The sequence below is a fragment of the Trachypithecus francoisi genome, unplaced genomic scaffold, assembly GCF_009764315.1.
Source record: "Trachypithecus francoisi isolate TF-2019V2 unplaced genomic scaffold, Tfra_2.0 Lachesis_group10, whole genome shotgun sequence".
Lineage (NCBI taxonomy): Eukaryota > Metazoa > Chordata > Mammalia > Primates > Cercopithecidae > Trachypithecus > Trachypithecus francoisi.
In genome coordinates, this window is record NW_022681455.1 from 121,767,789 (window position 1) to 121,910,634 (window position 142,846).

The following is a 142,846-nucleotide window of genomic DNA, read 5'->3' on the forward strand; positions in this document are numbered from 1 at the left end:
CAGTAGCCATGAGTCAGCAAATAAATACTATTGTGAAAAACACCTTAAGCTCCACACACACCTTTAGTACTGTTACCAGAAAGGGCTCCCAACCCAGACCCCAAGAGAGGGCTCTTGGACCTCATGCGAGAAAGAATTTGGGGTGAGTCTATAAAGTGAAAGCACGTTTATTAGAGAAGTAAGGGAAAAAAAGAATGGCTTCTCCGTAGACAGAGCAGCAGTATGGCTGCTCAACTGAGTATACTTAATAGTTATTTCTTGATTTTATGCTAAACAAGGGGTGGATTATTCAAGAATTCTCCAGAAAAGGGGCAGGGATTTCCTAGAACTAAGGGTTCCTCCACTTTTTAGACTATAGGGTAACTTCTGGACGTTGTCATGGCGTTTGTAAACTGTCATGACACCGGTGGGAGTGTTGTTTTAACATGCTAATGTATTATAATTAGCGTATACTGAGCAGTGAGGCCTACCAGAGGTCGCCATCTTGGTTTTGGTGAGTTTTGGCCGACTTCTTTACCGCATCCTATTTTATCCACAGGGCCTTTATGACCTGTATCTTGTGCCAACCCTAGCTCATCCTGTGACTAAGCGAGGCAGGTGAATCACTTGAGATCAGGAGTTTGAGACCAACCTGGCCAACATGAAGAAACCCCGTCTCTACTACAAATCCAAAATTTAGCCAGGCGTGGTGGCAGGTGCCTGTAATCCCAGCTACTCAGGAGGCTGAGGCACGAGAATCACTTGAGCCTGGGAGGCAGAGGTTGCAGTGAGCCGAGATCACACCACTACACTCCAGCCTGGGTGACAGAGCGAGACTCTGCTTCAGAAAAAAAAGAAAAAGAAAAACAATGCCTAACCTCTTGGGAATGCAGCCCACCAGGTCTCAGCCTCATTTTGCCCAGCCCATATTCAATATGGAGTTGTTCTTGTTCAAACACCTCAAACAGGACCACAGGGTGCACACCGTGCAGTGTGTGTGTGTGTGTTTGGGGAGCCCATATGTTATTGCACTGAGCTTCTGCCCTGCTATGAACTTAGGGTTGCCACCACATCTGTGCAGTGGCTTGCAAGGGCCGTCATGCCCACTTTTCTCTGAGCAAATCATTCCCATCTATTGAGCCTTTGCTATGTGCTTGGCACTATGCAAACATCTTTTTAATCCTCTCCAAACCGCTTTCTGGCAGGTGTTACGCTTATTTCATAGATGAGACTCAGAGGTTAAGGCACTTCCCAGCAGTGGGATCAGGGAGGCGTTTCGTGGCTTAAGTAGCTCCTAGGTAGCAGTAGTAGACCTTGGCCTCTATGCTGATTAGAAAGCAATTGTTCTCTTTTTTGTTTTTTTGAGACAAAGTCTAGCTCCGTCGCCCAAGCTGGAAAGCAGTGGCGTGATCTTGGCTTACTGCAATCTCTGCCTCCCAGGTTCAAACGATTCTCCTGCCTCAGCCTCCTGAGTGGCTGGGAGTACAGGCACGCGCCACCATGCCCGGCTAATTTTTGTATTTTTAGTAGAGACAGGGTTTCACTATGTTGGCCTGGCTGTTCTCAAACTCCTGACCTCATGAACTGCCTGCATCAGCCTCCCAAAGTGCTGGGATTACAGGCATGACCCACTGCGCCTGGCCTTTTTTTTTTTTTTTTTGAGATGAGGTCTCATTCTGTTGCCCAGGTTGGAGGGCAGTGACACAATCACGGCTCACTGCAGCCTCTACATCTCAGGCTCAGATGATCCTCCCACATTAGCCTCCTGAGTAGCTGGGACTACAGGAGTGCAGCACCATGCTCAGCTAGTTTTTTTTTTTTAATTTGTAGAGACAGGGTCTTGCTATGTTGCCCAGTGTGGTCTTGAACTCCTGTATTCAAGCGATCTGCCCCCTTGGCCTCCCAAAGTGCGGGGATTACAGGCATGAGCCACTGTGCCCAGCCAGCAACTGCTCTTAAGCTCTGCTCCACTTGCCTTCATTGACTGGATCACACTGGTCTACGCTGCCCTACAGATCTTGGCTATCTTCTCTGATGTCAAGATTTTGTTTTCTATTGTTGTTTCATTACAAGCCAGTGCAGCATCAAGCCACTTACACCCTAACATATTTATTCTCAGCTCCACTAACTCACGATGGAAAGAAAAAGATCACACATCAGCATCAACATATGTGCTACAAACAGGCCCTTCCACCAAAAAATACAAGGTGTGCTTTTTTTGGGTAAAAAGCATTGAAGACAGTCAAAATTTTTTTTCTGTTTCAACCTAATAATCTTTGTAACCTCCTGGTTTGAGATTTTAAAGGTCATCTCATTGCCCATTTAGTATAAGCACCGGAAAATTGCAGGTGGTTTATTCTTCCAGGTGTTTTGAGACGGGCTCATTCATCTCTTTGAGCTGATAGACATCTTTTCCTCTTATAACAGTACAATAGACTGGGTGCAATTGCTCACGCCTGTAATCCCAGCACTGTGGGAGGCCTAGGTGGGCAGATCAGTTGAGGCCAGGAGTTCAAGACCAGCCTGGTTAACATGGTGAAACCCCATCTCTACAAAAAAACGCAAAAATTACTCAGCTATGGTTTTGTGTGCCTATAGTCCCAGATGCTGGGAAGGCTGAGGCACAAGAACCACTTGATCCCGGGAGGCAGAGGTTGCAGTGAGCTGAAATCATGCCACTGCATTTCAGCCTGGGCAACAGAGCAAGACCCTATCTTGAACAAACAAACAAAAACAGAAAACTTTTATAACCCAGTATTCCCCATATTTATTTGACCCAGAAATATTTTTGGAGGAATGACACCTGTTCTGGATTGAACTGTGGCTCCTAAAGAGATATGCCAAAGTCCTAAGTCCCAGTTCTTCAGATGTGACCATATTGGAGAACAGGATCCCTGCAGATGTATTATACTTAGTTCAGATGAGGTCACCCTTGACTAGGGTGGGCCCCTAATCCAATATGGCTGTTGTCCTGAGAAGAGGAGAAGGAACACAGGCTGTCAGCAAGCTTCTTCCCATCTGGGAGTGATGCATCTAGAAGCTGGGGGATACCAAGGCTTGCTGGCCAACACCAAAAGCTGGAAGAGGCAAGAAGGATTTTTCCCTACAGCCCTCAGAGGGAGCATGGCATTGCTAACATGTTTTTTCCTTCTTTTCTTTTCTTTTTTTTTTTTTTTTGTGAGACAGAGTCTTGCTCTGTCACCCAGGCTGGAGTACAGCGGTGCCACCTAGACTCACTGCCACCTCCGCCTCCCAGGTTCAAGCGATTCTCCTGCCTCAGCCTCCTGAGTAGCTGGGACTACAGGTGTCTACCATCACACCTGGCTAATTTTTGTATTTTTAGTAGAGACAGGATTTCACCATGTTGGCCAGGCTGCTCTCGAACTCTTGGCCTCAAGTGATCTGCACGCCTCAGCCTCCCAAAGTGCTGGGATTAAAGGCATGAGCCACCGTGCCCGGCCACTGCTAACATCTTGATTGCAGACTTCCAGGCTCCAGAGCCGGGACAGAATACATTTCTGTTGTTTTAAGCTACTCGGTTTGTGATACTTTGTTCTGGGAAACTAACACAGCATCCATTAGCATCTCTCAGACAGTTTGAGAAGCCCTGAACTAGAGTCATTCAAAAGCAATCCCCAATGGACCAAAAAGACGAAATAATTAGTCTGTGGAGGAAATTGTTTTTCCAAACTCCAGGTAATATTTGTTTTATTTCTAATAAGAGGAAATACATTTGAACAAAGAAGTTCTCATAGTATTGGCAATTTTATACATGTCTCTGTTATTCTAATTTTTTTTACTTGCTGGGCTTGGTAATTCTTCGATGGACACAAAAGCTATGACCTAGAGAGACTACAGAGTTGCTGGTAAGCGCAGGTCCGAGGCCCTGGGCGTCCCCACTCATAGATGGTGGCATGTAAACGAACACCTTAGACCTTGGGCAAAGCTTGTGCTGGTTGAGAGCGGCGAGTCTGGGACAGGGACCCAGGCTGCTCCCTGCTGCTTTCAGGCTCCTCTCTCTTACACTTAATGCCCAGGAAACTGAATATTTTCATCAGCAGCAAATCTACGATCTCCCCTTCCTCCGACAGCTGCAAGAGAGAAAGAACCAAGCAATGTACACAGAACCATCTTCTCTGGGGGTTTTTCTTTCTAAGGGGAAATCACAGTTTTTATTTATTTATTTATTTATTTGAGATGGAGTCTCGCTCTATCGTCCAGGCTGGAGTGCAGTAGCGCAATCTCGGCTCACTGCAACCTCTGTCTCCCGGATTCAAGCGATTCTCCTACTTCAGCCTCCTGAGTAGCTGGGAATACAGGCGCCTGCCACCAAGCCAGGCTAATTTTTGTATTTTTAGTAGAGAGAGAGTTTTACCATGTTGGCCAGGCAGGTCTCAAACTCCTGACCTCAAGTGATCCGCCTGCCTTGGCCTCCCAAAGTGCTGGGATGATGACAGGCTTGAGCCATGGCATCGTGCCCAGCCGAAATCAGTTTTCTTGTCCACTTTGGTCCCAACCTAGGTCCCTTCACTGTTCAGAGCTTTTTTAGGGTGGGAAGGCCTCCCTCTGGGAATCCCAAGGGTGTGTGCTCCATCCTTTATCCTCAGGAGGTCCCTCTCCTCTCTGTTGAGGATGACTGGGTTTTCACTGCAACATTTCAAATTCCCAAGCCAGCACAGAGTAAGCCTCGGCTGGGCAGGTGACCCTGAAGTTAAACAGCACGTGGGCCCCCTTCTGAGATGAGCGCCTCCCCTTTTCCTCTAGGTCAGAGTGTTGGTGGTGGCTCCTTTCGTTCTTTTTTTTTTTTTTTTTTTTTTGATACAGAGTCTGGCTCTGTCACCCAGGCTGGAGTGCAGTGGTTCAATCTCGGCTCACTGCAGCCTCTGCCTCCCGGATTCCAGCGATTCTCCTGCCTCAGCCTCCTGAGTAGCTGGGATTACAGGCACCCACCACCATGCCCAGCTAATTTTTGTATTTTTAGTAGAGACAGGGTTTCACCATGTTGATGGAGCTGGTCTTAAACTCCTGACCTCAGGTGATTCACCCACCTCGGCCTCCCAAAGTGCTAGGATTATAGGCGCGAGCCACCACGCCCGGCCCTTGAGTTCTTTATTATTATTCCTTCTGCTTGCTGTGTTTATCCTCTGGCCTGGCCTGGTATGGGAGGAAGTTCTGGGAATGAAAAACTCAATAGGTGTTTCTCTCCGGACACTTCTCAACCATAGATACATATTTAAGAGTGACTTAAAGCAAAGAAAGAACAACTTTTAGGAAACAGGAATGGCAGATGTCACATAAGGGATGTAGGTACCAAACAGGCATGTTCAGTAAACTGGTCAGAAAATGCCCTTTACCACGCCAACAGAGGCTGGGGTGGAATTTATGTACAGGCTGAGCACGGGGGCTTATGTCTGTAATCCCAGGATTTTGGGAGGCCAAGATGAGAAGATTACTTGATTCTAGGAATCTGAGGCCATCCTGGGCAATATAGGGAGACCCCACCTCTACAAATAATTTTTAAAATCACGGCCAGGCATGATGGCCCACACCTGTAATCCCAGCATTTTGGGAGGCTGAGGTGGGTGGATCACCTGAGGTCAGGAATTCAAGACCAACCTGACCAACATGGTGAAACACCGTCTCTACCAAAAATGCAAAATTAGCTGGGCGTGCTGGGCACATGCCTGTAATCCCAGCTACTTGGGAGGCTGAGGCAGAAGAATTGCTTGAATCTAGGAGGCAGATGTTGCAGTGAGCCGAGACTGTGCCACTGCACTCCAGGCTGGCAACAAGAGCAAAACTCCATCTCAAAAAAAAAAAAAAAAAAAAGTTTAAAAATCAGGCCAGTGTGATGATTCACACCTATAATTCCAGCACTGTGGGAGGCTGAGGCAGGTGGGTCGCTTGTGCCCAGGAATTTGAGACCAGGCCAGCCAACACGGGGAAACCCCATCTCTACCAAAAAAAAAAAAAAAAAAAAAAAACAGGCGTGGTGCAGTCCCAGCTACTGGGAAGGCTGAGGTGGGAGGATGACTTGAGCCCGAGCGGCCGACATTCCAGTGGGCCGAGATTGCACCACTGCACTCCAGCCTGGGTGACAGAGCAAGCCCCTTTCTCAAAAGCAAGCGAGCAAACAAACAGACAGAAGAATTTATGTACAAAGGTCCTGCGCATTGCTGCTGGGAATCTAACATGGTACAGCTGCTTCAGAAAACAGTGTGGCAGGTCTTCAAACAAAGAGTTCCTGTGTAACCCAAAAATTTCACTTCCAGGTATATGCCCAAGAGAAGTAGAAACATATGTCCATAGGAAATCCTGACCACAAATGTTCATAGCAGCATTGTTTATAAAAGCCAAAATACAGGAACAACCCAAATGCCCGTCAGCTGAGGAACGGATAAGCACATTGTTGTCACACCCACACAAAGGAATATGACTCAGCCGTAAAAAGGAATGACACGTGGATTCATGCTACGGCATGGATGAATCTTGAAAACATGATGCTAAATGAAATAAGCCAGACACAAAAGGCCACGTATTGTACGAGCCCATTTATATGAATATGAATTTCCAGAATAGGTAAATCCAAAGAAATAGAATGTAGATGAGTCGTTGCCAGGGGCTGGAGGCCTGGATATGGGAGGTGATTATTAATAGGTAGGGGGCTTCTTTGTGGTATTGAAAATGTTCTGGGCCCAGCTGCGGTGGCTCACACTTGTAATCCCAGCACTTTGGGAGGCCGAGGTTAGCCGATCGCCTGAGATGAGGAGTTCGAGACCACCTTGGCCAACATGGTAAGACCCGTCCCTACTAAAAATACAAAAAATTAGCTGGGTGTGGTGGTGGGCACCTATAATCCCAGCTACTCGGGAGGCTGAGGTAGAAGAAACACCTGAACTGGGGAGGCAGAGGTTGCAGTGAGCCAAGATCACACGACTGCACTCCAGCCTGGGCGACAGAGCAAGACTCTGTCTCAAAAAAAAAAAAAAGAAAGAAAGAAAATATTCTGGAATTAGTGATGATGTTTCCACAACTCTGTGAATATACTAAAAAACATTTAATTGTATGATTTAAAGTGGTTAATTTTATGGCATGTGAAATGTATCTTCATTGTTAAAAATATAATTTATTTACAATGGACAAGTTCAGTCTTCTGGTAGAAGGAACCCACTCTGATCAAGTAACTTTAATTAAAGGTGGCTACCTAATTGCATCTCCAAATTAAGGTACAGTTGGAGTACCTGGGCATCAGACCTAGCAATGCTCTCTGCTTCCTTGCTAAAATGAAAATATTTCCCCAACACCACAAAATTGTTTTTAATATATCAAACCTTTTTTTTTTTTTTTTTTGTTTTGAGACGGAGTCTCGCTCTACCGCCCAGGCTGGAGTGCAGTGGCCAGATCTCAGCTCACTGCAAGCTCCACCTCCAGGTTTACGCCATTCTCCTGCCTCAGCCTCCCAAGTAGCTGGGACTACAGGCGCCCGCCACCTCGCCCGGCTAGTTTTTTGTATTTTTTAGTAGAGACGGGGTTTCACGGTGTTAGCCAGGATGGTCTCGATCTCCTGACCTCGTGATCCGCCCGTCTCGGCCTCCCAAAGTGCTGGGATTACAGGCTTGAGCCACCGCACCCGGCCTATATCAAACCTTTTTGCAGGACAAAGGCATTGTGGTATAATATGAACCATATTTGGTCTTTGACCTTGGTTCCTGTCACAGAGCTCCTGAAATCCTTAGAATTTACTAACAGGAGTGTCTTCTGCTATTCATAATGAGCCCTCTTTTATGACACCTGAGTTTTTGCTAATGAGTGACTTAGGGCAGGCCCCTAGATAGCTTCAGGATGGGGCAGGTCACTAGAAAATTCTCAGATGGTCAAGTCTCTGATTTTAAAAAAAAGCCATAATATTTACATATAACCCACACACATTCTCTTGTATACTTTAAGTCATCATCTATAAGTACCATTAAGTACTTATAATACTTAACACAATGTAGGCCGGGCGCGGTGGCTCAAGCCTGTAATCCCAGCACTTTGGGAGGCCGAGACGGGCAGATCACAAGGTCAGGAGATCGAGACCATCCTGGCTAACACGGTGAAACCCCGTCTCTACCAAAAAGTACAAAAAACTAGCCGGGCGACGTGGCGGGCGCCTGTAGTCCCAGCTACTCGGGAGCCTGAGGCAGGAGAATGGTGTGAACCCGGGAGGCGGAGCTTGCAGTGAGCTGAGATCCGGCCACTGCACTCCAGCTTGGGCGACAGAGCGAGACTCCGTCTCAAAAAAAAAAAAAAAAAAAAAAAAAAATACTTAACACAATGTAAATGCTATGTAAATAGTTGTTATACAGGTTGAGTATCCCTCATCCGAAATGCTTGGGATGACAAGTGTTTTGTGTTCCAGACTTTTTTCAGATTTTGGAATTTACATAATGAGGTATCTTGGGAATGGGACCTAAGACTAAACAGGAAATGTATTTATGTTTATATACACCTTATACACATAGCCTGGAGGTCATTTTATACAACATGTATTTCTAATTTTTATTTATTTATTTTTTAGAGGTAGGGTCTTGCTCTGTCATACCCACTGGAGAGCAGTGGTGTGATCATGGCTTACTGCATCCTGGGCTCAAGCTGTCCTCCCCAGTAGCTAGAACAAGAGGCACATGCCACCAGGCCCAGCAAATTTTTGTATTTTTTGTACAGATAGGATCTTGCTATATTGCCCAGGCTGGTCTTGAACTCCTGGCCTCAAATGATTCTCCTGTCTCAGCTTCCCAAAGTGCTGGGATTGCAGGCATGAGCCACCGGGCCCAGCCCAGTATATACTTTTGTATTTTAAAATTTAAAATACGAAACACTTCATAAATTTGCATGACCTCCTTGCACAGGGGTCATGCTGATCTTCTCTGTAGCATTCTGATTTTAGCATATGTGCTGCTGAAGTGAACACTGGCTCAGTATTTTCAATAATTTTGTGCATGAAATAAAGTTTGTATTAAGTAGTTATGTGTGGAATTTTCCATGTGTCACCTCATGTGAGCATGCATACAATTTTGGATTTTGGAGCATTCTGGATTTCTGATTTTTGGATTAGGGATGCCCAGTCGGTATAAGATACCCAGTTGGTGTCTGCTGGAGAATTGCTTGGTGTGTGGGGAAAATCTCCACACATTTGGTCACAGAAGTGTTCTGTGTTTAGTGAGAGTTTAGTAGAAGTAAAAATTTGTGTTTCCTTTCCAAACACGGATCCGGGACACACGTTACAAGTGTACCAGAGACCATTTAGCAACAGAGGAGGGGCAGCATTCTTAGCATTCTTGAATCCTATGGGCAATAATTTCCTGGTTTCCAGGAAAAATAACTCTTTAAAATGATCCTTTAACATGATGGAGTATGTCACCTTTAAGAAATCTTTTGCGGTTTAGAAAAACAACAATACCAAATTGTTACTCTTGTATAGAAATGGAAAAATTCAAAGAAGAGTGTCTTAAGGGTTTCTTTGTTAGACATGCAGATTTTTCCTTTTTTTTCTTTTGAGACAGGATCTTGTTTTGTCACCCAGACTGGAGTGCAGTGGCATGATCACAGCTCACTGCAGCCTCCACCTCCTGGGCTCAAGTGATCCTCCCACCTCAGCCTCCTGTGTAGCTAGGACTGCAGGTGTGTGCCACCACATCTGGCTTAGGCATACAGATTGAAAGAACCTTTTAATTGGGATAGGAAGGGTGAGCTGCATAATATGTCACCCTTCACACAGCTATACCTCCAGAAGGTCAGGAAAAAAAACAAAACAAAACCATACATCCAAGTCAGACAGACCCAGGTTGAAATTCCACCTTTCCTGCTTTCTAGCTCTGTGGTTCTAGGTAAATGATTTCAACTCTGTGAGCCTTGGCTTCCTTCTCTGTAAGTTGTGAATAATTATACCTACTTCACCGAGCTGTTTTGAGGATTAAATAAAATGTACGAAGCCTTCAGCACAACTTCCATTGTGAAGAGAGTGCTCTGTGGGTGGTGCTGGTGGCTGTTATTAATCTGCAGTCTATGTGCTCATATCCCTCTTCCTGCAGGGAGTCCAGCAGGCCGACTGGAGAATTGCTTGGTGTGTGGAGAAAATCTCCACATATTTGGTCAGAAAGTGTTCTGTGTTAAGTGAGAGTTTAGTAGAAATAAAAATTTGTATTTTTTTTTTCTGTGAAAAAAAAAATGGGTGTGAGGTTGACTGTGAGTGCCCAGCTTGCTGCCCTCTGAGCCATGAAGACGTGGGTTGAGGTTTTGGAGCGTAGTATGCATTCTCGACCTTGACTGTTCATTAACATTAAAATTACCCAAAGAGAGGGCTGGGTGTGGTGGCTCACGCCTGTTATTCCAGCACTTAGGAAGCCGAGGTTGGTGGATCACCTGAGGTCAGGGGTTCAAGACCAGCCTGACCAACGTGGTAAAACCCTGTCTCTACTAAATACAAAAAAATTAGCTGAGTGTGGTGGCCGGTGCCTGTAATCCCAGCTACTTGGGAGGCTGAGGCAGGAGAATTGCTTGAACCCAGGAGGTGGAGGTTGCAGTGAGCCAAGATTGTGCCATTGCACTCCAGTCTGGGCAACAAGAGCAAAAACTCCACCTCAAAAAAAAAAAAAAAATTTCCCAAAGAGACTTTAAATATACCAAGGGCTGGCTCATTCCCCCAGAGATTCTGTTGGTATTGGTCTCTGTTGGTGTTGGTCTCTGTTGGTATTAGTCTTGGTTGGTATTGGTCTCCTCTGTTGGTGTTGGTCTCTGCTGGTGTTGGTCTCTGTTGGTATTAGTCTTGGTTGGTGTCGGTCTCTGTTGGTGTTGGTCTCGGTTGGTATTAGTCTTGGTTGGTGTCAGTCTCTGTTGGTGTTGGTCTCTGTTGGTGTTGGTCTCGGTCGGTATTAGTCTTGGTTGGTATTGGTCTCCTCTGTTGGTGTTGGTCTCTGCTGGTGTTGGTCTCTGTTGGTATTAGTCTTGGTTGGTGTCGGTCTCTGTTGGTGTTGGTCTCGGTTGGTATTAGTCTTGGTTGGTGTCGGTCTCCGTTGGTGTTGGTCTCTGTTGGTGTTGGTCTCAGTCGGTATTAGTCTTGGTTGGTATTGGTCTCCTCTGTTGGTGTTGGTCTCTGCTGGTGTTGGTCTCTGTTGGTATTAGTCTTGGTTGGTGTTGGTCTCTGTTAGTGTTGGTCTCTGTTGGTGTTGGTCTCTGGTGGGGCAGCTGTTGTTTCCAAAAGGCCCCAGGTGATTCTAAGGTGCACTCAGGGTGGAGGTCACTGGTGTCGTGAACAGAGTCCCAAACTGGGAATCAGGAGGCCTGGCTCTGACACCAGCCCCCGCCCTCACTTGCTTGTGATTTTGGGGAATTAATGTCCTCTGTGTATGCCTCAGCTTCCCCTCCTGTGAAATGAGGGCTCTGAGCTACAATGATCTCTCAAGTCCTCTAAAGTCTAACGCCGCTCCAGCCTCTTCATAGTTCAGCATCGATGACTGATCAGGAATAGGACAAAGCAACTCACCTGATAGTATTTTTGCTCCTCACCGAAGGCCACCAGGATGACAGAGACAAACAGGTTCAGCACCACAAATGTCATAAAAACGATGCAGGACCCAATGAGGAAGGAGCCAAGCACTGGGCTATAGTCCAGGACCTGTCAGAAAGAAAGCCAGGGTCATCGAATGTCCTGGGTCCCAGCAGCCACTTCCCCTACTGGAAAACCCTCAGAGGGAAAACGGTCCTCAGAGCTAGGCAGAGCCTGGAGCCAGGAAGGTCCCCTCTGCCTGGGGCTGAGAGAGCTGGGCCAGGAGGGAATGGGCAGCCCTTCACTTTCCACGGCTGCCACCTCCAAAGACGGCTGCCCTTTCTGCCCAGGGCAGGGGGTGTTTCCTTTGGGAGACCCCCGTACAGCCCTCCCCTGAGTAGCCAGTGTCCGATGTTCCTCTGTGAGCAGGGGTCCCAAGGCCAAGCTGAGGGCTCTGGCAGGGGAGTCCACCTAGGGGAGGGGGAATATTTCTATTTGTCCAAACTTGCCCAATGCTTGCCAGGTCATGGGCCCAAGGGATGGCATGGGGCGGGGCGGGCAGGCAGTGGTTTTTCTTATCTTCATAGAGGCTCAGTGTAGATAGCAGCACCTGTGCCCTCACTCCATTACCTCCTCGTAGTTGAAGACTCCCATCTGAAGGCTGATCATCGTCTCTGCCGCATCAAAGAGGGTTTTGTAGGAACGGAGTTTCCAACCAAATATTAAGTTCGACTGTCATGGAAAGAATTCTTATGAACAGAGAAGGAGGCTGCCAAGGAGCACAAAACCTGCTGTTTCACAGTGGGGTGGGTGGTCTGTGTCAGCCACTGCCCTGGCAGCGCTGGTCAAGCTACTGTACCTAAAGGGGTGTGCAAGTGGGTGTGCGTACACAACTGGTTTTTGTTTGTTTGTGAGACGGAGTCTCGCTCTGTCACCCAGGCTGGAGTAAAATGGTTTGATCTCAGCTCACTGCAGCCTCCGCCTCCTGGGTTCAAGCAATTCTCCTGCCTCAGCCTCACAAGTAGCTGGGACTACAGGCACGCACCACCACGTCTGGCTAAAATTTATATTTTTCATAGAGACAGGGTTTCTCCACGTTGGTCAGGCTGGCCTCGAACTCAGGACCTCAGGTGATCCACCCGCCTTGGCCTCCCAAAGTACTAGGATTATGGGCGTGAGCCACTGCACCTGGTCCACAACTGGTTCTATATGGCATGCATGTGTTTCTCTCTGTGGGTCTGTGCGTGCAAGGCCACACGCGTGTCTGAGAGTGTACATGCGTATGCCTGTGGCCATCAATATCTACACATATGCACTTGTGTGTATGTATGTGTATATATGTGCATGTATCTATGTGTATGTGTGTATCCATGTGTAGTGTTTATGTGTGTGCATATGTATGTGTGTATATTTGTATGTGTGTATGTGTATACTGTGCGTGTGTGCATGTGTGTATATATGTGCATGTCTGTGCACAGGCATGTGTATGTGTATACTGTGCGTGTGTGCATGTGTGTATATATGTGCATGTCTGTGCACATGCATGTGTATGTGTATACGTGTGCATGTGTGCATGTGTGTATATATGTGCATGTCTGTGCACATGCATGTGTATGTGTATACGTGTGCATGTGTGCATGCGTGTATATATGTGCATGTCTGTGCACATGCATGTGTATGTGTATACGTGTGCGTGTGTGCATGCGTGTATATATGTGCATGCCTGTGCACAGGCATGTGTATGTGTATACGTGTGCATGAGTGTATGTGTGTGCATGTGTGCATGTGTGTGCATCCATGTGCATGTGTGTGCATGTGTGTGTCATGTTTCTGGAAGTGCTGCCTGGATGACCTTGTCCAGGACCTTTGTTGTGCCCACAGCCTGTTGATGATGCCCATCTTTGTGTGCATCAGAATGAGGGAGTGCCCAGGGTGCCTCTGGGACTCACGCAGCCACCTGCTAAGCCGCCTGGCTGTGTTCCCCAGATGTGGCCCAAATACCTGGCAATGAAACTGGGCACTCTGCGGCTCCAAATTCTTCGCTCTGGGGAACTGGGTTGAACGGATGATAGGCTTCTGCCTAGGGGAGGCCCTCCCCTCACCGCATTTTCCCTCACCACAACTCCCCACTCCCAAGACTTTCCCAGGGCTGCAGTGTCAGAGGAAGGCCCAGCAGCCCTTAGCTCTGGCTCTGAGTTGGTGACTTTTGGTCCCATGGGACACTGCAATGTCCCTGCAGCCCAGACACTGCATGGAGGGCTAAAGAAATCCACATTAGGGTTTATACGGGAGCTTTCACCAAAACCACAGACTCCAGCTTTCCAGAACACACCCCCATCACTCCCTCAGTGCACCCCACCTGTTTCCGAGGGTGGGAGAGGAAGATGGGGTGGGGCCAGGGATGGAAGGCGGTCAGGGCTGAGGTGACAGAGAGGCAGAGGTGGGTGAGGGTTGGGGTGGAGTGGGGACTAGGATGTGATGGGCTGGTGGATGGGATGATTGGGAAGGAGTGGAAGGCAAGAGACGGGATGGAGCCAGGGTGAGAATGGGGAAGGTCCTGGAGTAGGGTGTGGGTCAGGATTGTGCTAAAGGCCAGAGATGAGGGGAAGGCCAGGGCTCGCATGGGAACACGGTGGGCAGTACGGGGCGTATTTAGAAAGACATCAGGATGTGGTGGAGGCCAGGATGTAAGAGGGTCTTTGTTTCTCACATTATCATAAAAAGGAATTGAAAATTTAATGTTTTTGGCTGGGCACGGTGGCTCATGCCTGTAATCCCAGCACTTTGGGGGGCTGAGGTGGGCAGATTACCTGAGGTCAGGAGTTTGAGACCAGCTTGGCCAACATGGTAAAACACTGTTTCTACCAAAAATACAAAAATTGGCCGGGTGTCGTGGCACATGCCTGTAGCCCCAGCTACTCGGGAGGCTGAAGCAGGAGAATCACTTGAACCTGGGAGGCAGAGGTTGCAGTGAGCCGAGATCATGACACTGTACTTCAGCCTGGGCAACAGAGTGAGACTTTGTCTCAAAAAAAAAAAAAAAATGCCAGGCACAGTCGCTCATGCCTGTAATCCCAGCACTTTGGGAGGCCAAGATGGGTGGATCACCTGAAGTCAAGAGTTCAAGACCAGCCTTACCAACTTGGTGAAACCCTGCCCCTACTAAAAATACAAAATTAGCCAGGCGTGGTGGTGCACACCTGTAATCCCAGCTACTCAGGAGGCTGAGGCAAGAGAATCGCTTGAACCTGGGAGGTGGAGGTTACAGTGAGCCTAGATCGTGCCACTGCACTCCAACCTGGGCAGCAGAACAAGACTCTGTCTCAAAAAAACAAAATGAAACAAAACAAAACAATTTAATGTTTTCATTTATGTTTTTCTAGTCACAAAGGGCCATGCTTGTCAATGTGCTCTCACTGTTAAAGTGCTAAGTGAAGTGGCATCTGCCCTCCCAAGTTCATGAGTCATGTCTTGGACAACAAGCACTGGCATGGCTTGTGGCTGTATCTACCTTCACGTCCCCAACTCAAGGACGTGGTGGTCCCATCCATCCCCCAGCATGGCAGCAGTGCTCTGTGTGTATCTAGGAGTTAGCCCTGTGCCTTCTGACTAGTTGGGAAGCCAGGAGAATTGGCATATCCAGGAGGGGTCTAGAGGTAGAAAGGAATTCTTCCTGAACCTGGACCATTTCAGCAGTAGAGCCTATGCCTCCTCACCCTACCCACCTGAGCTCTCCAGCCTTTGCTATTTGAGAAGACTGGTGCATGAGCTCACAGTCAAGAGACCCTGTACTCAGAAGAGCCACCACCTTCCTTGGGTTCCCAGGGTCTCCCTAACCCTAACTGTCCACTTCCCACCACCAATTAGCCTTGGCTTCTGCAGACACCAGCCCCAAGCTTGTCCCAAAGCAGATACTTACCGCGATGGAGTAAGCCAGGAGCATGGTAAGGATGACAATGATAAAGCCTGAAATGTCGCCCCAGGCACGGCGTAGGGCTGCCGTGATCATGTTCATTTTGGGATTCAACCTGAGCAGATGCCAAAGCTTCACTGTGGACAGGAGTACCAGGAAGGCGATGATGTAGCCAAGGGCGGCATCGGCTGCTGCTGTCTCACTGAAGCTGATGCCTCTGTGGGATCAAAAGGGGAAGGCTGGGTCTCAGAGACCTTGAGCAGTTCAGCCGGAACTCAGCTGGATGCAAGATTAGACTGATCGGCATTTCAGGATGTGGGATTAGTTTTATCATTATCTCATAGGCTATCAGGTCCAGAAACAGGTCTGGGAAAGAGAGGCGTCCCAGTTCCCCCAGGGGGGTGATGATGATGAGGAGGAGGAGGAGGAGGATGCTGGGAATTACGGTGTGAGAGTGATAATGACAATGACAGTGATGATGATGGTGATGATGGCGAAGATGATGGTGATGGTGACAAAGATGATAATGGTAGTTGGGGTTCATGGTGTGCACTGGTAATCCTAGCTACTCAAGAGGCTGAGGCAGGAGGATCACTTGCATTCAGGGGTTTGAAGCTGTAGGGAGCTATGATCATTATCAGTGAGATGGCAACAGACCAATCAACAAGTCATTTTCTCTAAGATGTTGGACTCAAGACATTTTTTTTTTTCTGATCTGTTTTTAAAAGTTTTATGGGCCAGGTATGGTGGCTCACACCTGTAATGCCAGCACTTTGGGAGGCTGAGGCGTGCAGATCACTTGAGGTCAGGAGTTCGGGACCAGCCCTGGCCAACATGGCGAAACCCTGTCTTTAGCAAAAATATAAACATTAGCCAGGTGTGGTGGCACATGCCTGTAATCCCAGCTACTTAGGAGGCTGACGCAAGAGAATCGCTTGAACCCAGGAGGCAGAGGTTGCAGTAAGGCGAGATCATGACACTGCACTCTAGCCTAGGTGACAAGAGCAAAACTCTGTCTGAAGAATAAAAAATAAATAAAAATAAATAAAAGTTTTATGAAGCCACAAGGTATTTCCTGTTAACTGAAAAACTTTGCAGCCACAAAAAAGAACAAAACCATGTCCTTTGCAGTTACATGGACGCAGCTGGAGGACATTATCTGAAACAAATTAACACAGGAACAGAAAACCAAATATTGCATGTTCTCACTCGTAAGTGGGAGCTAAACATTAGATCATGGACATAAAGATGGAAACAATACACACTGGGGACTGCAAGACTGGGAGGGAGGCAGGCAAGGGTTGCAAAACTGACTACTGGCTACTGTGCTCACTACTTGGGCATCGAGGTCATTCACACCCCAAACCTCAGCATCACACAATATACCCATGTAACAAATCTGCACATGTACCCCCTGAACCCAAATAAAATTTGAGGCCAGGCACGATGGCTCATGCCTACAATCTCAGCACATTGGGAGGCTGAGGCAGGAGGATCACTTGAGGCCAGGAGTTTGAGATCAGCCTGGGGAACAATGTGAGACTCCTGTCTCTATAAAAAAAAATAATAATAATAAAAATAGAAATTACTTAAAAGAGAAAAAAGAAAAACTTGTGAGGCCTGCCTTCTAGCCATTCTACAGAAGAAGGCTTTTCGAACAGGCTCAAGGTGACACTACCTTCCCGAAGCTCTGTGGTCTGGAGAGCTTTCCCCGTACTCTCCTCCAAGGTTGGACCCACTCAGGGCAGCTCTCTACAGGGCCACACAGAGGGATGCGAAGCACAGACTGGGTTTGCCACCTTGGGTACAGGCCAGGCTTCAGTGAGAACCATCCTTTTACCCAAATCTCCTGCCTTCCAGAATCTTCCTTCCCCGTGAGCAGACTGGAGTTTCTGGTGCAAACAGTTGCTTCTGCCTTTGACTCCAGCAGCTCCTTTCTCCTATCTCTCTTAAAAGACCTAACGCTGGCTGGGCACGGTGGCTCGCACCTGTAATCCCAGCACTTTCAGAGGCCGAGGCCAGTGGATCGCCTGAGTTCCGGAGTTCACAACCAGCCTGGTCAACATGGTGAAACCCCATCTCTACTAAAAATATGAAAATTGGCTGAACGTTGTGGCAGGCGCCTGTAGTCCCAGTTACTTGGGAGGCTGAGGCAGGAGAATGGTGTGAACCCAGGAGGCAGAGGTTGCAGTGAGCTAAGATCACGCCATTATACTACAGCCTGGGCAACAAGAGCAAAACTCTGTCTCAAAAAGAAAAAAAAAAGAAGACCTAATGCCGTCTAATGCCATTTAATTGCTTATCTAGGTGGAAACAGTAACAATGCATAAGCCCTCTTTTGTTTTTATTTTATTTCATTTTTGAGATGGAGTCTGGCTCTGTCGCCCAGGCTGGAATGCAGGGGCGCAATCTTGGCTCACTGCAACCTCCTCCTCCCAGGTGCAAGTGATTCTCCTGCCTCAGACTCCACAGTAGCTGGGACTATAGGCGCGCGTCACCATGCCCGGCTAATGTTTGTATTTTTAGCAGAGACGGGGTTTCATCGTGTTGGCCAGGCTGGTCTTGAACTCCTGACCTTGTGATCCGCCCACCTCAGCCTCCCAAAGTGCTGGGATTACAGGCATGAGCCACCGCACCCAGCCTGGCTTCAGTATTTTTAATGTCTCCTTGGGGTTATTCTCATATTCTCATATATAGCCAAGGTTGAGAACCATGCTTTAATATAACTAACTGCCTTCATAAAGGAGGACTGGCTGGGTATGGAGGCTCATGCCTATAATCTCAACACTTTGGGAAGCCAAGGCAGAAGGAACGCTTGAGCACAGGAGTTCAAGACCAGCTTGGGCTGTTAACAGAGCAAGACCTCATTTCTACAAACAATTTAAAAATTACCTGAGGCCGGGCGAGGTGGCTCAAGCCTGTAATCCCAGCACTTTGGGAGGCCAAGACGGGCGGATCACTAGGTCAGGAGATTGAAACCATCCTGGTTAACACGGTGAAACCTCGTCGCTACTAAAAAATACAAAAAACTAGCCGGGCGAGGTGGCGGGCGCTTGAAGTCCCAGCTACTCGGGAGGCTGAGGCAGGAGAATGACGTAAACCCGGGAGGCAGAGCTTGCAGTGAGCTGAGATCTGGCCACTGCACTCCAGCCTGGGCGACAGAGCCAGACTCCGTCTCAAAAAAAAAAAAAAAAATTACCTGAGCAGCTGAGCTATGATCACACCACTGCACTCCAGCCTGGGTGACAGAGCAAGACCCCGTCTCAAAACATAAATAATAAAAGAGGGCTTATGGCTTCTTTTATTAGGTGTGAGCCACTGTGCCCAGCCAGAAGCCTTCAATACTTAAAAGGGAAAAGCAGGGAAAAGCGGGCTGGAGAGGAGAGAGGGAGGGTCTGGTGACATTATTGAATCCACATGTTGCCAGAGGAAAGGAGCAGGTAGGGGAATGGTCAATGACGTATTTGTCTCATGCTCAGTAAGTGGGCACTTTACATAAGATAAGGTGAACACGGAGCTGCTGCCTGTGGAGATTAACCTTCTAGCTGTAGCTCTCTCTTTACGAACAAAATGAAAGACAGATTCTTGCATGACTCAACTTTCAGCCTAACTTTATTTTTTCTTTTCCTTTTGGCAGAGTGCATTGGGGCCCCAAGATTTTATTTTCCTTTCATGCAGCTTAACCTCTCCAAGACTCATTACATGTGATTTCCTCATTTGCAAAAAAAAAAAAAAAAAAGATGATGAGGCCGGGCGCGGTGGCTCACGCCTGTAATTCCAGCACTTTGGGAGGCCGAGGTGGGCGGATCACAAGGTCAGGAGTTCGAGACCAGCCTGGTCAACATAGTGAAACCCCGTCTCTACAAAAAATACAAAAATTAGCTGGGTGTGGTGGTGTGCACCTGTAATCCCAGCTACTGGGGAGGCTGAGGCAGAATGACTTGAACCAAGGAGGCAGAGGTTGCAGTGAGCTGAGATCATGCAAGAGTCTGTCTCAAAAAAAAAAAAAATAGGATGATGCTAATATCATCTCTTAGAAGTCTCAGGAAGATTCAAGTAGGTGAGATGAGATAGTGCTTGTAATGTGGTGTTTTTATGAAAGTGTATGATGTTTAGCAATAACTCAATACATGTTAGCTATATCTATAAAATGAATGAGTCAAGAAACCCAGTGATTCCAAGCAAGGGAGGGCAGCCTGGAGCCACGTAAGCTAGGCTTAAATTACTTCTCTGCCACATTTTAGCTGTGTGGCCTTGGGGAAGTCACATGACCTCTCTGAGCCTCAACGTCTTTGTCTTTTTATTTTGAGCCCCAGTCTCCCTCTGTCACCCAGGCTGGAGTGCAGTGGCGCAATCTCAGCTCACCGCAACTTCTGCTTAGCAGGTTCGGGCGATTCTCCTGTCTCCTGAGTAGCTGGGACTTTAGGCGCATGCCATCTCGCTCAGCTAATTTTTGTATTTTTAGTAGAGATGAGGCTTCACCATATTAGCCAGGCTGGTCTGAAACTCCTGACCTCAAATGATCCACCTGCCTTGGCCTCCCAAAGTGCTGGGATCACAGGCGTGAGCCACCATGCCCAGCAGTTTTCCACTTTTAGTAGAGTTGGGGTCTCACTGTGTTGGCCAGGCTGGTCTCAGTCTCCTAACCTCAAGTGATCTGCCCACCTCGGCCCCCCGAAGTTCTGGGAGTATAGGCATGAGCCACCACACCCTGCCCTCAATGTCTTTGTTAAATGAGGCAATGGTAACATCGACCTTCATCAATTCTGATGATGTTTCCCTACGTGCATACATCCTGCCTACCGCATAGTGGACACTTAGTGTACGGGAGCACAGGTGAGCTTACTGGGGCCCTAATACTTGCAAAGGGCCTCCCCCAAAGGCCAAGAGGAGCCTAAGCAGGATGCCACATGGCCCTATGTTTTGGGAAGATTTGCACAAGATGTTCTATTTTGTCTGAGTCATCTCCAATCGTACTCACTTGCAGCTGGCCTCCCACCTGAATCTAGGTGGCAGCTAGAGTTATGTCTGCTAGGAGTGCCCCTTTATCCCCTGAGCGTCCACAGCATCCCAAAACCACCTTCTGACTCCTGGGCCTCAAATGGAGCTGTAGGAAGAGGGGCCAGTATGGGGAGTTGGGTGGCTGAGGAGACAGCCACTTACTCTTCCCTGTGGTTCCGGTAGCGCTGGAGATCCCTTTCGGCCAGGACAGCCCTCTTCACAAACACCGCCAGGGCACTCCAGCTGGCCAGGATGATGGCCAGCTCTAGAAGGTTCCACTTGCTGCGGAAATAGCTCCATGTCTGCTTTCTCATGCGCTTGCCCTGGAAAAGGAGCGTGAGGTTGTGGCCGTGACTGCCCCCACCCCCAGGGCTGCTCCCTCCCCACCCCGCAGGGCCCTCTGGCAGGAGGCTCCCCCAGCTCTGGCCCCCATGCACATAGTGCCCAGGCCTCTCCCCAACCTTGTGCACAGACCCATTGAGGTGGGATAATAGGGCCTGGAGGCAGGGAACATAAGAACAAAATCAAATGGAAACACTTCAGCTGTGACAGGAAATATCCTCTTCATTTACATACGGTGTACCCTGAGTAAACGACTTTGTAACTTCACTTTAACCTCTTCGTTTACACAGGACACACACTGACTAACCAATGGAAATCTCTAGAAGGTATTTAAACCCCAGGAAATTCTTTTTTTTTGAGATAGTGTGTCACTCTGTTGCCCAGGCTGGAGTGCAGTGGGCCCCATCTCGGCTCAATGCAACCTCCACCTCCCGGGTTCAAGCGATTCTCCTGCTTTAGCCCCCTGCGTAGCTGGGATTACAGACGTATGCCACCACATCCAGTTAATTTTTGTATTTTCAGCAGAGATGGGGTTTCACTTTGTTGGCCACGCTGGTCTCGAACTCCTGACCTCAGGTGATCTGCCCGCCTCTGCTTCCCAAAGTGCTGGGATTACAAGAGTGAGCCACCGCACCGGGCTGGCTGCAGTTTTGCAACATGAAAAGAGTTCATCCTTCTGGAGATGGACGGTAGTGACAGTTGCACAATGATGTGAGTGGACCTAATGCCACTAAACACTTAACAGTGGTTAAAATGGTAAATTTTATGTTATGTATATTTCCCACAATTAAAAATAAATAATTTAGGCTGGGCACAGTGGCTCACGCCTGTAATCCCAGCAGTTGGGAGGCTGCGGCTGGAGGATCACAAAGTCAAGAGATCCAGACCATCCTGGCCAACATGGCGAAACCTCGTCTTTACTAAAAATATAAAAATTAGTGGTGACGGGTGCCTGTAGTCCCAGCTACTCAGGAGGCTGAGGCAGGAGAATGGCATGAACCCGGGAGGCGGAGGTTGCAGTGAGCCGAGATCGTACTACTGCACTCCAACCTGGTGACAGAGCAAGACTCTGTGTCAAAATTAATAATAATAATAATAATAATAAAATAAAAAATACATATAAATAATTTTAAAAATTGCTGAGCATGGTGGCTCACAACTCTACAACACTTCAGGAGGCTGAGGAGTGACAATCACTTGACCCCAGGAGTTTGAGAACAGCCTGGGCAAAATCACGAAAACAGGCCGGGCACAGTGGCTCACGCCTGTAATCTCAGTACTTTGGGAGACCAAGGCAGACAGATCACTTGAGGTCAGGAGTTCGAGACCAGCCTGGCCAACATGGTGAAACCCTGTCTCTACTACAAATACAAAAATTAGCCGGAAATCGCTTGAACCCAGGAGGCAGAGGTTGCAGTGAGCTGACAATGTGCCACTGCACTCTAGAACGGGCAACAGAGCAAGACTCTGCCAAAAAAAAAGACAAAGCCTCATCTCTACAAAAAGTACAAAAATTAGCCAGATGTGGTGGCACGTGCCTATAGTCTCAGCTACTCAAGAGGCTGAGATATGAGGATCACTTGACCCTGGGGAGGTCAAGGCTGCAGTAATCCAGGACTGTACTACTGCACTCTAGCCTGGGCAACAGAGCCAGACCCTCTCTCTAGATAGAGAGCTAGATACATAGATAGATAGCTAGTTTTCTTTCTTTTCCACCCTTATGGAGAGGTTTTCTGGATGGGCAATAGACTTAGTTTAAATTATACTTTAATTATACTTCCCCAACAGGTGTCACAAGTTCAAAAGAACGATCCAGCACGTGTTCTCCATCTTCCTCCCCATCTTTTCCCTTTCACTCAAGAGAATCTTCAATTTTTGTTCCAGTTCCCCCTCCTACCCATTCTTTTTTTTTTTTTTTCATGCGGGGGACAGAGTTTCGCTCTTGTTGCCTGGGCCTGGAGTGCAATGGTGCAATCTTGGCTCACTGCAACCTCTGCCTCCCCGGTTGAAGCAATTCTCCTGCCTCAGCCTCCCGAGTAGCTGGGATTACAGGCATGTGCCACCATGCCCGGCTAATTTTGTATTTTTAGTACAGACGGGGTTTCACCATGTTGGTCAGGCTGGTCTCGAATTCCTGATCTCATGATCTGCCTGCCTCAGCCTCCCAAAGTGCTGGGATTACAGGCGTAAGCCACCGCACCTGGCATTTTTTTTTTTGAGATGGAGTCTTGCTCTGTCACCCAGGCTGGAGTGCTGTGGCAGAATCTCAGCTCACTGCAACCTCCGCCTCCCAGGTTCAAGCAATTCTACTGCATCGGCCTCCTTAGTAGCTGGGACTATAGGCACCTGCCACCGTGCCCGGCTAATTTTTGTATTTTTAGTAGAGATGAGGTTTTACAATGTTGGCCAGGCTGGTCTCAAACTCCTGACCTGAAGTGATCTGCCCGCCTGGGCCTCCCAAAATGCTGGGATTACAGGCTTGCACCACTGTGCCCCTCCTACTCACTCTTAAGGAGGAAGGACTTCCATTTGGCTGGTGGCAGGCTAAGTTCACTTTTATAATAAAGGGATGAAAAGTGGGGAGATTTTTAAAACTGCCCAAGCAGCATTTTGAGAGAGATTTATAGGTTTTGGAGAGCAGCTTTCTGAAGCAGCTGCAGGCAGAGTGTGGAGGCGGTTGGAGGAGGGCAGCGAACCATGGAGGTGGGTGGTGAACAGATCTGCTCTGAGGTCTTGGATGGGTGAACAGACTGAAGTTACTGTCTGATGACTGTTGGCCATTGGTCTTGAACTGGTGATGCTCAAGACCAGGTGAGTGCACTGCTTTATAAGGCTGATGCTGTGGATAGGGGTTGAGTGTGATGTTCAGGGATCAGACTCCTTGTGTGTAAATTCTGACCTTGGCTAAATGACTTAAAGTCTCTGGACTTTCGTTGTCTACTCTAAATTGGAGCCCATAGGACCTTTCTCCTGTTGTTGAAGGAGAAAACACATACTTTCTTAGCACAATGCCTGCTATGCAGTAAGCACTCAAAAATATCATCCTTGCTTTAAAGAGGCTGTTGGAGAAGAGGATGAAGGGCCAAGATGCCCCCTTTTGGCAATCTGGTTCGCATTTTTGGCAGGAGGAGGGGTGCAGCTTCTAGTGAGTTCTCAGCATCATCCAGCTTTTAGCATCATCAACCTCCGCACTTTCGGATGCAACATGGTGATAAAGGTGGCAAAGGGGATGTTGTCTAACTCCCAGTGACTATGGGTGGGAACAAAAGATGCTAAGAAGCCCCACAATCTAAGTTCAGAGTACTTCCACACCCAGCGGTAGGGTCACTTCCTCATACCATCCCCCTGACCTGGCTCTTTGGAAGGTCTCAGTTCAGTAGAAACAGGACCCATGCTCCTCTCCCTTTCCCACCCACGAAGGACCCCTCTTTGAGTTCTCAATTCCTGAGGAGTACCATCCTTGGGTCCTTCCCATGCCCTGATCTAGCAGCCTAGATCAGCCCTAGGACCAATGGAAGGACCAAAGGTTGTTCCCAGCAAACACCTAAGGCAAAGCCCTTTCCCAGCCGGGCGTGGTGGTTCACACCTGTAATCCCAGCACTTTGCGAGGCGAGGCAGGTGGTTCACGAGGTTAGGAGTTCGAGACAATCCTGGCCAACATGATGAAACCCCATCTCTACTAAAAACACAAAAATTAGCAGGGCACAGTGGTGCATGCTTGTAGTCCCAGCTACTCAAGACGCTGAGGTAGGAGCATAATTTGAACCCAGGAGGTGGAGGCTGAAGTGAGCCAAGATTGCGCCATTGCATTCCAGCCTGGTGACAGAGTTAGACTCCGTCTCAAAAAAAAAAAAAAAAAAAGGGAAAAAAAAATCCCTTTCCCATCCCACCTGCAAGAAAGGGGAGAGGTGTTGATGAGGCACCAGGCATCCCTGCACCCCAAACCCTGCTCATGAGCTATGAGCATGCTCCTTACCTGCACCACCATGTAGTAGAGGAGGAAGAGGAAGTAGATGATCTCTGCCGCCACTACGAAGGGGTGCCAGCCATCGGTGAAGGGGTACAGGCGGAGGCTCTGCAGGGCCGCGTGCGTAAAGAAGGTGCCTGGGGAGCAAAGTGCGTTCTGCTCACTCAGGGCCACCTGCTCGCTCAGAGCCATGGCTTCTGACCAGGAGCCATCAGGTCAGATGACTCAAGCTCAACCCCTTGAGGGCTGGCTGGGGCCAAGGAAAAACCAAAGTTATTTCAGACCCAAAGGACTGAACATGGACACATGGTAGACACCGAAGACAGCGGATGCACCAGAAGGGGCGCAGGGGCTGCAGTGGAAGGTCCTCCCCTCCCCTCGGCATTTGGTGTTGGCCTTTGGGCACAGACACCTCCAGATAAAGCACATCCACCCATATAATGACAACTGACTCCCACTTGGCTCATTTAAAGCCATTTTGGGCCGGGCCCAGTGGCTCATGCCTGTAATCCCAGCACTTTGGGAGGCTGAGGTGGGCAGATCATGAGGTCCACAGACTGAGACCATCCTGGCTAATGTGGTGAAATCCCGTCTCTACTAAAAATACAAAAAATTAGCCGGGCGTGGTGGCAGGCACCTGTAGTCCCAGCTACTCGGGAGGCTGAGGCAGGAGAATCGTTTGAACCCAGGAGGCGGAGGTTGCAGTGAGCTGAGATTGTGCCACTGCACTCCAGCCTGGGTGACAGAACGAGACACCATATTAAAAAAAAAAAAAAAAAGCCAGGCATGGTGGCTCACGCCTGTAATGCCAGCACTTTGGGAGGCCAAAGCAGCCAGATAACCTGAGGTTAGCAGTTTGAGACCAGCCTGACCAACATGGAAAAACCCCGTCTCTACTAAAAATATAAAACTTAGCCGGGCGTGGTGGTGCATCCCTGTAATCCCAGCTACTCAGGAAGCTGAGGCAATAGAATCTCTTGAACCCAGGAGGTGGAGGCTGCAGTGAGTTGAGATCGTGCCATTGCACTCTAGCCTAGGTGACAGAGAAGGACTGCATCTCAAAAAATAAAAATAAAAATAAAAAATAACAATAATAATAATAAAATTGTTAAAAAGATACACAAACCCAAAAGGGATTTGGAAGAAACTATTAGCAATAGGGAATGACAACAGAAATTGAATGCCCTTCACTTTTCACAGTTCTGAATTAAAACACACACACACACACAACACACACACACACAAATATATATTCCTTTTTTTTTTTTTTTTTTTGAGATGGAGTCTTGCTCTTGTCACCCGGGCTGCAGTGCAATGGCATGATCTCGGCTCACTGCAACCTCCACCTCCTGGGTTCACATAATTCTCCTGCCTCAGCCTCCTGAGTAGCTGGGATTACGGGTACCCACCAGCACGCCCAGCTAATTTTTGTATTTTTAGTAGAGCCGGGGTTTCGCCTTGTTGGCCAGGCTGCTCTTGGACTCCTGACCTGGTGATCTGCCCCCTTCCCTCTACTGGCAATGGCCTCCCAAAGTGCTGGGATTACAGGCATGAGCCACCACTCCTGGCCTATATTACTTTTATAATTAAAAGTGTAATCCAATAGTTTCTTAAAGTTTGGTATTCAATGGAGAGGAGGTTGGCTGTTAGGTAAATTGACCATTAGCTGAACAGACTGTAAATTGGTTTTTAGTAGATTGTGATCAGCATTTTAAAGGGGGAAAGGAGGCATGAAGAAGAATGAATAGAATAGAACACAAAATTTGAGAGCCCATCACATGTAGTTTTTTGTTTTTTAAATTTTGTAGAGACCAGGTCTCACCATGTTGCCCAGGCTGGTTTTGGACTCCTGGGCTCAAGGAGTCCTCCCACTTTGACCTCCCAAAGTGCTGGGATCATGGGTGCGAGCCACCATGCCTGGCCTCATGGAGTTAAAGTACATGTTATTTGTGAACATTTCATCTTGGTTGCATGTGTGCTGGATTATGATGTAAAACGTACTTTGTGCTGTGCACTGATGTATGGTGAAATATTATATTAGTTGATATGATCTGTTACCAGGTCACATTCTCCCTCGCCTGTCGCTGCCAGCTCGCCACCGCCAACCCCAGCAGACTGGGAAGCCCGGGATTAGATAATGGATAAGCTGCCTTTGGACTCTCAATAAACTGTTTTAGGATAACTTGGGTGACAGGCCAGAAAGATGGGGAGAATTAGGGTGGAGGACCCTAATGCTTTGCCTTCGGGGACCCAGGGACTCATGGCTACAAGGATAACCAAGACCCACACCTAGATTCACTAAACAACTATTTGCGGCCGGGCGCGGTGGCTCAAGCCTGTAATCCCAGCACTTTGGGAGGCTGAGACGGGCGGATCACAAGGTCAGGAGATCGAGCCCATCCTGGCTAACACGGTGAAACCCCGTCTCTACTAAAAATACAAAAAACTAGCTGGGCGAGGTGGCGGGCGCCTGTAGTCCCAGCTGCTCGGGAGGCTGAGGCAGGAGAATGGCGTGAACCTGGGAGGTGGAGCTTGCAGTGAGCTGAGATCCGGCCACTGCACTCCAGTCCGGGCGACAGAGCGAGACACCGCCTCAAAAAAAAAAAAAAAAAAAAAAAAAAAAACAACTATTTGCTCTGGAGCTCTGGCCCTGGGGTGGCTGCACCCAGGTAGGTCAGGAACCCCAGCCCAGGGGAAGGAGTGTCTGTCTTCTGGAGCCCTGCAGAGGATTCCCAGGCGAGGCTGCCCACCCAGGGCGCTGGTCTCTAGCGTCAGTGTGACAATGCAGAACAGGTTGACGTTGGCGTTGTAGACAGTGAACTCCACAAACACAGCTCTGGTCAGGGCGTCCAGCCAGGTGTTGTCAAAGAGATATCGGAGAATTCTGCGGAAAAGAGTGGCATTGGGGCATTTCTACCCTGCAGGGGCTCCATGTTCCCGCAGCCCCTTGACCGAGGCCAGAGCTTCCTGTCTCAACTTCTCCCTCTGCTTCTGCTCTGCTCCCTGGGCCACCAGGCCACCAGGGCTGCTCCTGGGAGTGGTCGCATTTTGTAGCCCACGCTGTGATATGGTGGCACCCCTCATCTCCTGTCCATGAGAGCAGAGATTCTCAAAGTGTGGTCCCCACACCAACAGCATCAGCATCACTTGGGAACTTGCTGGAAATACAGATTCTCAGGCCCGCCCTAGACCTGCTGAGTCAGAAACTCTCAGGGGAGCCCAGAATGCGTGTTTTGATGAGCCCGCCAGGATTCGGATGCTTTTTATGGTTTGAGAGCCATGGTGTTAGAAGAATCATAGTTCGGGTGCAGTGGCTCATGTCTGTAATCCCAGCACTTTGGGAGGCCGAGGTGGGTGGATCCCCTGAGGTCAGGAGTTTGAAACCAGCCTGGCCAACATAGTGAAACCTCGTCTCCGCTAAAGACACAAAAATACAAAAATTAGCCAGGCGTGGCCGGGTGCGGTGGCTCACGCCTGTAATCTCAGCACTTTGGGAGGCCGAGGTGGGTGGATTATCTGAGGTCAGGAGTTCGAGACCAGCCTGACCAACATGGTGAAACCCCATCTCTACTAAAAATACAAAAATTCGCTGGGCATGGTGGCGTGTGCCTGTAATTCCAGCTTCTCAGGAGGCTGAGATGGGAATTGCTTGAATCAGGGAGGCAGAGGTTACAGTGAGCCGAGATTGCACCACTACACCTCAACCTGGGTGACAGAGCGAGGCTCCGTCTCAAAAAAAAAAGAAGAGAAAAAGAAAATATTCTCTGTAGTGGTGCATGCCTGTAATCCCAGCTACTTGGAAGGCTGAGGCATGAAAATTGCCTGAGGCTGAGACAGGAGAACCACTTGAACCCAGGAGGCAGAGGTTGCAGCGTGTCAAGATCATGCCACTGCACTCCAGCCTGGGTGACAGTGTGAGACTATCTCAAAAAAAGAAAAAAAGGGCCAGGCATGGTGGCTCATGCCTATAATCTCATCACTTTGGGAGGCCGAGGCAGGCAGATCACCTGAGGTCAGGAGTTTGAGACCAGCCTGGCCAACTTGGTAAAACCCTGTCTCTACTAAAAATACAAAAAATTTAGCCAGCCATGGTGGCACGTGCCTGTATTCTCAGTTACTCAGGAGGCTGGGGCAGGAGAATTGCTTGAACCTGAGAGGTGGGGGTTGCAATAAGCCGAGATCACGCCAATGCACTCAGCCTGGGCAACAGAGCAAAACTCTGTCTCCAAAAAAAAAAAACAAGAAAAAAAAAGAAGGCTGGGCACGATGGCTCACGCTTGTAATCCCAGCACTTTGGGAGGCTGAGGTGGACAGATCACCTAAGGTCGGGAGTTCAAGACCAGCCTGGCCAACATGGTGAAACTCCACCTCTACTAAAAATACAAAAATCAGCTGGGTGTGGTGGCATGTGCCTGTAATTCCAGCTACTCAGGAGGCTGAGGCAGGAGAATCACTTAAGCCCAAAAGTGGAGGTGGCAGTGAGCTGAGATCACGCCATTGCACTCCAGCCTGGGCAACAAGAGCAAGACTCTGTCTCAAAAAATCAATCAATCAATCAATCAATCAAAAAAGAATCATATAAAACATCAGGGGCTTAGGCAAGCAGCTCCCATGAGCTCCTGGAGATCTGTCAGCCTGATGTGTTGGAAAGACCACGTGGTAGAGGGACCTGGGTTCAAATCCTGGCTGCCTCCTGGACAAGCTAATAACTTCTTCAGGCCTCGGTTTCCTCATCTGCCATGGTGTGGTTTTTTTGTTGGTTTTTTGTGTTTATGAGACAGGGTATTGCTCTGTTGCCCAGAATGCAGTGCAATGGCAATTATCACTCACTGCAGCCTCCACCTCCTGGGCTCAAGTGATCCTCCCACCTCAGCCTCCCAAGTTGCTGGGACTACAGGTGTGTACCACCATGCCCAGATAATTTTTTATCTTTTTTAGAGGCAGAGTCTCAGTATGTTGTCCAGGCTGGTCTTGAATTCCTGGGCTCAAGCAATTCCCCTGTGTCAGCCTCCCAAAGTGCTGGAATTACAGATGTGAGCCACTGTGCCCCACCCTACAATGATGTTAATACCAGTGCCTTCAGATCATTTAGAGAACATGGAGGGATGTGTGTGTATGTGTGTGTGTGTTGTGTGTGTGTAGTAGTGATAGCTGTTATTACTTCCAATAATAATGATGGGCCTATAATATGCTGTGTCCCCAGTGGGTCTGCATCCTCCTTGGTACACAGCAGCAGACAGAGAGAGAATATCTTTTTTTTTTTTTTTGAGACAGAGTTTTGCTCTTGTTACCCAGGCTGGAGTGCAATGGCACAATCTCGGTTCACTGCAACCTCCGCCTCCCGTGTTCAAGCGTTTCTCCTGCCTCAGCCTCCTGAGTAGCTGAGATTACAGGCACCCGCCACTAATTTTTTATATTTTTAGTAGAGATGGGGTTTCGCTATGTTGGCCAGACTAGTCTCAAACTCCTGACCTCAGGTGATCCTTCCGCCTTGGCCTCTCAGAGTGCTGGGATTACAGGCGTGATCACCTCACCCAGCCACCAGAGAGAGAACATCTGCACTCATTTCAATTAGCAGGAAAAACGCCTCTTATTCTGAAAAAGACTATTCCTGCCCTTTCCTTAACCCCAGGAGATCCTGTCTGTAGATAGAGTGTAGGCTGCACCATCACAAACCATCTTGGTGCAATCATCATACAATGGAGGAAACTGAGGTTCACACGGGTCTGCTAATTTGCTTGGACTGCACAGCTAAAAGGAGCAGTGCCAGGGTTTCAAATCTAGGTCTCTTGTCTCAAGGGCATGTTGAGTCAGACTGCATGGACCCTGAGCATCCCTGCACATTCTTACTGGGTATTCTCAGAATGCAGGACCGTGCTTGTGCTTTAGCCAAGTCACTTCTTAGGGCCGTATTTGCAGTGTGCAACCTTGTGGGATGAGGTGATACCTTCCTTTGGACAAAGAGCAGCCTTCTTTCTGCTGCTATAAGAGCATCAAATGCCCCAGGCTCAGTATTGCAGGCACAAGCAGGCATCTTTCATGGCCCTTTGTTGCGAACTGACTCAAACCAATGTAATGTTCTGCTATGACTTTTGCTGTAACAAAATCCTTTGTCTCTGACCCAGGAATCTTGTGTCTTCTGCCAGCATCCATGAAACAGTTAACAGGTTAGCTTGTTGGCTTACAACTAGGGTAAAACCTCAGACTTTGCAGAATTCTTGACAGATCCTTAACTACTTCCCTCTTGCCTAAGGGTGGACTGCTTTGAGTGGTAGTGAGCTCCCCATCTCTGGACTGGCTCTAGCAGAGGCAACCAGGCTGTGAATGCTAGAGAGAGACTTTCCTTCCAATTCTGAGATGGCTCAGTTCCCAGGTACCTGAAAATACAACCTGCATGATTCTGAATCCTCCAGGCCCTCCCACAAGGACCTGAACGAACTTGGCTCAGCCCTGTTTTGAAGACTACATTCCCCAAGCAGATGTGGACTCTAGCAAAAGACTTTACTCAGCTACAAATGAATCAAGTCAACCTTACCTTGACGTGCTTTGGCGATCAGTCCCCAAGGGGACCACGTAGCCTCCTCCCCGGTACACAGTGAGTTTGCCCCAGATGGGATACCCTCGACGTTGGTCCTGGCTCTGGTACTGCCAAGCATAGGGAAAGCTACTGCCATTACTGAGGGCGGTGGCATTCCAGCCTTCCCCGTAATCTGCCAGGTCTTCAGCATCCAGGGAATATGGCGCACGGCATCCATTGAGAGATGCTTGCAGCTGCTGGGCAAGAGGGCAAGAGCTTTCCCGGACCCTCACTTGACGAATCTGGGCACTGCCAACCAACTTGGAGTTCCCATCAGTGACAAAGCCTAAAAAGAAACACCAGGTGGGTAAATCTAGCAGTCAAAATAATCTTAGCACGTTCCAAGCTTCCTGGCCTGTGGCTAATGTGAACTTCAGCATACCCATTGTAGAGACAGCTGAGAGAAGGTTATGGCCAACTGTAGGCTACATTTATCCAAATAACCTCACCATCTCTCCAACTGGAAACTACTGTGCGTCCTGCGCAACTTCTCTTAGGGAATGGAACCCCACCACCCCGTCATCAGTCTGGACATGCCTGTGCCCTTTCTCCTCAATCCTCTATCCCGTGGTTACTACATCCTATCCATCCTACTGTTTCCGTGTCTTATGTACCCATCCCTTTCTCTCCACCACCACTGTCCCTAGTCCCTGCACCAGCCCTCATACTGTGTTCTCAGCATCTTAACTTGCCCACCCCTCCCCCCACCTTTTTTTTTTTTGAGACAGAGTTTCGCTCTTGTTGCCCAGGCTAGAGTGCAATGGCGCGATCTTAGCTCACTGCAACCTTCGCCTTCTGGGTTCAAGCGACTCTCCTGCCTCCACCTTCCAAGTAGCTGGGATTACAGGCACATGCCACCACACCTGGCTAATTTTTTTTATTTTTAGTAGAGATGAGGTTTCTCCATGTTGACCAGGCTGGTCTCAAACTCCTGACCTCAGGTGATCCACCCACCTCGGCCTCCCAAAGTGCCGGGATTACAGGTGTGAGCCACTGTGCCCAGCCAACTTGCCCACCCTTTATTCCAACTTCCAGATGCTTCCAGAGTGATATACCTTCTATACCACAGATTTATGCCACAGCTTCATGTAGAAATTCAATGGCGCCTCATTTCCTCGAGGATGAGATACTCACTCCTGAGATCCTTCACGATGTGGTCTGTTCATCTCTCCTGGTTTGCTTCTTACTGATCCTTAACTCACACCCTACATGAGAGTCATACTCAACACGCTGCGGTTCCAAGTACATGTATCCCATGGCGTGAGAGGCTGGGCTTTTCTCATGTTGTTCATTCTGCCTGGCACACTGTTTTTGCCTAGCTGGTTCAAGCTCTGTCATTACTTACTTAGGAGGTTCTCCACTCTGCGTTGGAGGAAGAGAGGTGGAGAGTCCCTGCTTGTGTACACCCAGCCTTCTGAGAGTCTCTCCTTCATAGCATCTGATACTGTGGTTATGATTGGTTTCCTTCCTTCCTTCCTTCCTTCCTTCCTTCCTTCCTTCCTTCCCTCCTTCCTTCCTTCCCTCCTTCCTTCCGTCCTTTTCTTCTTCTTCTCCTCTTCCTCCTTCTTCTTCTCCTCCTCCTCCTCCTTCTGCTTTTCCTTCCTTCCTTTTCTTTTCTTCTTTCTTTCTTTCTTTTCTTTCTCTCTCTCTCTTTCTTTCTTTCTTTTTCTTTCTTCTTCCTTCCTTCCCTCCCTCCCTCCTCCCTTCCTTCCTTCCTGTTTCTCTCTCTCTCTCTCTCCTCTCTCTCTCCTCTCTCTCTTTCTTGACAGAGTTTCACTCTTGTCACCCAGGCTGGAATGCAAGGGCTCAATCTCAACTCACTACAATCTCTGCTTCCCAGGTTCAAGCGATTCTCCTGCCTCAGCCTCCTGAGTAGCTGGGAGTACAGGCATGCACAAACACACCCAGCTAATTTTGTATTTTTAGTCGAAATGGGGTTTCACCATGTTAGTCAGGCTGGTCTGAAACTCTTGACCTCAAATGATCCACCTGTCTCGGCTTCCCAAAGTGCTGGGATTACAGCTGTGAGCCACTCTGCCTGGGGTGTTTAGGTTTTCTTTTCTTTTCTCCTTCCTTCCTTCCTTTCTTTCTCTTTTTTGTTTTGTTTTGTTTTGTTTTTGTTTTTTTTGAGATGGAGTCTCACTTCTTCACCCAGGCTGGAGTGCAATATCATGATCTCAGCTCACTGCAACCTCTGCCTCCCAGGTTCAAGCAATTTTCCTGCCCCAGCCACTCAAGTAGCTGAGATTATAGACACGTGACAACACACCCAGCTAATTTTTGTATTTTTAGTAGAGACGGGGTTTCACCAGGTTGGCCAGGCCAGTCTCAAACCCCCAACCTCAAGTGATCTGCCCGCCTCGGCCTCCCAAATGCTGGGATTACAGACGTGAGCCACTGTGGCTGGCCTCTCTCTCTCTGTCTCTCTCTGTTTTTTTTTTTTTTAGACAGAGTCTTTTGGAGTGCAGTGGCACAATTTTGGCTCACTGCAGGCTCTACCTCCTGGACTTAAGCAATCCTTCCACTTCAACCTCCTGAGTTGCTGGGATTACAGGCATGAGGCACCACATGCGACTCATTTTTGTATTTTTCTTTTTTCTTTTGTTTTTTTGTTTTTTTTTTTGAGACGGAGTCTTGCTGTGCCACCCAGGCTGGAGTGCAGTGGCCGGATCTCAGCTCACTGCAAGCTCCGCCTCCCGGGTTTACGCCATTCTCCTGCCTCAGCCTCCCGAGTAGCTGGGACTACAGGCGCCCGCCTTGTCGCCCGGCTAGTTTTTTGTATTTTTAAGTAGAGACAGGGTTTCATCGTATTAGCCAGGATGGTCTCGATCTCCTGACCTCGTGATCCGCCCGTCTCAGCCTCCCAAAGTGCTGGGATTACAGGCTTGAGCCACTGCGCCTGGCCCATTTTTGTATTTTTCGTAGAGGCAGGGTCTCGCCATGTTGCCAGGCTGGTCTCGAATTCCTGGCCTCAAGCAATCCTCCCGCCTTAGCCTCCCAAAGGGCTGGGATTACAGGTGTGAGCCACCACACTCGGCCTGGTTTTCTTATGACGCTGACGCTGACAGTGCTCTATGTCTGTTCCTAGCCGGGAGAAGGCACAAGGAGGCTGACACAGCCCCAGGGCTGCAGGACTTACCTGGGGGGTGACCATAGAGGCTGCTCACGAGGGTGGTGTTGGCCCACTCGAAGAACTCTCGGAAGCCCAGCACACCTGAGAAGCCCCTGGTGAAGCTGTGCTCGAGGTGTCTGTTGAGGTGGTAGGCGCTGGGGTCCCTCTGCCCATAGGCCACGAGCAGTAGCATCCACAGGAAGCCCAGGTATGCTGGGGAGGGAGGCACAGCCCCTGGTCAGGCAGGATCCACGACTCCCACCCAGTCCAGGTCAGGAAATGGAAAGGCTTCCTAGACCAGCCCCTTTCCCCTGTGGTGACAAAGGAACCAATCTTTATAGAGGCAGCAGAGAGGAGTAAAGTCACAGACCGTGGGATCTCCTGCCTGGATCCAAATCCCAGCTCTGCCACATCTCATCCAGGCACCCTTCACAAGTGACTCTATCCCTCCATGCTTCGCTCTCCCCATCTATGAAATGGGAATAACAATTCTGTGATGAGGGGATCAGTTAATATTAGAAAGCACTGGCCGGTGTGGTCGCTTGTGCCTGTAATCCCAGCACTTTGGGAGGCCCAGGCGGGTGGATCACTTGAGGCCAGGAGTTCCAGACCAGCCTGGCCAACATGGTGAAACTCTGTTTCTACTAAAAATACAAAAATGAGCTGGGCATTGTGGCGCATGCCTGTAATGCCAGCTACTCAGGAGGCTGAGGCAGAAGAATCGCTTGAACCTGGGAGGCAGTTGTTGCAGTGAGCTGAGATCACGCCACGGCACTCCAGCCTAGGTGACAGAACAAGACTCCATCTCAAAAAAAAGAAAAAAAAGAATAGAAGACACATAAAGCTGTGTCTGCAGGCCGGGCACGGTAGCTCATGCCTGTAATCCCAGCACTTTGGGAGGCCAAGACCGGTAGATCACCTGAGGTCAGAAGTTCGTGACCAGCCTGGCCAACATGGTGAAACCCCCTCTCTACTAAAAATGCAAAAATTAGCCGGGTAGGGTGGCGCATGCCTGTAATCCCAGCTACCTGGGAGGCTGATTCAGGAGAATTGCTCGAACCCAGGAGGCAGAGGTTGCAGTGAGCTGAGATTGCGCCATTGCACTCCAGCCTGGGCGACAGAGCAAGACTCCGTCTCAAAAAAACCACAAAAAACAAAAACAAAAAAACAGTGTTTGCTACATTATTTCTTAAATAGCATTTTTTAAAATGGGGCACTTGCCACTTTGCATGGCTGAGGGTATGATGGTGAAGACAAACACGTTCCTGCCCCTCATGGTGCTTACCTGTCTTGTTGGAGACAGGTGAGTGTGACATAGAGGATCTTTTAGGTGTAAATATTTAGCGTGGGAGGCTGGACATCACAATCACATGAGGGATCAAGTTCCTAGTGAACCAGAACCTCTGGTTCCCAGGCCTGGGAATCTGCATCCAAGACCCTCCCCCTCTCCCCCAACTGTCTCAGAAGACTTGAATGGACACCAATGAGTAGGACACTGTGGGGGCATGCACTACATGCTCTCTCCAAGGTCCACAGTGGGACTGAATCCCAGCGGCCCACCTAAAACCAAACCCACCTGTCAGGCACCCTCTGTCGGCTTCCTTCCCTCTCCACTGCCCTCTCTCCTCCAACCAGTGCTTTCCAGGACCACCTCCCAAATCAGCTACTTGCACCCAAATCTGCTCTGGGAAATCCAGACTCAGAGGCTCCCTGAGGTGTGTAGGCTTTTGACCAGAGGGGCCGGGGAAGCCACGCTGCAGACACAGTGTTTAGGCTGAGATTTAAAGAATACGAGGAATTAGGCCAGGCGCGGTGGCTCACACATGTAATCCCAGCACTTTGGGAGGCCAAGGAGGGCAGATCACTTGAGGTCAGGAGTTCAAGATCAGCCTGACCATCACGGCAAAACCCCATCTCTACCAAAAAAACAAAAATTATCCGGGCATGGTGGTGTGCGTTTGTGGTCCCAGCTGCTCGGGAGGCTGAGGCAGGAGAATCGCTTGAACCTGGGAGGCGGAGGTTACAGTGAGCCAGGATTGTGCCACTGCACTCAAGTCTGAATGACAGAGTAAAACTGTATCTCAAAAAATAAAATTAAAAATTAAATAAAAAATTTAAAAATCTTAGGCTGGGTGCAGTGGCTCACGCCTGTAATTCCAACACTTTGGGAGGGCGAGGTGAGTGGATCACCTGAGATCGGGAGTTTGAAACTGGCCTGACCAACATGGAGAAACCCCGTCTCTACTAAAAAAAATACAGAATTAGCTGGGCATGGTGGCGCATGCCTGTACTCCCAGCTACTTGGGAGGCTGAGGCAGGAGAATTGCCTGAACCCAGGAGGTGGAGGTTGTGGTGAGCTGAGATCACGCCATTGCACTCCAGCCCAGGCAACAAGAGAGAAACTCCGTCTCAAAACAAAACAAAATTAAAAAATCTTTAAAAAGGCTGAGCATGGTGGCTCACGCCTGTAATCCCAGCATTTTGGGAGGTCAAGGCTGGCAGATCACCTGAGGTCAGGAGTTCGAGACTGGCCTGGCCAACATGGTAAAACCCTGTCTCCATTAAAAACACAAAATTTAGCTGGGTGTGGTGGCGCACACTTGCAATCCCAGCTGCTCAGGAGGCTGAAGTAAGAGAATGGCTTGAACCCCGGAGGCAGAGGTTGCAGTGAGCCGAGATTGTGCCACTGCCCTCCAGCCTAGGTGACAGAGTGAAACTGTGTCTCCAATACATAAATAAATAAGAAGAATAAAAGCCAGGAGAAAAGCTGGGGAGGAGGAGTGAGCAGACTCCACGCCGATGAGATGGAACTGCCTAGGCAGAAGCCTGGGGCGAGGACAGGGTGCAGGTCCCAGGTGCTATAGAAGCCAATGTGAGGACAACGTAGGGCGCTGGAGCCGGCAGCAGGCACTTGAAGCGGGTAGAGCCACAGGAGGGGGTTTGGGTTTTTTCTTAAGGGTCATGAGGGGCCACTGAAGGATTTTAAGAGTAGGGGAGAAGCTGGAGTGTGCTGATATCCAGGGAAACGGAGGCCCAAAAGACGAGTGGGACTTATTAAATAGCACCGTAAGCGTGTCTGTCTTTTTCCGGCTGTGCTGAGAACCAGCGAGTTGGAAGGTTGCCTACCCAGGATTTCTCTGATGAGGGCAAACGCTTTCTGTTCCTTGAGGTGTGTGGTTTTCATCTTTTCAATGGCAGCGGTGAGAGGTGGCTGGTAGACGTCCCTGCTGCTGTTTCTTCGTGCTCGGAACAAGGCACAGGGGTCTGTGGAGGGAAGAACACCAGGACGGCCCCCAGGTGGGCAGAGAACAGGCTCTGCGTTTGCAACCATAAGGCCTCTCTCTCACCCACTGCAATGGGCTCCACGTTCTTCTTCCTTGGGAGTCGTTTCCCCACCTGCCCTCCACACCTCCATCCATGCTTCCCCAGGGCCTGGAGTCCCACGCCTCCTCCATCTGGAGGATTCTCCACAGGGAGAGCACAGAGGCATCTTCCCCTCCCTGAAATCTTTCTGGCCCCTGCACTGCCTTCCGCGACACTCCAAAATTGATGGATTCGAGGATGACGGTGACAAATATCTCGAAGTCCTGTCATGTCTGTTACCTAGTATCTTCATTTTTTAAAATTTAATTTTAATTTTAATTTTTTTTTTTTTTTGAGACACGTTTTCACTCTGTTGCCCAGGCTGGAGTGCAGTGGCACGATCTCGGCTCACTGCAACTTCCACCTCCCAGGTTCAAACAATTCTCCTGCCCCAGCCTGCCAAGTAGCTGGGATTACAGGTACGTGCCATCATGCATGGCTAATTTTTGTATTTTTAGTAGAGATGGGGTTTCGGCATGTTTGCCAGTCTGGTCTCAAACTCCTGATCTCGAGTGATCTGCCTGCCTCAGCCTCCCAAAGTGCTGTGATTACAGGCATCAGCCACCGTGTCCAGCCTCATCAATTTAAATTAAATTTTTAAATTTTTATTTATTTTTCATTTTAAGGCCAGGCATGGCGATTCAAGCCTGTAATCCCAGCATTTTGGGAGGTTGAGGCAGGCGGATCACTTGAGGTCAGGAGTTTGAGACCAGCCTGACCAACATGGTGAAACCCCATCGCTCCTAAAAATACAAAAATTAGCCAGATGTGGTGGTTGCACAGCTGTAATCCCAGCTACCCAGGAGGCTGAGACAGAAGAATCACTTTAACCCAGGAGGTGGAGGTTGCAGGGAGCTGAGACCACACCACTGCACTCCAGCCTAGGTGACAGAGCAAGACTCTGTCTCAAAAAATAAAAAATAAAGTAAATTAAAAAAATAAAAATAAAATGTTTTTCATTTTACTTTTTTTGTAGAGACAGGGTCTTGCTGTTTTGCCCAGGCTGGAGTACAGTGGTGCAATCACAGCTCACTGCAGCCTTGACCTTCTCTGGCTCAGGCAATCCTCCCACATCAGCCTCTCAAGTAGCTGGGATTGCATGCATGCACCACCATGTCCGGCTATGTTTTTTTTTTTTTTTTTTTTTTTTGAGACGGAGTCTCGCTCTGTCGCCCAGGCTGGAGTGCAGTGGCCGGATCTCAGCTCACTGCAAGCTCCGCCTCCCGGGTTTACGCCATTCTCCTGCCTCAGCCTCCCGAGTAGCTGGGACTACAGGCACCTGCCACCACGCTCGGCTAGTTTTTTTTTGTATTTTTTTTAGTAGAGACGGGGTTTCACTGTGTTAGCCAGGATGGGCTCGATCTCCTGACCTCGTGATCCGCCCGTCTCAGCCTCCCAAAGTGCTGGGATTACAGGCTTGAGCCACCGCGCCCGGCCATTGTTTTTGTATTTTTTGTAGAGAAGGGGTTTCCTTATGTTGCCCAGGCTAGTCTCAAACTCCTGAATTCGAGTAATCTGCCCACGTCAGTCTCCCAAAGTGCTGGGATTACAGGCATGAGTCCCTGGGCCTTGCCCCCTGTTCTTTCGAAACAGGCTGGGCACAGTGGCTCATGCCTGTAATCTTAGCACTTTGGGAGGCCGAGGCAGGAGGATCACTTGAGGTCAGAAGTTTGAGACCAGCCTGGCCAACATGGCAAAACCCCGTCTTTACTAAAAATACAAAAAGTAGCCGGGCATGGTGGGGTGTGCCTGTAATCCCAGCTACTCGGGAGGCTGAGGCAGGAAAATCGCTTGAACCCGGGAAGTGGAGGTTGTAGTGAGCTGAGATCATGTCACTGCACTCCAGCCTGGGCAACAGAGTGAGACTCCATTACACACACACACACACACCACACACACACACACACACACCATAAAACAGATCATCATTCTCCTATGTAAAGCCCTCCCACATCCCAGCCTTGCCCCAGCTCCTATAAGGCCCTGTCAACCTGCTGCCAACCTCCTCTACCCTCATCTCTAACCATTCTCCCCCACCCCCAACTCAACATGCTCCAGACACACTGTCAATGGTTGTTATAAAATGATTGCAATAAAGTGACACTACTGTCCCACCTCAGGGCCTTCGCATGTGCTCAGTGTGCAGTCCTTCCCCTCCCCCATTCTCAGCAGAGAGGCTAAGCACCACTGCAGCAGAGAGGCCCGCCCTCTGTTGATCTTCCCCAGCCCTATGTCTCCCCATAATTCACACTTATATGTCTACTTGTGCATTTACTTGGTTGATGCCATCTCCCCAAATGGCCTGTTCATTCCAAAGGCAGCAACCTGTCCCCTGCAATCCGTGCTGTGTTGGCAGGGACTGGGGTTGGAAGTGGGGATTGACTTTAAATGGGCAAGAAAGAACCTTTTGGGGTGACAAAGCTGTTCTAAATGTGAATTGCAGTGATGGTTACATAACTCTATACATTTACTGAAATCAACAAATTGTGCACTTACAATGGGTGAATTTTATGTAAATTATATTTCCAAGCCATCACAAGGCCTGGCCAGCAGCCAGTGCTCCCTGAGGACTTGCCAAAGGGGTGACTGAATGAATATTTAATGGTCTGGAGCCTGGCATCTCTGTGGAGAATTGAGAAGATTTTAATGGACCTCTTGGACCTGCAAATCTAAAACGCTGTCCTAGAATGGAACAATATTGGCCCTGAAGAGGCAGCTGCGCTGTGCTGTGAGGCACCTGCATGGCATTTGGTTTGCGTGTTTCTATTTTATTCTCCCTGAAAGTCAAGACCACTGCTTCGATGATTCCACATTGATTCAGTTTTATTTGCATGTTTGTTTTGTAATTATTGTCACCACCCTTGGGAAATTTGGTTCAGAAGTGAGAAGTCAGGCTGGGAGGTTGGGGACTGGCCAGTGGCCTCCTAGAGCACGGGTCAGTGTGTCTGTATTCCAACAAACCTCTATTTACAAAAACAGGCAGCAGGCAAGATATGCCCCCCTGGCTGCAGTTTGCAGAGTTTCGTCCTAAAATTAATTTACGGCTACTTTTTGCAGCCCATCTGTAAACCGATTCTTGTTTTAGTTTTTGTTCTAAGGCCCAGGGCCCTGAGTCTCGGAGAAGAAAGCTGCTTGCTTGGAATTACACAGAGAAGGACCGCCCATGTGTCCAGCTTTGTCCCTGAGGCACGTCTTCTAGGTGGCAGGTCATACGTGGGTGTCAGGGAGAAATGCCAGGGAAGGAAGAAACAAAGATACTCAGGAGACAATGGAGTCCCTTTTTTCCTGGCTCTTTTGGGGATGACCCACCAACTGGGGGTGAAAGGCTGATGGGGAACAAAGGTCTGGCGAGCTCGCGGAAGGCCCAGGACCCCCGACAGGCTGCAATCTGCAGGACTCACTGAGCCTCATCAGGGCCACAGCTGGCCAGGCCCTGCCTCCAGCCACTGAGGCACATTACCTGGGCCCAACAGATGTCCTGGCAGCGGGGCCACAATATCCTCCTCGTCGTCCACTCTCTTCAAGACCAGTGCAAAGAAAGCAGCAAATCCCAGCACCTGAAAAATACCCAGGGAGATCCTCAAGCCCACACTGGTAACTCTCAACCCCTCATCTGCAAGGGCGCAGGGCTTGGGGCCATGTTTGTGTGTTGGGGAGGGCCCTGCACTTTGGGGGAATGCAGCTCCCTTCTGCAGAGAAGGGAGGTGATCATGAAGCTGGAGCGCAAGGCCTTGGCTCCCAGACCAGACAGGGGACTGGTCAGTCCTAGAACTCCCCTGAGCCTTCCCACCTGCTGCTGCTCACCTGCCCGAGGGGTCTCTGATCTCTCTGCAAGGAGAATTGCTGTCCCCCTGGGCTTCACCTGCTCCTTCCCTTTCCTCCAGTGTTAAGTAATGTGCTCAGGTGCATGGTCTCAGCTGCAAGGCCTCAGCCACGTGATTGCTGCATCTGCTCTGCACAAACACAGGAGGATCCTGTGGTTCGGTTGGGGAACAGAAAGCCTCAGGATGCACCCATGTTTTTAGCAGCCTGCGAACCTAGTGTTGAGGGTAGGTGTCGGACGTTTTTTGAGTCTTATGATAAAGGTTGTTCAGGGAAGAATGGGGGACCAGCGGGGATTTGGCAACGTCCCAAAGGGGTAAAGATTAACTTTGTTTTTTTTTTTTTTTTGAGATGGAGTGTCGCTCTGCTGCCCTGGCTGGAGTGCAATGGCACGATCTAGGCTCACTGCAACCTCCGCCTCCTGGGTTTAAGCGATTCTCCTGCCTCAGCCTCCCTAGTGGCTGGGATTACAGGCACCCACCACCATGCTTGACTAATTTTGTAATTTCTTTCTTTTTTTTTTTTTTTTTTGAGATAGAGTTTCGCTCTTGTTGCCCAGGCTGGAGTGCAATGGTGAGATCTCAGCTCACTGCAACCTCTGCCTCCCAGGTTCAAGTGATTCTCCTGCCTCAGCCTCCCGAGTAGCTGGGATTACAGGCATGCACCACCACACCTGGCTAACTTTGTATTTTTATACAGACAGGGTTTCTCCATGTTGGTCAGGTTGGTCTTGAACTCTTGACCTCGGGTGATCCACCCACCTCAGCCTCCCAAAGTGCTGGGATTACAGGCGTGAGCCACCGCGTCCGACCAAGATTCGTTTTAAGTATCTCCTCCTTTCTGTGGCCTCCCCTACACCCCAACCCAGTATCTTTTCCCCCTAGGGTTCCCCAGGGATTGCCCACTGCCCAACTGCTTCCAGGGGAAACCATGCCCCTGGCCTCCTCTGCTCCATGCCTGGATTTAGGATTTCTTTCTTTCTTTCTTTTTTCTTTCCACCATACCAGGCTAACAGAGCTGCAGGAGCTGGTCTCATGGGAGCTGCCTGACCAAGGATTTTTTTTTTCTTTTTTCTTTTTTTTTTTGAAACAGGATCTTGCTCTGTCGCCCAGGCTGGAGTTCAGTGGCGTAATCACAGCTCACTGCAGCCTGAAACTCCTGGTCTCAAGCGATCCTACCATCTCAGCCTCCCAAAGTACTAGGATTACAGGTGTTGAGCCACCATGCTGAGCCAGAATTTCTTCAACTCTAACATGTTCTTTTGTGTAATTTTACATCTCAGGAATAGGAGTGCAGCTTCTAACTGAGGCACATATATAATGACTTGGTGTTTTTTCCAAAGGGAAAGTTCCTTTAAATTGCTATCTTTTCCTTGCAAGCAGACTCAGAAAAAGAGAAAAAAATGAATAACTAACTACATAAATTGTTGTTGTCTTGTCTCAAGATCAAATGGATCTTAACACTGAGGAAATAGGGTCTTATTTATATGTATACATGTGGTCTAGGGCAATGGTAACCTAGGGTAATATGATAGGGTTATTTTTCCTGCCCTGGGCCTGCACAGAGGGGGTGCTCCAGGTTCATTTGTCGAATATATAAATACAGGAATGGAAGCCCAGGGACAAGACTGCTGGTGGGAGGGAAAGGATGGGTGAAGAGGAGGAGAGCAGGTGCCTGGGGCAGGGTCCTGACCTTCAGGGGCTGAGTGACGAACATGCTCTCCACGAAGGAGACGGCTATGGAGATGAGCCACCTGAGGGAGCTGGCCCTCCCGTAGTGCAGGCCGTACAGCATGGTGAAGAAGGCTGCCACGCCACTGGTGGCCGCCACCAGGAGCCAGCCCACCAGGATGCACCACCAGGGCAGGCCTTGAGGGGGTTTGCTAACCCGCAGAGCGCTGCAAAGGAGGTGGACGTACATAGTTAGGGTGGCCACACCCCCAGGCAAGGTCAAGGTCACACCCCACACCACCCCCATCAGCATGACCTTGGCCAAGTTCCTGGACCTCTCAGACCCTCTGTTTCCTTCTCTAATCTATACCTATCTCAAAGGGCTATGCCAGTCTATGGAGTAAAAGCAGTTACATTTATTCAGTGCTTAGTAGGGGCAAGTCCCCGCACTAGAGGCTGTACACAGATTTGCTCTGTTATTGCTCAGGGCAAGCTTAACCATATAATTTTGTTTTAGGTTTTTATTAAGAAAATTTCTCAGGCCGGGCACGGTGGCTCAAGCCTGTAATCCCAGCACTTTGGGAGGCCGAGACGGGCGGATCATGAGGTCAGGAGTTCGAGACCATCCTGACTAATGTGGTAAAACCCCGTCTCTACTAAAAAAACACAAAAAACTAGCCGGGCGAGGTGGCGGGCACCTGTAGTCCCAGCTACTCCGGAGGCTGAGGCAGGAGAATGGCATAAACCCAGGAGTCAGAGCTTGCAGTGAGCTGAGATCCGGCCACTGCACTCCAGCCTGGGCGACAAAGCGAGACAGTGGCTCATGTTTGTAATCCCAGCACTTTGGGAGGCCAAGTAGGGCAGATCACAAGGTCAGGAGTTCAAGACCAGCCTGGCCAACATGGCGAAACCCTGTCTCAACTAAAAATACAAAAATTAGCTGGGCGTGGTAGTGGGCACCTGCAATCCCAGCTACTTGGGAGGCTGAGGCAGGAGAATTGCTTGAACCTGGGAGGCAGAGGTTGCAGTGAGCTGAGATCGTGCCATTGCAATCCAGCCTGGGTGACAAGAACAAGACTCTGTCTCAAAAAAAAAAAAAGAAAAGAAAAAAAAATTTCTCATCATTCAAAAATTAGCACAGTGAACATCCAGGTGCTTACTAGCTGGCAACCACCATCACCCCTTGTCATACTTATTTCATCTGCCCCCCAGCCCTGTTTTGTTTTTGTTCTTGGCTGGAAAATTTCAACATCAATTCCAGACATAATACAAAATAATTCCTAATCACTTCAGAATGCATCTCAAAAGTGGCCATTTTTGCCAGGCGTGGTGGCTCACGCCTGTAATCCCAGCACTTTGGGAGGCTGAGGCAGGTGGATCACTTGAGGTCAGGTGTTCAAGACCAGCCTGGCCAACGTGGTGAAACCCCATCTCTACTAAAAGTACAAACTTTAGTTGGGCATGGTGGTGTGCGCCTGTAATCCCAGGTACTCAGGGAGGCTGAGGCAGGAGAATCGCTTGAAGCCGGGGGGCAGAGGTTACAGTGAGCCGAGATCACGCCATTGTATTCCAGCCTGGGTGACAGAGCAAGACTTTGTCTCCAAAAAAAAAAAAAAAAAAGCCATTTTCTTACTGAATTATGATGCTGTTTTCACACAACAAAATTAACAGTAATTTTTAAAAGTCATCTAGTAACCTGTCTGTATTCAAAGTTCACTGGTTATCTTAAAAAAATGCATTTTAAGTTTGAATCAAGAGATAGGCATTATCATTCCCATTTTACAGATGAGGAAACTAAGTCTGAGAAGTTGAGGAGCTGGTCCAAGAGTGAAGTGCACAGATAGTAAATAGCCCATATGAACACGGTTGTCACTGTAAAGTGTGGTACAAAGGGCCCTGAGTGCCTTCCAGCAAATAGCCCTGTTCAAACCCGGCCTCCCTGAATGTGTGCAGGAATCCTGCATTGTTTCTGCCTGGGGACGTCTGGCTGGACGTCCTACCAAGGTTGTTCCGAATGCCCTTTCCAGAGGGCCCCAGACTGAGGCAGGCAGGCACCCACTCAGCACCCAGGGAAGTGGATTACCTGGTATGTGCAGGGGCCCAGGTGCCCGGCTGTACCCCCAGGCAGCCCTTCAGGGTCTGCAGCTGCCTGAGGGCCCGGGCATGGCTGTGGTGCTGAGGGAAGCCTCGGGGCCCCACCAGCCGCAGCCCTTGTTCCACGTGTTCCAGCTGAAGGTACAGACACCGCCTGTAGGCGCTGTCCTTCCAGGGGCCACTCCATGCCACTTTGGGCTTGGGACACTGCGTTTTCTCTGGAGGACAAAGGAGAAAGCAATCAGCTCGTGCTGAGTCAAGAGCAAACCAGCTGCAGTACAAACAACAGCTAGGTGTGGCAGCATGTGCAGGTGGGCCCAGCTACTCAGGAGGCTGAGTCAGGAGGATCGCTGGAGCCCAGGAGGTCGAGGCTGTGTATTAAAAATGGTAGTATGGCCGGGCACGGTGGCTCAAGCCTGTAATCCCAGCACTTTGGGAGGCCGAGACGGGCGGATCACGAGGTCAGGAGATCGAGACCATCCTGGCTAACACGGTGAAACCCCGTCTCTACTAAAAAATACAAAAAACTAGCCGGGCGAGGTGGCGGCACCTGTAGTCCCAGCTACTCGGGAGGCTGAGGCAGGAGAATGGCGTGAACCCGGGAGGCGGAGCTTGCAGTGAGCTAAGATCCGGCCACTGCACTCCAGCCTGGGCGGCAGAGCCAGACGCCGTCTCAAAAAATAAATAAAAATAAAAATAAAAAAAATAAATAAAAATGGTAGTAAAAAAAAAAAGTGAGCTCTGATGGCACCACTTCACTCCAGCCTGTGCAACAAAGCCAGACCCTGTCTCTCAACAAAACAAAGAAACCTCCCGCCACAAAACACAACAGTACTAGTACCAGCTTCTGAGTATACAATACTTGCTATGTGCCAAGCCCTGAGAAGTCTGAGGTTCAAAGAGACAGTGTAAGGTTTTAGGGTCACACAGCCATTTAGGATATGATGTTTCTCTTTTAGATTTTTTATCAGAGACATTCTTAACATTTCCCTACACATCAAGAGAACAGAGGAGAATCCCATACTCATCACTCCAGCTACAATAATGACTAACATTTGGCCAATCTTGTTCATCTCTTTTCTTCCCTGGGGTTTTTTTTTTTTTTTTGCAATGAAGTCTCACTATGTCTCCCCAGCTGGAGTGCAGTAGTGTTATCTCAGCTCACTGCAACCTCCACTTCCTGGGTTCAAGAGGCACTTCTCTTGCCTCAGCCTCCTGAGTAGCTGGGACTACAGGCGCCCGCCACCACACCTTGCTAATTTTTGTATTTTTAGTAGAGATGGGGTTTCACCACATTTCCCAGGTTGGTTCTAAATTCCTGACCTCAGGTGATCCGCCCACCCCGGCCTCCCAAAGTGCTGGGATTACAGGCGTGATCCACAGTGCCCGCCCTCACCCCTCCACTCCCCCACCCCCCGGGCCCAGAGCATTTTAAAGCAAATACTTTAATATGGTAAGACTTGAATTTAAACCCTGTTTTGTCTAGTGCCGAATATAGTGTAATCCTGTCCTTTTGTTGTTGTTGCTGTTGTTGTTGTTGTTGAGATGGAGTTTTGCTCTTGTCGCCCAGGCTGGAGTGCAGTGGCACAATCTCAGCTCACTGCAACCTCCGCCTCCTAGGTTCCAGTGATTCTCCTGACTCGGCCTCTCGAATAACTGGGATTACAGGCACCCGCCACCATACCCAGCTAAAAAAGTCACTTTTTAAATACCAGATCTCACTCTGATTAACTGGACTCTGCAAGTGGCAAGCAGCTAAAACTGCATTTTGGTTACAGTCAGGTATATGCATCTCCAGCACTGACTCAGATCAGGTTGGGGTGTTGGGTAAATGGCTATGGTGAGGTCAACTCCTACCTTCCTCTGACTCACAGCCTCCTCCCTCACCCTTCTGACCTGGGGCTCCCTCACTGAAGACTCAGCTGAAGCTTCCGAGTCAACACTTTATTTTGCAAGGCTCCTGCTAATGTTTCTGAAAGACAACATCACTGCCAATCATAACACCACTTACTGAATACCTGCTTTGTGTCAGGCTGGGATCTAAACAGTTTACATGTCTTATGATCTTCCTCACCCCTCACAATAAGCCAATGAGCTAGGTGGATCAATATCCCTATTTTATTTTTTATTATTTTTTTTTACTTTGAGACACGGTCTCACTCTGTCCACCCAGGCTGGAATGCAGTGGTGCGACACTGGTGCCTCCCAGGCTCAGGTGATCCTCCCATCTCAGCCTCCCAAGTAGCTAGAATTACAGGCATGTGACACCACGCCCAGCTAATTTTTAACACTCCCCCCCACTTTTTTTTTTTTTGAGACGGAGTCTGGCTCTGTCGCCCAGGCTGGAGTGCAGTGGCCGGATCTTAGCTCACTACAAGCTCCGCCTCCCAGGTTCACGCCATTCTCCTGCCTCAGCCTCCCGAGTAGCTGGGACTACAGGCGCCCGCCACCTTGCCCAGCTAGTTTTTTGTATTTTTTAGTAGAGACGGGGTTTCACCGTGTTAGCCAGGATGGTCTCGATCTCCTGACCTCGTGATCCACCTGTCTCGGCCTCCCAAAGTGCTGGGATTACAGTCTTGAGCCACCGCGCCCGGCTGCACTCCCCACTTTTCTTTTTAATTTTTTTTTTTTTTGAGACAGGAGTCTTGCTCTGTCACCCAGGCTGGAGTGCAGTGGTGCAATCTCAGATCACTGTAACCTCCACCTCCCAGGTTCAAGCGATTCTCCTGCCTCAGCCTCCTGAGTAGTTGGGACTACCAGCATGTGCCACCACACCCAGCTAATTTTTGTATTTTTAGTAGAGATGGGGTTTTGTCATGTTGACCAGGCTGGTCTTGAACTCCTGACCCCAGGTGATCCGCTCACCTCCGCCTCCCAAAGTGCTGGGATTACAGTCATGAGCCACCGCACCCGGCCAACACTTCTATTTTCTAAGGGAAGAAATGAAGTCTCAGAGGAGTTGAGCAACTTATTTAAAGTTGCACCACTGCTACTGCAGCTGGGAGAGCCCAAGGTTCTGGCCGACTCCAAAGTTCACGTTCTTAAGGTCCAGTGTGTCCAGCTGTGAATGCCAAAACCCCCGAACTCAAGGTCAAGCATCTAGTGGAAGTAGAGTCCTGCAGAGATGACCTCCATAAGCAGCCCAAACCCAGCTCTCTGGGGCAAATTCTTTTTTTTTTTTTTTGAGATAGAGTCTTGCTCTGTCACCCAGGCTGGGGTGCAGTGATACGATCTCAGCTCGCTGTTGCCTACATCTCCCAGGTTCAAGCGATTCTCTGCCTCAGCCTCTCGAGCAGCTGGGACTACAGGTGCATGTCACTCTATCAGGGGTAGAGCCAAGAATTATGAATTCAAATTGCTTATTCTATAAGCCACACTGTTGTGTTCTAAACAAGGTTTAGATAGTGGCCACCCTTGTGTATTAAAAATGGTAGCATTCTAAACCCACACAACTATCCGCCATGTTCCAGAGAACATTTCCATCAGTGTAGACAGTTCTATTATATGGCACTGCTCTAAATGGGAGGATGGACAGGAAAGAGGCAGGAAGGGAACAAGGAGACTAGTTGAAACTGGAATAATATGCCATGCATACATTTGTTTAGTGAAAACCAAACAATGTTACTGGGTTGTAGCTGGATATTGTTGCCAAAAGCCCTGAATTTGAGATCTGTTATCTCTGCCAAACAGATGAAGGAGTGTTAGAGAGGCATTAAAGACACAGTCGCACCAAACAGACTTTCTCCCTTTTTTTTAGAGCTAGGGTCTTGCTCTGTCACCCAAGCTGGGGTGCAGTGACACTTGTAACCTCAAACCAGCTCGCTGTAACCTCCAACTCCTGGGATCAAGGGATCCTCCCACCTCAGCCTTCCAAATAGCTGGGACTACAGGTGCCCATTGAGATGGAGTCTTGCTCTGTTGCCCAGGCTGGAGTGCCATGCTGCAATCTTGGCTCACTGCAACCTCTACCTCCTGGGTTCAAGTGATTCTTCTGCCTCAACCTCCCAAGTAGCTGGGATTACAAACGTGCACCATCATGCCCAGCTAATTTTTGTATTTTTAGTAGAGATGAGGTTTCACCATGTTGGGCATTCTGGTCTCGAACTCCTGACCTCAAGTGATCTGCCCACCTTGGTCTCCCAAAGTGCTGGGAATACAGGCGTGAGCCACCGTGCTTGGCTAACACCTGGTTAATTTTTAAACTTTTTGTAGAGACACGTCTCCCTATGTTGCCAAGGCCGGTCTCAAATTCCTGGCCTCAAGCAATCCGCCCGCCTCAGCCTCCTACAGTGCTGGGATTAGAGGCATGAGCCAATGCTCCCAGCCCTTGACTTAATTAGGAGGATTGAAAACGAATAGAGAAAGAAATAACTTTTCCAGTCTGCAATTGCATGTTCTTTAATGGTTTTTGCTGCCCCGACCGTGGTCTTGTGTCCTGCCCCACACATTCAGGCACAGATCTACTTCAGCTTTGCACCCCAGCACTCTACAGAAGAAGGCACTGAGGCATTAAGAACAGAGGTCACCTGTCCATGGCCACACAACCGGCTAGTGGCCCCTTTGCTGTGTCTCTACCCAGCTCTAAAAAGCGGCTTCTCTTGGCACAGACATGTCCAGGGCTTACCTTTCATTTGTGATGACCCCAAAGTGAGTGTTACGGGGTCCTCTCTCATTTCAGCTTCCTCCCAGAACACCTGCCCTGATGTGTTCTGTGGACAAATGACATCTTCCACCAAGGCCAGGAGACTGTTGATGTCCATCAAGTTCACTGAGTCCCACCTCAAGGAGGGGGATGGCAGCTTGAGGGCTTTGAAGAGGGAGCTGACAATCCTTGACACATCCTGGTGGGGAAAGGGGCCACGAGCCAAGGTGAGGGGTGCAGCACAGGAGTCAAGAGCACACGCCCTGGGCCTGGCAACCTGTGTAGGGAGCCCTGCTCTGCCCACTGAGATGTGAGAGTGACCTCCCTGAGCTTCCATTTGTCAGCTCTTAAATCCCTCTTCTACGGTTTGAACTCATTCCAGGCTGTACTCCAAAGCGGGGCAGACAGTAGGTGCTCAGTGAAAGCTTACTGAATGCATGAATGCAGAGCAGGGAGTCTTGTCCATGGGCTTCCAGCCTGGGAGTCTACCATGAAGGCATAATTCTTTGCACATAGTAGATACTCAAAAAGTGTGCGTGTGTATGCATGTGTGCACATGTGTATGTACGTGTCTGTGTGTCTCTGTGTGTATGTGTGTGCATGTATGCATATGTGCACCTGTGTGTTTGTGTGTGCATGTGTGTACAGATGCATGGGTGCATGCATGTTGCATGTGTATGTGTGTTTTCAGTTGATGAATTTTGGCATCTCATGCTGCCAGGCAACACAGGGCTGCTGGGCCTCAAGCCCCAGGGCTCTCCCCGACTTCCGCTGAGGCTAGAGCACCCCCCACACTAGCTGAGGTTGAGGACCTGCCTTGGTCACTGCCTCAGGTGTCAGAAGGCCATCCTCCATGGGCTGTGGGGAGGGAGTCAGGTTAGGGGACCCCTGGTCCCGTTTCTCAGTGTTCTGTTCCTTAGCCACCCGGGGACGGGCGTTCCAAAAGATCTGAACAATCAGGAGGTTGATGGGGAACATGAGGATAGAGCTCTCCAGGCCAATCATCACCTCCTGCCAGGTGAATTCAATTTTACCTGGGGAAAGGGAAGGAAGAGGTAAAAGGGAGAGGCCACCGCCCAGAGCCCAGTCCCGTCTGCCCTTTGTGGAAGGTGGCTGTGCAGTGAAGGGTTAACCCTGCCCAACGCCAGGGAGGTCATCGCTCAGCCTTTGGAAGGTCCTGACTGCTAAGAATGTCTTTGCTTCCCTGGGGTCTTGGGCCACACCGGATGGTTTGTGCTAATGATGAGATTTATGGTGGGGGCCTAGACCATATGGTGTCAGCTTGACCTCTAGAGGGGCTGGAGGTGAAGGCCAGCCATGTGGGTGTCAGTCATGCCTATATGTTGGAGCCCCAGTAAAAGATCCGAATAGTGGCTGGGCATGGCGGCTCATGCCTGTAATCCCAGCACTTTGGGAGTCCAGGGTGGGTGGATTAACTGAGGGCAGGAGTTTGAGACCAGCCTGGCCAACATGGTGAAACCCCGTCTCTATTAAAAATACAAAAATTAGCTGGGCATGGTGGTGAGCTCCTGTCATCCCAGCTACTTGGGAGGCTGAGGCAGGAGAATTGCTTGAACTCGGGAGGCGGAGGTTGCAGTGAGCCGAGACTGTACCACTGCATTCCAGCTTGGATGACAAGAGCCAAACTCTGTCTCAAAAAAAAAAAATTCTGAATCGCAAGGCTGGAGTGAGTCCCCCTGGTTGGCAATACTCCATGTGCACTGTCACACATCGTCAGGAGAAGTCAGCACCATCCACAACTCCACTGGGAGAGGATGCTGGAAGCTCTGTGCCTGGTCTCTCCTGGCCCCTGCTCCATGTGTCTCTTTCCTTTGCTGGTTTTAATCTGTATCCTTTCTGTGGTTTTTTGTTTGTTTGTTTGTTTGTTTTGTTTTGTTTTTGAGATAGAGCTTTGCATTTTTTTGCCCAGGCTGGAGTGCAATGGCGAGATCTCAGCTCACTGCAATCTCTGCCTCCCAGGTTTAAGTGATTTTCCTGCCTCAGCCTCCTGAATAGCTGGAACCACAGGTGTGCGCCACCACACCTGGCTAATTTTGTATTTTTAGTGGAGACGGGGTTTCACCATGTTGGTCAGGCTGGTCTCAAACTCCTGACCTCAGCTGATTCACCTGCCTTGGCCTCCCAGAGTACTGGGATTATAGGTGAGAGCTACTGCACCCAGCTGTATTCTTTCGCTGCCTATCCAGTAAACCATAACTATAAGGACAATGGGTTCTGTAAGTCCTGCTAGTGGATCGCTGAACTGGAGGGTGGTCTTGGGGACTCTGGAATGGCAGTGGCATTGCTGGAGCAGTGAAGGCTCAGGTCCACCAGCCACTAGCCCTGACCTCCGTGACACTGGGAATTACCCAAGTCCATCTTTTGCTCAGCCGGGTCCTTGGGGACCCCCCAGAACATGATGCTGGTCAGCATGGTGCACAGCAGCAGGGAGAAGCAGCAGGACACCCTCTGGACGCGGGTGAAGCTGCTGCGAGCACAGCGGCTGAAGATGGAATACCAGATGTGTCCATCCTGGAAGCCCGTGGAAGTCTTCATGAAAAACAGGTGGCTGCAGGCAGGCAGGTAGGGAGAGAGGGACAGGCATTTAGGGAGACAGGAATGGGGGAAACTGGTCTCTGTGGATCATTCTTGGGATGAGAAGGAGGAAGACAGGCAGAGATTTGTTTCTAAGATTATTCACACTTTTTTTTTTTTTTTTGAGATGATATCTTGCTCTGTCACCCAGGCTGGAGTGCAATGGCACGGTCTCGGCTCACTGCAACCTCTGCCTCCCAGATTAAAGCGATTCTCCTGCCTCAGCCTCCCAGGTAGCTGGGATTACAGGTGCCCACCACCACGCCTGGCTAATTTTTTTTATTTTTAGTAGAGACGGGATTTCTCCATATTGGTCAGACTGGTCTCACACTCCTGACCTCAAGTGATCTGCCTGCCGTGGCCTCCCAAAGTGCTGGGATTACAGATGTGAGCCACCACGCCTGACCACATTTTTTTTAGATGGAGTCTTGCTCTGTCACCAGGCAGGAGCGCAGTGGCATGGTCTTGGCTCACTGCAACCTCTGCCTCCGGGGTTCAAGCGATTCTCCTGCCTCATCCTCCCGAGTATCTGGGACTACAGGCGTGTGCCACCATACCCAGCTAATTTATTATTATTATTATTATTATTATTATTATTTGTATTTTTAGTAGAGACAGGGTATCTACTACTATGTTGGCCAGGATGGTCTTGATCTCTTGACCTCATGATCCGCCTGCCTCGGCCTCCCAAAGTCCTGGTATTACAGGCATGTGCCACTGAGCCTGGCCCCCTTGTTTTTTTTTAATAGAAGAAACACAGCATCATAGCATCACTTAGAGTTAACAAGGAAGGCTCTGGAAGCTAGATTAGAATCCCAGACAGCCCTCTTCCCAGCTGTGTGACCTCGGGCAAGTTACTTTGTTCTTTCTACCTTAGATGACTTGTCTATAAATTAGGGCAAGTAATAACAGAAGCTACCTCACTGGATTGTTGAAAGGATTAAAAGTGATAATTTTGTAAAGCATTCAATCAGTGTTAGCATTGTTATTTTTGCTATAATGTTAATATAATAATATAGCTAAAATACTATTAGTTTTGTTACAGTTAGATCATTGGGAGTACAGTGATTAAAAATCCGAGGCATGACGGAGTGCAGTGGCTTATGTCTGTAATCCCAGGACTTTAGCAGGGCAAGGAGAGAGGGTTGTTTGTGGTCAGGAGTTTGAGAATAGCCTGGCCAATGTGGTGAAATCATATCTAATAAAAGTACAAAAATTAGCCAGGCGTGGTGGCATGTGCCTGTAATCTCAGCTACTTGAGTGGCCGAAGCAGGAGAATTGCTTGAACTCAGGAGGCAGAGGTCACAGTGAGCCAATATTGTGCCACTGTACTCCAGCCTGGGTGACAGAGTTAAGACTCTGTTAAAAAAAAAAAAAAAAAAAAAATCGCAGGCACAGCCAAGCACAGTGGCTCACGACTGTAACCCCAAAACTTTGGGAGGCTGATACAGGAGGATCCCTTGAGCCCAGGAGTTTGAGACCAGTCTGGGCAATATGGTGAAACCCCATCTCTACAAAAACAGTTAGGCACGGTGGTGTGTTTCTATAGTTCCAGCTACTCAGGAGGCTGAGGTGGGGGGATCTCTTGAGCCCAGAAGGCCGAGACCAGCGTAGGCAACATAGCAAGGACTCGTCTCTACTTAAAAAAAAAAAAAAAAAGCGAGGCACCGTGGTGCATGCCTGTAGTCCCAGCTGCTCGAGAAGCTGAGGTGAGAGGATCGCTTGATCCAGTGGGGTTGATGTTGCAGTGAGCTGTGATCGTGTCACTGCACTCCAGCCTGGGTGGTGGAACGAGACCTTATCTTAAAAATAAAGAAAGTAAAAATAAATTTAAAAAAGTACCTGAATTGTTTTCTGTCCTGCTCTGTGGCCACAGGAAACACCTTGTCGAGGACACAATCTCCAACATTGATGGACAGCCAGGAGTTGCAGAGGAAATACCACTTCCGGTCCATCGCCAGGTCATAGACCAGCACCTGGCTCACATACCTGGATAAGGGACCCATGGTTTTTAGGATAAAGTGGAGCAGGGGAGGAGGCTTCCTTGGACATCACCAAGGTAACAGCTTTGCAAACATGAACCCAAAGAACAAGAGCTCCTCAAAAAAAGAAGCCATATTTTTCTTTGTTCTTGGTGCCTTAATCAAAATTGGCCTCGCATGAGGAGTTGAGCTACTGTAGAGAGCCAACTCTGGGAAGCTGCCATGTTTCCACAAAGATGCTGCAAAAGGGTGCATTTGGAGACCATTAACCTGTACACAGGGCACCAAGCTCAGGGCCAGTATCCAGGCATGAGCAAGTAAAGCCAAATTGTCTAAAGTGTATGTATGTGTTCAGGCAGGTGCAGGCTGGAGTGCGCAGAACACGGTCCTCTCTGGCATTTCTTTCTTTCTTTTTTTAAATTTTAGACAGAATCTGACTCTGTCACCCAGGCTGGAGTACAATGCAGTGATCTCGGCTCACCATAACTTCCACCTCCCACGTTCAAGTGATTCTCCTGCCTCAGCCTCCCGGATAGCTGGGATTACAGTTATACACCACCACACCCAGCTAATTTTGTATTTTTAGTAGAGATGGGGTTTCTCCATGTTGGTCATGCTGGTGTCAAACTCCTGACCTCAGGTGATCCACTCACCTCAGCCTCCCAAAGTGCTGGGATTACAGGCGTGAGCCACCGTGCCCAGCCTCCTCTCTTGCGTTTCTAACCAAAGAACCACCATCTATCTTGGGCTGAGGACTTTGTGGGTATCATCTAACCTGATTTAGGTCTTTGAGGTATGGGGAAGAATTGAAATTATCTTGCCTATCCTGTGATGTCAGATCCAGCAGCAGTTTTCCCTGTTGCTATATAGCCAACAAGAACAGCAACGATGGCTGGGGGTAGTGACTCATGTCTGTAATCCCAGCACTCTGGGAGGCCAAGGCGGGCGGATCACTTGAGGTCATGAGTTCGAAACCAGCCTGGCCAACATGGGGGAAACCTTGTCTCTACTAAAAATACAAAAAATAAAAAATAAAAATTAGCTGGGCATGGTGGTGCATGCCTGTAATCCCAGCTACTTGGGAGGCAGAGGCAGGAGAATCACTTGAACCCAGGAAGCAGAGGCTGTGGTGAGTGGAGATTGTGCCACTGTACTACCAGCCTGGGTGACAGAATGAGACTCTGACTCAAAGCAAAACAAAACAAAAAAACCGTAATGGTAGCAACAGCCACTCTTCACTGACCATTTACTATATAGTGGGGGTTATGCTAAGATGCCCTTGACATGCATTTTCTCATTTCAGGAAGGGCAGCCCTGTAAGAATGCAAAAGCCACCACTGTCAAGGTCACAGGCTCTTCTGGGGCAGCTGGCATCCAGTGATGCAGTGCCTACAGAGATGAAGACCTGGGTGTTTCAACCCAACATGGGACAGCTCCAGAGCTGCCCAGTGGCTGACCGCACTGTTGTTGGGCTGCATCACAGCTCGACTTTTCTGCCATTCTGCCTCCTTCCCTCCTTTCCCAGGTGCTGGTCCCAGGGCCCTGTAATAAATACCCTGCGTATGCAACTGCATCTCAGAGCCTGCTTCCCGGGAGCAACCTACAGCGGCTGCACTTAAGATATTAATGCTTAGTCCCGTAGGTGAATTCAAGTGCTATTGTTTTTCTAAAGCCGCCAGCTACCGACGGGTGGTCAGACTGGACACCACTCATCTGGGTCTCTCATTTTGGCCTCAGAATGGGGAGAACCTTGCTCCAAACTTGCCAGCTGTGTGACCCTGGGCAAGTCACAGGTTGATGCTGCAAAAGGGACAAGGGTGGGGTTAGCACTGAAGGTGGGGCTAGCTGTAGCTTCCAGTCCCTCTCCTAGCTACTGATCCAGTTGTGTGGACCATGAACCAGTGGGCTTTTCTGACCCTGGGTTTCCTCGTCTGTGAAACAGAGATCATTCTATGTGTCTTGCAGGGGCTTGTGAAGATCAGGAAGGAGGCAAATGTCCAGTGCCCAGCCCTGGGCCTGGCACTTCATAGGTTCTCATGGTTTGTCTGCCCCCCACTCACCAGGATGGCCGGTCCCCTGAGTTGTCATGCCACAGCCGGAGGCTCCGCAGTTCCCCCAGGGGGAACAGGGTGGAGAGAAGGAAGGCATCCACTGCTCCTCGCTCAAAAACTGGAGTGTCGGGATCAGACAGGTGGTGGGGTTCACTCTCTCCATCCAGGCCATACAGGGTGACAGTCACCTGAAATCCAGAGACCAGGAGTGGGCAACTCCACAGTGGCATAGCAGGGCTGGGTGGGACGTGCTGATCAATCAGTGGATCTTGCATGGGCAGGTACCTTTGAGGACGTGGCTGCCCCTCGTCGGTGTCCTGTGTAGACTGTCACCAGGTAGTGGTACTGAGCAAAGGGATCATTGTCTTCCAGCACTGTGACCTTCACCTGAAGAGAAGGGCAGCATTAGGAAGGCCTTGCTCAGTGGGTTCCTGCATCACCCACCAGCCAAGAAGGAGCTGACGATTCGTGACAGTCATGAGTTGGGCAAAGCAAAATTACATGTGCCATTTATTCATCCCCTTGGGTGAGAACTGTTCTTCATAAAAGCAGGGTTTCAAGTGCAAAACACTGCGAAAATAAAAATGTGAAGTACATTCTTTTCTTCCTCCTGTTTTGTTTTGAGACAGGATCTCGCTCTGTTGCCCAGGCTGGAGTACAGTGGCGTGCTCTTAGTCTCTGCAACCTCTGGCTCCCAGGTTCAACTGATTCTCCTGCCTCAGCCTCCAGAGTAGCTGGGACTACAGGCGTGCGCCACCATGCCTGGCTAATTTTTGTATTGTTAGTTAGAGACGGGTTTCACCATGCTGGCCAGGCTGGTCTGAAACTTCTGACCTCAAGTGATCCGCCTGCCTAAGCCTCCCAAAGTGCTGGGATTACAGGCATGAGCCACCACGTCTGGCCCCAAAGTACATTCTTTATGAGATATGACCTCCATGTAGTTAAATTGGAAATGAACTTGATAAGCTGAGAACATTGAATGTTTGAGCTGGTGAACCGTACAAACTCTGTACATGTATGATTTCTCATAACATTTGTAACCAGGTAGTGTTTCTGAGGGAATTTTAAAGAAATGAAACGTTAAGATAGTTTAGCAACAAATGAACTCATGGAGATAGAGAGTAGAATGATGGTCACCCGCGGCTGGGAAAGGTAGCGGGGGCTGGAATCAGGGGGAAGACGAGGTGGTTCATGGGTACAAAAATTAGAAAGAATGATAAGATGCAGGCCAGGTGCGGTGGCTTATGCTTGTAATCCCAGCACTTTGGGAGGCCGAGGCAGGTGGATCACTTGAGGTTAGGAGTTAGAGACCAGCCTGACCAATGTGGTAAAACCCTGTCTCTACTAAAATCACAAAAATTAGCTGGACATGGTGGCTGGTGCCTGTAGTCCCAGCTACTCGGGAGGCTGAGGCAGGAAATTGCTTGAATCCAGGAGGCAGAAGTTGCAGTGAGCAGAGATCACACCACTGCACTCTAGCCTGGGTGACAGAGCAAGACTCCCTCTCAGAAAAAAAAAAAAAGGATGAATAAGATGAATAAGATCTAGTATTTGATAGCACAATAGGGTGACTGCAGTCAATAATAATTGTACATTTAAAAATAACTAAAAGAGTATAATTGGGTTGTTTGTAACACAAAGGATAAATGCTCAAGGACATGGATACCCCAGTTACCCCAATGTGATTATGACACACTGCATACCTGTATTAAAATGTCCCATACACCTCATACATATATATATGCCTACCATGTACCCATAAGAATTAAAAAATTTTTTTTAAGAATTTGGCAGGCCGGGCGCGGTGGCTCAAGCCTGTAATCCCAGCACTTTGGGAGGGCGAGGCGGGAGGATCACGAGGTCAGGAGATCGAGACCATTCTGGCTAACACGGTGAAACCCTGTCTCTACTAAAAATACAAGAAAATTAACTGGGCGTGGTGGCGGGCGCCTGTAGTCTCAGCTACTCCGGAGGCTGAGGCAGGAGAATGGTGTGAACCCGGGAGGCGGAGCTTACAGTGAGCCGAGATCGTGCCACTGCACTCCAGCCCGGGGCACAGAGCAAGACTCCGTCTCAAAAACAAAAAAAAAGAATTTGGCAAAAAGAAAATAAAAAGAAATTAGCCAGAGTTGGCCAGAGGCTATAGTCAACTCCAAGATTCGCTGTCCAGATCCCCCTCCCACGGAGGGCTCATTGCCTCAGTTGATGGGGTCAAAAATGCAACAGCTACCTCTGTTGAGATTGTGCCCCCTTGGGGCAGCCAGCACCCAATGACCAATTGGCAGAGTGTCTGGGTGTGGTCAAGACCTGGGCATCTCAACTCGACTTGGGACAGCTCCGGTGCTCCCCAGGAGCTGGGCCACGCTGTCACTGGGCTGATCACAGCTCAGCTTCTTTCTCTGCCCATGCTGCCTCCTTCCCTCCTTTCCCAGGTGCAAGTCCCAGGCCCCCTTAATACACACCCTGCACACTCTGCATGCTCAACTTTGCCTCGGAGTCTGCTTCCCGGGAACCAACCTACAGCAGAGGCTCTTCAAGTATTAATGCTTAATCCCTTGGGTGAATCAAAGACAGCAGTATCAATGCTGAAACTATTATCTTATTAAATTTAACCCACATGAAATTCTGAGTGATGTTGCTTCGCGGGAAGGGGTAGGAACGGAGAGACTTTCAGAGCTCGGTGACAATGCAACCTTGCGTTCATTCATTACCTCTTCTTCAGATAGCCATAAATATTGGCTGAAGTCCTACTATGTATGTGTCAGGCATACTGAATATATTGGAAAAAAAATTTTTTTTTTTGAGACGAAGTCTTGTTCTGTTGTCCAGACTGGAGTGCAGTAGCATAATCTCGGCTCACTGCAACCTCCACCTCCTGGTTTCAAGTCATTCTCCTGCCTCAGCCTCCTGAGTAGCTGGGACTACAGGTGCCCACTACCACACCTGACTAATTTTTGTATTTTTAGTAGAGATGGGGTTTCGCCATGTTGGTCAGGCTGGTCTTGAACTCCTGACCGCAGGTGATCCGCCTGCCTTGGCCTCCCAAAGTGCTGGGATTACAGGTGTAAGCCACCACGCCTGACTGGAAAAAATCTTAAGTAGACAAATACCCTCTTCCCGTGACGCCTAATATTACTTGAAAACAATAGAGTTTTCCCCAGGATGGTGTACACGGCACCAGTGGTTCTCAGCCTCACCTTGGCCTGATCCTGAGCGTCCTTCCTCCTCGCCCACATCACCACCAGCACGTAGAGCACGCACAGGCAGCCCACAGTGGTCACGACCACAGGGTTGTCCTCGAAGGTGGCAAAGAGCTCAGCAGTCTGGTGGATGTCGATGGCATTGGGCATCACCAGGAACGTGCTTCCGAAGAAGGTGAGGTGGTTGCAGAGGCAGTGTGTCTGGTAGGAGCTGGTCCGAGGCCCCACCTGCAACGCATAAAGGGGCCATCAGTGGAGACACCCGGGAAGCTCAACCCCGGCTCGCTCGAGCTCAAGGGAGAACGGTATTCCCTTTAAAGGGTGCATGGGGTGGGAAGACCGCTGAGAGACCAGCTTCAAAAGCCCCTTTTGATCTTTTTTTTTTTTTTTTGAGACAGAGTCTCGCTCTGTCAGCAGGCTGGAGTATAGTGGAGAGATCTTGGCTCACTGCAATTTCTGCCTCCCTGGGTTCAAGCAATTCTCCTGCCTCAGCCTCCCAAGTAGCTGGGATTACAGGCACGCACCACCACACCCAGCTAATTTTTTTTGTATTTTTAGTAGAGATGGGGTTTCACCACGTTAGCCAGGATGGTCTCAATCTCCTGATCTCGTGATCTGCCCACCTCAGCCTCCTAAAGTGCTGGGATTACAGGAGTGAGCCACTGTGCCTGGCCAATCTTTTTTGTTTAATTAAAATATGCAAATAATATTATTTATAATATTTTTATATCCATCATTCTCAGTGGACAACTGTGTATATGCTGCCAGTCTGCTTCGTCTTTTTTTTTTTCTTCTTCTTCTTCTGAGACAGTATCTCACTCTGTCGCCCAGACTGGAGTGTAGTGACAGAATCTCGGCTCACTGCTGCAACCTCTGCCTCCTGGCTTCAAGCAATTCTCATGCCTCAGCCTCCCAAAAAGCTGAGATTGCAGGCATGCACCACCACACCTGGTTAATTTTGGTATTTTTAGTAGAGATGGGGTTTCGCCATGTTGGTCAGGATGGTCTCAATCTCCTGATCTCAAGTGATCTTCCTGCCTCCGCCTCCCAAAGTGCTGGGATTCCGGGCATGCACCACAGTGTGGTTCACATCTGCAATACAAGCTTCTTGGGAGGCTAAAGCACAAGAATTGCTTGAACCCCAGAGGCAAAGGTTGCAATGAGCTGAGATCACACCACTGCACTCCAGCCTGGGTGACAGAGTGAGACCCTGTCTCAAAAAAATACATACATATTGCAAGTAAATGTGAGATCCCCTTTTTCCCTCATCCCCTATAGGCAACCATGTTCACAAATTTGGCATTCAGCCCTGTGGTCTACCTGATGCTCATTCACAGGACAGATACTTGTGGGGTGCTAATTCTACGTCCAGCAACAGGCTAGGTGCCGAGAGGACACTGGTGTGACTAACTCATCCAGTTTGCCAGGGCCTTTCCTGTTTTTCAAACGGAAAGTCCTGAGTCCCAGGAGCTCCTTCAGTCCTGGGCAAGCTGGGACAGTTGGTCAGCTTATGCCGAAAAGCAAAATAACCTGCGGGAACCACAGGAAGAAAAAGAGAAGGACACAGGTTTGCGTCCTAAGCTGGCATCTTGGCACCAGGAAGGTGTGATGACACTTGGGCAGGTGGTGCCAGACAACATGGCCAGGCAGGAAGAGGCCCGGAGTGAACCAGGGCAGGGGCTGCCATCTGTGCCCGTGCTTCACACCCACATGGCCACCCCCAATCCCCCGGGAGCTCGCAATCACCCCCTAGGGGCATCTGGTGGGTAAAGAAGATGTTTTGTTTGTTTGTTTGTGACAGAGTCTTGCTCTGTCGCCCAGGCTGGAGTGCAGTGGCATTATCTAGGCTCACTGCAACCTCTGCCTCCTGGGTTCAAGCGATTCTCCTGCCTCAGCCTCCTGAGTAGCTGGGACTACAGGTGCCCACCACCACACCCGGCTAACTTCTGTATCTTTAGTAGAAATGGGGTTTCACCATGTTGGCCAGGCTGCTCTTAAACTCCTGACCTCAGGTGATCTGCCTGCCTCAGCCCCCCAAAGTACTGGGATTACAGGCTTGAGCCACTGCACCTGGCCCTAGATGTAAGATTTGGGACTAGTCAATTGAGTTTCCCGAGCCTTTGTTTTGACCCCTGTAAAATGAGAGTCACAACTATCTTGCAGATGATTGTGCAGATTTGATGAGCCGATGCAAGCAAAGCATGGAGCCCTGCACCTGGCACAGAACTGAGGGCTGAGCTATGAGTTCATTCCCTCGGAAATGACACCCTGGCCTCCCTTAACAACCTAGAGGCAGCAGGGATTCCTGAGTCATGTACCGCCTGGGTCAATGACCATTTGTTCTCAGTGGTGAACAAAGCACATTGTTTCTGTCGCATTGGGAGCTCCCAGTGGACGGAGGGAGACAGACGTCATTTAAATGATCTCATGCGTAGAGGTGAAATGACCTCTCTGTTAAGTGCTATGGATGAGGAGCACTGGGGTTAGATGCTATGGATGTGTGTGCTCTGGGGTTCACAATAGGAAATCAGACTTAGGGAGTTAAGAACAGTTTTCTCCAGGAAGCAATGCTTAGGCTGAAGCAGGGATGAGGCAGGTATCCCAGGCACCAGGAACAGCAAAGGCCCCATGGAGAGGCACAAGATGCTGTGCCAGAGGCAGCAAAAGAGGACCCTACATGAGCTGGGCACAGCCCACCAAGCTGCCTCACTTCCTTCACTTCTCTCTCCTTACCTGGCACCCTGAGTCATCCCAAGTCTCCTGGACCTCATCCCAGAACACACAGTGAGACAGGAAGGTGGTGATGCCAACTGTGAGATCCCTGCCGGGGACTGGCTGCAGGTCAGACTCAGGGACCACAGTCAAATAGTAGACCCCTTCTCCAAAACGCAGGTCCTGTGGGCTCAGGATCCACGTGGGCAGCTCATCTGTAGGAAAGGGGGTTCCAGGTCAGCCTGAAGCCTCCTTGAGATGGGTGTTAAGATCATGGGAGAGGGTGACTGAGGCCACTTGGCAGGAAAGCAGACCCTGCTGGTTTTCCCCCACCCCTGATGTCCTAGGAGCACTCTCTCCTCCTGAGACCAGGAGCATAGAAGAAGGGGCACTCCCCAGTCAGGGTGCGTGGTTGAGTCAGACAGACAAGGGCTCAAACACAGATTCTGCTCCTTATTGGCTGTATGATCTCAGACCAGCTCCTTTTCCTTAACCTCTTTGTTTTTATCTGGAAGTAGAGGTTTTTGTTTTGTTTTGTTTTGTTTTGTTTTCAGACAGAGTCTTGCTTTGTCATCCAGGCTGGAGTGCAGTGGTGCGATCTCAGCTCACTGTAAACTTTGCCTCCTAGGTTCAAGCTATTCTTGTGCCTCAGCCTCCCAAGTACCTGGGATTACAGGTGTACACCACCTCACCCAGCTACTTTTTGTATTTGCAGTAGATACGGGGTTTCGCCATGTTGGCCAGGCTGGTCCTGAACTCCTGACCGCAAGTGATCTGTCCGGCTCAGCCTCCCAAAGTGCTAGGATTATAGGCGTGAGCCACCACACCTTGCTGAAAAGTGGAAATTTCGATAGTTCCCCCTCCCAAGGGTTGTCATGAGGATTGCAATGAGGTCAGTTCCATATGAGCTTGTAAACTTCCTCGGGGCATATAGTAAGTGCTCACCTAATGTTGGCAAATAGTAACACCAACAAAAAATAAGCCACTGAATGTGTGGGGTGGTTTTTTTTCTTTGCTTTTCTTCCTATGGCTTCTGATTCCCAAGTGAAGCTGATCATACCCCAGGTAGCAGCTCAGGAAATGGTCGCAGGCCTACCTGAAGCCGCCGTTGGTACAAGGTAAGTTTGGGCATCGTAGCTGCTCTTGTTGGGATGGTAGCCGTAGCCTAGGCTGAGCGTGAGCGCAATGTCCGGTCTCCAGTGCAGCTGGATCCCCAAGGTTGCCTCCCCTGGAGTCACGTTCACCCACAAAGCTTCAGGACTGGTCAGGTTCAACACGGTCGGCTGACTGTGTCCTTGTGAATGCCGGGGCAGCAGGATCTGTGCTCAGAAACAATCCCATTGAAGGGATGCCAGGAAGGCAATGCCAGCCCATGGGCATCAGGGCTGCTGTGCAGAGCTGTGTGGCCTGAGCACCCGGGAACCAAAATCCAGGCCGGGCTTTGCTCATTGTATTAGTTTCCTATGGCTGCTATCACAAATGACCACCGTGGGAAGCTTAAGACAATACACAGTTGTTATCTTAGAGTTCTAAAGGCTGGAGTGCAAAATCAGTTTCCCAGGGCTAGAGGAGAACCTGCTTCCCTGCCTTTTACGGCTTCTGGTGGCTGCCTGCATTCCTTAGCTCATAGCCCCTTCCTCGCATCACTCCAGCCTCTTGCTTCTGTCATCAAGTCACTTTTTTGTCTTCTGGAGACACCTCCCTTTCTGCCTTCCTTTTGTAAGGACCCTTGGGATGACACAGAACCCACCGGATAACCCAGGATAGTCTCCCCATCTGAGGATGGGCAAGACTCAAGCACATCTGCAAAATCCCTTTTGCAGTTTTGTTTTGTTTTTGTTTTTAGACAGGGCCTGGCTCTGTTGCCCAGGCTGGAGGGCAATGGCATGACCACAGCTCACTATAACCTTGAACTCCTGGGCTCAAGTGATCCTCCCACTTCAGCCTCCCAAAGCCCTGGGATTACAGGTATGAGCTACCACACCTGACCTTCCTTTTGCCTTTAAGATGACATATCCACAGATTCCAGGGATGATAACACAGACATCATTAAAAATTGTTATTGAATTAGGCATTGATGAGAAAATTGTAGAAGACTAGAATAAAATCATTAAAATTTTGAAAAACACGAACTTATATTGCACCATGGCATGTTTATGTTTTTGTTTAACTGTAAAGAAAATCTAACTGGACATTTTATTTTATTTTATTATTTTATTTTTTTGAGATGGGAGTCTTGCTCTGTTGCCCAGGCTGGAGTGCAGTGGTGCAATCTCGGCTCACTGCAACCTCTGCCTCCCAAGTTCAAGCGATTCTCCAGCCTCAGCCTCCTGAGTAGCTGGGACTACAGGCACCTGCCAGCACACCCAGCTTTTTGTATTTTTAGTAGAGACGGAGTTTTACTAAACAGAAATGAGCTAATGCATGTGAAAGTGCTCTGCAAACTGTTTTACTATTGGCCAGGCTGGTCTCAAACTCCTGATCTCAGGTGATCCACTCGCGTTGGCTTCCCAAAGTGTTGGCATTGCAGGTGTGAGCCCTCGTACCCAGCCTAACTAGACATTTTAGAGGCTATGTAATGGGAGTGGTTTCTGGAATGAAGATAACCAAAATTCCAAACAACAGGTATATATAACCAGGAAAACTCTGGTTATCCAAGGATTGGTGAATGAACATACATTTATAGTTTTAAGTTAAGTACAATGATTAAGCTAGGGTAAGGACCTTTATTTGTTTGCTGTTTTTTTTTATTTTGTTTTGTTTTGTTTGTTGTTTTGTTTTGTTTGTTTTGTTTTGTTTTTGAGATGGTGTCTTGTTCTGTCGCCAGGCTGGCAGACTGGAGTGCAGTGGCATGATCTTGGCTCACTGCAATCTCTGCCTCCCGGGTTCAAGCTATTCTCCTGCCTCAGCCTCCCGAGTAGCTGGGATTACAGGCACGTGCCACCACACTCAGCTAATTTTTGTATTTTTTTTTAGTAGAGACGGCATTTCACCACATTGGTCAGGACGGTCTTGCTCTCCTGACCTCGTGATCCACCCACCTCAGCCTCCCAAAGTGCTGGGATTACAGGCGTGACCCACCGCACCCGGCCTGTTGCTGTTATTTTTTAAACCAATCTTGGTTCACTGCAGCCTCAACCTCCTGGGCATAAGCAATCCTTCTGCCTCATCCTCCTGAGTAGCTGGGACCACAGGTGCATGCCACCACACCTGACTAATTTTTGTATTTTTTGTACAGATGGTATCTCACATTGTTGCTGAGGCTGGTCTTGAACTCCTGGACTCTCGTGATTCTCCCACCTTGACCTCTCAAAGTGCTGGGATTACAGGTGTGAACTACCATGACTAGCTGGTAAGGATCATTTTGAATGATTCTCTTCTTTAACCATTTTTAAAAAAAATAATTGGCCAACTTTCAATTTCAACCAAGTTGAAAAAGAAGACAGAGGCCAGGCATGGTGGCTCACGCCTGTAATTCCAGCACTCTGGGAGGCCGAGACAGGTGGATCACCTGAGGTCAGGAGTTCAAGACCAGCCTGACCAACATGGTGAAGCCCCGTCCTACTAAAAATACAAAAAATTAGCCTGGCGTCGTGGCAGGTACCTGTAATCCAGCTACTCAGAAGGCTGAGGCAGGAGAATCACTTGAACCCAGGAGGCGGAGGTTGCAGTGAGCTGAGATCTCGCCATTGTACTCTAATCTGGGCAATGAGAGCAAAACTCCGTCTCAAAAAAAAAAAAAAAAAAGGAAGAAGACGACAGAAATGTGGCCAGGCGCAGTGGCTCACGCCTGTAATCCTGGCACTTTGGGAAGCCAAGGAGGGAGGATTGCTTGAGCCCAAAAGTTGAAGACCAGCCTGGGCAATATAGTGAGAACTTGTCGCTACCAAAACTTTAAAAAAAAAATCAGCTGGGTGTGGTGGCTTGCACCTGTTGTCCCAGCTACTTGGGAAGCTAAGATGGGAGGATCATTTATGCCCTGGAGGCAGAGGTTGCGGTGAGCTGAGATCATGCCACTGAACTCCAGCCTGGGCCCACCTGACTTCTGACGACATCCCAAATTTCTACCTCAATATTCTCCGACAGATTCTTCATAGGTATGAGCTGACCACTAGGGCTGGTCACACGGAGGCCACCGACAGTCCCGCTGACATCGAAGTGGCTTCGAGCTGGAAAGGGGCTCTTTGGGAAACTCATCATCTGAAACCGAGAGCAAGGAGTGTTGGACAAGGCCCCTGAGAAGCTGGAGGGTGAAAGGCAAGGTCCTCGGACTCAAGGAGCAGTAGCCCTGGTCTGTGGGGCAGGTGGGGCCCACCTTCCGCTGCCGCTGCTTCCCCTGGCATGTTTCCAGCATCAGGGCTGAGGCCGCAGAGAGCCTGCCCTAGAGGACCCAGATCAGACTTGCTTTGGCTGAGCGATGACTGGACTGTAAAACCATCCAAGCCTTTTTTTTTTTTTTTTTTTTTTTACACAGAGTCTCGCTCTGTCACCCCGGCTGGAGTGTAATGGCACAATCTCTGCTCACTGCAACCTCCGCCTTCCGGGTTCAAGCAATTCCCCTGCCTCAGCCTCCTGACTAGCTGGGATTACAGGTGAGAACCACCACACCCGGCTAATTTTGTATTTTTAGTAGAGATGGGATTTCATCATGTTGACCAGGCTGGTCTCAAACTCCTGACCTCAGGTGATCCACCCTCCTCAGTCTCCCCTTCCCAGTCTTTCTTCCGCAAAAGCCAGTAAGTCTTTAAGAGAAAGACATTTGCTTTCATTAGGGCTCAGGGAGTACACAGTCAGATATACTTTAATTTGAGGATGGAAAAGAGCCTGGGTTGGCCATTTCCAAGTTATGGCACTAAGCTGGAAGAGCTTTATTTCCAGTGACGACCTGAATCAAGGCTGTTGGAGAAATTTTGCAGCACAATGGAAAGAGGGTGAATCTGGGAGCCCAGAGGTCTGGGTCTGAAGCCCGGCAGAGCCACTTGTGGTTTTGCGAAAATGACTGAAGCTCACCAGCGCAGCGGGCACCATCATACTCAACACAAATGAGCAAATGCCCGTGAAAGTGCTCTGCAGACTGGAAAGGCTGTCCCCAAGGACGCTACTACTATCGTTACCTTTATATCCACAGGCTCCTGGCCATCCTCCAGGGAGCCGAGTGAGGAGGCAGTGGGCAGCATGAAGGTTGCAGAGTCTGCAGCATCCGTGCGCAGGGAGGACCCTTGCCAACTCCAGGGTTGTATTCTGGCCACAAGGTGAGAACAGAGGTGGCAGGGGAGGGAGGAGAAAGTCAGTGTCGAGGAAGACCCCACACCTCCTGCACTACTGGGAGCCCAGCTTCACCATCAGAGTGGGGGTGTGTTTTGATCCCTATAGCTGGTTCACCATGTTTGTTTCAGCAGAAGCAGCACAAAAGGCAGCTAGACTGGAGGTTCCATGAGGGTGGGGCTTTGCCAGCCTTGTTTACTGCTATACCTCCGATGTCTACAGCAGCGCCTTGCATATAACAGGTAGTCCATCAATATTTTCATTGAATGAATAAATGAGCTTGGACGCAGATTTTTCTGCAGGGTTATCTTCCCTTCCTACCTTGACCTCTGATGCCATGTCTTGACCCAGCCCCATCTTTTCTGGTCTTTGACTTTGCCCCTTTCTGATCATGTTGGGGACCCCATTTCAGATCGTTCCTCTAATCAGGATACTGCTTTGGGAAACTGTCTCTGAGATCTAAGAGGGAAACCCTGGCAGGAAGAACCAAGGCTTGGGGCACGGGGTCCCAGTGTTGCCAGCAGCATTGTCCAGCTCCTGCTTGTCAGGTGGAGGAATGGATGGTGTGGAGCATCCCAGGTATGGCGTCAGTGCTCGATGAGCCCTGTGTGTGTGTGTGTGTGTGTGTGTGTTGTGTGTGTGTGTGTACGAGCCCAAGGTAAGTGGATCTTGAATTCCTACAGGCCCAAGGAGCAGCGGCTGGCCAGACACAGGCAGGGCATGGTTAACAGAAGGCTGGTCCTATTCCTTCAGTCCCCTTGCCTGCACAGCTGCCATGTGAGCATCTCTCAGGACTCCTTCAGGTGGATCTAACACTGGGCTTGGCCCCAGGCATGGAGGCAACTCCATGCCTCCCTTCCTGTGCTGTGCAAACACTCAACATGGTGACAAGGGGACCTTCTCTTGGTGGAAAGCCCTTCCCAGCTCTAGGTCCCATCACTTCTCCAGCTCCAAGTCTGGTCTCCTGAGCTCTGCCTAGCACAAGGTTTTGGAGTGTGGGTGTGGAATGAGCCAGGTTAGGGGATGAGCTTTCTTGGCGACCCATGGTGTAGCTGGTTTGTACCTGTTTGTGTACACAGAGATGGAGGGGGTGGCCAGCACGGCTGGAAGGCCCCCCGGCAGTTTTCCCAGCAGAAGGACGGTCTGCACATGCTCCACGACTCCAAGCAGCCGCAGCACTATGGCACTCTGGAAAAGAAGGCAGGAGGATATTGCTATGGACTATGGTTATGGATATTGCTATGCTATGAGATGGCTATGCTATATCGCCATCTTTGGTTACTGTCACCAGGCCAATGTGGGACCTTCAGGAGGGATTGGGAGAGGACAGAGAAGAGGGAGAAAGACTGCCTCAGAGGTGGCCCAAAAGCAGCACTCATAAAGTTTCTAGACGGGCTTCTGTGAGCCCATTCCATCCTCACAGTAACTTGGTGTGGTGGGGGCTTCACTAGCTCCATTGGACAGAAGGAGGACGGAGGCACAGAGAGGACAGGAGACTGTGGGAGGTCACACACTGATAAGGGGAAGAGCCGGGACTCACGGCAAAGCATATGGCTACAGGGCCTGTGTGCTGAGCCATCAGGCAATGTGGCTGTCTGGGCTGCTGACATCTGCCAGCACCCTATGGCTTGTTCCAGGGGAAATGGACAGCTGAGAGCAAGGCCATTTCACCAGGTCTCCTGGGCTTCAGATCTGCTCCCCATCCATCCCAACTCCCAAATGAGATGCATCCTGACACCACGGCTGGTGCGGGGACACAGGAAGGGCTGGATGTTTGCACAGAATTCCTATTGGGGCACAAATCATGTGTGTGTGTGCGTGCATGTGTGCACGCATGTGAACACACAAGTGTGAAGGTGATGTCACTGCATGTGAATGGCAGTGTTTGAGCATGTGTATGTGTGCATGAATGTGAGCGTGGTCCTGAGCGTGTATGTGCGTACAGTGTTTGAGTGTGCATAGGTGATTGCATGATTATGGAGTGTGCAACCATATGTGACAGTCTGTGAGTATGTGAGTGCATGTGACTGCATGGCCCGTGTGAAGATGTGTGTGTGTAAATGTGCACCTGTGTGCAAAAGTGCGTGCTTGAGGCCGTGTGAGAGTGTGAGGCCTCTCAGTGTGTGTGTGAGCTTGCACGTGAGTGTGAGCGTGCCCTGTGTTTTTGTGTGTGAGTGTGTTTGTGGAGATTGAGTGTGTCTGAGTATGTGTGTGTGTGCATCCAAGCATCTTTGTGTATTGTGTGTCTTTCACTTCTTCCTGAATAGAGGTGATGGCCCCATGTGACAAAGAACTGTGCAACAGCAAGAAATGGGTTTTGTGGCTCTGTCATTATGCGATCTAGGAGGCTACGTCCCCACCAGGATGCTGGGGCCACGTGAGACAGTGCTACAACCTATTCTTACTCTGGGCAGCTGCCTCTCTTCTGTGTTCTTGGTAAAATGAGCCAGGGGTTTACCTAGACCTGCTAGGGGGTCCATATGATCTCTCCATTTGGCAGCTTATTTGGGATGAGGCAGAGTGCCTTGCTTTACACATGAGGAAAAGAGGCTTAAGTAAACTCTGTATCTTGCTCAGGTCACGAGCCTCCTAAGTGACAGAGGCAGGACTCAAACTCAGGCTGTCTCATTCCAGAGCCTGTGATTTGCCCACCACTCCACACTGCCTCCCAGAAGCCCTGCTCTCTGGAAATTTTCTTACAGCTCTCAGGGCAACACCTTAACCTCTGTGCCTCAGTTTCCTCATCTGCCAGATGGCGGGAAAAGCTCCACCTAGAAAAGCTGATGTGAGCTAAGCATTCAGTGTGTGTGAGGTCTGCATCTGGCCTGGACACCCACCTGGCTGCCGCTGGCCTCCGCAAGTTCTTCTGGTCTGTTGCTCCGGGAAGCTTCCAGCACACTGCCCACAGCCTGAAACAGGTCCCTGGTGGCTGCCTGGCGCCTCTGGTCCTCGGGGTGGGCCTTAGCACTCACTGTCAACAGGGCCTCACTGGCATGCTGTAGAGCCCAGCTGGCCTCCCACTGGGTTCACCCAAATAAGGAAAAGCAGTATGAGCCCCTGCTTAAGATAGACCATTCCTGTGTCATTCAAGGGACAAGGGAAGCAAGGAGGGGAACAAGCCAGGAAAGAGCTGGGCTAGACCTGGCACACAAGCTCCCTGTATCTCTGGTTTGAGACCAGGTCCTCCCACCTTACCGTCCTCTAAGATCCTTCAAGAGAGTAGCCTGGTCTGCCTCTGAATCCTTCCCAGAGTGCCCTGCACAGTGCCCAGCACATAGTAGGTCTTCAGGAACATTCCATGACTAGGGGATGGATGGATGGATAAATGAAGGATGGATAGGCAGTTGGATAAATGGATGTATGGATGATAGGTGGATGGGTGGAAAATGGATGGATGGAGGATGAATGAATGGGTGGATAGAGGGTGAATGGGTGATGAATGGACGGATGGATGGGTGGGTGGATGGATGGTAGATGGATGGATGGATGGGTGGATGGATGAATGGTGGGTGGATGGATGGATGGAGAATGGAGGATGGATAAGTGGGTGGGTGGATAGATGGATGGATGATAGGTGGATGGATGAATGGGTGGAAGATAAATGGATGGAGGATGGATGAATGATGGATGAATAGATGGGTGGATGGCAGATGAATGAATAGGTGGATGGTTGTGTGGGTGGGTGGGTGGATGGATGCAGTACATATTCAAATTTTGTAGTTTTATATGTATTTGTGAAATTATTTGTCTAATGTCCGGCTGTCTCAGTAGTCTGAAAGGACCATAATGGCAGATGCCATGTCTACATGATTTGCTGCTGAATTCTCAATGAGTTGCACACTACCTGGCACATACTTGACATTCAGGAAGCATGTGTTAAATGAATGATGAAATTATTGCATGCATGAATGGATAGAAGGAAAGAGTGGAGGACGTGTACAAGTACATGTGTATACAGTGTATATGCATGTAAATAGATGGATTAGCAAATGGATGTGTAAATGGAAAGTGTCATATCATGAATAAGCCCCAGAATCAAGACCAGCCTTGTTAGCTTCAGGCTGGAAGATTTTAGGGGCACAACCTCCCACCAGAGTGGGTGGGTCAAAGCCAGGACAGTTCTCTCCTCTTCTGTTTTTTGTTTGTTTGTTTGTTTTTGAGACAGAATCTTACTCTGTTGCCCAGGCTGGAGTGCAGTAGCACAAGCATGGCTCACTGTAACCTCGAACTCCTGGGCTCAAGTGATCCTTATGCCTCAGCCTCCTGAGTAGCTGGGACTACAGGTATATGCCAGTATTTAGGGGTTTTGTTTGTATGTTTGTTTGTTTGTTTGTTTGGTAGAGATGTAGTTTCCCTATGTTGCACAGACTGGGCTTGAACTCTAGGGATCAAGTGATCCTACTGCCTCAGGCTCCCAAAGTGCTGGGATTACAGGCATGAGCCACTGTGCTGGCCCACTTTCCCTGTTTTTAGGGTTTCTTTTTATTGTTATTTTTTTCATAGAGTTTTGCTTTGTCACCCATGCCGGAGTGCAGTGGCACAATCACGGCTCACTGCAGCCTTGACCTTCTGGGCTCAATTGATCCTCCCACCTCAACCTCCTGAGTAGCTAGGAATACACGTGTGCACCATGATGTCCAACCAATTTTGTTTTGCTTTGTTTTTGTTTGTTGGTTTGCTTTTTGAGACTGAGTCTCTCTCTATCACCCAGGCTGGAGTGCAGTGGCACGATCTCAGCTCACTGCAACCTCCACCTCCCAGGTTGAAGCGATTCTCCTGCCTCAGCCTCCCGAGTAGCTGGGACTATAGGTGCACACCACCACGCCCAGCTAATTTTTGTATTTTTAATAGAAATGGGGTTTCACCATGTTGGCCAGGCTGGTCTCAAACTCCTGACCTCAGGCAATCCACCTGCCTCAGCCTCCCAAAGTGCTGGGATTACAGGCATGAGCCACCGTGCCTGGCCTTTGTTTTGTTTTTGAAGGGATGAGGTCTCACTATGTTGCCCAGGCTGGTCTCAAACTCCTGGCCTCAAGCGATCCTCCTGCCTCTGCCTCCCAAAACGCTGGGATTACAGGCATCAGCCACCACACCTGGCCTATGGCTTCCTTTTTAACCCTTGGCTGTCAGAACCCTGGGAACATGGTGTTTTAATTTGAGTTCTCCAAGAAGCAGATCCGGGAGCAAGGATTTGAGAGCAAGTCATTTATTTGGAGATAATCCCAAGAAACACTTGTGGGGAGTAGGGGGTGTGAGACAGGGAAGGGTGGAAGCCAGTACAGGAGTGTGATCAAGCCCATTACCTGGGATTCGCTCCTGCTTGGGATTATCCATCAAGAGGGGTGAGGGAGGTGGGGTATTTATACACCAGCTCCATTAGTCGCTGAACACTGCATGAATTTGCAGCCATATGGGCAGGTAGACTAGGCTCTGAGGGTCAGAGAAGACCCCCAGAAGGGTAAGGAAGGCCAGGAGCTGGCAGCCAGATGTCAGGCTGGCATGCACTGAAGTTGAGAACGTGAGCAGTCAGTAGCAGTGTCTGGACTCACACTTGGCCACCCAAATATTAATGAGATTCAGTTACTCCCTCAAGTTGCTCACCATCAGATGGGGGAGTGAGAGTCTGGGCAAACAGGCCCTCTCACCCAGCGTGAGATACATGGGCTGCAGGAGGGGCACCTTCCCATGAATCAACCATGCAGGACCCCTGGAAAGAAGATGGCAGAGGTCTTGGCAGCCCCAGGAGAGCCCTGTGACCAAGGGACCCCTTCAACCTATGCTGATCACCCACCTGCCATGCAGGAGCGTGTCCCACGGTAGCCTCGGTAGATGGAAGCTACTCACCTGGGCCGAGGGTGTGAGTTCCCTACTCCGGCAGGTCACCTCTCTCAGCACCTCGGCCAGCTCCTGCACCCTCTGTATGTCCTCCAAGCTGGCGGTGACTGCAGACAGCGACCCCAGCACATGCTCCCTGACCTTGGCATGGGGGAGAAAGGCAGGGAGAGGAAATGTAATTCCATGGCTCCATGAAGTAGTGTCAGGAAGATGCAGGGTCAGGAGTGACCAGGCTTATTAGGGGGTTCTTTTTCTTTTCTTTTCTTTTCTTCTTTTTTTTTTTTTTTTTTTTTTTTTGAGTCAGAGTCTCGCTCTGTCACCAGGCTGGAGTACAGTGGCATGATCTTGACTCACTGCAACCTCCGCCTCCTGGGTTCAAGTGATTCTCGGACCTCAGCCTCCTAAGTAGTTGAGATTACAGGTGCACACCACCACGTCCAGCTAATTTTTTGTGTTTTTAGTAGAGACAGGATTTTGCCATGTTGGCCAGGCTGGTCTTGAACTTCTGACCTCAAGTGATCCGCCTGCCTCAGCCTCCCAAAGGGCAGGGATTACAGGCATAAATCACCACACCTGGCCTCACTGGGGGGTTCTAAAGCTCTGCAGACCTCTGTCTGCCTTGTATGATGTATGATTAGGCAGATAACAGCCCCCTCAAGATGTCCACATTCACATCCCTGAAACCTGTGAATATGTTACTGCATGTGGCAAACGGCACTTTGGCTAGGTCATTTTGGAGATGCAATTAAGTTAAGGATTCTGAGGTGGAGAGATTATCCCAGATAAACAGGTGGGACCAACGTCATCACACGATCCTTCTAAGAGGGAGGTAGGAGTGTTAAACAGAAAAGGAGATGGGTGATGGAGGTAGGGGTTGCTGGAAGAGAAAGAGAGGGAAAGAGGATGAGGGAAAGGTGGGGAGAGAGAGAAGGAAAGGAGAGGGCTTTGGAGATGCTGCGTGGCTGGCTTTGAAGGTAGGAGTCAAGGAGTGCAGGTGGCCTCTAGAATCCGGAAAAGGCAAGGAATGCCTTCTGCCCTGGAGCCTCCAGGTTTGTAGCTCTGCCGACGCCTTAATTTTGGCCCAGGGGATCCTGCTCATGGCAGGCCGGGCCCCTGGGGTCCTCCATGCTGTCTAGTTTGTTCCCTAAGCCCTGCGCACACCTCTCTCAACAGAGCCCTTGTTAACATCTTCTCAGCTGCCCAGTGAGAGTTTGACATCTGTCTTGTGCCAGGCCCCGGGCATTGCATGGAGAGACCGTGGGTTAGGCTGTGTGGTCTGTGTGCTTGGGGACCACAGGATGTCCAGGGGAAGTTTGCCATTGGTACTTCTCAGAGTGAATGCGACCAGGAATGAGAGCTGTGCGTGTGTGAAAGTGTGTGAGTGTGCGTGTATGTGTGTGTGAGAGCATAAATGTGTGTAGGTGTAAGTATGTGTGTGTATGAACGTGAGAGTGTGTCAGTGTATGTGTGTGAGCATGGGTGTGAGTTTGTATGTGCATGTGTGTGTGTGTGTATGTGAGTGTGACCATGTGTGAGCCCCTGTCAGTGTGTGTATGAGTTTGTGAGTGTGAGCCTGTGTCAATATGAGTGAGTGCATGGATGTGTGTATGAGTGTGTGAGCATGTGTGTGGGTGTGTGTGAGTGGGAGTGTGTGAATGTGTGTGTGAGTGTGTGCGAGCATATGTGAGTGCATATATGTGTGTGTGTGTAAAAGTGTGTGTGAAAGTGTATGTATGTGAGTATGTGTGAGAGTTAACGTGTATGTATGTGGCAGAGGGGATGGGGTAGGGAATGTGGAACAAAGGTCTGGGGTAAGAGGGCTGGAGGTGGAGGGGGATCCTCTAACCTGGGTTTGAACCCTGGCTTCACCACTTACCAGACATAGGGACCCAGGGAGGCACCTCTGATTCTCCTACCCTCTGTTTCCTCAGCTGTAACATAGATGGAGGCCTCACCATTTACCGCCCAAGGTTGTGGTAGGGATTACAGATCCATGAAGCCCTCATTCAAGGCCTGGCAGCTCATAGCAGGTGCTTGATACATGTTAGTTTCTCTGTGTAAGTGATCACAATGACAATCCTGCTTCCTGTATTAAGTACCTACTGGGCCTCCAGCACCACACTCAGTACTTTCCTGTAAACATTTCAGGGGGCCAAAAGAAGTCTTTCTTCTCTTCTCCGTGCCCACAGGGGTGTGTGTGTGTGTGTGTGTTTGCATGCACACACACATGCAAACTCATGTGGCACACGCTGGGAGTGGACACAATCGTATGTTCTGCAATAGTGTATCATACTAGGTTGTAACATGGACCAGTCGTTTTTGTGGATTAAAACTGGTTGAACGTTGGCGATCTTATCTAGTTTTTTAGTTGCAGTGATTGTAATTCTTATTTAACTCTTACCACAATTGTATGAGGAGACTAGTATTCTTATTCCTCTTTTCCATATGGGGAAACAGGCTTATAAACTGAAACTGTCCCTGGCCTATGACAATACAAATGGTAAGTGACAAAGCTGGGACACCATCTGAGGTCCAACCTCAGACCACTATCCATGGGACTGAGGGCAGTCCCCTTTCTCCTCTGGGGCTCTGCCTTGTCATCTGAAACATGAAGGGGAGAGGATGATGGGTTCTAAACTCCCCCCATCCCAGAGGCCTGTGCCTCCACGAGGGCCAGCCGAGAAAGCAGGTTACCAAGGAAGAAGGCATTTTCTTCGCTTTATGTCACTCACCCAAAAGACCAGAGAGGCAAGTGGTGTCAGCCGCTTGGGAGACACCACAGGCTTCTCCCCGATCCATGAACCTTGATGCACAGCCCAAATGGCCACACGCAGACCCTGGGGCCCCAGAGGAAGGGAATGAAAGGAGCACCCCCTCTTCCCACGGGCACCTTCTGTCTGACGTCCATGCTCAGTGGCTGTCCTGAGCCCTGGCTTTTGTGCTCTTGGTTCAGCACGGAGGACACGGCCTTGGCCAGCTGGAGGAGCTGCTTGGGGCCACCCTCGCCTTGCAGAGATGTGGAGATTTTCTCTGACACTGCAGCCTGGAATGCTACATCCTCAACCCATGTGTCTCCGAGTGCCACCTGTTGGGAAACCAGAACTGTGCTCAGAACCTGCTAGGAAGAACCTGGCCTCTGAAGTCACATGGGGCCAGAGCAGGCTTGGACGCCTTTGGCCTCACCTGGGAGTTCTTGGGCACTTCCTGAGGCTAGAGGGCACCCAGACCTGCTCGCACCAGGCAGCTGACAGCCACCCAAACCAAGCCTTGGTCAGCTCCAGGCTGGCGCAAGTCATTGCTCTACCACTGGCTACCCTCCTCCTCTTGGTCTCAACCTCTTCCACCTCCACCCGGCCTCTGATGCTTGAAATCTTGGGATCTTATCTAGGCTCTTCCTTGAGTCCTTGTTGGCTAATTTTGGTCCTACTTCCTCTGAGCCCTTTGAAGGTGCTAGCCTAACTCATGCCAGAGTCATTCTCCAACCCCCCTCACCCACCAGCTCCCAGGACCCTCCCCCAATTCTGGCCACTAAATCATAGGATCTACAAACGTAGAGACCATGTCTGTTGTGTCCCTGGCTATACCCCCAGGACATGGCCCACGGTAGATGCTCTGTAAATATTTGTGGAAGGAATGGATGAATCAGTGACTCATCTGGCTATGCCCCTGGCTATCTTCCATCCAGCCATCCTTTTGGTGAGGTTCATAAGGGTGGAGAATTTTTCTCAGTAAAGAAACAGTGGCCACTGCTACCACCCACCTTAGCCACAGCCTGGGTCTGCTGTGTGTCCCCTGCACGATTGGTGGCCGAAATAACTACTGTCAGCACAAAGTCATTGTTCTCCTTTCCAAGTGGCAGATACACCGATGGGAGGACAGGTTCAGGGCCACAGTGTAGGCAGGAACCTGGCAAGACCAGAAATTGACCAATGAGGGGGCATCTCTAAGCCCCAGGTAGACTGCAACCCACTCAGGGAGAGCCTGATCACAGGGACACAAAAGTCACAGCTCTTGAAGGCATAGTAGGCTCTTGGGATTCCACACTTTCTTTTTTTTTTTTTTTTTTTTTGAGACGGAGTCTCGCTCTGTCGCCCAGGCTGGAGTGCAGTGGCCAGATCTCAGCTCACTGCAAGCTCCGCCTCCCGGATTCCTGCCATTCTCCTGCCTCAGCCTCCCGAGTAGCTGGGACTACAGGTGCCTGCCACCTCGCCCGGCTAGATTTTTGTATTTTTTAGTAGAGACGGGGTTTCACAGTGTTAGCCAGGATGGTCTCGATCTCCTGACCTCGTGATCCGCCCGTCTCGGCCTCCCAAAGTGCTGGGATTACAGGCTTGAGCCACCGCGCCCGGCCAGGATTCCACACTTTCATGTAAGAGACAGTCACATATGCTGATTTACTGTCTTCTCTAAGCAACTGCAGGTTGCTGTGACTTTGGAATAATTTTACTAAAATCCATAAAAAATTGCAGGAAAAATATCCCATTTACAGTTTTTTTGTTGTTGTTGTTGTTGTCGTCATTGTTGTTGTTTTAAGTCAAGGTGGTAAACCAAATTATAAGAGGAAGAAAAAGAAGGAGGAGGGGGAGGAGGAGCAACAATGACAACGTAAAAATTAGCTCGGGGCGAGGAGTTCAAGACCAGCCTGGGCAACTTAAGAAGACCATGTTTCTACAAAAAAAATGTAAAAATTAGGTCTCGAACTCCTGACCTCAGGTGATCCAGCCACCTCGGCCTCCCGAAGCGCTGGGATTATGGGCATGAGCCACGACGCCTGGCCTGGGACTCGCTTTTCTGTAGCCACACTTTCCTGCCTCCGTGCTCACTTGGATGAGGCGGGAGAGGTACTAAAGCAGAATAGCCTATTGGAATTAGAGCAGCTGTCCTGGCCTTTCCCTCTGGCGGGAGGCAGGTTTGAAATAAAATCCACTTACCTTGCTTGGACTTTTTCCTTTCAGACTCGGCCCCATTCACAGCCCTCTTAACAGCGGTGAGTTTCCACATCTGTTAGACAGAGCACTGTGAAAACTGCACTCCCTTGGGTGTTACAGTAGCTGATGTGCACTTTCCCTAATCAGGTGCAATGTTCACGCCATTGTGATGTTTGATGCTGGGTTTGGGGGAGCATCCTGGCAACACTCCTGGTACCTGACTTTGGAGGAAAATTACAAGCTGACTAGAGCATTTTCAGAGCACAAAATGCCAAAGCCCTCCTGGGCACGTGGCTTACATCTGTAATCCCAGCACTTTGGGAGGCTGAGGTGGGTGGATCACCTGAGGTCAGGAGTTTGAGACTAGCCTGGCCAACATAGTGAAACCCCATCTCTACCAAAAATACAAAAATTAGCTGGGTGTGGTGGCAGGCGCCTGTAATCTCAGCTGCTCGGGAGGATGAGGCAATTGAATCCCTTGAACCCGGGAGGCAGAGATTGCAGTGAGCCAAGATTGTGCCACTGCACTCCAGCCTGGGCAACAAGAGCAAAACTCTGTCTCCAAAAAAAAAAGACAAACAAGTAAAAGAAGCCAAAGCCTACCAGGTGGAGATAAGGGCTCAGATGAACCCTCCAAGGACCAATCACTCCCCAAATGGAAGAATAAATGCAATGCGAGTGGCTCCCCCATCTCTCCTGCTAATGCCCTGGTGCTGTCCCTGGATGTGGGTGGTTAGGGTGACAGCAGGGAGACTGTGCAGGGTTTTATGCCTTCTGGATGGGGTCTTCCATGTTTGTCACCTGCATACCTTTGCAAAAATGTTCTTTCAGCTCAGCTCGTCCTGCAGTATCACCCACTCCCTGGGGCTGCCTGCAAAGCAGCGTCAATGGAATTGTTGAAGATTCTGTTAACCAGACCCATCTCTGTCTTCTTGAATAGCTCCAGGCTTCTTGGAGTCTCAGCTACTCCGAGTGTGTGTATGCATGTGTGTGTGTGTGTGTGCGTGTGTGTGTGTGTGTGTCTGTGTGTGGTGAGCGGGAGTTCGGGGATGGTGTCTTGGTGGCCGCCCTACATGGTCATAGTTTTGGGTATCCCAGTTCATTTCACTCCATCAATGTCCCCCATGTGAGGACAACGGATTTTGGCTTCTAGTTGTGGAGGAGACCTTCTTCTCATGTCTCTGTGGAATGATGGCTGGGTCAGTGTTTTGGGGCTAGGGGTTAAGCTTTAGGGAAGCCCTCATCCTGGCAACCTCTTTCACACACAGAACACATTCTTTGCAGCTCCCATAGAGAACAGGCCCCCAATCTGCAAGAAGATGAACTCAGGAGCTAAAGGAAGAGCAGAGTCCTCAGCTGGTACCTGATTCCAGACAGAAGCAGAACTCCAAGGGTCCCAGGGCTGTGGAGGCGTTGCAGAAGATGGCGAAGCTCGTCAGGACAGTACCCTCCTCCGGGGCAACAGTGCAGGCAGGCACCTCGGCGGGAGGCAGAGTGCTGATCACGTAAGTGTCCTCCCCGTAGGCCTGCCTGGTCAGTGCTGAGAGTGAAGGCACATCATGCTCAGGCGGCCATATGGGGCCCACAAACTCCATCCTGCCGTTAGATCGCCCTGTGAGCTCGTTAACACAAAGATTCCCGGGCCCTACTTCAAACCCAGAACCTCAGATGCCTCGGGAGATTCTAGGGATAGCCCAGAAACGTACATATCTAACAACTCAATTAAACCCCCAAACAACCCTCCCTGATGCAAGAGATCCCAGAGCCTCACTTTGAGAAACTGAGCAGAGATAGGGGAAGATAATCAGACAGACCCGAGCTTGAATTTTAGTTCTGCCATTTGCTAACCAAGTGATCTTGGACTTGACCTTTTCTTTTCCAATTTTGTTTTCCTAATTTTTTTTCTTTTTAGCGAGAGGGTCTGGCTCTGTCACCTAGGCTAGAGTCCAGTGGTGCAATCATAGCTTACTGTAGCCTTGAACTCCTAGGCTTAAGTGATTCTACTGCCTTAGCCTCTTGAGTCAGCTAGAGCCACAAGAGTGCACCATCATGGCTGACTAATTTTCTAATTTTTGTAGAGACAGGGTCTCGCTCTGTTGCCAGGGCTGGTCTTGAACTCCTGGCCTCAAGGGATCCTCCCGCCTCAGCCTCCCAAAGTGCTGGGATTACAGGCATAAGCCACCAGACCCGGGCGGAGAACCTGACCTTTTCGAGAGTCAGTTCCTCATCTGTACAGTGGGGCTGATGATGACGGCTTCCCCACAGAGACCTCATGAGGTGGGAATATGCTGGGAAAATGCTCAAGATCACGGAGCCAGGAAAAACCAGAACCAGGATCCGGAAACAGGCTGAGCCCACCCCAAAGCTCACACTCTTCCCAGGCCCCCAGATCACTGTAAAGAGCCACGAGTGGACCTGCAGTCACATCCCACATCACCTGGAGTAGCCACCTAGGTTTTCAGAGAGTGCATGCCTGGAAGAGCTAGGCGTAAAGAGAATTTTAACCCATAAAAACTCATTCTTTGGCCTAGACCCAATTCAGAAAGTTTGGGGTGGACCCAAAAGCATGCATTTTTAACTAATACTCTAGTTTCTCCTGATATGCACTGTCTGTGGACACTTCGGGAAATATGGAAGCAAAGCGATCCTAGAAAGAATCATCACCTCCATTGTTTGTGTGTTTGAGAATCTGTTTCCCACACTGGGCTTGTTTTAAACAAAAAGCCCTGAACAATCCCGGCAGGGCATGCAGGCTGCATGACTCCAGAATAACCTGCTTGTAACACTGGGGTTATCTCATTCATCCTGCAAAATAACCATTCTGAGGCAGGCATTTCGATTATCCCAGTTTACATGTGAGGAAACTGAGGCACAGAGAGGTGAAATCCTCTGCCTAGAGTTTCCCACGTAGAAAGTGGCAGTGGTGCGATTCACACCAGAGCCTGTGCTGTGGCCTCTGCACTAAGCTGATGCCCTGGCTGGGTATGGTGATTCACACCTGCCATCCCAGCACTTTAGGAGGCTGAGGCAGGAGGATCATTTGACTCCAGGAGCTCAAGACCAGCCTGGGCAAGATAGTGAGATCCCATCTCTCTATTTCCATGTTTAAAAGAGAAAAGAAAAATAAACTCATGCCCAATATCTGAGTGTTTCTGGGTTTATCTGGGTTCCCTGAGATGAGATAAAAGGGAGGCTTCACACCTGTGACTCTGATTCGGATGACCTCGCCCCAGGACTGCAGAAAGGAGCTGTTCAGCAACAACGTGGAGGTGTTGCTTTGGAGGAGGGTTAAGGAACTTGGCCAAAATCCTCTGAGTCCGCAGGCATCCAGGAGGGGCTCGGCCTGAAAGAGAGGACCATCCAGGGCTCCTGACGCTATAGCCAGGCCACTGGACTACAGCAGGACAGTGGCTTTTGGGTGCTTTCAGATTTATTACTGATGAATGGAGAACAGGCAGCCCTAGCTCCCCAAGAAGTCACCTGGAATATCCACTTTGCAGCCTCATTGGGATGTTTGTCTTAGGTTGGGCTCCCCAGAAGCAGAGCCTCAGATGGGGATTTGTGTGCAGGTTATTATTTATTATTTATTTATTTAATTTTGAGCCAGGCACATTGGCTCACACCTGTAATCCCAGCACTTTGCGAGGCCGAAGTGGGAGGATTACCTGAGCTCAGGGGTTCGAGACCAGCCTGGCCAAACTCTGTCTCTACTAAACTCTGTAGTTTAATGAAACTGTGTGTCTACTAAAAATACAAAAATTAGCTGGGCATGGTGGTATGCGCCTGTAATCCCAGCGACTTGTGAGGGTGAGGCAGGAGAATCGCTTATACCCAGGAGGCAGAGGTTGCAATGAGCCGAGATCGTGCCACTGTACTCCAGCCTGGGTGACAGAGTGAGACTATCTAAAAAAAAAAAAAAAAAAAAAAAAAAAGATAAAGAAAAAGAAAATAATTTTGAGATGGAGTCTCACTCTGCTGCCCAGGCTAGAGTAGAGTGAATGATCTCAGCTCACTGCAACCTCTGCCTCCAAGGTTCAAGTGATTCTCCTGCCTCAGTCTCCCGAGTAGGTAGAATTACAGGCACGCATCACCATACTCCGCTAATGTTTTTGTATTTTTAGTAGAGACAGAGTTTCACCATGTTGGCCAGGCTGGTCTCAAACTGTTGACCTCAGGTGATCTGCCTGGCTCGGCCTCCCAAAGTGCTGGGATTACAGGCATGAGCCACCATACCCAGCCTTGTGTGCAGGTTATTTATTGAAGGAGCATTCCCAGGGAAAAGCAGTGGAGAGAGAGAAACAGCAGAGAACAAAATAAGGCAAAAAACAGTTACTGGAGGGATCCAGCCTCAGCCTGGTCTCACGGAGAGCCCTGAAGTGTAAGTTGCACCACTGAAATCACCCTACCTGGGGACAGACAGGCTGGTCTATTACACTCTCCATCCATCAATTGTTGGCCAATGGCCAGTCCACGAAAGCTGGAGTTAGGATTGTCCGTCTGGGAAACGGGACTTTGCTGAGATGCCAAGAGCACTGCTGCAAAGTTTCTCCAGAGCTTTTGCTCCCTTCTGCCCATTTGCTCTGCTGTCAGTTCCCTGATTTTCTCCCCAGCCCAATACCCTGAGTGCCACACTACAGGCTCTGAATGGACTTGACCCAACCGTGGCCCCGCACTGGCCATGCGACACTGGCCACGCGACACGGGTGTGCTGAAAGCACAAGGGAGATTTCCATTCTTGAGTGATTGTCACTGTGCTCACCTGCTCTGCTGGGGTGTTGTCCAAATACCAGCTGAACACAGCCACTGGGGAGTCCTCCCCCATGGTGACCCTGAGCAGAATGTCTTCAGTGGCATTAACTGGCCTGCAGTTCCTCTCACAGCTGAAAGGCAGACAGAGGACAGAGTGACGAAGCTCCCCCCAGGCACTGCTATCATCTGGATGTTTGTCCCCCGAAACCTCCTGTTGAAATGTGATCCCCAATGTTGGAGGTGGGGCTTAATGGGAGGTGTTTGGGTCATGGGGGCAGATTCCTCATGAATGGATGAATGCCCTCCCTCGGGAGTGAGTTCTCGCTCTATTAGTCACCCCCAGATCTGGTTGTTAAAAAGACGGCCAGGCGTGGTGGCTCACACCTGTAATCCCAGCACTTTGAGAGGCCAAGGTGGGCGGATCATCTGAGGTCAGGAGTTTGAGACCAGCCTGGCCAACATGGTGAAACCCCATCTCTACTAAAAATACAAAAATTAGCCGGGCATGGTGGTGGGCACCTGTAGTCCCAGCTACTCGGGAGTCTGAGGCAGGAGAATCACTTGAACCAGGGAGGTGGAGGTTGCAGTGAGCCAAGATCACACCACTGCACTCCAACCTGGGTGACAGAGTGACACTCCATCTCCAAAAAAAAAAAAAAAGAGCCTGGCACTTCCCTCCCTTCTCTGCACACACCAGGTCCCCTTCATCTTCCACAGCAAGTGGAAGTAGCCTGAGGCCCTCATCAGATACAGATGTCCAGTCTTGGATTTTCCAACCGTAAGAATCATGAGCCAAATGAACCTTTTTTCTTCTTTCTTTTCTTTTTCCTTTCTTTCTTTTTCTTTTTTTGAGACAGAGTCTGGCTCTGTCACCCAGGCTGGAGTGCAGTGGCATGATCTTGGCTCACTGCAACCTCTGCCTCCCAGATTCAAGCCATTCTCCTGTCTCAGCCTCCCCAGTAGCTGGGATCACAGGCGTGCCCCACCACACCCAGCTCATTTGCATTTTCACTAGAGACAGCATTTCGCTATGTTGGCCTGGCTGGTCTCAGACTCTTGGCCTCAAGTGATCCACCCGCCTCAGCCTCCCAAAGTGCTGGGATTACAGGCATGAGCCACTGTGCCCGGCCAACCTTTTTTCTTTATAAATTACCTAGCCTCAGATATTCCTTTATAACAGTGCAAAATGGACTCAGACAGGCATTGTGACCACTGGCCTGGTTTTTTGTCCAGTTCTTCTCAAGTCCTTTGAGAGGGTAGGAAATGACCCTTTTTCAAATTAAAGACAGAATAAAAGCCGCCTCTGCCCCAACCAACGCCAGGACATAGCCTTGGTTGTGAAGATGGACTAAGTCATGGTCTGACTGAATTCCCATTTCATTCACTGCATGGCGTAATGATATGGAAGGTGAATGAGGCTGAGACAGGACCTGGGTTCTAATCCCGTCCTTGTCGCTTATGAATGGTCACCTTGTGTGCATCACTTAAACTCTTTTTCATTTTTGAGACCGGAGACTGAGACTCTGTAGCCCAGGCTGGAGTGCGGTGGCGCAATCTCGGCTCACTGCAACCTCTGCCTCCCTGTTCGAGTAATTCTTCTGCCTCAGACTCCCAAGTAGCTGGGATTACAGGCGCTCACCAACACACCCAGCTAATGTTTGTATTTTTTTAGTAGAGATGGGGTTTCACCACGTTGGCCAGGCTGGTCTCAAACTCCTGACCTCAGGTGATCCACCCTCCTCGGCCTCCCAAAGTGCCGGGATTACAGGTATGAGCCACCATGCCTGGCCAAATCACTTAAACTCTCTAAGCCTTAGTTTCCTCACCTGAAAAATGAGGGAATAGCCTAGATAATTTCTGTGATTCTTTTTAGTTCTGATAATGGTAAACTAATGCTGTGGTTTGACAGCGTGCCTGCCATGCACACATTACTTCCATTGTCTCTAGCTCGTCCAATGCTCACAATAGCCCTATGAGTGACATATTAGCATCCCCACATCACAGATGAGCAAACCAGGCCCCGAAAACTTATGTGATGTAACTTCGAAGTGGGCAGATAGAATCTGAACCATTGTGTCTGGATCCAAACTCTTGGCCTTCTCTATAAAGTCTCTATGAAGGCCAAAGCAACTCCATCTTGGATGCTAATCTGCCATGTTGACTACTGATTAATTCCAATTCCAGGAATCCCTCTAAGATTTTTATTCTCTCTACAGTTCTTTGTGTAACAGCATGTACTTACTGTGAGTACTGCCCTTAAAGAGATTCACATAGTATTCTTGCCTTTCCCTACAACTGTCCTACACATTCCTTCCCTGTGGTATATAAGCCCTGGTTCTGGGGGGTAATGGTGCCAGTATTCACCATCTTGTCTTGCAGCCGCCCTGGACATCATGGTTTCTGTTCACAAGTCTCAATTAAATGTTCCTTTCTGAGAAACTAAACATGTCAGCTTCTTTCTTCGGCCTCTCTGCTTCCTCAGACTTTGGGGGAAGGTTTGCATAGACCTGCCCTCCACAGGACGGTCCCCCAGTTTCCCCTTTGGTCTGAACTTGACGATAGCTCTTGAATCTTCCTGCTTCTTTCCTCATGTCTGTCCTAGTCCAAGTGTGCGGGACATTCTCTATCTGCCTCTCTGTTCCAGTCTCCTCCCACTTGCGGCTCTGACCTGGGAGACTGAGCTTTCTAGGCTTGGGTGACTGCATCACCCAAGCTGCCACATCCTCCAGCTTCTGACTGGGTCCAGCCAATGAGAAGCATTGACAGAGGACTGGAGGGTAAGAGGAGAGAGTTTGGGGAATTTATTCATGGCTTTCCCTGCTCTTTTCCCCGATGGGCTGCAGGTGGGAGAGGCTGTGCGTCTCCAACCAAGGCCACAGCTCCCATTGGAAGGTCCCTCTCCCGGAGCAACAGCTCCCAGGACTTCTAGTAATGCCATCCTGTTATTTTACCTCTGCATTCCTGGGGGTGATAATGGCTTCCCTTGGTTGTATTCTTGCCTTGTTGCCCCTAGTTCATTCCCTTATCCCTGCCCTCATCTGCAAACGGTCCCTTCATCCAGCTCTCTTCCATTTATTCCTGGTTTGGCTGAGCCATCTGCTTCCTGCAGGGACTGGCTGATAGGCCAAGTAACCTTCACCTCCTACTTTGACTCCTGCAAGAGCCTGGGCAATCTCCCTGAGTCTTCCCTTGCTCTCTTCCAAGTCATTCTCCACCGAGCCACCAGAGCATATTGAAGTAACATGCTTAGAACTCTTGGAAGCTTGGCTGGGCACAGTGGCTCATTTCCTGTAATCCCAGCAATTTGGGAGGCCGAGGCAGGTGGATCACCTAAGGTCAGGAGTTCAAGACCAGCCTATCCAACATGGTGAAACCCCGCCTCTACAAAAAACATAAAAATTAGCTGGGCACGGTAGCGCGCGTGCCTGTAATCCCAGCTACTCGGGAGTCTGAGGCAGGAGAAACGCTTGACCCCAGGAGGCGGAGGCTGCAGTGAGCTGCAGTGGCGCCACTGCACTCCAGCCTGGGTGACAGAGCGAGACTCCACTTCAAAAAAATAAAAACACAAATAAAAATAGAAATAAAGAACTCTCGGGTGGCTTCTCTGTATCATTCTTAGGAAAAAGGGTAAAATCTTTGGATATGACCAGCAAGGCCCCACTTGAGCCAGGCCCTGCCTACACTACCAGCTCCTTCCCACCCTTCTCTTCTCCATCCTCAGAACACCGGCCTCTTTCACTCCCTGAAGATTCTCTGCTCCCCCCGTTTGCCCGCTCTGTTCCTGCTCCAGCTGCCCCTTCCCTGCCCTGTGAATTTCTCCTGAACATCTCTGCCGAGCTTCAGTTCCTGAGGGGAGCCTCTCGCCTCTCTGATCCCCAGTCAGGGCAGTTTTCATAGAAGTGCGCTCTCTCCCTTCTTCATTCATGCCCAGCAGTGCTGATCACCAGGTGGTAGATAACCCCTACAAGAACAGAGACCACCACAGCCAGCCCTGCCCCAGGGCAGCCCCAGCCTTAGCGGGTCCTCAGTAAGTGTTGGCTGAACGAATGAATCAGGACCCTGGAGGAACTGCCCACGTGCCCCACCTGACTCGAGGCCTGAGTTCCCAGGGCGCAGACACGTAGAGGCACCGCTCTGCCCTATTCTCCAGCTCCTGACCTCTCAGAACAGCCAGGCGCAGGGTGACAGCAGAGTCAGGCGGCGGCAGGCAGGATGCTGGAACCACCAGCTCCCTCTGGTCTGTGTGCAGCAGCTGCCTCTCAACACAGCCGCTCCACTGAGCCCAGCAACGCCCTGAGAGAAATGGACAGACACTGTTATCCATCAGGAGCCCTGAACGTGGCACAGACTGCTACCTTCTGGTTTTGAAAGGGGTCATGAATAATAACATCAGCTCTAAATAAACATTTTAATTTTTTTAACATCACTTTTATTATTTATTTATTTATTTGAGATGGAGTTTCACCCTTGTTGCCGAGACTGGAGTGCAATGGCACGATCTTGGCTCACTGCAACCTCTGCCTCCTGGGTTCAAATGATTCTCCTGCCTCAGCCTCCAGAGTAGCTAGGATTACAGGCATGCAACACCACACCTGGCTAATTTTTCTATTTTTAGTAGAGACGGGGTTTCACCAAGTTGACTAGGCTGGTCTTGAACTCCTGACCTCCAGTGATCCACCTGCCTTGGCCTCCCAAAGTGCTGGGATTACAGGCACGAGCCACCAGGCTCGGCCCCACCTGCTATTTCCATGGAATTTGCAAGGTCTGGCATGTACAAGTTACACAAAATGTCGGCCATAGGAAAAGCTGGTGTGAAGACTAAGAAAAAGAACAGCAAAGTCTGACCGCTGCTCATCACTTCTTAACGAAACAGGACAATTCAAGAACTCTATCGTCGGCAGTGCGCGGTGGCTTACGTCTGTAATCCCAGCACTTTGGGAGGCCAAGGCAGGTGGATCGCCTGAGGTCAGGAGTTCGAGACCAGCCTGGCCAACATAGTGAAACCCCATCTCTACTAAAAATACAAAAATTAGCTGGGTGTGGTGGTGGGCACCTATAATCCCAGTTACTCAGGAGGCTGAGGCAAGAGAATGGCTTGAACCCAGGAGGCGGAGGTTGCAGTGAGCCGAGATCACGCCATTGCACTCCAGGCTGGGCAGCGAAACTCTGCCTCAAAAAAAAAAACAGAACTCTATCGTCACCTACCACATGACCATTGGAAGCGTAATTCCTTGTCATTGTCCGGCCAGTCCAGGGTCACTGTCGTGAAAGGATCCACGTATGGACCAGGTTGGATATACACCTCCATATCGCCTTTATCTTTCTGCAAAAAAAGCAGCCAGCTGGTGAGACTCCCACTACAGTTAGCTCAGGCTCACTGTGGGGTGCTGTTGGCATCCCCCTTTCACCCCAGAGCAGTCTGCACCAAGAGCAGCCTCAGTGTAAGGCGTGGAGTGGAGACAGACCCTGGCCAATCCCCTTGGCTTCCTTCCCCTCATGGGGCATGGAATCGGTTGCTCAGGATCCCTGGGTAAGTAACGTGATTCTGAGTGTGGGCTCAGGGCACACGGGGTGTTCCTGGAGTAAGTTCTGGTGGGACTTGTTAAACAGCTCAGGCTGTAGAGCTTCTTGCTCAAGCCCCGAAGTCCTGACCTGAAATAACACGGGGCTACAGTGGAACTCAACCCCGAGTGGCCTCCCATGGCCTGAGAATAAAATCCAAACTTCTTGCCTTGGCACCTAAGGCTCCGCGTGATCTGGCCTCTGTGTCCATAATCTCCTACATCCCTCTCCTCCACCAGGCTCCAGCCATGCTGGCTTCAGGCCATTGCCTGCCTCTGAGATCTGCCCACTCAGAAAGCTCTTGTTCTGCTTTCCAGCATGGCTGGCTGGCTTATCTTCATGTGTCCACTTACACGTCACCTCTGGAGAGGCCGTGTCTGACCACATCAGCCAGACCACACTGTACATTGCTATCACTGCACCCTATTGGTTCTTATTAGATACTTATCACAATCCTAATTCTATGATAATTTGTTTGTTGGAGTTTTTTTTTTTTTTTTTGAGACAAGGTCTTACTCTGTTACCCAGGCAGTGGCACAGCCATGACTCACTGCAGCCTCAACCTCTCAGGCCCAAACCATCCTCCCACCTCAGCCTCCCAAGTAGCTAGGACCACAGGCATGCACCTTAATGACTGGTTAATTTTTAATTTTTTTTTTTTTTTTTTTTTTGAGAGATGAGGGTCTCACTTTGTTGCTCGAACTCCTGGGCTCAAGTGCTCCTCCCACCTGGGCCTCCCAAAGTGCTGGGATTACAGGCATGAGCCACCGTACCTGGCCAATATGTTCATTAGTATTACTCAGTAAGCTTCATGAAGGCGGGGGCTACATGTGCTTATTCACTATTGCATTTCCAGCCCCTAATACCTAGCCTTGAACGCTGTAGATGCACAATAAATCTTCATTATAGAATAAATGCATGCCTGAACAATGTCAATAGCAAGGAGTTGAACTCAGTCTTTATTATAAAAACTAAAGAGCTTGGGCCAGTTTTCTTTTTTGTCCTGCTTTCTAATATAAGCATTAAAAGTGATAAATTTCCCTCTGAGCACTGCTTTAGCTGCATTCCACAAATTTGTATAGGTTGTGCTGTCATTATCATGTAGTTAGATACACATTCTAATTTCCCTTGTGATTTCTTCTTGAGCTATTGATTTTTTTACAAGTGTGCTGTTTAATTGCCAAGATATCGAACAGATATCTACATATCCTAGATAGCTTATTATCGATTTACAACATAACTCTGTTGTGATTAGACAACTTGCTTTGTTTGAATTCAGTCATTTTAGGCCTCTTTTCAAATGGAAGAAGCCTCAGGGACTGCTAGTGCTCTGGCTATTGGTACCAACAAACCAAAACTCAAAACTAAAACAGAGTGCTTGGACATCTTTTCCTTGTGAGGTTAAACTTTTTTTTTCCTTTTTTTCTTTTTTTTTTTTTTGAGACCGAGTCTCGCTGTGTCGCCCAGGCTGGAGTGCAGTGGTACGATCTCAGGTCACTGCAAGCTCCTCCTCCCGGATTCATGCCATTCTCCTGCCTCAGCTTCCTGACTAGCTGGGACTACAGGCTCCCACCACAACGCCCGGCTAATTTTTTGTATTTTTAGTAGAGACGGGGTTTCACTGTGTGAGCCAGGATGGTCTCGATCTCCTGACCTCCTGATCTGCCCGCCTAGGCCTCCCAAAGTGCTGGGATTATAGGCGTGAGCCACCGCGCCCGGCCAGGTTAAATGTTTTTTGAAGACAATACTCACATTCTTTCCTTCAGCATTCATCCCAGATGGTTCTTGGAGACTGGAAGGGGCTGTGAACACAGTGGGAAGGGGTATCAAGCTTTGGTTGGAAACCTTACAAAAGGTTGCCAAAAGATAGAGTCAGAGAGTCATGTGGAAAATGCCACCAGGAGCATCAGCCTGTCTTTGAAAATGGTTTAAGGGAACATAGCAAATGTTCAGGTCATAGGGAAATGGATTAAAAGTGAGCCATCATGTCCACCGCTGGACCAAAGACACTTCTTTGGTAGTTGAGAAAGAGGCAGCTGCCAGGGCAGATAAAACACAAGATTTAGAGTCAGACAGATGCAGTTATGCACTGCTAATGTGTTGTTGTTGTTGTTGTGTTGTTGTTGTTGTTGTTGTTGCTGTTTTCAAGACACAGTCTCGCTCTCTCTCTCAGGCTGGAGTACAGTGGCATGATCTTGGCTCACTGCAACCTCTATCTCCCGGGTTCAAGCGATTCTCCTGCCTCAGCCTCCCGAGTAGCTGGGATTACAGGTGCCCACCACCACACCCAGCTAATTTTTTGTATTTTTAGTAAAGACAGCATTTCACCTCGTTGGCCAGGCTGGGCTTAAACTCCTGACCTCAGGTGATCCGCTCATCTCGACCTCCCAAAGTGCTGGGATTAGAGGCATGAGCCACTGCGCCCAGCCTGCACTGCTCGTGTTTAACTACCAGTAAAGGAGGTGGGAGTGAGGAGCCCTGGTTTGTAGCGTTTGTCAATTTCCACAGTATAAATATTCCCATCAAGCTATAAACCTGATGCTACTGAATATGGAATGAGGAGAGATGGGCACGCTCACCTCTGGCAAGTGGGTGGAGTCGGCACCACACACTTTGCTGCTGTCAGATTCTCTTACTGGCCTTCTATTGGCTATGTGAACTGGGCAGGTGAGTCATCCTCTCTGAGTCTTGGTTTCCTCATTTGTAAAAATGCCTGGAGGCCATCCCTTTTTCTCAGGGCTCCAGGAAGACTGAATGTGGTGCTGTTTATAGAATTACTTTGTAAACTATACATCTAGAAAGAATGCTAGTGTGTCAAGTTTAAACAATAGGAAAAGGTACAATCAATTGATATCTCTGAAAAAATATCTATTTTTGAGATGGAGTCTAGCTCTGTTGCCCAGGCTGTAGTACAGTGGCATGATGTTGGTTCACTGCAACCTGCACCCCCCGGGTTCAAGCGATTCTCCTGCCTCAGCCTGCTGAGTGGCTGGGATTATAGGTGTGCACCACTACACCCAGCTAATTTTTGTATTTTTAGTAGAGACAGGGTTTCACCATGTTGGCCAGGTTGATCTTGAACCTCTGACCTCCAGTGATCCACCCGCTTCGACCTCCCAAAGTGTTGGGATTACAAGCGTGAGCCACTGTGCCCGGCCTACTGAAAATATTGAAATATTAATGATTAATGTCTAATTAAAGTGTAGTGGTTAAGATAGGAACTTACAGTTATTTCGTGTGATTCACTAAGGCCCTGGATATATTAAGGTCCTAGTAGCACTGATCTTTAAAAAACTCTCTCCCAGTGAATTCTCATTCACACAACTATAATTCCACAGGTATGTAAAACTATACAAATCACGGCTAAGATGCCAGACAAGGGGACTTTCTTTTTTTTTTTTTTTTTTTTTTTTGAGGCGGAGTCTCGCTCTGTTGCCCAGACTGGAGTGCAGTGGCCAGATCTCAGCTCACTGCAAGCTCCGCCTCCCGGGTTTACGCCATTCTCCTGCCTCAGCCTCCCGAGTAGCTGGGACTACAGGCACCCGCCACCTTGCCCGGCTAGTTTTTGTATTTTTTAGTAGAGACGGGGTTTCACCGTGTTAGCCAGGATGGTCTCGATCTCCTGACCTCGTGATCCGCCCGTCTCGGCCTCCCAAAGTGCTGGGATTACAGGCTTGAGCCACCGCGCCCGGTCGGGGACTTTCTTAACCTTAAGAAGGAAGGCAGTCCAATCACCCCGAATGAAAAAATTAGGAGACATATTTGCTGCCTTTGATCCTGCCATGAATCAGCCATGTGACTTCTGCAAAGTCAATTAAACTTTCTGGGCCTCAAATCCCATATCTGGCTGTCGAATTTCCAGGCATCTATGCCCCCCTTCCTTGGTAGCAGCATCTTGGGCGATATTTTCCCTAAGAACCATCCCTCCCTAACTCTCAGGCCTTGGTTTGGGTGAAGCTGACCCTACATTGTACTCCAGTGTGGGCATGAGACCGTGACCGCCAAACTGACTGCCACTTCCCCTGGTCTCAGCAGCTGGTCCAGGAGAAGCCACGTACTGAGCTTCAGCCAGCAAGAGGCAGCCTCAGGACTTCTACTAGAAATATCCATCAAGAGGTGCTCTTTCTCCTCTGGGGTTAAGGATCAAAGCCTGGGGCCATCTTACTACTGCCAGAAAGAGCAGTAGTAAGAAGCCAAGGCAGAACCAGAGGGGGAGAGAGGCAGGTTTCTGAAGACATTGTCTGAGCAACGCATCCAGCTGTGTTTAAGAACAGGTCCACTCCCTGGGCTTTTCATTTTCATTTTCTTTTTCCTTTTCGGGGGGACACCGTCTCACTTTGTCACCCAGGCTAGAGTGCAGTGGCATGATCTTGGCTCACTGCAACCTCTGCCTCCTAGGCTCAAACGATTCTCCTTGCCTCAGCCTCCCCAGTAGCTGGGACTACAGGTGTGTGCCACCACGCCCAGCTAATTTTCGTATTTTTAGTAGAGACAGGTTTTCGTCATGTTGGCCAGGCTGGTCTCGAACTTCTGACCTCAAGTGATCCACCACCTCGGCCTCCCAAAGTGCTGGGATTGTAGGCATGAGCCACGGTGCCCAGCCAGCTTTTCATTTTCTGAGCTGATAAAATTTCCTTTTGACTCAAGCCAGTTTGAGCTTCTTTTCTGTCCCTTGCTACTTGAATTGTCCTAGCAAACACATTCAAGTGATCTCTACCTCTGTGATGGCTACTGTCAGCTAGTTCCTCAACAGCCATTACCCCAGCCTTCCTCCTGGCAGCCAGAATCCACCTTCTCCCACAGAACCTGAAAATGCTGGGTATCTGCTTTTCCAGTGCACTTTATAGCTGCAGACATGACCCTATCCTGGAAGTGCTTACCTCCTAACTTCTTATGTAAGACAAGAAAGCCCTGAATCTGAAGCTACTTAGTTTGGACTTTCTGTTACTTGCAGCTTAAAGCATGATAATGAATGCAAACTCTTGTTTTAGAATTCTGTATCAGTGGTTAAATGTTTTACTGTAAACATCACTGCCTCCTTAGAATAACTGGAGGATTCTAACCATCTGTAGAACAAGATACATATTCGGAGCCGTGTTTGGAAAGGCCCCTCGCTGGAGCCTAAGCAGGTGCAATGCCCTGGACTCCTGGTAAAAGGTTTCATGCCCCCTTGCAGAAACACCTTGCCTGTGATAGTGATGTTCCCGATTTCCAAACTCAGGTTGGAGAAGGCATTCTTCACCAGCATGGTGACCAGAAAGGTACCTGCAATACAAAGAACCCAGAGTCACAGCCGTTGTCATGAATTTGACCAAGAAAACTCTCCCAGCTTGCTTCTCTAGTCCACTGATGCCTCTAACGAAATATTTCACCTCTGAGCATTTAATGAATCCCTGCTGTATGTAAGGCACGGTGCAAGCCTCTGGGGACACAGAGATGAAGGAGTTTGGTTCTTGTCCTCAAGGGCCTTATGATGTAGTAGACACATAGGACAGTGAACGCCAAACCATGGGAGGAATCTCCGTGGGGCACTGTGGACATTGGGGGGGCCGCTTCAACCTCAGGAGAGAAAGAAATGGTTCACAGGATGGAGCCAGGGCTGGAGCTAAATTCCAAAGGAGAAGTAGGTTTTCAATAGATAAGACTGGGGATTCCCAAGAGGGAGAGATATAGCAGTACTGTGAGAAGGGTGGAGAGAGTGGAGAAGGAATTTTATTTTATTTTATTTTATTTTACTTATTTTATTTTATTTTATTTTATTGAGACAGGATCTTACTCTGTCATCCAGACTAGAGTGCAGCGGCACGATCTCAGCTCACCACAACCTCCACCTCCCAGGCTCAAGCAATTCTCCCGCCTCAGCCTCCCGAGTAGCTGGGATTACGGGCTCATGCCAGCACGCATGGGGTGGAAGGGGTCAGGAGGAAGGAGCCGCATCTCTGCATCTGGGAAATAACTGCATCTGGCTGGGAGTCAGCCAAGAAATGGGTCAGAATGTTCTGTGGACCAGATGTGTGCCTTGGGGAGAGCGGTGCTGATGAGGGCAGGGAGAATGAGGAGAGTCCAGCAGAGAGGGGAGGTGGCCAGGGAGAAGCAGCCAGGGCATGTGGCTAGCTAACGGGGAGGCATCCCCCTACCCGAGGAGCAAAGGCCTATAAGGCCCAGCTGGGGTCCCCAAGAACCCAGAGAAGCTCCTACAAGAAAAAGGCGGCTTCCAACATTTGCTAGACCTCAAGAACCAGGCAGGCATCACCAAGTGCAAATGTCCCTGCCCTGTCCTGTTCCCCCTCCATCCTTCCACCCCCCGCCACCCCTGGAGTCGTCCAAATCTGTTGGCCTTAGGGGCAGGAGAAGTCTGTTCATCATCTAACAGAGAGCAAAAGTCATAAGGCATGCGGAGATTTTATCAGACAGAGATCAACTTCCCCTGCCAAGCGACCTTTACGGCAGTGACTTTCAGGAGAGGAGTAATTTTTATAGGTGACAAAGCAAAATCTGCATCTGGCTTATAACCCATGCATGGTGTGATTTTCCAGCTGCAGCAGCCTCCAGATTTTCCCTCATCCAAGCTGGACCCTTGGTATCTGGCAAAGCCCTGGTGGTTTTCTTCTCAAACCTATCGTCCCTTCTGCTATCTGGTTTGTGAAGTTGCTTGCGGAGGGCGTTGTAACCCCACACCTGCACAGTATCACCTGTTTTCTAGCACACCTCTGAGATCCAGGGGGAGCTGTGGGCAGGTCCTGGATGGGCTGGACACTGCCATTCTCATCACATTTCTGCCTGCTGATCCCCTCAGGGCCCTCAAGGACTCTCTGTTCCTTACAGATTAAATGCAAATGGGTGCTGTGGCCACCTCCCCTGGCTGGTGCCAGCCAGTCCGTCCTCCCATCAGCATCATTGCAAGTACTTCTGAGATAGACCAGAGATGGGACTTGGACCCCTGCCCTGCCTCATCGAGGACTCTACTTCAAGCTGGTTGGGGAGAGTGGCCCACGGCAGGCACAGACCCCAGTCAGATCATCCAGACGTTGCACCATAAATCTTGCTCAAGGTACTTTGCCCACTGATTGCAGACCTTGAGGAAACGAAAATAAACAGCTCCCACCTTAAATCTTACTCAAGGGAGTTAACCTATAGCGTGCATGCACAGAAGACTAGAAAAATGACCAATCTTTACCCTTTGCCTCCTTGTAATACTAAAAATCATGCCCGGGGCGGGGCTTTAACATGCTAATGAGATATACCACACATCAAGAAGCATGTGACCAGACTGCACAGGCGCTGAACATTCCCCACCTCCACATGCTTAAATGTCACCCTTTTCCCACCCCACCTCCTTTAAGAATGCCAGGCGCGGTTGCTCACGCTTGTAATCCCAGCACTTTGGGAGGTTGAGGCAGGCAGATCATGTGAGGTCAGGAGTTCAAGACCAGCCTGGCCAACTTGGTTAAACCCCATATCCACTAAAAATAAAATAATTAGTCAGGCATGGTGGTACATGCCTGTAGTCTCAGCTCCTGGGGAGGCTGAGGCAGGAGAATCTCTTGAACCTGGGAGGTGAAGGTTGCAGTGAGCTGAGATCATGCCACTGCACTCCCGCCTAGGTGAGAGAGAGAGACTCCATTTCAAAAAAAAAAAAAAGACAGACTGGGCACAAGGGCTCACACCTGTAATCCCAGCACTTTGGGAGGCCAAGGTGGGTGGATCACCTGAGGTTGGGAGTTCGAGACCAGCCTGGCCATGGTGAAACCCCTCTCTACTAAAAATACAAAAAAAATTATCTGGGCATGGTGGTACATGTCTGTAATCCCAGTTGCTTGGGAGGCTGAGGCACGAGAATTGCTTGAACCCAGGAGGCGGAGGTTGCAGCGAGTCAAGATTGCGCCACTGACTACTCTCCAGCTCGGGAGACAGAGCAAGACTCTGTCTAATAAAAAATAAAAAAAAAAAAAAAAATAAAAAATAAAAAAAAAAGAACACCTTCCCGACTCTCTGCGAAGTCAGCCCCTGAACCTCCACTCCAGTGCTGCCTCCTTTGTGTTTGAACATAGCCTCGTCCGTAAGAGTTTCAGTACATCAGAGCCTAAGACCCTGTGGTTGGCAACAGTTCCTCTCTCCATCTCCGTCTCTGCCATTCTTGGTTTTTACCTCTTTACCCCTAGGGTATCACCTGCAGTTCCCCAAACCACACTCTTCTCTAGAGATGTTTAAGGAAATCTGAATATGCCTGGTCTCTTACAGGGGCCCTAAATGGGGGTGATTTTGCCCCCCAGGGGACATTTGGCAATGTCTGACATTTTTATCATCATGACTTGGGGTGCTGGTGCTACTAGCATCTAGTGAACAAAAGCCAGGGATGCTGCTAAAACTCCTTCAGTACCAGCCCCCAACTGTAACAAGCAATGATCCAGCCCAAAATGTCAGAAGTGCCAAAGTTGAGAAGCAATAACTCAATGATGGCAGATTACATCTGGCTGTTCCTTATCTTGTGACCCAGGCAGGGTGCTGTGAACCACATCTATGTCCAGGACACACTGGAAAACTGGCTGGCAGGACCCTGGACACCAAGTCAGAAAGGGAAGAGGAGGGGCATCAGAAGGGGAGCCACTAACCCTATGTACCTTCAACTGGAACAGCCAAGCGGTGAATCCCAAATGGCTCTCCAAAGCTCACTTGCTCGTGGAAGAAGGTTGCATTGAGTCCTGCCACCTCAAAGGTCAGCTCCTCTGGGGTGCCCTGAGCCACTGAGATGTTGATCAATAGGTCCTGTCCAAGTTCCAAATGGTCAGAAGCCCAGGAGGCCTGCAGCCCTGACAGCAGCTCCACCAAGTGGACTGTGACGTTCCTGGAGAGTGCGGAGGTGGTGGTGTTGCTGGTGGCTTGGATCTCCAGGCGGTGCCTCCCAGGGCCCATCAGTTTCTGGGTTTCTGTGTCCAGGGTCAGATTGTATGGTAGCGAGCCCCTTTGGGTGGTGGACTTGGCCAGGGTTATGTCACCCAAAAGCACAGTGTAAGTCACTCCTGTTCCTAGGTGGGGTAAGAAAAATTTAAGAACGTTGGTAACAACCATGCGGTTGATAATACTATGGCAGCTCAGACTCAGTCTCTGAAGCCTGATTCTGGATATAGACATGGATACAGATACAGATACAAAGTAATATGTAAGGATGTGCCCCTTTCTTCAAATATTAATGGTGATTATCCCTAAGTATTAGGTTAATAACTGATTTTGTCTTTTTTTTTTTTTTTTTTTGAGACAGAGTCTGGCACCATTGCCTGGGCTGAAGTGCAGTGGCGCGATCTTGGCTCACTGCAACCTCTGCCTCCTGGGTTCAAGCAATTCTCCTGCCTCAGCTTCTCGATTAGCTAGGATTACAGGTACCTGCCACCACATCCAGCTAATTTTTTGCATATTTAGTAGAGATGGGATTTCACCATGTTGCCAGGATGGTCTCAAACTCCTGACCTCGTGATTTGCCCACCTCAGCCTCCCAAAGTACCAGGATTACAGGCGTGAGCCACCGCGCCCGGCCATGATTTTGTCATTTGGGGGTCCTCTCTGTTCATGTGCATATTCTAACTTATTTATACTACGCATGTCTTACCTGAGAACCTAAATATTTGTAATTAAAAAATTACCACATTTAGTTGCCAGAGATGTCCTGGTCGGGGGAGGAGGAGGACTAAAAGGGAGCATCTCTTAAGGGTGGGGGCTAATTTTTATGCATAAGAATTAGCTTTGGGTCTTGTTTTAAGCAGGAGCAAGTGAAGCCATTCCTTCAGCCTACACTGGTGACTGCCCAGAACCCTGCACACCAACATGAGAACTCAGCCCATTCACGGCAAGATGGGGGCTCCCTTGCAGTTTGCAGATGGTTGTTCTTACTGGATGCTAAATATTGTGGTTGACTCTTAAAACCTGACTTAAATCAACAAATGAGGATTCTTTCCAGTAAAAACCAAGCTAGCATAGTTCTTGTCTGGATGATGATGATGATGACGACTACAACGTAAGCCCTATGAGAATGGGAACCCTGACTTTCATATTTACTGCTGCCTCCCCCACACCCGGCAGAGTAGGCACTCAATTATATTAGTAGGATGAGTAAATAAATGGAAGACTATTTTGTTTCCTCAGGTGCACATATGAGCCCTCTTCATCCAACAAGCACACAAGAACTGAAGGGGTTTGCTGAGTGCTGTGTTAAAGCCCCATTTGGCTTCCATAGCTATTGCTATGAGAGGGCTCCAGGTGGGATGTGAGGTCAAACCGAGCCACGTGCTCACTGCACTAGCTCTGTGCTGCCCTGTTTACATCAACAGGCCTCTATTCTGATCTCAAATTGGGCCCGGGCTTCAGGAAAAATGCTGCCATGGGTGAGGATGAGTCTTAGCCAAGAGGGTCTCTATTGAGAGAAGGGGTGATAATTTAAAATATTTAACAACCAACACTGCATGGGCGCCAACCAATTAGAATGGATGCTGTGATAAATCAGAATAGACACTGCAACCAACAAACAGATGCCATGACCAATCAGAATAGACACTGTGACCAATCAGAATGGACACCCTGACCAATCAAAATAGACATGACAACCAATCAGAGCAGTCCCTGTAACCAATCAGAAAACACAGGCCGGGCACCGTGGCTCATGCCTGTAATCCCAGCACTTTGGGAGTTCAAGGCAGGTGGATCATGAGGTCAGGAGTTCCAGACCAGTCTGGCCAATATGGTGAAACCCTGTCTCTACTAAAAATACAAAAATTAACTGGGTGTGGTGGTGGGCGCCTGTAATCCCAGCTACTAGGGAGACTGAGGCAGGAGAATTGCTTGAATCCGGGAGGCAGAGGTTGCATTGAGCTAAGATCATGCCACTGCACTCCAGCCTGGGACACAGCGAGACTCCATCTCAAAACAAAAAACAAACAAAACAAAACAAAAACCAAACAACAACAACAACAACCACCACCACTGTGGCCAGGCGCAGTGGCTCACGCCTGCAATCCCAACATTTTGGGAGGCAGATGTGGGCAACTTAACTGAGGTCAGGAGTTCAAGACCAGCCTGGCCAATATGGCGAAATCCCATCTCTACTAAAATACAAAAAAATACAAAAAAAAAAAAAAAAATACAGGCATGGTGGCACACACCTATAGTCCCAGCTACCCAGGTGGCTGAGTCACTTGAACCTGGGTGGTGGAATTTGCAGTGAGCCGAGATCCCACCACTGCACTCCAGCCTGGATGACAGAGCAAGACTCCATCTCAAAAACAAAAAAAAGAATAGACACTGTGACCAATCAGAATGGACATGACAATCAATGAGAGCAGTCTCTGTGACCAATCAAAAAACACACTGTGACCAGTCAGAATGGACCCCAGCCATAACAGCTGGCATGGCTATACCAGCGGGTGCAGCTGAATACTGGCATTGGCCAGGGGCAACTTGATTGTGTGCCAAGCTAGTCGATGCTGGCTGCACTGAGACGGGCTCAGGCCCATTTGGTAGCAGTCCCAGTGCCACCTCATCCTAATCAAATTCCCAACAGAAAGTGACTTGGAAGTTCAGTTCTACAGGGATGCAAAGAAGGAGAAGGGCCTTTGGAAGGCTGGGAGCGCTCACTAGCTTACTAGCCTTCTGACTCTGGGCAAATGTTTTAACCTTTCTGTGTCTTCATTTCTTCATCTGTAAAATGAAGATAATACTAGTATGTGATGAGTATGCAAGTGTATGCAAAGCACTTAGAACAGTGCCTGGCACACACTAGGTGCTAAATAAATGAATAAATGATAGTTTAAAAATGAACTCGGCCAGGCATAGTGGTTCACGCCTATAATCCCAGCACCTTGGGAGGCCAAGGCAGGTGGATCATCTGAGGTCAGGAGTTTGAGATCAGCCTAGCCAACATGGTGAAACCCCGTCTCTAGTAAATACAAAAAATGAGCCAGGTGTGGTGGCGCATGCTTGTAATCCCAGCTACTTGGGAGGCTGAGGCAGAGGAATCACTTGAACCCAGGAGGTGGAGGTTGCAGTGAGCTGAGATTGCGCCATTGCTCTCCACTGGGGCAACAAGAGCAAAACTCCTCAAAAAAAAAGAACTCAGTAGGTGATCCTTGTTACTCTTTATTTAATTTTTTTTAAACAGGGTCTCACTCTGATGTCCTGGCTGGCATGCAGTGGCATGATCTCAGCTCACTGCAGCCTCAACCTCCCAGATTCAAGCCATCCACCCACTTCAGCCACCCAAGTAGCTGGGACTACAGTCGTGTGCGACCAAACCTGACTAATTTTTGTACTTTTTATAGAAATGGGATCTCACCCTGTTGCCCAGGCTGGTTCTGAACTTCTGGGCTCAAGCAATTCGCCCGCCTCAGCCTCCCAAAGTGTTGAAATTACAGGCTTGAGCCACTGAACCTGGCCTACTACTTATTAAGGCCTGGGAGTTGGACAGATTTGGAGGAAATCAGTGATTTTATAATTTGCCTTGATGTGCCCAGTTCTGCAGACTCACCTCCATCAATCTCCACCTGAATCCACAGAGGATCCCCAAAGACAGCCTGGCAGAGGGGGCCGGCTCCGGACTGGGACAGGCCGGAGCATGCAGTCACACTGAGCCTCTCCATCTTGTCTCGCACGGTCACTTGCCTCTGGGCTGTCACATGCCACTCACTGGTTGTGCATTCAGCAAACACGGTGAATTCCCCAGGAGATGTGAACTGGTGGGTCACATTGCTGGACACACTGCCGGCCACAGTCAGGGACATGACCAGCGTCGGGGAAACACAAAGACACGCATTTACACATGCACTGACAGGGTTTAGATCTGTGCTCCTGCCCAAATCTCATGTTGAATTGTAATTCCCCGTGTTGGAGGTGGGGCCTGGTGGAAGGTGATTGGCTCATAGGGGCGTTTTCTCATGAATGGCTTGGCACCATCCCCCTGGTGCTGCTCTCTTGGTAGTGAGTGGGTTCTCACAAGATCTGGTTGTTTAAAAGTGCATGGCTGGCCGGGCGTGGTGGCTCACGCCTGTAATCCCAGCACTTCAGGAGGCTGAGGAGGGTAGATCACTTGAGGTCAGCAGCTTCAGACCAGCCTGGCCAACATGGCGAAACCCCATCTCTACTAAAAACACAAGGCGTGGTGGTGCACACCTGTAATCCCAAGTACTAGGGAGGCTGAGGCAGGAGGATCGCTTGAACCCAGAAGGTAGAGGTCGCAGTGAGCTGAGATCACACCACTGCATTCCAGCCTGGGCAACAGAGTAAGATCCTGTCTCAAAAAAAAAAAAAAAAATCCAGTGAATACTAGCAGTAATGGTAACAACTTAGACCACGTAGTTCCTGACCTGAAAACCCTATTATCCTCTGTAGTGGGTGCTGTAGGGAATCCTCCAGATTCCACCCTTCAAGCCTGAGGCATGCATCCCCCAGTACACCTGTGAGCTGTGGCTGAGGGCTCACAGCTGAATCCATGTACAGGAGTCCCTTTTAGCCAAAGGGAGCTGCCTCACTCAAGCCTACCTCCCATCCCACGGACATCCCACACCCAACGAGTACTCAATGCCGGATTATAACGGTCTGGCTCTCTGGCCTCAATTGGAAACAACTTTGAGGGCCATGCCAGCTCAGAGGTTTCCGGAGGATCGGCAAGGCCTCTGTGGCCCCTGCATCCCAGTTCAACTCTCCTCTTGCCCATCTTACTACTCCCTTCCTGTGCTCCACATCAGAGTCTATTCCCTGGTTCCTGTGAGACAAAGTAGCAAACTCAAGGAGACACCTGTGCTCATTTCTGTTTGCCAGCATCATCACAGGAAGCTCCTGACTTTGCAGCGACAGGCAGCCCTCCAGAACACTTTGAGGACAAAACAGAACAGAGTGCTCTGCTTCCATGTCTCTAGCCTGAGTCACTATATCCCTAAAAAGATAAATGACTGGTCCTTTTCTTACATATAAGATATTGTCTGGCCGGGCGGAGTGGCTCACGCCTGTAATCCCAGCACTTTGGGAGGCTGAGGCGGGAGGATCACGAGGTCAGGAGATCGAGACCATCCCGGCTAACACGGTGAAACCCCATTTCTACTAAAAATCCAAAATAAAATAAAGTAAAAATTAGCTGAGCATGGTGGCAGGTACCTGTAGTTCCAGCTACTCGGGAGGCTGTGGCAGGAGAATGGCATGAACCTGGGAGGCGGAGCTTGCAGTGAGCCAAGATCGTGCCACTGCACTCCAGCCTGGGTGACAGAGTGAAACTCCGTCTCAAAACAAAAACAAAATTAAAAAAAAGGTAATGTCTGAGATAGCTAGTGATTATGCTTCTGCAATCTACGACAAGTTTGTTTTTCTTTCTTTCTTTCTTTCTTTTTTTTTTTTGACAGAGTCTTTCTCTGTTGCCTAGGCTGGAGAACAGTGGCACGATCTCGGCTCACTGCCACCGCCGCCTCCCAGGTTCAAGTGATTCTCCTCCATCACCCTCCTGCGTAGCTGGGAATACAGGCATGCACCACCACGTCCAGCTAATTTTTTTTTTTTTTTTTTTTTTTTTTTTTTTTTTAGTAGAAATGGGGTCTCACCATGTTGACCCGGCTGGTCTTGAACTCCTGACCCCAAGTGATCCACTCACCTTGGCCTCCCAAAGTGCTGGGATGAGCACTGAGCCACTGAAGCCGGCCAACAAGATACACTTTAGTCATCTAGAGGCAGATGTACTCTTGCACCCAAACTTTTATGTGATTTTATGTGGACTGAACCTCCACAACCCATATAGAAGTCGTGAACTGAAACACTGTTTTGGAGCAGTCTGGCAGAACCTCTTTGAAAGACTCCTCCTGAGCTGTCGTCCTCAGTCTATGATCCTCAGTGAGACTTCTGAATAAAACTAACTTTATTTAAAAAGCTTGATTTTTCTTTAGTTTTCTTTAGTTGACAGACCTCACCTACGTTAGACTGTCTAGCATCAACACCTCTTCAGGACCAGGCTCCTGCTAAGTTTTTCAGCATCTTTCATTTTTCCACAGAGCCCTGAACTCCAGGCACGGCGATTTCAATTATTTGCAGTTATTTGAATACGCCACACGCTTTCGGGTCCGGGCTACTCTCTCTTCTGTAGATCCATTGCTCCTGCCTTATCATTCTGGTTCCCCCAGAGAGAACTTTAGCTCTAGGTCACTCTAAGGCTTGTGTTGTTTTGTAGATTATTAGTTTCCGACAAATCTCTGCACTCCCAACATCAGCTGTGTGCAGAAGCAGCTGATTAATAACGGAAGAACAATGTCAATCCCTAGATTTGCCAGTAGGTGGCGCTTAGCTAACCAACGCTGGATTCGCATATATTTCACCACATGCAAATTGTTCTGTAAGGCCTATAATACAGTTTCAGAAATATGGAAAATTTTCCATGAAAAACAGAGAAACAAAAAAGCCCTCCATGCAAACGAATATAAGGCAAGGTGAAAAAGAGCTTCTAACAGAGAAGTCTTCTGACTTCTATAAAATGCAATTCTTCCCAGAAACTCTTAATATTTATCTACAACGGATACGAACGGTTTGATTTTAAAATCTCACCTCTTAGACTACTGAGGAGTTAAGAAAAAGTAGGAGGCTGTACTAACACATAAGAGAAAAGCACAGTGATATTTACACAAAAAAATGAGGCTTCTGTATATTCAAAAATCAAAATGCATGCTATTTTCCATATCATAAACTGAGTTCTGTGGCTGCTAGTATTGATAAGAAGGCGTCAGACAGGCCTTTCCCAGTGTTTATAAAAATGATTTTTAAAAGGTGGGTGATGACCAGGCGCAGTGGGTCATGCCTGTAATCCCAGCACTTTGAAAAGCCAAGATGGGCAGATCACCTGAGGTCAGGAGTTCAAGATCAGCCTGGACAACATGGCAAAATCCCGTCTCTACTAAAAACACAAAAATTAGCTGGGCGTGGTGGTATGCGCCTGTTGTCCCAGCTACTTGGGAGGCTGAGGCAGGAGAATCGCTTGAACCTGGGAGGCAGAGGTTGCAGTGAGCTGAGATCATGCCACTGCACTCCAGCCTGGGTGACAGAGCAAGACTCTGCCCACCTCCCCCCCTAAAAAAGTGGGTGGGTAGTTTCAAGGTCCAATTAATCTTTAATGTAAAGGAAAATGGACTATTTTGGTGGGGCAATGGTGGAGGGGGTGCCACCATCTATTTCCTTTGAAAGAGAAAAAAAATGCCAGTGATTCTTGCTTAGAGTTAATGCCCAGAGAGATTGCAAATGTAAAACAGTGCTCATTGTGTCTTAGATTTTAATCCCACAAAAACTTCCAGAGAGTAATACAACACCATCCATGGATTCTCCATCCAGACTTAACGAACTTTAACATTTGGTCCCATTTGCTTCTATTCTAAGCCACTATTTATCACTGAAGAGTCCTACGTAGCTGTGGGTCATAGTGGGGCTACATGTAGGCAATTTTGACTTATGCCAAATTTAAATTGTACAAGATTTAGGGACTGAAAGAATGTGTAACTTACAATCTGTTGTTTTCTTTATAAACTCATAGCAATCAGGAAGAAACCCACAGAACAATAGCATAGGGATTTGTATCACCCAGACATTTGCCCCCAAAGCGTCACTGCATATGGTTTCTCATTTGACACTATGAAACATTCAAGGCAGCCACGAACATAAATGTGACAGGGGGCTGGGTGCGGTGGCTCACACCTGTACTACCAGCACTTTGGGAGGCCAAGGCAGGTAGATCACCTGTGGTTAGAGGTTCGAGACCAACCTAGACAACATGGTGAAAACCCTGTCCCTACTAAAAATACAAATATTAGCCAGGCATGGTGGCACATGCTTGTAGTTCTAGCTTCTTGGGAGGCTGAGGCAGGAGAATCGCTTGAACCCGGGAGGTGGAGGTTGCAGTGAGCCGATATTGAGCCACTGCACTCCAGCCTGGGTAATGGAGCAAGACCCTGTCTCAAAAAAAAAAAAAAAAAAAAGAAAGAAAACCTGTGAGGTAGAGTGTTTGCAAAAGGAGCAGCAACAATTCCTCCCATCCCTGTATGGCAGTGCCTTGCAGTGTGGCTCCACGTTCCTTCTATCAGGTGGGGTCTACTCCTCCACCTCTTGAATCTGGTCTTGGCCATGGAACTTGCTTTGGCCAACGGTATCTTAGAAAATGTAACACAAGCAGAGATTTGAAAAAATGTTTGCGCATCAGGCTCTGCTGCTAGGAACGCTTTGCCACCGTGTGAATGAGCCCAGGCTAACCTGTTGGGTGACGAACAGCACATGCTTCTGGCTGACATCCAGCTGACCACTAGGCGTGTGAGTGAGTGAGGTCTTCGTAGACAGCCCACCCCAGCCAACTCCACTCAGACAAGAAAAGCCACCCAGCTTTCCAAAGAACCATAAGAAATGGTAACTATTGTTTTAAGCCACCAAGTTTTGGGGTGGTTTGTTATGAGACAAAAAAATGATGATACATACAACCTGGCTCAAGGCTCAGAGATTTCTCTTACCTTGGTGGGTTGTAGGGATCAAAAATGTGGCCATCTCCTGTACTAATTATACAGGACAGGTTTCCTATGTAGGGTGAGAGGAGCCACGTCAGGGAGATGGTGACATTGTCAAAGACGAAACTCTCACTGGACACCATCAGCTGCAGGGCTGTGGATTAAAAGACAAAATGCTGCATGCCCTTGTGGAGCACAATTGCACATTTCTGTTTATAACTGACTCTCTTCTGGCTACCTGTCCAGTATTTTTATGTGGGTCTTTTTTTCTTCCCCCCCCTCACAGGGTCTTGCTCTTTCACCCAGGCTGGAGGGCAGTGGTGCAGTCATGGCTCACTGCAGCCTCGATCTCCCCAGGCTCAGGTGATCCTCCCACCTCAGTAGAGACTGAGTAGCTGGGACTACAGGCGTGTACTACTACACCTGCTAATTTTTATTTTTATTTTTTGAGACAGGGTTTCACTCTGTCACCCAGGCTGCAGGGCAGTAGCGTGATCTCCGCTCACTGCAACCTCTGCCTCGTAGGTTCAAGCATTTCTCCCACCTTAGCCTCCCAAGTAGCTGGGACTACAGGTGCATGCCACTATGGCTGGCTAGTTTTTGTATTTTTTTTGGTAGAGACAGGGTTTCACCATGTTGGCCACTGGTCTCGAATTGCTGACTTCAAGGGATCCACCCCCCTCAGCCTCCCAAAGTGCTGGGATTACAGGCGTGGGCCACCACACCCAGCCTAATTTTTATAATTTTTGTGGAGACGGGGTTTCTCCATGTTGCCCAGGTTAGTCTCCAACTCCTGGGCTCAGACTATCCTCCTGCCTCCCAAAGTGCTGGGATTACAGGTGTAAGCCACTGCACCAAGCCAAGGGGAGCAATTTTGAATGAGGGAGTCTCTTAGAACACAGAGATGAGCCCATGTGGGTGGCTGCTATCTGTTTTCAGGGGAAGCTGGACATGCCGTGAAATAGAGGGAAATTTCTACGCTCAAGCAAGCTGGGGACTCACCTTCCCGGCACTGGTACTGCACCCACAGGTAGCTGCCCTGAGTCGGACACAGGTTTCCAAAGTAGGTCTCATCTGCTGCCACCTGGCAAGCCTGTAGCCCCTGGCACTGGCCTGGGAAGCACCCACATCCCAGCGGAAGCAGGAATGGAGTGCAAGACAAAAGAGGACACACTCAACAGAGCTGCACAGAGATGCATGGCCTCTCATCCACTCATCCGTTTACCCACCATCCGCCCAACAAATAGCTTTTGATATCTCCTGAAGACCAGGCACTGGGCTAGGTACTCAGGGGACAGAGAAGTAGGATTTCTGTCCTCAAGTTGTTCAGGGTCTAGCATCCTGGTCTCAAACTTCAGCTTGTGCCAGATCCCTGTGGGTCCTGTGAAGACACCTCATTCCAGACCTCACCCTCAGTGATTCTGATTCGGTTGGTACGGAGTATAGCTGGAGAATATGCATTTCTAACCAGCTCCTATGGGATGCTGATCCTGACACTGCCAGCCCAGGGACCCCATGTGGAGAACCACTGGTCCAGTAGCATCTAGTCAGATGGCCCTAAATAGAAATCTACACCCAGAGAACCAGCAGAGGGGGTGAGATTAGGAAACCTGTGCCCATCAGGGTGCCACGTGCCCAAAGAAGGAGGAGCAGGGACAGCCCATTCCAGAAACTTCAGGGTCGTCCAGCACCTCTCCCTCCTGCCTAGTGAGATGTGTCAGATGCCCGCAGGGAAGCCTGGGAGAAAGAAACAGGTCCAGAACACCCACCTGTGCATTTCCCAGTTACCTGCTAGGTCCCACTTCTTCCGGGCAGTTGGCCCTGGGCCCACAGAGCCACCCTCTCACCCTGCCCTGCTTGTGTCACAGGGACCTACACTTTCCAAACTCCCTTGGCCACTGGCTCCCAGGGAAGCTTGGCCGATGGCCGGTACTAGTGAAAGATTGGAGGGTGGTGTAACAACTTACCACTGACTTAACGACTTAAAACAACATAGATTTGGCTGGGAGTGGTGGCTCACACCTATAATCCTAGCACTTTGGGAGGCCAAGGTGGGTGGATTACCTGAGGTCAGGAGTTTGAGACCAGCCTGGCCAACATGGCAAAACCCCATCTCTACTAAAAATATAAAAATCAGGTGGGCGTGGTGGCACATGCCTGTAATCCCAGCTACTCAGGAGGCTGAGGCAGGAGAATAGCCTGAGCCTGGGAGGTGAAGGTTGCAGTGAGCAGAGATCACGCCATCGCACCGCATCCTGGGCTACAGAACGAGACTCTGTCTCAAAACAAAATAAAACAAAAAACAAAGATTTTTGGCCAGGTGTGGTGGCTCATGCCTGTAATCCCAGAACTTTGGGAGGTTGAGTCAGGTGGATCACTTGAGGTCGGAAGTTCGAGGCCAGCCTGACCAAAATGAGGAAACTCCATCTCTACCAAAAATAACAAAAATTAGCCGGGTGTGGTGGTGGGCGCCTGTAGTCCCAGCTACTTAGGAGGCTGAGGCAGGAGAATCACTTGAACTAGGGAGGTGGAGGTTGCAGTAAGCTGAGATTGCACCACTGCACTACAGCCTGGGCACCAGAGTGAGACTTTGTCTCAAAAATAAAATAAATAAAACAGCACAGATTTTTTACATCTCACAATTCTGTGTGGAGGTCAGAAGTCTGGGTGGGCTCAGCTGGTCTCTGCTCATATCACAGGGCTGACACCAAGGTGCCAGGGCTGTGTTTCTCTCTCTTTCTTCTCTTCTCTTCTCTTTTCTTCTCTTCTCTTTTCTTTCTCTCTCTCTTTCTTTCTTTCTCTCTCTCTCTTCCTTTCTTTCTTTCTTTCTTTCTCTTTCCTTCCTTCCTTCCTTTTTTTTTTTTTTTTGATGGAGTTTCACTCTTGTTTCCCAGGCTGGAGTGTAGTGGTGCGATTTCGGCTCACTGCAATCTCTGCCTGCCGGGTTCAAGTAATTCTTCTGCCTCAGCCTACTGAGTAGCTGGGATTAAACGCATATGCCACCACATCTGGCTAATTTTGTATTTTTAGTGGAGATGGGGTTTCTGTGTGTTGGTCAGCCTGGTCTTGAACTCCCGACCTCAGGTGATCCACCTGTCTCAGCCTCCCAAAGTGCTGAGATTACAGGTGTGAGCCACTGCTCCTGGCCTTTTTTTTTTTTTTTTTTTTTTGAGACAGAGTCTCACCATGTCACCCAGGCTGGAGTACGGTCGTGACATCTTGGCTCACTGCAACCTCTCCCTCTTGGATTCAAGTGATTCTCCTGCCTCAGCCTCCCAAGTAGCTGGGACTACAGGTGCACACCACCACACTCAGCTAATTTTTGTATTTTTAGTAGAGATGGAGTTTCGCCATGTTGGCCAGGCTGGTTTGGAACTTCTGACCTCAGGTGATCCACCCACCTCGGTCTCCGAAAGTGCTGGGATTATAGGCGTGAGCCACCACGCCCGGCTGTGTTTCTTTCTGGAGACTCTAGGGAAGGATCTGCTGCCAATCTCATTCTTGTTGGCAGAAATTCAGCCCTTAATTCCTAGAGGGCTCTCTTCTGTCCTTCCATGCGACCACTGCATCTCAGAGCCAGCAACAGGGCATCAAACCTGTCAAACACTTGGAATCTCTCTGACTTCTCCTTTTCCCATATCTATCTTCTGCTTCTAGCCAGAGAAAGTTCTCTGCTTTTAAGGGCTCATGTGTTTAGACTGCACAATTGCATATTCTAGCATACTCTTTCTACCCTAAAACCAACTGATTAGCAACCATAATTATATCTGCAAAGTATCTTTTGTCACAGACGTTAACATAGCCGCAGGCATGGTGTCTCATCATACCCACAGCTCCATGGATTAGGATGAGAAATCATGAGGGCCATAATTTTGCCTATGCCAGACAGAAAGAGATTGGAAGCCAGGGTACTTCTCATCCTGCCTCTCACAGCAGCTCCCCTGTAGCTCCAGCTCCCTTTGGACGGGCCCTCTGCACATGGTCCTATCTCCTACCGGCAAGCTCTGCCATGGCTCTAGTATCTACTGGATGATCCTGACTTCTGATTTTGGTAAAAACATCCCTTCCAGTTATCGTGCCAGCCTTTAGGGGTGGCAGCAGCTTTCCATGGCTGCCAATCTCAGGTCTGCAGCAGCATCCTTTGTTTGGCTCCTCAGCACGTTCATGACTTGGGAAACCAATTCCCTGCATTAAATTCCTTCTATTGAAAGACCTAGTTGGATGCTCCCCTCAATTTGAGTTACTCCCATTATGTGCATCCACAGCACTAAACTATAATCTCCAAAAGAATGTGAGGGTTTATTTTCTTCTTGTTTTAATTGTTTGTTTTTTGTTTTTTGAGACAGAGTCTAGCTGTGTTGCCCAGGCTGGAGTGCAGTGACATGATCTTGGCTCACTGCAACCTCTGCCTCTGGGTTCAAGCGATTATCCTGCCTCAGCCTCCCAAGTAGCAGGGACTACAGGCCCATGCCACCACACCTGGCTAATTTTTGTATTTTTGGTAGAGACAGAGTTTCACCATGTTGGCCAGGCTGGTCTCAAATACCTGACCTCACGTGATCCACCCACCTTGGCCTCCCAAAACGCCGGGATCACAGGCGTGAGCCACCGTGCCCAGCCTCTTTGTTTTTTTTAAGCATCTCCTCTCCCCTGCCCCAGCAGTTCCCCCAATGGACGCTCCAATTAACAGGCAGCTGTCAGCATTTAACTAGATTCAGACCCCACCCCCCAGGATTCTGATTCAGTAGGTATGGGGTGCAGCTGGACAGTGTGCATGTCTAACAAGCTCCCAGGGGATGCTGATGCCCTATTGCTGGCCCAGAGCCAGCTGGAACAGAGCATACAGGAATGTCCACTCCACTTGCAGAGTGCGTACAAGGTGCTACACTCTTCCCCCAGGTTCTCGTGACCCTCACAGGAGTCCCATGAAACTTAGATTCTGCAACTTGCCTGGATCACCCAGGCAGCAGGGGCTGAGCTGGGATTTGAACCCCAACTTGCCACCCTCTTGCCATGTACCCTGCTGCCCACATCCCAGGGGGTTCTGCCCCATCCTTGGGCTTGGTCTAAGCAGTCTGCAGCAGGGCTCACCTTCCAGCTCACAAAATATTCAATATCCCCTTGGAATGGGTAAACTGCCTTAAGACACAGAGGCCACGTCCCTGCTGAGGTTTTTTTCTAACAGTGTTGTTATCCAGAGAGACCATCCTGGGCTCTCTCCCCACCATCATCGTTCATACTGCAGTCCACACCTGAGCCTGCCACCTCGTGTCCTCACCACCTTGTCCCCCAGCCTTTCTCCTGGCTGGATTCTGCACTTCCTTCACAGCCAGGCTCCTGACACTGCCCCCGTAAAGCTTTCCTGAGCCCCACCTCCACCCCGTGATCCAGGGAACCCCTGTGATCAAACGGGAACACAAGCCACCACCACATCTCTGTTCTCAGATTAAATAGACTCAAAGAGACGTCTAATTCCAGAACCTGAGGACAGAGTTTTTTCTGACTCTTCGTAGCCACATACAATTCACTTAAAAAAAAAAAAAAAAGTCAACTAAATCTGATCTAATTCCAGGATTTAACATGCCTTGCAGACAAACTTTAAAACCCTTTCAGGTCCCCAGATGCCTTGCGGCTCAGAATGCGGCCCAAAGTCACTTGGGATCCTAAGTAGCAGCACTTGGGAGCGAGTTTGAAATTAAGTGGGAGGTTTTTAAAAATTTTTGGCTCACTGTTACATCTCCAGCGCACATAGAACAGTACCTGGCACATAGTAGGTACAAAATAAGTTTTGCATGACTAGATAGTGTTTGCTCTTCTGGGTTGCAGCATTTACCACAGCATTAGTTACTTGCCTGTGTATTACTGTCTCCCTACTGCGCTGCGAGCTCTTTGAAAAACAGAGTTTGGGCCAGGCACAGTGGCTCACGCCTGTATTCCCAACACTTTGGGGAGGCCAAGGTGGGTGGATCACTGGAGGCCAGGAGTTAGAAACAAGCCTGGGCAACATGGTGAAACCCTGTCTCTACAAAAAATACAAAAATTAGCTGGGTGTGGTGGTGCTCACCTATAATTCCAGCTACTCGGGAGGCTGAGGCAGGAGAATCGCTTGAACCCAGGAGGGGGAGGTTGCAGTGAGCCAAGATTGTGCCACTGCCCTCCAGCCTGGACAACAGAGCAAGACTCTGTCTCAAAAAGGAAAAAACAAGTGTTTATTGGTTAACTGAATGAATGAGGGACCAGGGTGCTTAGATACAGACCCTATGGGATCCTCCCTGCGCTCCTCTTCCGACTCCCGCAACAGGGTGCAGGGCTCCCCTCTAACGTGCTCTCTGAGCTGTGGGTGCCACATTTCAGGAACCTACAGCTGAGCCTTTGAGGAAACAGCCCACCAAGCCCCAGCAGTGCCTTGGTGAGGGAGGTACATCCATCCTCCTGTCCAGGGCCCTTTCTCCTTGCAGGGGCCACAGCCTCAGGAACGCTGGAGTAAGAAGAGTCAGTGAAAACCAGCCAGCCGATTTTTAGCATTTCATTTCCCCACGCCTGCTGCAAAAGGCATGAGGACAGAGGAGCCATTCTCATTTCCCCCAGGCAGGAGGAAGTTCTGGGAGTACGGACTTCCCTCCCTGAATCTTCAAGGGTCTTTGGGCAGAAGCAGAGGTTCAGAGGAGAGTGCCAAGAGGCACAACTGGGAAAGCTGACTCCCAGGACCCAGGGCTCACAGCCTGGCCACAGGGGGCTGTGTCCTCACTTAGCCAAGAAGCAGCAGACCACCTGCCTTCCTGGACCCTCCAGCGGGGAGAATGGTGACTGCAGCAGAAAGAAGAGGGTTCCCAGATATCCTGGACCAGGAAGCTCTCTGAGGAGTTTTCACCTCCCAGCAGGGTGCAAGAAACCCCCATAATCCTGGAAATTGAATCCTGGTCACTGGGTGAGTGCAGCTCAGAAGGAGATTTAATCCGATTTAGAAAAACAAAGCCCGAGAGTAACTCTCCCATATGAACGAGAGATACCATCCATCAGGAGCTCGGCTTCAGCGTCATTCACAGTCACAAAGATTAAGAACCAACCTTTCTCAACAGGAGAAGAGACAAATGACAGCACAGTTACACAACCGATGAAACAAATAAAGCAGCACGACATGTATCAAGATGGATAATACATCTCAAAAACATGATGTTGAGCAAAACACAAGAACCAAAACGAAAGAAAAATGCATTCTGTAGAATGACACACAATATGATATCATTTACATAAACATTAAGACCCTGCAAATATGGTACCATTTATATAAACATTAAAACCCTGCAAAGTGGTTGGGCACAGCGGCTCACACTTGTAATCCCAGGGAGGCTGAGGTGGGTGGATCACCTGAGGTCAGGGGTTCGAGACCAGCCTGGCAAACGTGGTGAAACACCGTCTCTACTAAAAATATAAAAAATTAACCGGGTGTGGTGGCGCACGCCTGTAGTCCCAGCTACTCAGGAGGCTGAGGCACAAGAATCACTTGAACCCAGGAGGCAGAGGTGGCAGTGAGAAGAAATTGTGCCACTGCATACCAGCCTGGGTGACAAAGCAAGATTCTGTCTCTAAATAAATTAATTAATTAGTTAATTAATTAATTTTTTTAAAAAAGCCCTGCAAAAGCAACACTCTGTAGTGTGTAGGAATACGTGCATAGAAAGTGAAAACAAAATAGGCGTGGTGGCTTACGCCCGTAATCCCAGCATTTTGGGAGGCCAGGGCAGGCAGATTGCCTAAGCTCAGGAGTTCGAGATCAGCCTGGTCAACATAGTGAAACCCTATCTCTATTAAGAATACAAAAATTAGCCGGGAGTGGTGGCATACGCCTGTAATCCCAGCTACTCGGGAGGCTGAGGCAGGAGAATCGCTTGAACCCAGGAAGCGGAGATTGCAGTGAGCTAAGATTGGGCCACAGCACTCCAGCCTGGGCAAGAGAGAGAGACTCTGTCTCAAAAAAAGAAAGAAAGTAGAGAAGCACGAAGCATGCACGTGATTAAGAAACACTGAATTCGTAACAGGAACAGGACTGTGGAGGGATCCACAGAAGTCTCCTAGTGTTGTATTCATTTTTCTTTTCCTTTTTTTTTTTTTTTTGAGACAGAGTCTGGCACCATCACCCAGGCTGGAGTATGATGGCCTGATCTCGGCTCACTGAAACTTCCGCCTCCGGGACTCAAGTGATTCTCCTGCCTCAGTCTCCCAAATACCTGGGATTACAGGTGTGTGCCACCAGCCTGGCTAATTTTTGTATATTTAGTAGAGATGGGGTTTCACCATGTTGGCCAGGCTGGTCTTGAACTCCTGACCTCAGGTGATCCACCCGCCTCGGCCTCCCAAAGTGCTGAGATTACAGGCATGAGCCACCATGCCCAGCTGTATTCATTTTTCTAATGAGGGAATCTTAAGCAAATGTGGCATGGTGTTCAGATCCGATAAAGGTGGGCAGCAGATTTGTGGGAGTTCATTACAGTATTTTCTATTCTTGTCTATATGTTTGGAGTATTTCAAAAATTCAAAAATTAAGTTAAAAAAGTGGTGTTGCCAGGCGCGGTGGCTCACGCCTGTAATCCCAGCACTTTGGGAGGCCGAGGCAGGCAGATCACGAGGTCAGGAGATCGAGACCACAGGGAAACCCCGTCTCTACTAAAAATACAAAAAATTAGCCGGGCGCGGTGGCGGGCGCCTATAGTCCCAGCTACTCGGGAGGCTGAGGCAGGAGAATGGCGTGAACCCAGGAGGCGGAGCTTGCAGTGAGCCGAGATCGCGCCACTGCACTCCAGCCTGGGCGACAGAGCTAGACTCTGTCCCCCCCAAAAAAATAAAAATAAAAATAAAATAAAATAAAAATAAAAAAGTGGTGTTTCCTGCACCCAGCAGGGGTTGAGGCACACTATGCCCACCAGATCCATGACACGGTTTGAAGTTGGGGTGGGTGGGCCACAGCCCTCTGCTTCCCTGCTCCGTGCCATGAGCAGGAACTGGCCAAATTTCTCACATGTTGGAGGCCCACGGTCAGAGATGAAGATTATCAGAGGCTTCTGGAACCCTTTGCTGAGCACAGAATACCAGCAACTGCCCTCTGCTGGCAACCAGAGCTGCAGAGCCCTTGGGCCCTACCTGCCACCTCATCCTTGACACTGGCCCAGCTGCATCCCTGCTCCAGATCTAAGGGACGCCCGGCATCCTGCGTGCAGAAATTGGGGTTCTGGCGCCCATAGACGGCATCCTGGACCTGGATGGCCTGCCCCGAGCCGCAGTGCATGGTGGCATGGAGTCCCTTGCAGGCCAGGCTCTGGCCAACTCCTGTGGCAAAGGGAAGGCAAGACATTAGGGGGGCTCATGGTTACAGACAGGCAAGTGCCGGTTCATGGGAAGAGGAGGGTCCCAGGGGTTAGGCTGAGATGCAAGAACTCAGGAGCTGCTTGGCAGGGGTAAGAAACAGAATATGGTTGTTGGCAGCATTGTGCTGAGCTAGGTTCCCTGGGATCAGATCCAGCCCAGCCACACACTGCTGTGTGACCTTCAGCAAGTTAGTTAGCTTCTCTGTGCCCCCACTGTAATACTAAACCTCATGCAGGCCAGGCTCCGTGGCTCACCCCTGTAATCTCGGCATTTTAGGAGGGCAAGACAGGTGGATCACTTGAGGTCAGGAGTTTGAGACCAGCCTGGCCAACATGGTGAAACCCCCTCTTTACTAAAATAATACAAAAATTATCCAGGGTTGGTGGCTCGCATTGTAATCCCAGCTACTCGGGAGGTTGAGGCAGGAGAATCACTTGAACCCAGGAAGTGGAGGTTGCAGTGAGCCAAGATCACACCACTGCACTCCAGCCTGGGTGACAGAGCAAGACTCCATCTCAAAAAAAAAAAAAAGAGAGCGGGAAAGACAGAAACAGAGACGTGACAGGTGGGCAGGCAGGAAGGCAGGCAGGTGGATGGGGAGAGCGTAGGGATGAGCGACGGAGCATCCCGTGGGCAGAGAGAGATGCATAGACACAGGGAGAGAGCCGCAGACAGAGGTGAGCTCAGAAAAACACATACAGGTAAGCACTTCAGTAGGGAGACAGAGACAGACACCGGCAGGCCCTGAAGAGGCAGAGGGAGACGGAGAGAACACAGAGGCAGGAAGAAAGTCAGAGACCAAGGGAGAGAAATAGAAAGAGTAGGAGAAAAAGAGAAGGGGAAGAAAGACCCACAGAAAACTGAGACAGAGGAGGGGGCAAGAGATAGAGAGGGTCAGAGAGATGGAAGCAGAAACAGGAGGGATAGGGGAGCCTGGACAGAGGCCCGCAGGCAGGCAGGGAGACAGGGTGGGAGATGGGGACTCCGGGGCAGGGGCCACTCACGGAACTCGCACACGAAGGCGAAGGTCTGGGCGCAGTCCGAGGCCACCCACTTGGAGGAAGGGCCTCTCCCGATGTGGCCGCAGGTGTCAGGGGCAGCGGTGGCTTGCCCTCCGCGCCAGTTGCTGTAGGTCACATTGGAGGTGTCCAACCAAGTCCCCGGCCCTGGAAGGACAACACGACCACCAGGACTCAGCAACTGTCTTCAAATTCCATTTATACAAATGCAGGGCTCACCCCTGCTCTGCCAGTAGTGTGCAGCAGGTCAGCAATTAACGTTGATGGGCTGGAGATCTCTCTCCAGGAGCAGTCAAGGTCTCTTCCTCACTGTCATCTTCAAACACTCAATAGAAGAACTGGAACACCAAATTGAAGAGCTTGCAGAAGGTGTTTTGATTAAATAAATGAGGCCGCCAGCTCCGTCTAACCATAATTGATAATTTATTTATTTTGAGATGGGGTCTTGCTCTGTCACCCAGGTTGGAGCACAGTGGTGCATTTCAGCTCACTGCAACCTCCGCCTCCCAGGCTCAAGTGATCCTCCCAACTTAGCCTCCTGAGTAGCTGAGACCACAGGTGCAAGCCACTATGACTGGCTGATTTTTTTGTATTTCTGGTAGAGACAGGGATTTTGCCATGTTTCCCAGGCTGGCCTCCAGCTCCTGAGCTCAAACTCCACCCGCCTCGGCCTCCCAAAGTTCTGGGATTACAGGCATGAGCCACCGCACCTGGCCCTGACCACTGTCTAAGGAAGAGCCAGGGGCCAGGCCCGGTGGCTCACGCCTATGATCCCAACATCCTAGAGGTGGGAGGATCACTTGCACCTAGGAGTTTAAGACCAGCCTGGGCAACCTAGAGAGAACTTGTCTCTAAAAAAAAAAAATTTTAGTCACACATGGTGCCTGTGGTCCTAGCTACTCGGGAGGCTGAGTTGGGAGGATTGCTTGAGCTGAGGTTGGGGCTACAGTGAACCATGATCATGCCCCTATACTCCAGCCTGGGAGACAGACCAAGACCCTGTCTCAAAATAATAATAATAATATAGTCCAGAAGTGGGCCATGGGATGTTTTAATATATCGTCTTCTTCATAAGCCAAGTACACCTGGGCAGTGCTGAGTTAAAACATAAGCAGTTATTGTTACTTTGGGCCTCTTCAGATCCTTGAAAATACTGATGTAACTCTTCTTTTATTTTATTTTATTTTATTTTTTGAGACGGAATCTCACTCTGTGGCCCAGGCTGGAGTGCAGTGGCCAGATCTCAGCTCACTACAAGCTCTGCCTCCCGGGTTTACGCCATTCTCCTGCCTCAGCCTCCCGAGTAGCTGGGACTACAGGCGCCCGCCACCTCGCCCGGCTAGTTTTTTGTATTTTTTAGTAGAGACAAGGTTTCGCTGTGTTAGCCAGGATGGTCTCGATCTCCTGACCTCGTGATCCGCCCGTCTCGGCCTCCCAAAGTGCTGGGATTACAGGCTTGAGCCACCGTGCCCAGCCTGATGTAACTCTTGAAAAGGAGTGTGTGTGTGTGTGTGTGTGTGTCTGTGTGTGTGTGTAAAACAGAACCATGTTGAGGACACCAGAGAGCTAGAAAACACTAAATATAAAAATTTACTATGGATTGGGCGTGGTGGCTCATGCCTGGAATCCCAGCACTTTGGGAGGCCAAGGTGGATGGATCACTTGAAGCCAGGAGTTCAAGACCAGCCTGGCCAACATGGTGAAACCCTATCTCTATTAAAAGTACAAAAATTAGCCTTAATTCCAGCTACTAGGGAGGCTGAGACAGGGGAATTGCTTGAACCTAGGAGGCAGAGGATGCAGTGAGCCAAGATGGTGCCACTGCACTCCAGCCTGGGAAACAGAGTGAGACTCTGTCTCAAAAAACAAAAATTTATTATGGGTACTCAAAAATATAATTATTAATTTATTGAAATAAATTCATGCAAATGAAATGGTTTTTAGGCCGGGCGCGGTGGCTCAAGCCTGAATCCCAGCACTTTGGGAGGCCGAGACGGGCGGATCACGAGGTCAGGAGATCGAGACCATCTGGCTAACACGGTGAAACCCCGTCTCTACTAAAAAATACAAAAAAAAAACTAGCCGGGCGAGTGGCGGGCGCCTGTAGTCCCAGCTACTCGGGAGGCTGAGGCAGGAGAATGGCGTGAAACCCGGGAGGAGAGCTTGCCTGAGCTGAGATCCGGCCACTGCACTCCAGCCTGGGCGACAGAGCGAGACTCCGTCTCAAAAAAAAAAAAAAAAAAAAAAATGGTTTTTAAAAATCTAAATGGTACAAACGGTATAAAACGAAAGTATCTTCCCTCTCTAACCTATGGGCTTCTCCATCATTGTTATGTTTCTCATAAATGGTTCCAGACTGAATTGAATTGTATTCACACATCAGCATTTACGAGTGCCTAAAATCTATTTACACAAATGCCATCTGATTGCACACAGTGTCTGGCCCTTGTTTCTTAAACGACATTAAATATTGGAGGTTGTTACCTATCAGCCTAGTTACAACTACCTCATTTTCTGCAATAACCACGCAGTATCCCTGGAGAGGTTTTAACAGGCACAGCTCCTCTAGCTGCATGTGAATGGAAGTTCAATACACAGAACTCGGCAACTGTTGCATCTACACCTCAAGAAACCATTCAGGAGACACTGCCTGCAGGGGCATCTTAAGAATTCAAATCCCCTTGGCTGTGGGTTTTCTTAAATGAGCTTCCCAGTGGCTCACTTATTAAAACACTTCCATCCACTCTGGTGTTGTTCTGTGGCTGTTCAGCACGTGCCATGTCTCATTTCTCAAACCTAGTAGCTTATATGGGGCAAAGAGAACCTCTGGGTAGCAAGGTGCCCAGTAGGAAAGTCAGGCTTAGCATTGCTCTGACTGGTAGAGACCCCACGGTGCACCACCAGCTGTGTCATATTGAGCACGTCTTTTCTCTCTAGACTTCATTTTCCTCCTCTGTGAAAGGATAGTAGCTACGCTTACCTCGTGGGGTCCATGTGCGCATGTGAGGCTTGAATGCAAATGTTTTCTTGTCCATTCTCTCTCTCTCTTTCTTTCTTTCTTTTTTTTTTTTTTGAGACAATGTCTCACTGTGTTTTCCAGGCTGGAGTTCAATGGCACAATCTTGGCTCACTGGAACCTCTGTCTCCTGGGTTCAAGAGATTCTCCTGCCTCAGCCTCCTGAGTAGCTGGGCTCACAAGTGTGTGCTACCACGCCCAGCTAATTTTTGTATGTTTAGTAGAGATGAGGTTTCACCATGTTGGCCAGTCTGGTCTCGAACTCCTGACCTCAAGTGATCCACCGGCCTCGGCCTCCCAAAGTGCTGGGATTACAGGTGTGAGCCAACGCGCCCAGCTTCCTTTTCCATTCTCAATTGTGTCTAGGTACTGGGAAAACAAAAATGTCCACAGTATGGTTTTTCCTTGAAGGGCTCATAGTATAGGAGGGAGACAGACAACTAAGCCATTTAAGCCACACCAAAGGCACTGCCTTGGAACTGTGAACAGGGCTCTGTAAATTCACAGAGAATGACAAACCTGACTGCACTGGGTGGGGGAAGGAGCCTTCAGAGAATAAAGGAGGACAAAGGCTTTCAGGACCATTAAAATGAGACTGTGAATGGAACTATGCTAAGCACTTGGTCTGCTTTCATCTCACAGCAAGTGAGGAAAGACAGGTGGGACACTAAAAAATAGCTTAGTCATTATTTTCTGAGACTCAGTTTTCTCATCTGTAAAATGGGGACATAAGGCCAGGCGCAGTGGCTCCCACCTGTAATCCCAGCACTTTAGGAGGCTGAGGCAGGTGGATCACAAGCTCAGGAGATCAGGACCATCCTGGATAACATGGTGAAATTCCGTCTCTATTAAAAATACAAAAAATTAGCCAAGCATAGTGGCATGTGCCTGTAATCCCAGATACTCGGGAGGCTGAAGCAGAAGAATCACTTGAACCTGGGAGGCGGAGGCTGCAGTGAGCCGAGATTCTGCCACTGCACTCCAGCCTGGGAGACAGAGAGACTCTGTCAAAAAAAAAAAGGAGACATAATCATTTTTCTTATTGTTATTGTAAGAATTCAACATGATAGTGACCATGAAGCACTCAGGATAGTGCCTGGCACTATTCTAGCAAGAACCAAAGCAGTCAGAGTATTATTATTAGGAACAGGCAAAGAAGTGAGCATTTCTAGAGTGTCAGTGATGTGCCAGATTCTGTGCTAGGTGGCATTAGACATGAATTATTTTATTTAATCCACAATACAACCAAAGGGAAGGGTATCCATACCATAAGAATTAGGACACATTAATTTGTTCCATGTTGCTTTGGGTGAGAAGTGATGGCAAGAATTGCAAGCACAAGTTTCTCATAAAACAGCGATCACGGCACCCACCTTCCATGGTTCCATTCCGTGCCAAGTTCCACATGAGTCCAATCCACCATTCCCTGTCCTGGGAGATGTGCTTCTGCAGAAACCGCTGGGTATCTTCATCCTGAATGAAGACCAAATGGCCTCCTTGCCCCTCGCACCAGCTCTGGGCATCACGGAAGGTGCGTCCAATTGGCACAAATTCATAGCAAGCATCTCTGAAGGCCACCTGGCTCTTAGAGCAAAAGCTGCCCTCCTCCGGCTTAGCCGTGGTGGCCCTAAGCCTCCAAGAAAGCACCAGGAGTACCAAGCCCGCTGCACTCATGCTTGAACCACTGCGGGGGCCCCTGGATGGAGCTCGCTCTTGGGACTTTCATATGCGGGTGCCCTCACATCCACCCATCATCCATCTTCCCTTCTGTCTGTGCATCAAATAATGGCAGCTACCTTTTGTTGAAGAAACAAAAGGCTCAGCTTGACAGTGTCTGCATTTTTGCGTCACCCAGCTCTTTGTTCAATGCCTGCTCCAACGCCTATTAATTTGTCAAATGGTCTTCTCGGGAAAGATAAAGTTGCTATATCACCTGTCTGCTTATCTTTCAGTCAACTGTTAGCGGTGGATAAAAAGTCCTTGCTGTTGGTTTTATGTCATTACCCTGAAGGCTGTATGTTTCGTGCAAAGCCATCAGCATCTGGGAAGCATGTGATAAAAGAAAAATGGCAGGAAGGTTAGAGAATGGCAGGAAGGCAGGAAGATGGTAAAGAAACCAAGTTGCTTTTATATCCAAGCCCATTGTGCCGACTGGCAGCTGTGCCCAAATGATCCCCATTGTCTCCCCAGCATGGCTGCAACCCTGATGGATATCTGGTTCCCTCCCTGATTCATTACACTATTCATCACGCATGCCTTCCGGAGAATAAAAATCCCCTAAAAATTTATTGGATGTCATCACGAAAATCAGCTTTCACTCAAAGCTCAGAACTGACCATCCTTAACCACTACTTACACCCTCCCGTGGGTTTCCATGGATCAAGTTCAAAATTCTTAACTTTGTATACAAGGTTTAGTATGGTCTGGCCTCCGACAGTATTTCCAAACACATCTCCCCAAATGTGGGGAAACAGGCTTTCTCTCCGCTTGCTGATGGTAAATTGGTACAATCTCTATTGTGGGCAATGTGATAATATCTATAAAAAATTTAAAAGCACAAACTCTATAATGTAGCAGTTGCACATCTAGGAATTATACCAACAGGTAAATTCATACATGTGTGAAATGTCATATGAATAAGGTTATTCTTGGCAGAATTTATTAAAAAGGAAAAATTGGAAACAATCTAGATGTCCATTGATAGGAAATGGGTTCACAAAACGTGGTCTATCATATATAACCACTTTCAAAATGAACAAATTCTTCCTCTACAAATTTGGAAGGATCCCTAAGATTTTTGTTTCTTTGTTTTGAGACAGAGTCTTGCTCTGTTGCCCAGGCTGGAGTACAATAGCGCCATCTCGGCTCACTGCAACCTCTGCCTCCTGGGTTCAAGCAATTCTCGTGCCTCAGCCTCCCGGGTAGCTGGGACGACAGATGCGCACCACCACGCCCTGCTAATTTTTTGTATTTTAGTAGGGATGGGGTTTCACCAAGTTGCCCAGGATGGCCTTGAACTCCTGAACTAAGGCAATCCACCCACCTCGGCCTCCCAAAGTGCTAGGATTACAGGCGTGAGCCACTGCACCTGGAGAGATTTTTGTTCATATTAAAAGCAAAGTATGAGATATTGCATATACTTCAATCCCATTTGCATGAAAACATATCTAAAATTTATTTGTATGTGTATAATGTAGCTCATAAAAATCATTCAAGAGGCTGGGCGCAGTGGCTCACGCCTGCGATCCCAGCACTTTGGGAAGCCAAGGCGGGTGGATCACTTGAGCTCAGGAGTTCAAAACCAGCCTGGACAACATGGTGAAAACTGGTCTCTACTCAAAACACAAAAAATTAGTTGGGCATGGTTGTGCATACCTGTAATGCCAGCTACTTGGGCAGCTGAGGCAGGAGAATTGTTTGAACCTGGGAGGCAGAGGTTACAGTGAGCTGAGATCACGCCATTGCACTCCAGCCTGGGCAACAAGAGTGAAACTCCATCTCAAAAAAACAAAAAAACAAAAAAAAAAAAACAACAGCCACAAACAAACAAACAAAAAACATATACAAGAGCTGGGAAAGATGACTCACACCTATAATCCCAACACTCTGGGAGGCCAAGGCGGGTGGATCACCCTGAGGTCAGGAGTTCAAGACCAGCCTGGCCAACATGGCGAAACCCCATCTCTACTGAAAATACAAAAATTAACTAGGCATGGTTGCATGTGCCTGTGATCCCAGCTACTAGGGAGGCTGAGGAAGGAGAATCGCTTGAACCTGGGAGGTAGAGGTTGCCGTGAGCTGAGATAATGCCACTGAACTCCAACCTGGGTGACAGAATGACACTCTGTCAAAAAAAAAAAAGAAAAAAGAAACAAAAAAAAGCCCAGAGTTGGATGATGTGGTCTGCATAAGAAATTAGTAATCTGAGGTTACAGAGGGAGCCTTGCAAAGTGGTGAGACCCTGGAGTGTTCAGAAAAGGTGTCAGGTATAGCATTCCTCCAGCCAGAGACGTTAGAGAACGCAGTTGTCTAATATTTGGGTTAAGTTGTTAACTGGCTCTGACATAAGTCACTATTTCTTTCTCCCCATTGTCCCTCCTCTATCCCCTGACTACTTCTAACCTCTAATCTTTTTTTTTTTTTTTTTTTTGAGGCAGAGTCTTGCTCTGTCATCCAGGGTGGAGTGCAGTGGCTCGATCTCAGTTCACTGCAACCTCCACTTCCTGGATTCAAGTGATTCTCAAGCCTCAGCCTCCCAAGTAGCTGAGATTACAGGTGCATGCCACCACGCCTGGCTAATTTTTGTATCTCTAATCTATTTTGTGACTCTATGGATTTGCCTATTCTGGACGTTTCACCTAAATGGAGTCATACAATACGTGGACTTTTGTGTTTGGCTACTTTCACTTAGCATCATGTTTTCAAGGTTCATCCACTTCATGTACTTCACTCCTTTTTATGGCTGAATTGTAGCATGTACTTCACTCCTTTTTATGGCTGAATTATATCCCATCCTATGGATAAACCACATTTTATCTATCATCAGTTGATAGACATTTGGGTTGTTTTACTCTGTGAATTTCTTAGAGAAGGGACATCTCTTAATCTCTGTCTATCCCACGTCTGGCTCATAATAAGACTCAAGAAACATTTGCCAACCTGCGCTATCTCCCAGGTCCCTGGAGATTACCCTGTTGTCTCTTTCGTTTTCCTAGAAACCACGCAATCCTTCTGGAGTGATCTGCCAGACAGATAATGGGGAAGGGCTAGAGCCGGGGATAGGATGCAGGATCGTTGCTGAGTCAGGCTGGAACACAGGCTGAGCAGAACAGGCCTGTTATCTCTAGAGGTCAACCTTCTAATAACTTTCCTTCGAAAACTATGTGGAAAGTCACACGCAGTGATAATGTAAAGGGTAAAGGCTTAATTTATGTCCCTAATGGAACTTGCTTGGGGACATTTGATAACAAATGCAAATCTGCAGGCTAAATTCCATGTTCACATTCTTTACATTCTGATAAACTGCAGGCTCCCGGGCAAGTGTTCTTGTTGATGTCAGCTCCCAATGTCCCTTAACCTCTGTGTGCATGAAGCTCCACTGAAAGTAGTCAGGACATGGCTGGACCCTGTGAGCATATTTCCAATCATCTGATCCAGGTGCCTGAGCCTCCAAGTGGGATCAACAACATGAAAACAGAAAGACAGCAAGTTTGGTTTAAATAAGGCATTGAGGCCGGGCGCAGTGGCTTATGCCTGTAATCCCAGCACTTTGGGAGGCCGAGGCGGGTGGATCACCTGAGGTCAGGAGTTTGAGACTCAGCCTGACCAAGGTGGAGAAACCCCATCTCTACTAAAAACACAAAATTAGCCAGGCATGGTGGCGGACGCCTGTAATCCCAGCGACTCGGAAGGCTGAGGCAGGAGAATTGCTTGAACTGGGAGGCGGAGGTTGCAGTAAGCCAAAATCGCACCATTGCACTCCAGCCTGGGCAACAAGAGCGAAACTCCGGGTCAAAAAAATAAAAAATAAAAATAAGGCATTGAGTCCACAAAAAGAACCATAAAGATAGTTATGCCTTGCGGCCCAGACATTCCAATCTGGGAAACAGTCCCATCTTACTTTGGGTCCCTCAGAAGCCAACTGAGACCAAGATTAAGAGCAAGCAGTGTATTTGTTTTGGGGTTTTGTTTCTTTCTTTTTGAGACAGAGTCTCACTCTGTCACCCAGGCTGGATTGTAGTGTCACCGACTTGGCTCATTACAGCCTCCGTCTCCTGGGTTCAAGCAATTATCCTGCCTTAACCTCCTGAGTAGCTGGGATTACAGGCACACGCCACCATGTCCGGCTAATTTTAGTATTTTTAGTAGAGATGGAGTTTCACCACGTTAACTAGGCCGGTCTTGAACTCCCGGCCTCAAATGATCTGCCCGCCTCGATCTCCCAAAGTGCTGGGATTACAGGTGTGAGCCATCATGCACGGCCTCAAGGAGTCTATCTGGGAGGGAATCCGGGAAGCCCTGGCAGGAGAAGGGGAATATATTTCTCTGTAGGAATTGGCAGCCTTATCAATCATATTTAATCTTGGTTCTCCCTTAGATCATAAAGAGGACATAGCAGAAGAATTCTCATGGTTCCATTACCCCAACACATATTTATTTCTTCAGGGTTCCTTCGTACACCTTGTTCCCTTGAGACAGGTGTTTTCCCAGGCACAACTGTAGTGTCTGTGATTAGTTCATAAGCATTTCCTGCTTAGCATTAGACAGGAAGGCTTTTCCATGTTGCTAATGGGCTTTGAAATTGACACGGTGGTGGCAGAGCCTCCTTTTACTGACTGGACATTGCTAAATCATTCCCATCTTGCTGGACACGTGTGGGTTTTAGTCATCTGTTTCTCATTTGTTTGGTTTTGCTATTCTAGTCAACACAACTTTGAACATCTTCTTGCACGCATGCTTTAGCCTGGGCTGAGGCATCTTTTGAGGACTGTAGCAGACACTGTCAGTGCTCACCCTAACCCACAAACCTGCCTAACCCACAAACCTGCCATGCAGGCACCTGTGGCTCTGCCTCCCTCTGCATATGTGGGACAGGATGGAAGTGCCTGGAATTTAGCACCTCTCAGGAGAAACTCTCAACCTTGACTGAGCAGAATTGGTGAATCAATACCCCGACTCCTGAAGATAACTCTGAAGTGTGTTCCCACCGGCTCCAGGAGACCCCCAGCCAGACTGAGTTTCAGTTGCTCATGATGGTGATAGGCTTGAGAATGTATTGTTAACATCTTCTCTCCTCCCTTGTCTTACGTCCCCATTCCCCTGCTATTATTTCCTAGGTTCAAATCTTAGGTTTCTCCAGAGAGACAGGATCAACAGGAGACAGATAGATCAATAGACACAGCTAGATAGATAGATGCATAGATACGCAGACAGACACATAGATGAACAGATAGATGGATACTATAATAGGAAAGAAAGAAAAGAAGGAAAGAAAAAGAAAGAAAGAAGGAAAGAAAGGAAGGAAGGAAGGAAGGAAGGAAGGAAGGAAGGAAGGAAGGGCCGGGCGCGGTGGCTCAAGCCTGTAATCCCAGCACTTTGGGAGGCCGAGACGGGAGGATCACAAGGTCAGGAGATCGAGACCATCCTGGCTAACACAGTGAAACCCCGTCTCTACTAAAAAATACAAAAAAAAACTAGCCGGGCGAGGTGGCGGGCGCCTGTAGTCCCAGCTACTCGGGAGGCTGAGGCAGGAGAATGGCGTAAACCCAGGAGGCGGAGCTTGCAGTGAGCTGAGATCCATCCACTGCACTCCAGCCTGGGCGACAGAGCGAGACTCCGTCTCAAAAAAAAAAAAAGAAAGAAAGAAAGAGAGAGGAAAAAAAAAAACCGGGCCAGGCACAGTGGCTCACACCTGTAACCCCAGTACTTTGGGAGGCCGAGTCAGGTGGATCACTTGAGACCAGGAGTTCAAGACCATCCTGGTCTACATAGCGAAATCCCTTCTCTACTAAAAATAAAAAAATTAGTTGAGTGTGGCTGTGCGCCCCTGTAATCCCAGCTACTTGGGTGACTGAGGCAGGAGAATTGCTTGAACCCAGGAGGCGGAGGCTGCAGTGGGGGGAAAAGAAAGATCAGACTGTTACTGCATCTATATAGAAAGAAGTAGACATAAGAGACTCCATTTTGTTCTATATTTGAGATGTTGTTAATCTGTGACCCTACTCCCAACCTTGTCCTTGCAAGAGACATGTGCTGTGGGTGACTCAAGGTTTAACAGATTTTGGGCTGTGCAGGGTGTGCTTTGTTAAACAAATGCCTGAAGGCAGAATGCTTGTGAAAAGTCATCACCATTCTCTTAATCTCAAGTACCCAGGGACAGGTACACTGCCAAAGGTCGCAGGGACCTCTGCCTAGGAAAGCTAGGTATTGTCCAAGGTTTCTCCCCATGTGATAGTCTGAAATATGGCCTCGTGGGAAGGGAAAGACCTGATTGTCCCCAGCCTGACACCCGTGAAGGGTCTGTGCTGAGGAGGACTAGTACAAGAGGAAAGAAGGCCTCTTGGCCGTTGAGATAGAGAAAAGCATCTGTCTCCTGCCCGTCCCTGGGCAATGGAACATCTCGGTGTTTTGGTGTAAAACCCGATTGTATGTTCTGTTTACTGAGAAAGGAGAAAACCGCCTTAGGGCGAAAGGTGGGACTTGCTAGCGCAATGCTTCTCTTTATGCACTAAAAAGGTTTATGGAGATGTTTGCATATGCCTATCAAGGCACAGCACTTTTCCTTAAACCTATGTCACAGAGATCTTTATTCACATGTTTTACTGCTGACCTTCTCCCTATGATGATCCTATTATCCTGCCAGTTCCCTTTTTCTAAGATGGTAAAGATAATAATCAATAAATACTGAGGGAACTCAGAGACCGGTAGGGCGTGGGTCCTCTGCATGCTGAGCGCTGGTCCCCTGGGCCAACTTTTTCTTTCTGTATACTTCGTTTCTGTGTCTCATTTCTTTTCTCAAGTCTCTCGTTCCACCAGATGAGAAACGCCCACAGGTGTGGAGGGGCAGCCCATCCCTTCACTGCAGTGAGCCAAGATCGCACCATTGCACTCCAGCCTGAGTGACAGATGAGATTCTGTCTCAAAAAATTAATTAATTAATTAAAAACAACAATAATAACAACAACCAAAAGAAAAAAGATAGATCATATAGTAATAAAAGAAAAAATTAAAACAATAAACAAAAAGCAATTAAAAAAGTAGATGATTGATTGATAGATAGATAGATAGATATATGAGGAGATTTATGATGGGAATTGGCTCACGTGATTATGATCCAACAATCTCCTGTCTGCAACCTGGAGAACAGAAAAAGCCACTGATCTAACTCCCGCTCCAAGTCTCAAGGCCCCGGAACCAGGAGCTCTGATGTCCAAAGGCAGGAGAAACAGATGTCCCAGCTCATTTTTTGTTCTACTCAGGTCCTCCATGATACCCACCCACATTGGGGCGGGTGGGTCTGCCTTTCTCAGTCCAATGATCCAAAAGCCAATCTTTTCTGGAAACTTCCTCACAGACACATCCAGACATACTGTTTTACCAGCTCTCCGGAGAATCCCTTAGCCCAGTCAAGTTGACACGTAAAATTAACCATTACAACCTTCCGAATAAACGTCTTGTGCTTGAATTCTACTTCTGGGGGAACCCAGGCCTAGACGGACATATTTCCAGGACGAGGGCAGCTGGACCACAGGGGTGAATGTCTTCATGATTCTTGTTGTAGACTCAATGTCCTATTTAAACCAAAGTAATTATCTTTCCATTGCTCATGTGACCGATCCCTCCTGAAGACTAAGACTGGTAGATGAAATCCCAGGACAGCACAGCCAAGTGGGGTCCTGGGGTCCTGGCTGCTGTCCTGATGGCTTCAATTCTGTACTTGGAGACCATCTTTGAGCAACTGATAACAACCTCAGTCGTTGAAATGATGAACTCTTGATTATTTATTGATTTATTTTTATGACTTTTAAACGTTATTTTGTTTTTATTTTTGTAGAGATGGGGTCTCACACTCACACCCAAGCTGGAGGGCAGTGGCATGATGACAGCACACTGCAGCCTCAAACTCCTGGACTCAAGTGACCCTCCTGCCTCAGCCTCCTGAGTAGCTGGGACTACAGGCATGTGCCACCACGCCGAGCTAATTTCAAAAAATTTATTTTTTAGAGACGGGAGTCTCACTGTGTTGCCCAGGCTGGTTTCAAACTCCTGGGCTCAAGCGATCCTCCCAGCACTGGGAGTCCAGGGGTGAGGCACCACACCTGGCCCTTCTCTGGATTTTTCAAAACGTGTGTAGATGAACCCTACAGGTTAGCTCACGTATATTTCTTCATTATTTTAATTTTTAATTTTTGTGGGTACATAGTAGGTGTGTATATTTATGGGGTACCTGAGATGTTTTGATAGGGCATGTAATGTGAAATAAGCACATCATAGAGAATGGTGTATCCATCCCAAGCATTTATCATGTGAATTAGAAACAATCCGATTACACTCTTTTATTTTAAGACGTACAGTTAAGTTATTTCATGTATGTTAGTTGCTTGCTTTCACAGGGTGGCTGTTACCTGGATCTTGCAGGATTAGCCATACAGAATGGGGCAGAGGTGGAGGTTGGAGTTTGGGGGAGAGCAGGTAGAATGATTGTCTCAGGGAGAGGTCCAGAATGCCAAAACCCTATATATATATATATATATATTTTTTTTTTTTTTTTTTTTTTTTTTTTTTTTGAGACGGAGTCTCGCTCTATTGCCCAGGCTGGAGTGCAGTGGCATGATCTTGGCACACTGCAACCTCCGCCTCACGGGTTCAAGTGATTCTCATGCCTCAGCCCCTTGAGTAGGTAGGATTACAAGTGTGGGCCACGAAGCCCAGCTAATTTTTGTATTTTTAATAGAGATGGGGTTTCACCATGTTGGCCAGGCTGGTCTCAAACTCCCAGCCTCAAGTGATCTGCCTGCCTCGGCCTCCCAAAGTGCTGGGATTACAGGTGTGAGCCACCGCACCCAGCCATCCCAAGCTTTATTTCAGTGCCCCAGAACAAACAGAAGCTACAACCACCCCAGGTATTTTCCACCGAGCGGCCCTCCGTGCCTGGTCACACCCCCACACTCTCACACATGCTCTTCCCCGTATCGGGAGTGCTTTCTTTTGTACACTTGCTTATACACTTCTGCCCTTTTTCTAGAATTGCTCAATTGTCAGTCTCTTCTCTCTCTCTCTCTTTTTTTTTTTTGTTTTTTTTGTTTTTTTAGATATTCTTGCTCTGTCACCCAGGCTGGAGTGCAATGGCACAATCTCGGCCCACTGCAGCCACCGCCTTCTGGGTTCAAGTGACTCTCCTGCCGCAGCCTCCAGAGTAGCTGGAATTACAGGCCTGCGACACCATACCCAGCTAATTTTTGTATTTGTAGTAAAGATGGGACTTTGCCATGTTGGCCAGGCTGGTCTTGAACTCCTGACCTCAAGCGATCCGCCTGCCTCAGCCTCCGGAGTAGCTGGGATTACAGACCTGCGACACCATACCCAGCTAATTTTTGTATTTGTAGTAAAGATGGCATTTTGCCATGTTGGCCAGGCTGGTCTTGAACTCCTGACCTCAAGCGATCCGCCTGCCTCAGCCTCCCAAGGTGTTGGGATTACAGTCGTGAGCCACCACCCCTGGCCCAACCCATTCTCTGAAGGCTTTTCGTGTCCTACTGTAGTTAATTACCACGTCTTCTGTGCCTTAATAGCAGTTTAATGTACTTCCATTTTAGTACCATTTAAAGGTGATAGCAAGCTTTAAAAAAAAAAGCAAGTCATATAGAGTACAAGAGAAATGATAAGAACTTGGCTGTAAAAATAAATTCACTTCTAGCCTTTTCTGTTCCCATTTTAAAAGTATGTTGCTTGATGACAATTGGTTTAACATTAATCTCAGAAAGACACATTAAAGTCCTAATCCCTGGTACCTTCGAATGTGACTTCATTTGGAAATAGGGTCTTTGCAGAAACAACCAAGTTAAGATGAGTGCATTAGGGTGGGCCCTAAGGCACTGTCTGGTGTCCTTACAGGAAGAGGGAAATCGACACAGAGGACAGGGGGCAGCGGGGGATGTTATGTGAAGATGGAGACAAAGGTTGGAGTGATAAGCAAGTCAAGGGACATGGCTCCAAGTCAAGAGTGGCAGCCACAAGAAACTGGAAGAGGCAAGGAAGGATCCTCCCCTCGAAACCTCAGAGGACCCAGGACCCAGCAGTACTTTGTTATGTCAGCCCTAGCACACGAATGCCATGCCTGTGCAGCACAATGAGGCCACATGCCATGCCTTTGCTCACTTATTCATTCCATAAATATTTGTTAAACATCTATTCTGTGAAAGGCACTATGCTAATCTGGATTTCAACAGGAACATGACATGATCAGGTTCCAATTTTAGCCAGGCCACCGAGTAGCAGCAGCAAAGGTGGACTGGAGGGGACTGGAGGTAGGGAGGCCTCACAGACCTGTTCCCAGAGGTTAAAAATAATGACAGTGGCTGGTGGCTGGAGGAGAGTGGACCAATCTGAAAGATTATTTAGGAGGTAGAAATATCAGGACCTGATAGTTTGGTTCTCTGTTTTGTTTCGTTTTGAGATAGGGTTTTGCTCTGTTGCCCAGAGCAAACGTGGAGTGCAGTGGTGTGATCATAGCTCACTGCAGCCTCAAACTGCTAGACTCAAACAATCCTCCCACCTCCGCCTCCCAAGTAGCAGGGACTACAGGCATGTGTCACCATACCCAGCTAATTTTTTTTTTTTTTTTTTGAGACCGTCTCACTCTGTTGCCCAGGCTGGAGTGCAATGGCATGATCTTGTCTCACTGCATCCTCCACCTCTCAGGTTCAAGCAATTCTCTGACTCAGCCTCCCAAGTAGCTGGGACTACAGGTGCATACCACCATGCCTGGTTAATTTTTGCATTTTTTAAAGAGGCGGGGTTTCACCATGTTGGCCAGGCTGGTCTCAAACTCCTGGCCTCAAGTGATCTATCCACTTCTGCCTCCCAAAGTGCTGGTACTACAGGCATGAGCCACCACACCAGTCCCAGCTAATTTTTTTTTCTTTTTTTTTTTTGAGACGGAGTCTCACTCTGTCACCCAGGCTGGGGTGCAGTGGTGAGAGCTCGGCTCACTGCAAGCTCCACCTCCCGGGTTCATGCCATTCTCCTGCCTCAGTCTCCTAAGTAGCTGGTACTACAGGTGCCCGCCACCACACCTGGCTAATTTTTTGTAGTTTTAGTAGAGATAGAGTTTCACCATGTTAGCCAGGATGTTCTCGATCTCCCAACCTCATGATCTGCCTGCCTCGGCCTCCCAAAGTGCTGGGATTACAGGTGTGAGCCACGACGCCCAGTCAGCCCCAGCCAATATTTTTTTTAAAGTTTTTGTAGAAATGGAGGTCTTGCTATATTGCTCAGGCTGATCTTGAACTCCTGGGCTCAAGCAATCCTCTTGCCTCAGCCTCACAGAGTGCTGGGATTAAAGCTGTGAGTCACTGCACCCAGCCTCAATAGTTATTTTTTAAATTGAATTTTTGTCAAGCATCCTTGATTGAACCCTAATTACATACATGGTGGAAATTTGGTTTTCCAGCTCACACATCAGAATAATTTATTTTTATGTATTTATTTATTTATCAGCAATGCCTTCTATATTTCAATCTTATCAATTCTTCCTCCTATGCATGGGATATTAGTGCTATATAAGTTATAGCACTTATAATTGTTATTTGCCTTCTTATCTTCCTTGTTAGACTTTGAACTCACTGAGGTCAGGAGATACGATTCTCCAGTTTTCTGTCTCTAATACTCCACATGACACTAGTCTTTTTTTTTTTTTTTTTTTTTTTTTTTTTTTTTTTTTGAGGCGGAGTCTCGCTCTGTCGCCCGGACTGGAGTGCAGTGGCCAGATCTCAGCTCACTGCAAGCTCCGCCTCCCGGGTTTACGCCATTCTCCTGCCTCAGCCTCCCGAGTAGCTGGGACTACAGGCGCCCGCCACCTCGCCCGGCTAGTTTTTGTATTTTTAGTAGAGACGGGGTTTCAGCGTATTAGCCAGGATGGTCTCGATCTCCTGACCTCGTGATCCGCCCGTCTCGGCCTCCCAAGTGCTGGGATTACAGGCTTGAGCCACCGCGCCCGCCGACACTAGTCTTAACTGCTCTGTAGAATTGCACAATTAATGAATCTTCTTTTTTTTTTTTTTTTTTTTTTTTTGAGACGGAGTCTCGCTCTGTCGCCCAGGCTGGAGAAGCTCCGCCTCCCGGGTTCACACCATTCTCCTGCCTCAGCCTCCTAAGTAGCTGGGACTACAGGCGCCCGCTACCTTGCCCGGCTAGTTTTTTGTATTTTTTAGTAGAGACGGGGTTTCACCGTGTTAGCCAGGATGGTCTGGATCTCCTGACCTCGTGATCCGCCCGTCTCGGCCTCCCAAAGTGCTGGGATTACAGGCTTGAGCCACCGCGCCCGGCCAATGAATCTTCTTAAATATTGATGGCATAATTTGTGATCTTTTGTTAGGTGGCGAAGGTTTTTTGTTGTTGTTGTCGTTGTTGTTGTTTGTTGTTATTGTTGTTGGAGATGGAGTTTTGCTCTTGTTGCCCAGGCTAGAGTGCAATGGCAAGATCTTGGCTCTCTACAACCTCTGCCTCCCAGGTTCAAGCAGTTATCCTGCCTCAGCCTCCCAAGTAGCCGGGATTACAGGTGCCCGCCACTACACCCAGCTAATTTTTGTACTTTTAGTAGATACAGGGTTTCACCATGTTCTCCAGGCTGGTCTCGAACTCCTGACCTCAGGTGATCTGCCTGTCTCACCCTCCCAAAGTGCTGGGATTATAGGCGTAAGCCGCTGCACCCAATGAAGTTTTGCCTCCAGGAGCCTGACAGAGGCTGTCTGGTTCCCCATGCTGTTTTCCCTTTGTGGGGACAGCAGCTGCCAACTTTGTGGGGACTTTGGCTGTCACTATGAACTCTGCTACCTAAGATTTCAAAGATCTCAGTGTTATCTGGTCAACTTATCACCCTGGCTAATTAGAGGCACCATTTAGAAGCGAACTTAACTGGATAATTGCAAAGTAATTTAAATATGATACTATTATCTCCAAAAGGTTAATATTAACTAATTTTAGGTAATCATTTTGTAACCGGAGATATACAATTGCAAAATAAGGCTGTTGTGTTTTTAATAGCATGAAAACTTTTTGAACTCAGCTTTTATTTCTTAACCTTACAGGCTCCACCCATCCTGTGGGTGGGACAAGTGGCCTCAAGGAAGGAGAGACACCTCTTCCCTGCCCCTTCCCAAAATCACTCAAGGAAGAGGATCCCATGGTCAAATCTCCCATCCTCGCCACATATCGGACGATCTCTCACCTCACCAAGCTTCTGCTGCTTCATCCATAAGATGGGGATAATAATAGCTCCTGCCAAACAGTGCCTGTGCAAGGATTAGAAGATTCGATGGGTGCAAAATGCAGAGAAGGGGGCACACTCTATGTGAACTCCCTTCCTTCTCCAGCCCCGAAGTTCATGTTCTTCTTCTCCCCAAAAGGAGGAGGTGAAAGCATTCTACCTCCTCTGAGAGTATCTTAGAGCCTCCCAAGGACTGACTGTGTGTGATTCACCACCCAGCCTTCTACCCTCCCAAAGCAAACCCAATTCTGCCATCTCTGGATTGCTACAGAAGCAGCATTGTCAACTTGTGCAAACAGGTGTGCCTTGTGAGGAAGCCAGGAGATCTCCAACCCGATACCAATGCCAGGAGGGGTCTGTTGGTAAAGGCCTCCATGCAATGCAGACCTCCTTGCAATGTAGACCTTGCTCTGTGTTTCTTCCCAAGGCCTCTGTGCAGTGCAGACTTTCTCCCTCTATGCTCCAATTTTCTTCCCAGTTTCCTCTCAGCAACTCGCACCTCCACTCCCACCAATCTGTTGGATATTTTCCTGTTCCCTCCCTCCCTCTCTCTTCTGCTCTCACCTTTCTTGCTTCTCTCCCACCATAGCCCTACACAATGCACAGCTCTCCCTCCCACAATCCAGAGCAATTTGTGTAGCAGCCACCCCATGTGATATCTTGAGTCTGGGCACAAGCAGTTCCTGCTAGTAGGAACGCTCTTCTTGTCTTCTCCACATGGCCAATGCCTAGCAATCCTTCAGGTCTTGGAGCAAACATTAGTCTTTCTGTGATGTCCACTCTCCACTATGCTCCTCCAGCCTTGTACGATGTCCCATACCTTCCTCTGTTGCCAAGCATGCTGTGTTCCACATTTGTGGAACAGATGAACGAAGATGCATGCACTAATTTACATTTTTACCATTGTCAGCCATGGGCTTCCCTGACATTGCACCCTCTCAACTGGCTTTCCATCCAGCCATAACTGCCTCAGCCTCCCTTGGTCACCTATAAATGCCATCTTAACAGTTCTGGTAACTCAGCACTGCCAAAAGAAATTTCTGTGATTATGGAAATGTTCTGTGACGACACTGTCCAATATAACAGCCACCAACCATACAGGGTCACAGAGCCCTTGAAATGTGGCTACTGTGAACGAGGAACTCACTTTTTCATTTAACTTCATTGCAATTAACGTATATTTAAATGCAAATAGCCAAGTGTGCTTAGCAGCTACTGTGTTGAACAGCACAGCTAAACTATCACATGAATAGCTTCATTGAACATCTTCTCCTAGGATGCTATTGCCTGTAGTATAAAGGTCATATTCTTAGAAATGCTGCACAGTGCAATCCTTAAACCACCTACCAGCCCCAGGTAGTAGAGATGAAAATGGCTGCAAGTACAGATTCTAGAGCCAGGCTACCGTGATTCAAAGCCCAGCTCGGGGATACTGAGCAAGTTTCTTAGCTTCTCTGTGCCTCACTTTCCTTATTTTTAAAATGGGGCAAAATCACCTAAACTCAGGATTATTGTGAGGAGGACATGGATTCATATGTGTAAAAGAGTTAGAAGAGGGCCTGGCATATACAAAGCTCTCAATAAATGGCCAATGGTCCTCCTGCCTGGAGAGGCCACACCCTCCTCCGTCCCCATTCAAATACTTCCCATTCTCAAGGGCTCAGCTGTGTACCCCCTCCTCCAGGAAGCCTTCTTTCCTAATCCTCCCCAGCATCACCAAGCTTTCCTTCCTCAGAACTCCTATGATACTTCCTATCTGTGTCTCTTGTTGAGCAGCTAGTCTAGGCAACTAATTATTACTTACTGTGTGTGTACATGACTTCACAGCTAGGCTAAAGGAGACTTAAATTCCAACATTCCCATGTACTGGCATCTATTTTTCAACTGCATGCAAGTAACTCAAAATTAGTAAGTTTGAGTATTATATTGACGGGCCATTCCAGTTTTTGTGTCTTTCCCAAGAAAGGGGGAAAGAATGCTCTGAGTGTCTACTGTATTTTAAGCACTGTGTGACATACACAGTTTTACATTGTGTAATTTAAACTTTGTAGCCACTCAATGAGGCAGATCTTATCATTTCCCTTTCAGAGATCAGGAAACTGAGGGTCTGAGATTGAAGTACGTGGTTCAGACATTTAGTTTGTAAATGGAAGAACTGAAACTCAAATGCAAATGTGATTGTCGGGGTAGCTAGTTTCCAAAGATGGCCTCAAAGAGACCACATAACCCAGACCCTATAGTCACAACCTTGAGTGGTTCCTCCTCATGGAATTTTTGCCGGCCCTGCGATTGGCTCTAACCAATAGAAGGTAGTGGAAGCTAAACTATGTCAGTTCTGGTGTAGCCTTAAAAGGTATTGGCAACTTCTGCTTCCTCTCTTTTGTGTCATTCACCTTTTGATGTTATGTATTATAAAAAGTTTGGTTACTGTGCCGGAAAGATCTCACAGAGAGAAAGTGAGGCCAAGGCCCAGCCCCTCTAACATCCTAGTCAACTTCCAGCAACCATGTAAGGAACCCTGAGCAATGAAAGCAGAAGAACCGCCCAGCTGAGCCCACTCAACCTGCAGAACTTAGAGAGCTTAGGAATGATTGCTGTTTTAAGCCACTACATTTTGGAGTGGGATGTTACACAGCAATAAATAACCAAAACTCTTAAATAAGATGTGCCATTTCCCTCTACATTGCCATTGCCCCGTTCTCTTATGCACTGGCCAGTTTTCAGTCCCGTTTTAAGGCAGTGAATGCATTATAGAAATTGTCTATGAAACACTCACCTTTGCTCTCCTAGGTCTTCCACAGCCAGCAGCTCTGAAAGGTGGGAAGCATTACAGTTTTGTGGGGAAGAACATGTACTGATCAGCTGTTGACCTACATCAAGTTACTCCACATCTTTGAGACTATAAAAATAAGATGCTAGTGACATCCTTCTAGGGATGTGGAGGGATTAAAAGAAAGACTGCTACTAGAACACTTAGCACAGTACCTAGCACATGCAAGCATTCAGATCAGAGGCTGGAGGAGAGCAGGCCACAAGACAGCTCCTACTGGAACCAACCCCTCATCCCATTCTCCCCATATTAGTGAAAACAACAGAACACAAGGGTCAGGCCTCCATGGATTCAGAGCAATGCCATAGCTTTTGAGGGGCAGAGCAGCTGCTGCTTCGTGTCAATGGGTTTTCACCATGAAGGCAGCCCTGCAAACCACCATGAGACCCCTTCCCCTTTGGGAAATATATCCAGCCTCAGCCTCCAAACAAAAAGAACATCATGGGAGCCAAAAAAGGCAGAGACTAGGTCTCATTAATCACCTCCATTCCCTCACAGCTTGGCGTGTGGTAGGTGTCAGGTCCAAAAAGGCCCAGATTTGTTTTGTTCAGTGCTACATTTCCAGCACATACTGGGTGCTCAATCAATATGTGTTGAATGGGCCAGGCTCAGTGGCTCATGCCTGTAATCTCAACACTTTGGGAGGCCAAGGCAAGTGGATCACTTGAGCTCAGGGGTTTGGGACCACTTGCCCAATTGCCTGGGCAATATGGCAAAACACCATCTCTACAAAATACAAAAAAATTAGTCCAGAGTGGTGGCACAGGCCTATTGTCCCAGTTACTCAAGAGGCTGAGGTAGGAGGATCACTTGAACATAGGAGGTTGAGGCTGCAGTAAGCTGAGATTGCATCATTGCACTCCAGCCTGGGTGGGTGATAGAGTGAGACCCTGTCTCAAAAAATCAAGTGTTGCATGCACTGCCTGCAGCGGACCCTGTCAGTTGCCTATCCCAGGCCATTCCCTCCTTTTTCCTTGCTAATGGAATTTTGACAAGATGCAGGTGGCAATGATGCCACTCCAGGGGTGACTCAGAGGAAATTAAAGTTCATTGGAGGCAATTAAAGTTCATCAGAGGAAATTAAATTAAGCTTCGTCCAAGGCAATTAATGAGCTCCTGTTCCTCTTGGCTGGGGATTGGTTAGGGGTGATCATGTGACACAGTTTGATTCAGCCAATGAGGCACAAGAGAAAATCTGCTCAGAGGATTCTGGGAAAGGTTTCCCTCCAGCATAAAATGAGAGGTCTACAAAGAAAACGCCTCCTCTGTCCCTACCTTATCTTCCTGCTTTTGCATATCTCTATGTGAGGCCATAATTTCCAGGGTGATGGCAATCATTCGTAACCAGAACTGAACAAGCCAAGGATGAGAAGCCAACCTTCTGAGTCTGGAAGTGTGGAAGCCCTTACCAGGCGAGCTTCTGAGTCACCCAGCACGCCACCTCTTGAGGGCTTGATGTCTGCAATAAATGAGCATCTTTAGAGTTTCAGCAGAAGTTCTGTTACCTGCAGCCAAAGTGTCTTCCCTTACTCATTGTGACTTAATGATATTGTTACGGGTTGAATTGTGTTCTGTAAAATTCATACATTGAAGCCCTAACACCCCATATGGCAAAATGTGACTGTATTTGGAGATAGGGTCGTTAAAAGGGAGTTTCAGCAGATGTTCTGCTACCTGCAGCCAAAGTGTCTTCCCTTACTCATTGTGACTTAATGATATTGTTACGGGCTGAATTGTGTTCTGTAAAATTCATACGTTGAACCCCTCACACCCCATATGGCAGAATGTGACTGTATTTGGGAATAGAGTCGTTAAAAAGATGATTAAATTAAAATGAGGCCATTAGGTTGGCCCCGATCCAATTTAACTGGTCTCCTTATAAGAAGAGGAAATTTGATTGGTTACAGTGGCTTGTGCCTGCAGTCCTAGCTACTCAGGAGGCTGAGGCAGGAGGATCGCTTGAGCCCCAGTGTTAGACCGCAGTGAGCTATGATTGCACCACAGAACTCCAGCCTGGGGAACAGAGTGAGACCCTGTCTCTTAAATAAATAAATAAAATTTAAAAATAAAAGAAGAGGAAATTTAGACACGCCAAGAGACAGCAAGGATGTGTGCACACAGAGAAAGATTATATGAAGACACAGCAAGAAATCAAACCCGCTACCTTGATCTTCCAAAGAACCTGATAACGTTTTTTTTTTTCCGTTTTTTTTTTTTTTTTTTGAAACGGAGTCTCACTCTGTCACCCAGGCTGGAGTGCAGTGGCCAGATCTCAGCTCACTGCAAGCTCCGCCTCCCGGGTTCACGCCATTCTCCTGCCTCAGCCTCCCGAGTAGCTGGGACTACAGGCGCCGCCACCTCGCCCAGCTAGTTTTTTGTATTTTTAGTAGAGACGGGGTTTCACCGTGTTCGCCAGGATGGTCTCGATCTCCTGACCTCGTGATCCGCCCGTCTCGGCCTCCCAAAGTGCTGGGATTACAGGCTTGAGCCACCGCGCCCGGCCCGTTTGTTTGTTTTTGTTGTTTTGAGACAGATTCTTACTCCATTGCCCAGGCTGGAGTGCAGTGGTGCAATCACACATAGCTCACTGCAGTCTCGAACACTCCTGGCTGGAGTGGTGGGATCTCAGCTCACTGCAACCTCTGCCTTGCCACTTCAAGTAATTCTCCTGCCTCAGCCTACCCAGTAGCTGAGATTACTGGCATGTGCCACCATGCCTGGCTAATTGTGTATGTTTAGTAAAGATGGGATTTCACCATGTTGGCCAGGCTGGTCTTGAACTCCTGACCTCAGGCGATCCGCCTGTCTAGGCCTCCCAAAGTGCTGGGATTACCGGTGTGAGCCACCGTGCCCAACCAAAACCTGATACCTTAATCTCAGACTTCTAGCCCCTAGAACTGTGAGAAAAAAAAAAAAATTCTGTTGTTTAAGTCATCCAGTCTGTGGCATTTGTTATGGCAGCCCTAGGAAACTTATACAGACATCTGTTGTTATGCTTAATTTATTACCACCATTAGGTTTTTTTGTGGTTTTTTCTTTGTTTCTTTGCTTGTTTTTGAGACAGGGTTTCTGTCGTCCAGACTGGAGTGCAGTGGTGCAATCATGGCTCACTGCAAGCTCAAACTCACCAGGCTCAGGTGATCCTCCCACTTCAGCCTCCCTATTTGGCTATTTGCTGGGACCACAGGTGTTTGCCGCCACCACCACGACCAGCTAATTTTTCTAATTTTTATAGAGGCAAGGTCTCGCCATGTTGCCCAGGCTGGTCTCAGATTTCTGACCTCAAGTGATCCACCAGCCTCAACCTCCCAAAGTGCTGGGATTACAGTCATGAGCCACTGTGGGCAGACTCCATTCGTATTTTTAAAAACCTTTATCTCATTATCTGTCCCTTGGATGCAGTTGGGACCCGGATGAAAGAGCTTGCCCGTGCTCTTATATAAGAATACAGTGATACCAACTCAAGACCCAAGACTGGCCCTCTCAGGGGACATCCACCCATTACTTCATTCAGTAAAAATCCAGCAAACAGCCATCGTGCATTGGAGCTGTGTAGAATTGTCAGGTAAGTACTTTGAAGTCGGGCTGCCTGGCTGTGCTTCCTAATTTGACTCGCTCCTCACTGTGAGATTGAGGGCGAGCAAGTCATCTTCCCTGTGCTCTCTGACCTTGAGAATGGTTGTAGGAACACACATCTCATAGGACTGTGTAAGGCCAGGGTGAACCGGTGCAGGTAAACTGCTCAGTTGCTTTTCTGAATATGCAAAGATTGACAAGAAGGAAGAGCACAGTCACGTTTTGACTCATATAATTTTTTTTTTTTTTGAGACAGATTCTTGCTCTGTTGCCCAGGCTGGAGTGCAGTGGTGGGATCTCAGCTCACTGCAACCTTCACCTGCTGGGTTCAAGCGATTCTCCTGCCTCAGCCTCCGAGTGGCTGGGATTACAGGTGCACACCACCATACCAGGCTAATTTTTGTATTTTTAGTAGAGACGGGGGTTTTACCACATTTGCCAGGCTGGTCTCAAACTCCTGACCTCAAGTGATCTGCCCGCCTCAGCCTCCCAAAGTGCTGGGATTACAGACTTGAGCCACCGCACCTGGCGTGTTTTCACTCATATGGTTTTATTATAACCCTTCCAACAAGCCCTGTGACATAAATACTGCCATCCCCATTTTGCTGAATGAAGTTCAGAGAGGTCACGTGACAATAGCCGCAGAGTTGCTGAATCTCAGAGCTGAGGTCCATACCCAGGTCTTCTGACCTCTAAGCCCTGAGCACTTTCTTGCACACTGGTGGTGTCCTTTTTTTCCCTGAGACTTTAGTGTATGCCAGACATTCCCATGTAATCCTCACAAGAACGCAGCTTTCACAAGCTAGGAATAAAGAACTCTGTCATGGATACACATGTTTAGACCACACAGTGGGATAAATTGGCAAGTTATTGGAGGTCTTACTGGAAAGGTGGATCAAAGGGAAATGCCCTGTAAGATAATGGGAGGAAAAGGTAAAGGCATTGATTGGTAACTGTCTGAGACAAAGTGCTTTCGTTAGACCCTTTACAGTAGGCTTGAGGTGCTAATATCATTATGCCTCACTTTATAGTTGAAAAAAGAGAGGCTCAAAGAGGATAGAATGGCCCAGGCACACAGAAAATGGACGAGCTGGCCAGGCGCAGTGGCTCACGCCTGTAACCCCAGCACTTTGGGAGGACAAGTGGGACAGATCACTTGAGGTCAGGGGTTTCAGACCAGCCTGGCCAATATGGTGAAACCCCATCTCTACTAAAAATACAAAAATTAGCTGGGGGTGGTGGCGGGCACCTGTAACCCCAGCTACTCGGGAGGATAAGGCAGAGGCTGCAGTGAGCCAAGATCACGCCACTGCACTCCAGCCTGGGCGACAAGAGTGAGACTCCATCTCAAAAAAAAAAAAAGAAAAGAAAAAAGGATGAGCTGTAATTTTTTTTTTTTTTTTTTTTTTGAGATGGAGTCTCACTCTGTCACCCAGGCTGGAGTACAGTGGCACCATCTCGGTTCACTGCAACCTCCACCTCCTAGGTTCAAGCGATTCTCCTGCTTCAGCCTCCCGAGTAGCTGGAATTACAGGTGCTCATCACCATGCCCGGCTAATTTTTGTATTGTGTTTTTAGTAGAAACGAGGTTTCACCATGTTGACCAGGCTAGTCTTGAACTTCTGACCTCAGGTGATCTGCCCACCTTGGCCTCCCAAAGTGCTGGGATTACA

The 142,846-nt window shown here is 48.9% G+C and overlaps 1 protein-coding gene and 1 non-coding gene across 3 annotated transcripts; both read right to left on the reverse strand.

Annotated features, from left to right (window-relative positions):
* Positions 1-3,670: 3,670 nt before the first annotated feature.
* PKD1L2 (polycystin 1 like 2) lies at positions 3,671-121,455 on the reverse strand. Of its 2 annotated transcripts, XM_033219121.1 has the most exons (43): positions 121,155-121,455; positions 116,751-116,912; positions 115,522-115,707; positions 107,386-107,496; positions 106,390-106,537; positions 101,400-101,629; positions 97,510-97,914; positions 94,076-94,153; positions 90,641-90,690; positions 88,532-88,649; positions 87,412-87,619; positions 83,337-83,457; positions 81,779-81,920; positions 79,941-80,117; positions 77,410-77,555; positions 76,540-76,734; positions 73,659-73,790; positions 70,652-70,834; positions 68,878-69,002; positions 67,664-67,790; positions 66,618-66,749; positions 63,646-63,868; positions 62,571-62,764; positions 59,835-60,065; positions 56,923-57,024; positions 56,647-56,825; positions 54,447-54,593; positions 52,379-52,578; positions 50,826-51,043; positions 49,992-50,208; positions 45,357-45,585; positions 43,296-43,500; positions 41,242-41,338; positions 37,545-37,682; positions 34,446-34,631; positions 31,265-31,592; positions 27,480-27,613; positions 24,739-24,866; positions 20,583-20,743; positions 15,426-15,636; positions 12,137-12,238; positions 11,504-11,635; positions 3,671-4,070 (listed from the first exon to the last, which is right to left on the reverse strand). In XM_033219121.1, the coding sequence occupies exons 1-43, from the start codon at positions 121,453-121,455 to the stop codon at positions 3,909-3,911; spliced, it is 7,401 nt and encodes a 2,466-aa protein (XP_033075012.1). In that variant the 3' UTR covers positions 3,671-3,908. The 2 variants fall into 2 exon arrangements, with proteins under 2 accessions (XP_033075012.1, XP_033075013.1); XM_033219122.1 differs by lacking the exons at positions 3,671-4,070; positions 11,504-11,635; positions 12,137-12,238; ... (21 more) ...; positions 68,878-69,002; positions 70,652-70,834 and adding an exon at positions 73,198-73,521.
* LOC117088822 lies at positions 8,826-8,932 on the reverse strand. The gene has a single exon (XR_004439352.1). It is a non-coding gene; the product is annotated as a U6 spliceosomal RNA (small nuclear RNA).
* Positions 121,456-142,846: the final 21,391 nt, after the last annotated feature.

Bases quoted from the DNA above. Each gene is read 5' to 3' on its own strand.
- PKD1L2 (XM_033219121.1), bottom strand. From the start codon at position 121,455: ATGAGTGCAGCGGGCTTGGTACTCCTGGTGCTTTCTTGGAGGCTTAGG. The intron at 80,118-81,778 runs GTGTGAAGCCTC...CTTCACTCTCAG, and splicing joins CATCCGAATCAGAGTCACAG to CACTGACCAGGCAGGCCTAC. The intron at 41,339-43,295 runs GTCAGGACCCTG...GGTATTTTTCAG, and splicing joins TCGTCACTCAGCCCCTGAAG to GTGCTGGGATTTGCTGCTTT.